Raw genomic sequence first — 144,179 nt, 5'->3', positions numbered from 1 at the left:
GACAAGACAAAATGGACCTTGCTATGTCAATGAACAGATAAAAATGCATTTTATGTAGAAGATATCTTATGTATGAAACAAAATCACATTAGAATTATTCTGCTCATAGGATGATTTTGGGATATAACTAATTAGAAATTATATTAAACACTTAAAGTAATTCAACACCTTAACACTAAAAAGAAGAGAAAGATGGGGTGAGAGATATGCAGATTTTAAGTTTCTAGGCAAAACTGGCCTTTAATTTGTTAATGTCTTTTAAGGGTCATCTCAAGATGTCTAACCTAATTATGTAATGCTATTACATTATACAGTGTTAGATCCAACAATAAAACCTAGGTCTAAATAAAATATTGGCCTTCATGCTCCTGCTTCTTAGATACTCTCCAACAGTACCAAAAATGAAACCATTATTACTAGACTGCAATGTGAAAATTTATATCACTGATACAATCCCTTGTTATTCATACACTGTGCATTTTCTGCAGATAAAAATCATTACAAAGATAAAAAACAGCTACCCTCATGATGATTCCAAGATGGTGGTCAGTTGAGTAGCACCCTCGCCACATATCTCTTACCCAAACTTTCGGAAAAACCTGCATTTGCCAGCAAATCACGATTTATAACGTTTCTACAGAAGGGGAGAACCTGCACTGAACCTGTCTTCATATTATTTTCCTTCAAGGACTGTAAATCTGAAAAATAAACTTAGTTTTCTCATCTAACTGCTGTCAGAACGAGCCTCCATGTGTACAATAGAGGCCTGAAGGCTTCAGAACCTCAGCAACAGACAGCGACCATGAGGGGAATAAGCAAGCAATTCCGAAGTGAAAATTTGCCTAAAGAAATAGAAGGCATGGACACCCAAACCTCTAAAACTAAGTTATCAGCTATAGCATCCCCAGAGAAAGATGTTACCTCAAAAAGATAAAAAAACATCCAAACTTCAACAAGAACAAGTGAACGAATGCTCTAAACAGAAGGCCGAAAACTCCATACACATGGGCAATCTAAAGAGTGCCCTTTTACCATTACAATCTGCTGCCCAAGGCTTCTCAGAGCAACTTAACACTTTTGGTGGTACAATTAAACAGATTGCTGAAAGACTGGACCTATTGGGGGGGGATCTAAATCCAATGAAATGGAAATTGAGCACCTGAAGTCAGAGCTAAAAACCGAGGAAAAGGCTCTAACTGACATACAGCTGAAAATCCTCGATCTGGAGGCTAGGAGCAGACAAAACAACCTTATTGTCAGAGGCTTGCCTGAAAAATATGAACAAAACCAATTACTCCCAACCCTAAAACAAATATTCTGCTCTCATTTACAATCAAAAGATCCTCAATCAGAATGCATAATCGAAAGGGCACACTGAGCCCTCCAAAAAACCCAAACCACTACAGCCCCAAGATCAGTTTATGTGAAGCTCTTTTATTACCAAGCTGTACATGCTATCCTCTTTGCATACAAAATGTAAAACACTACACGTGGAATACTTTTACCATTTCAATTTCCCAGGATCTTCCTCAAGAAATTAAAGAAAAGCTCCGTAAACTCTCTCCTTACTGGGCAGACCTTATTAAACGGAATATTAAATTCCAGATGAAATTTCTGAACACTTTATCCTTTTACTATAATGAAAAAAAGTTTACAATGACTTCACCCAAAGAAGCTAGTTCCACCTTCCTGAAATGTTTTGGAAAAACACCGGAACCATGAACTTAGTGAGTTCCCTAACATTTTGTAACTGAGTTAATCTTCGTGTCTTTCATGATCCCAAGTCTCCGATTTTGACCCGACTCCACATTATCCTCTGCATATTAACTTTAATGTAGAATAAAGTTGCTAAACATTACTGTTTTCTAATGGCCAGGAATGTCTATACCATCCTACTGTTCCCAGGGGGATGCCCGAGCGGTGACTCTCTACGATCTTAACAGGAGAACGCACAATTACAACAGGAAAAAGTACAAGAACTTCCTACTGCTTTAGATAAACAACGCTAATTAAGCCTCTTTCCTAAATGAATACATGTCCATTTTTACAAATAGCGTTCCCTCTGGCTGCAGAAAGAAGCAAGAAGAATCTAAATTTTCCATGCATTGCTGTGGATTATCTGAAGGTGAGGTGGCTTTAATAAGACTCGACCGATCTAGTAGTGAGTTCGTAAGGTTCATAAGGTTTGTTGTCCCTCATATTAAAGGCATACACCTTGACTCCTTTTTTAAAGTTCTGCCCTCCATGACTGTTTTCTTTGTAATTTACATTCAGGAAATCAATGGCTTAACTGTCATGATATTACAGCCGCAGGTTATGATATGTCTCACTACACGACTTCAGTCGGTGTTTACACACAAACTATTCACCAACTGTAATATCTCAGCTTCATAAAGTGGCAGAAAGCCGAGGTACTTGATATATATTCCTTGAATTAAAAAGGTTCTAGCCAGTAGCTGTCCTGGCTCAATTCACCTTCAACGAACCAATTTAATTGGCTAAGCATGAACCGCTCTCTTCTGCTTGGGTCACTCAAACGCAAATGCTGAAACTACGAATAAAATACTTGACTCAAGACGGAAAGTTGTATATCTCAAGATACAGAAGTTTAATTATTCCATACTATGTTTTTTTGCAGCTAGTTGGCTAGGATAGCTTTCTGTGTATAATGATATATGTTATCTTGAATTAGTAGTTAACAGTTTTGGTACTCATTGAATGCACAAACATAATGCTTGGTGGTGTAAGCCTTCTGCACATTATGACTCCTAGACCAGTGATTAGTAAACTGCTAAAAATTGTGGTACTGATTGTCACTGTACAGCAGACTGTCTCTGCCAGTGAACTGTGCAAAGGGGAGAATACTACACTAGTGTTTGTTACGCATACCTGTACCATTTACAGTCCCTAAAATTCTGGGCAGTAATAGCTTTTGGAGTTCTCTGGTTTGTTATACATTTTAGGAGACACTATTAACTGGCCTTCTCTTTGCATTGCTGCTGTACTTGTTGCATACAATTGCAGTGATTAGTATAGGTGTCTTTTAGATATTCGTAAACTAATTTATTTCTTGCCAAGACTGACATTTGAGTAGGATTTGCTTATACAGCCTGTATATGTGGGTACCTACTAGGAACTCAGAGTACCTCAATCTAGACGGAAACAAATTCTAAGTCTTTATGGTAACTGTTAAACATCTCAACAGGTGTTAACCACTGTTAAGTGATACTTAGTCTCAATCTGACATTACTGTTTTATTTATACGTTGTTGTTAGTTTAATATTGCTGATATTAATCATATCTCATCTGCATTTTCTTTCCCTACAACATAGTGTGTTCTGTTTTCTCAGACTTCACCTCAATTTATAATCTGCCCTATAACATTAATTCATTTGATGATTTAGTAACAAGTGTTGCACCATTATTGGCAGTTCCTTCAGTTAAGAGCTAGTTGGATATATTAAGAAGGGCTTCCAATGAAAGCATTTGGAATTATATCATTATTGTATATACTTTGCAAATTTTGTTATTATAGGTTTACTAACTACCTTTTTTGTTATAAAGTCATGTTTACCTGTGTATCCTGTTCTCCTCTCTCTCTCTCTCTCTCACATATAGGGGTTAAGTGGGTAGGCACTAGGGTAGATTTAAAAGAGTTTAGTGCTGCATTTTCATTAGCTGTTGCACATATATTTATTTTGTGACTTATTCTTGTGCCATGCAATTGTCCCCTACTCCTTGGTCATCTTTTAAATAACTTAACCAAAAGCTCCCCCCTCAGTATAGATAAGGTATGGAAAATATGTTCCTGGAATGTGAGAGGCCTCCAGGACAAAAATAAAAGGAATCTTCTAATACCCCTATTGGTAAAAGCAGAACTAGACATCTGTTATATTCAGGAATCACACATGTTAGCTGAAGAATGGAGCAAGGAGAAGAACAGGAAGTGGATTAGAGACATTATCTCAGCAGGAAATAGCTGTAACTCCAAAGGGGTAGCAATTGTCATTAAAAATTCATTCAAACCTTCTATATTAGACAAGGGCTTAGATCAGGAGGGTAGATGGTGCTATTTTACGTGCATAATCCCACTGCTCACTAAATCAGTTCTGTTCTTAAACATATATGCACCATGCTCAGATCACCAGGAATTCATTTTGAAAATTTATAACATCTTACTTAACTTTCCTAACCATTTTTTTATCCTGGGAAGGGACTAGAATGCAGTTATCGACCCTAACATTGACCGTTCTAGCAAAACCAAATCATATAACACTCAAACCTCCCTTGCCCTAATGGAGCTATTCTCTGACTTTGATCTAGCTGACCCTATATCCTTTGGAAAGGACACTCAGAGCAATAACAATTTCACATATTTCTCGAGATGCCATAATTCTTGGTCATGCATAGATTTTTTTAAAATGTCGGATATACTAACCAATTGGCAAAAAAATACTCAACCAAACCCAGATTTTGCATGGACCATGATTAATTTAAGGATAAACTTTGCACACAACATATCTTTGCTGAATAAAGGATTCAACTGGTCTCTCAATAACAACATGCTACATAGTTCATTGGTTACTGAGGAGATAGCCAATGTTCTGGTCGAGTTTAACTCTAACCCTCATGACAGGAATATCGCAATTGATGTTCAGTGGGTGGCATGTAAATCTGTTCTCAGAGGAATATTTATCCAAAAATACACATATCTTAAAAAAAGTGGAAAGAGAAAGAGAACTGTCTAATATCTGAAATTAAAACACTAGACAAAAAGCTTCAAGTAAACTATACTTTATCATTAGATAATGAAATGCTAGATAAACAAAAGGAACTTTTTGAACTACATCAATCCAACCTCTCTCTACAAGAACTAAGATTTATAGCAAAATACTCTGAATGGATACAAACCCCCTCCAAAGCATTAGCTAGGATAATTGAAAACAAACATAGTTCACCTGGAATAGCCCTCATCTATCATCAAAACACACTGTATAAATCAGACACTCAAATTATTCAGCTTTTCCATCAACTATACTCAGATATCTATGCTAGTAACGACCACCAAACTCCCAACAGCAGTGATAAAAAAAAACATCTCAATGATATCACATTCCCAAAGCTAAAAGATGTTCAGAAAGTAGTCCTCTCTGCCCCGCTGACTCAGCAGGAAGTTCTAAATGCCATCGCCGGCCTCAAAACTGGGAAAGCTCTGGGTTCAGACGGGTTCTCTTTAGACTTCTATAAATCCTTCAAAAATAACTTATCTCCCATTCTACTCAAGATATTCAACTGTATATCCATCAACGGTATCTCAGACCTATACATTAACCACTTAAAGACTATTATAATCCCTAAAAATTGCTTAGACAAAGCCAAGCCTAACAATTACTGGCCAATTTCCTTAATGAACATTGACATTAAAATGTTATCATCCATTTTAGCTGAAAGGCATAAAAGAATAATTCCCTCCCTAATCTCTAAAGAGCAAGAAGGTTTAATGTCTAACAGGCACACCTGGGACAATACCCTGATGTTGGAATCCATGATTAATCTTACCAAGAAGGACAAGAATCCTAGATATGCAATGATTCTAGATGCATGTAAGACATTTGATAGGGTTAACTGGAATTTTCTGTGTACAGTTTTATCCTATTTTGATATTCCTCCAGAGTTTATCAACACTGTCAAATTCTTATATAACAGTTCATATACGCACCTATATATCAATAAGCAATACTTAAAACCAATAAAACTCTCAAATGGTACCAGGCAAGGATGCTCTCTCTCCCCTCTTCTTTACAACTTATATTTAGAACCTTTTTTCCTGCTCATCTTGCAAAAAACACGCCAGTAAATTCCCAGAATACTACATGCCAGGACCAGCCTGTCTGCATTTGTTGACAACCTGAATCCATATTTTGAACACCATACCCCAAGATTCTCACTACACCTTTTTAAACATACTGGAAAATATTAAGATAGAACCAAACACCCTAATACTGGGTGATTTTGCCATTAACTGCTCCAATATCCTAGACCTGGTCATTACCAACATGGCAAATCAATACCTATGGTCACCAGTCAGGTCTGACCATAAGCTAATCACCAAGTGACAAACTTCATGACACCCATGCAGACAGGAACTGAAAGTTCAACTGCTGAATCCTACACATCCCAAATAGAACCAAAATGCTCTCATCCAAAAATAAACAAACTTTACAACAAAAGGAAGAAACTTTTAGAAAAGAGGAAAATCCCAGGATGCAAAAACTCCTTACTAGCCTCAGTAAGAAACTGAGATGCCTCATAAAATCCTCCAAAGCTAGTTATGAAAATAAAATTGCCAAAGATTCCAAAGACAACCACAAAGCATTCTATAACTATGTCAAGAATCTAGTTCTGAGCTAAAACAGAATGGCAATAAATATTCACCCCTAAATGGCCCATCTCAATACCAAAGCCAAGAATACAGCATCCATGGGACCAGATGACATCATGAACTGGCACCTCACCTAAGTGTCATGTTTAATCATAGCCTCACCTCAGGTTTATCCACCTTGGATCCCAGAAACTACCGTCCCATCAGTCTGACAAGCCTTATCTGCAAGGCCATATCATGGAACTTATAAACAAAGACATTGGCAACCTTCAAACACTGGACCCCACCCAGTTTGGGGTTATCTTGTCTCCTGAACCTGATTGACTTCTTTGAATCAGTCTCCAGAGCCATGGACAAGGGTAAGGTGGTCCACACAGCCTATCTAGACCTTGCCAAGGCCTTTGACACCATCCCCACTCTGGAATCATAGATAAACTTACTAAGTTGGGTATTAATCCCTATGTCACCCAATGGGTTGCTAAATAGCTTACTGATAGAACCCACACTGTAAACTACAAATCCAGCTCCAGACAAGTGAAGTGGAGTACCCCAGGGTTCAGTCCGGCATCTACTTCTCTGAAGTACAGGTCAACACTAAGGGAATAAAGTTTGCAGATGACTGCAAAGAGCCAATGGCTCAAGCTCAATGCCAAGAAATGTATTGTTATCCCCTTTAGGAAAAACATGTATCCATGAATTACCATATAGGTGGCAGTACACTAAACACAGAAAGTGTGATAAGAGACGGGGACACAGGTGGACAGTGGTCTCACCTTCGATAACCACATCGCCACAACAGTCAGGAAATCCTTCTATGTGGCACACCTCATCATGAAGGGCTTTTCATCCAGAAAAGGAGGTCATTGTCCCACTGTACTCATCCCTCATTAGACCCATTATAGAATACAATTCCCCATTTTGTATGTACCTCTCAAGACATCTGCAACAACTGGAAAGGCCTCAGAAATACCTCACTAAAAGAATCACAGGCCTAAAGCAGATGCCTCTCTGCTTAACATACAAGGCAATGTCAAACCCAGAGCTGTTGGACATGCTACACTAAAGAAATCCCAATCCCCAGGGATCTAAACATTGTCATCACAATAAACAAAACATGCTGGAGGGATAGGTTCCTGACCCAGAGACCCCCAGACTCTGGAACAGATTGCCCATACATGTCAAGCAGAGTGCCTCTTTGGACCTCTTCAAGAGGAACCTTGACATTTGGATGGGAGAGAAGGGATCACGTCAGTCACTCTGCTAGACAGGGGTCCAGGAAAGTAAATAATGTGGGAAGAAATAGCCAGGGAATTGTTGCCCTAGGGCTGATAGCCTAGTACCAACCTATGAACCTATGAACCTATGAACATCCTCTGTCAGACACCAAGAAATTAGTCAATACCTTGAATACATTTTCATTTATCTCTGATTATAAAATCAATCAAAACAAATCCTTCATTTTCCCAATCAATCCTTCGGCTCATAGGGAAAATCTGTTTCCGGACTCACCTTTCCATATACTATATTCTTTCAAACATCTATTGCGTCCATTAAGACTACTCGTCTTCTTCTTCATTGCAATTTAACTTAACTAAAATATGGGCGGCACTTTCACAAGACCTGTCTAGATGGCAACAGATGAAGCTTCCTATGTTATCTAAAATGTCCATCATTAAAATGAACATCCTCCCAAAGCTTCTCTACCACTATCATGCATCTCTCTCCCCTATTCCCAATACATTTTTCACTAAAATTCACAAAGCCTTTGTGAAGTTCATATAGTACCCAAAGTTGGTTAGAGTGTCATATCAAAGACTTACTTATCCAAAAGATGGGGGAGGTCTAAGCATGCCTGTTCTTCAACTTTATTACAGAATCCTACATGTGAATGGATTAATTACAATAGCCAACTACCACCCAAATGACGAAACATGGACTCCCCTTTGGGTCAAAATGTGGCCTAACCACATTCTGATTAATAACTTTAACCCCAAAGCTCTCCCATTCTTAGGCCCATTAACTCTTAAAAATATGAAGCTGCATCATATTCTTAAGATTAAGATTAAATCATTCCAAGAAATTTTCAAATCCCTAAAACTAGAAAGTGCTCTCTTCCTATTCCAACCTATCCACCTCAACCCGAATATCAAATTGAACTACAGCATGATCAATCTGGTTGACTACCCTCTAATAAAAGAATTCATGCTATGGGATATTCATAAGTACAGAAATTCTTCATTAACAGAACTACGTGCTATCCTAAACTTATCTAAAAAATACACCATAACTCTGAGACAAATAAGATAAATTATTACATCTTTATCCCAAGAACACACCATTGCTGAATCTAACTTCAGTCAGGTAGCCAAGTTGTTCCAAATCTTAGTCAGCAAGAAGAGTATGCTGTCCCTTTCCTATAAACTTATCAATACAATCCAATATCAGGATAATATGGTATTTGCAGACTACTGGAATCAACAAGGGTCAAACCTGCTAGTAGAACAAAAGGTATCAGTTATTAAATCCACTCTCATGATCTCCCCTTTTAAAAAGCTTACTTACACGCAATTTATGATCATCAATAACTTATATTTCATCCCAGTCCACTTAAATAAATTTAACCCGAGTGTATCTTCTGCATGCCCCTGCTGCTCATACCCCCAGGCGGACATCTTTCATATACTATGGTTTTGCAGATACTCCCACAGTATTTGGTACTCTCTTAAAGTGAGACTTGACAAAATGGGTTACCATAAATCAACCTTATCATGGGAGATGGCATTACTACATGTTACTAAACTTAAAATGTCAAAACTGAGATTGCATATCTTGGTTACACTCTGTCTTTTAGTCAAACTCTGCATTACCAGACACTGGCTTGATTGCACCAAGATGTCCTGGAGAGGGTTTAGAAGTTTGGCTATTAAATACATTACTTCACAGAAACTCCTAATAACAAACTCACACAAGCATACCTACTACCTGACATTTTGGAATTCCATATTTGAGCACTTAGTTGATAATTAAGTATGCACAAACTAAGGCAGTACATCACTTCTACATTCTCACCTTATATATGCATATTGAATTCTTTCCTTTCCCCATTTTTCCTTACCCCATATTGTACGATGGCTCAAGATAAGTATTATATCTCTTCCTTTACTTGCTCTACAAGTTTCACCTATGGCAATTACTTTGTGCTCAGTTACAATATTCACCTTCTTGTATTTAGATTTTGCAATAGGTTTACTTCTAGGGGTTATATTACTTTTATGCAGCACTATTATACATATTGTATATAGTTAGTTGGTATATGTTCTCTTCTGTATTACTGCTCATTGTTAAACTGCAATTATTTGTGATATATATGTATTGTAAAATCAATAAAATTTCTATTTGAAAAAAAAAGAGCCACGCTCATGTGCGGAGAACTGAGACAGACTGAGGTTGTGGGGCACTCCTAAGCCACAGAGGAAATTGCATTATAATTCACCATTTCCAATAATTCCTGGAAATAATTTGTTTTCAGCTTAAAAGTCATTTGGATACATAAATTTAATTAGCTGGTAGGCAAAATAGTTATTTTTCCTGTTTTTATTCAACAGCTGCATAATCTGTTTCAAATGCTGCATAAAATGATGGATTCTAGTCTGATCTGGGATGCCCTGACAACCCAGCCATATAACTGGCATGCTAGAAAAAGCAACATACATTGCCCAGTGTGACAAGCTTGATAAGCTAACAGTGATGTCAAATTAAGTGTTAAAAGGGCACTACAGAAAGGAAAACAACTCATATAAAAATGAGGAGACCATCTAGACCTGGACATCAAAAACAGTCTTCTAGGAATTAGCCAGATTAATGCAGTTAATCCACCTTCAATGTACATAGTATTATGTCTGAGACCACTAAACTGCCATTAGATTGTTGAAAGAAAGGGTGGGAGACATAAAGAATATGCAAGATTGGAATAACTTTAGAACTGTCAGACTGAGGGCAGGACTAGGGGTATCTTGCTTCTGGCTCCAAGCACATGGGCGCGACCCGCTATGGGATCAGTGTCAGGTGGGGAGTTTGATTGGGGTGGTACACCTCTCAAAGACTAAAGCAGGTGTCTTAAGGTGAGCTCAGGGAGGACAGAAACTTCCCGTGGAGCAGAAGGGCAAAAGCTCGCTTGTTCTTGATTTTCAGTATGAATACAGACTGTGAAAGTTGGGCCTCATGATTCTTTTGGCTTTTTGGGTTTTAAGCAGGAGGTGTCAGAAAAGTTACCACAGGGATAACTGGCTTGTGGCAGCCAAGCATTCATAGTGATGTCGCTTTTTGCTCCTTTGATGTTGGCTCTTCCTATCATCGTAAAGCAGAATTCACCAAGCGTTGGATTGTTCACCCACTAATAAGGAACACGAGCTGGGATTAGATGGTTGTGAGACAAGTACATTTTACTCTACTGATGATGTGTTGTTGTGATAGTAATCCTGCTCAGTACAAGAAGAAACACAGGTTGAGACATTTGGTGTATATGCTTGGCTGAGGTGTGAAGCTACCATCTGTGGAATTATGACTGAATGCCTCTAAGTTATAATCACACCTAAATGTAATGATACCACAGTGCCACGGATCTCTTGCTATTGACCACAGCAAAAGTCCAGTTACAGAAGATGAATCATCTAACAAAGTATGGGGTAGCTGCAGCATTACCAAACTCACATATACTCACTGCCTGTACAGTAGTCAGGGCATTGTATGTCTTTGTTCTTGGATGTGTCATGCCATCTGCCAGAGTGTAACATAGCATGCCCTTCATGTCAATTAAATTGTTAACTACTACCATGTGGGCAGAGTCACCATGCAGGAGCTGGTTGAGATTTGTCACCCTCATTTACAGACAGTAGAATTCATGGAATGGTTACCCTGTATATACTAATGTATGTGAAACTTTGAGAATACTAACTACAAGGACCTTTCAGCAATCAAAGGAGGACATCCTGACTTCTGCCTCAAGGATACTTTGCCATTTCCAGGCTACACTGTGTATCAGACATAAGCTAACCAAGTAACAAATCATTGAGGTCAGGGCAGTTATCATCATTTGCACAGGTGGGAAGGAACACAGTGTGCAGTGTCATCCAAAGAAAATTTTGTGTGTGATGATATGAGTGATATTAACCAGGTGCTGTGTGTTAGATTAAGGAAGACTGAATGTGTGGCACATTGGGTAGGGAAACGCTACCATTACAACTTCTATGCGTGTGTGTGTGTGTGTGTGTGTGTGTGTGTGTGTGTGTGTGTGTGTGTGTGTGTGTGTGTGTGCGTGTGTGTGTGTGTGTGTGTGTGTGTGTGTGTGTGTGTGTGTGTGTGTGTGTGTGTGTGAATTTATGTGTCTGCTGGTACACAACCTCTGCAAAATTTTGCAGCACTGTGGTGAGTTCATAAAGATAAGTTCAGGGGTCCACAACACTGGAAGTTGACATGGAATGGCCATAGGAAGTAATTTATGGCTCCTGTCCTATGTGGACAGGGAGACCTGTGCTCTGCAAGTTGCTTACAGAGCATATCATTTAAGTCATATATATATATATATATATATATATATAGAGAGAGAGAGAGAGAGAGAGAGAGAGAGATAGAAGGAGAGATCTACCAACTTAACACATCTAATGTTGCTGTTAATCAGGAATAACAATAAAACATGAACAAAAGGTTGTATCTCCAAGTTGATGTTAACCTCAAGCTCAGTCTGTTTTGGACCTTAATGATGGAACAGAATCTCCTTTTTGGTACTTAGGTGCACTGTCTATTAATGCAGATTTCATCACATCTCTTTAGACCAGTCATTGAATATAATGACCCCCTGCGGCAAAACATCTGTCAAGACACATGCAACAAACTGGAATACCCACAGGTGGACCAACTCAAAGCCCTGTCACTATACTCAGTATTCTATAGACTGCTAAGCAGTGACCAGGGTCTGGCACACAAGGCAGTCTCTTTCCAAATACTGTTGGATTTACTACACAAAACCAAGCCAAATGGCATCATAAATACTCAGTCTAGGGATCCAAATCTCTTCTGCAACATCAATGCAATGATTTTGAGGGGCAGGTTTATCTCACAGAGGATACCACTGCTCTGGAAAAGACTTCAAACCCACATAAAACAAAGTTCATCCTCATCCAATACTCAAGTGCAACTTGGATCGATGGATGTGAAACAGAACATTTATCCCAAGACTGCTTCCTGTACTACTGAGATCAGAGGCAGTTCCTAAATGCTTTATCCCATGCATGCATCCTCTCAAATTATCTATGGTATGATCCCAGTTATTCTCATTAGGGGTAATATATAATTATCAGCCATGGGATGGGTAAGGCCAATCTCTATTTAAATGGGATAGGTTAATTCAAGCACAAAAAGTGAAATTAGCTAGCCTTAAAATGTTTGCAATGGCAGCAAGCCTAGTACTTATCTATGAACCTTTAAACTTATAAATGCAGAAGAGCTAAGCAAATAATCTACCATTTCTTACTCCCATACAAAAACAAAATAAAAGAAAAGTCTGACGTTTCCCATTCTTCTCAAATAGTCTGAGATTATTTATCTTTGATAAGTGCTTTCATCTGAATACATGAATTATTTCACTCTCCTCTCCCTTTCTTTGTCACTTCTCTTTCTTATGAAATTATTTTTTGTTTGTTATTCAGATTTTCTCCATTTTTTTCTCCATTTTGTACAGCAGCTGTCATGGTCTATAATCCCCTAGCAGGCACAGCTTTCCCCTGCATCTTCTCAACCAGCATCCTGTTCTGCCTCCCAAGTGGATGCAGTCATAGATAGTCAGGTGGCTACCTGTCCTGCCCCTGGTGGTGTTTCACCATCTTGATGTGCTACTGTCCCCCATGATGCACTGCTAGTAGACAGGAATTCATCACACAAGGAGAGCAGTGAAGATGGTGGGGGATATGTTAGGTCAGCAACTTAAAGTGTGCATTGACAACCTAGAAAGGCTCTTGTTGTGGTTGGTACATTCACATTCCTGTCCAATCCTTCCATCACCACCTTAGACAGGACCTATTGGGGAGGGAGGTCAGGGTGCTGTCTAATCTCCTACTGAGTGTTGCACAGGCAGTGCAATATAGAAGTCCATACCAGCCCAAACCCCCATCCCTGGGTTCCCCTCCTATGTTTGTCAATATCCTCATCTGTTTGTTGCCCAGTCCTCTTTATCATCAGTGTCCTCCATTTGTCTGTGTGTGTCACTAAAACCGTGGTCTTCACTGCACTCAGTGTGTAAGCATCTCTTGTGTCAGTCTTTGTCTATGTTATGTTTGAGCATTTGCTCCTGACACTGATCCACAGCCTGGTGTCATACCTTCACCTTCCCTTATATCTTTTTCTAGAAAAATGTATATGCGTCCCACAAAAAAAAAAATGTAACTTCCTTCTTCTCTCCACTTCTGTATGTACCTTCATCGATTCTCTAGTGTATTATCCTCTGCTTGATGCCCCCTTTTCCTCATGTCCTGTACTACCTTTTCCACCCCATGTTATGTTCAGGAAACAGATGTAATCATTGTAGTGATGCTTTACAGCAACATGCTGCTTTTCCTGTCTTCTTGCATCTTGGCGCATGTGCATATGTTAGGTCAGGCGCTTCTTCCCTACTAATCAGCATTCTGCTTTTCCTTTGTTCTTGTGACTTAGTGCATAGGCATATGTTAAGGTGGGTGCTTGATCTCTGCTTGTCAGTGTTTCTCATCTCAGTCTTAGCCACAGCTACAAGTTTTTGTCTTTCACCACAGGTCCTGTTCCTAGCATGAGCAGGTTTACTAATTAACTACAACCTGACAATTTTCACCTTCTAAATTCGTAATGGATATACATTGGTAATGAGAACTGACCAACTTTGAGCTACAAGATGTACCCATGTGAAGTAATCCACAGTTGGACAAGATGTTTTATGTTTCATACTTGCTTGGGTACATTAATTTGTGATATGAGAACTGTGCTAAAGGCATAGTATATCAACTTAACAAGAGATGCTGATGGCTGCTACAAGGGGCAATCCGTTTTGGGAATGATTAAAATCTATTTGACATCTCAATCTGATATTTAAACTGGCTCACTAGTACAAAATGGAAGACGGCTCTTCATGATAAATGGAATTATTTTTGTTTGTTGCCCCTTTTAATGAGTATGTTTAATTATTATGAACAATGCATATAGTTGATCATATTATTCGAATGTTAAAAAGTGTTTATTTTATCATTTGTCTTTCATTGCAAGTCAAACTATGCCATGCACATTATCTGACTGAGGTCTTGTTGAAAATTACCACATTAGTTATATGTTAATGGGTTGATATTTGATGTTAAGTCCACTAATAACTGAATCATATTGCACTGTAAAGTTGCATTTGATTTTGCAATAAAGAAAAAAAAATAGGCTGAGGTCAGCTAGCAATATTTCAGTTAAAGACAGCAATAGGTTGTGAATCATGCATCTTGAAGTAAGGAGTCTGAGTCCCACAATTTGCATTTTGGGTGATTAAGTGCATAATCAATTCAAAATCTACCTGGTTGGAATTTGTGTAAAAAAAAAGTAAACTAAATCTGAAAATTCTGAAAAAAATGTATGTCAAGTTTTATTAACTGCTTGGTTTGTTAAACCAGAAATAAATTTATTCAGTTTTACTGAATGTTGACCCCAGTCTTGTTTGGCAAATGACATAATAAGATTTCACTGCATCATTAATATAGCACAAGAATATGCTGTATGGTGTCTGTGACACCATCACAATTGTGAAGATGACATATTCTGTGCGCAGAAAGAAGGCAGCATAGCAAACTCCTAGTCTAAGCATCTTATGGCTGTCACTACATGGTTCTTAGTGAAATATAGAATGCATTAAATTATGCTGTTAGAGCATACTGAACAACTCGATTCAGTACAGCATATAAAATAATATGAAAAACACAAACTGTTTGGAATCATTAAGTTAAACATTTTCCACACAAGGGCCATTTTAAGCAAACCATACATTATGTCGTGCTTCTGTTTTAAACAGAGAGACATTCTTGTGGCATCTTAAGTTATAACATGAGTCACAGATGATTAACGCTGTCATTTTCAACAAGCTGAGTCTTCACATATTGCTCTCTTTTTCTCATTCTTTTTAATGAACATTTTCTTTGATTGGTTCTCTTTGGGAAGAAGCCTTTTTTTTTACTTTCATCTCCGAATGCAGCAGCTTCTAATAATACTCTCAGACTAAGAGGTTTCTAATGATGTATGACATAGGGATCTTGATGACTTCTAATCTATACAACACAGTGGAGTTGATGACTTCTCATCTTCTAGGTAATATAAAAAGAATCTCCTGCCATACATGATTGATATGCCGTGCGTGCATCTGCCTCAAATATAAATCCTTCCTTATTTATGAAGGCACTTTTCTTTATTTGCTGTTTCTTTTTCCACCCTTTATTTTTTTAATTACCTGATCCAACAATAATTCATCACACTCTCTGAAATAACCTGACGGCACATTTCCGTTACTTTGCTCAAGCTCCATTTTTGTTTCTCAAGCTCCATTTTTTTCTCTTTGAGATCTTGCACTGGTTAGTTAAACATGACAATTATATACATGACTGGTTTTCTGCTTTTGGCTCAGAGGTCACAGTAGAGTCCAAGAATTGGAAGAAATCAGCTGTGTTATATTTTATTAATACCATTATCACCTTGAGCTGTCCACTGTCTACAGATAACAGTCAGCACTGTGAATCATTAACAATGACTTTCATTTTCTTTCTAATTCATTTCAGCCTCAGTGAACTGAATGACAAATGAGGGGAAGGCAACAGAGACAGTCTTCGCATGGGAAATTCTCTCCTGTCCTTGCAGTCTGCACTGTATATATTTAGTTATGAGAGGAGTGTTGTTGAGTCATTGTATGTAAATAATAAAAAATAAGTTTAAATTTAGTTGACACATTTGACAAAGCTAGATACTCAGAGCATATCAGTTAAGAAAGCATAATGCAGCCATATTTTAATAGAGTTACTTACTGTACATATTCATCATAAAGACATTTACACGTTCTTTATGCCTAAAATGACTTTGCTTATTCCTAAGGTCTGTTCAGAAATGGAATTCTATTCAGTTGTATAATATGAATTAGCCAAAGAGATTCCAAACAATGTGCAAAAGGTCAGAAGGTGAGGCAGCCATGAAAGTAAGATCCAATAACAAATCCTCTAATCATAAGTCTCTGGCTTTGTTACACACAGGAATGGAGCCTTGACTGTGATCCAGGTGTCTGGGGTTCATATAATGGCTCTGGCTCTGGAGGGACAAGGAGGTGGGGTATGTGGCCTAATCACCCGTCCTGATGGAGGAAGAGGTACAGTTGCATTAGGGATCATACTGGGTGATGTGATCTCCCTGACTGAAAGTGGGTAGACCACAACTCTTGTTGCATGGGAAGAAACAGAGCCAGCTGTTGGGAATGCTCATGCAGATGTGCAAGTATGTCCTATATGAATGATCCATTTCACACCTCTTACCAGTACCTATCTGGCTGCATTCAAGTTAGGGCTGAAGAGAGAAAAGAAAATATAAACTGCCCCTGATGGCAGTCTAGATAACAGATCTTCCTGGTAGCCCTTCACCAAGGTGATGGGACAATGAATGGGCTAGCCTCCTTGCAGTTTGCTAAGGCTTGTTCTCTGCATCAGCAGTATGCAGTGAAAACAACTTTTTCTTCCTGTAGCTATGCACCACATCTCTAATGCTAGAAATTTCCAGCGGCTGAATTTGGAACAAGTGTCACCCCCCACCAGCACCCATTATTCAGCTTCCAACTCCTCAGGTCATTGGGCATTCTGTTCTGCCCTTTAAGATAATCTTCATTTTGTATATTCTGTATGTTCTCCTTCACTAGGCCTTGTCTGCCTCCTGCATTTTAATATACTGAGGGTGACAACCTTTGCTGCTGTCTATGATGCCATTGTTTTTTTTTTTTTTCTGTGAGGTGGACCTTAACTTCAGTTGTGTATAGTTGTTAGTGTTGTTTCTCACATTGGCCTGTTACAAGGATGTTTTTCATCGTTGTTTAAAAATATGCTCAAGTCACTAGCATAAGGCAAGAAATGTCAGGTACAAATGTGAAATGATGTAGGAAAGATAATCAAATTTTAAGTAGAATATGAATTTTATGACACTCCTGTCCCTTTTACAGTTCTACAGTTTGTTTATTTAGGTTTCAAACTCATTGCAAATCGGTTACTTTTAAAACACTAGATTTTTAGTTCACCTATACAGCACTTTAGATTAATTATCTTTAACCATAAGCCATTGACAAAGGTTTCCTTGCATTCGTGATCATTAAAAAAGGCCTCATAATTACCTTGTTCTTATTAGCCACCCATGTTATGCTAATGGACATAATAATGTAATTATTGATCTTTTTGACAAATTAAGTATAAGATTTCAAGACTGAAATAACATACATACCCTCTTAAAGTAACAACATTAAGGTATTCCCAGAGGTTTTGTTAATATTCACGTTACTCAGTCTCTGTAGGCAATGCTGCTCTCATCTCTGCCTTGTGGAACATTATGCTCCTGGGGATTCATTAGCTGCATCATTATCATAAACTTGCACCATACCTTACTACTTGGGTAATGCTTCATATGAGCACATTATCATAGCTGTTGTCTGAGGTCATTTTTTCAACATGATGATAAATATTTAGTTCATATAGGTAATAAATTCTGCACAGCTTATGTTTCTGGAAATTGTAAGAACAATTTAAGCAGAGGATGATCTGGAAACCTTTGATTTTGTTTAAGATGACAAATAATGACTGTATGGGCCACCAGACCTAACCATGAGATATCATATAAGCTGAGCAACCTAATTATGTAACACTTCACAGCCTCACGGCAACACCAACACACAGGCATAGCTACACATAGTATATATGCATATACGTGCAGGTACAAACACACACACACACACACACACACACACACACACACACACACACACACACACACACACACACACACACACATGCACACATGCATGCATGCACACGCATGCACACTAACACAGAAATACACAGACTCAAAGAGGATATGTACACATACACACAAACTAGCTGGCACATGTGATGCAATCATGCACAAACATGATCTGGAATGTGCACAAACACAAAAAAATGTAAATACCACCCTGTCATTATAATGATAGGGTCTCGTCTGCCTCATGCATTCCTCAGTTACGCTGCTCTTTCTCATCCTTATTCTTGCTCAGAAAGGTATTTTGGATAATCTGCCATCCTTCTTCTTGGGTAGTTAGACAAGCTGGCAACACAGTATAGTATGAGTCAGGGTGCTGTTTATCTGATGCAATGATTCAAACGAGCTCCTTGGCAAGGGGCCATGAGATGTTTGGAAATGAATAATAGGCAGATAATACTATTGATGTATACTGTTACTGTACTTAAAATACATGAATAAGCTGAATAAAGGGTCAGTGAAGTCCATATACAGTATCTGGGCTGCCCTTTTTCTTAAAAAAATGAATGTAATTCATCACTTAAATAGACCTATTTAAGTGATTTACTTGCTAAAGAGAAATGCAAGTGCTCTCTCAACATAAGTCAGCTGAAATATACTCTGGCTTGTTTACTGGGTCATAAAGGCATATTGGCAACATGTAACTTAAAATCCATAGGTTCATAGGTAGGTATCAGGCTATCGGCCCTAGGGCCTATACAAGCCCAGCCAAAAAGGTACCCTGGCTTTTGCCACACAAGAAAATTATTTTCCTGTGCCACTGTCGAGCAGAGCCACAGAAGTGATCCCTGGGGTGAATTTCCTATTTCCCTGGAATTATAGATAAACTCACTAAACTAGGTATAGATCCCTATGTCACAAGATGGGTTTCCAACTGGCTCACTGACAGAACCCACACTGTGTAAGTAGCAGACTCCAAATCTGACTTCAGACCAGTGACAAGTGGAAAACCACAGGGTTCAGTCCTGGGTCCTCTCCTGTTTGGTATCTACTTCTCTGAAGTGCAGGCTAACACAGAAGGTCTTTGGCTAATGAAGCTCACATATGACTGCAAACTAGGAGCCATAATAGAAACTCCTAACGATGTGGACATCCTAAAAGGGCCTCACTGAGACAGATGCCTGGTGTCAAAACCATGGCCACAAGCTCAATGCCAAAAAGTGCATTGTCATCCCCTTTGGTAAAAACTCTGTACCCATGAACTACAACATAGGCGGTAGTATACTTAACACTGAAAGTGTGATAAGACACCTTGGGACACAGGTGGACAGTAGTCTCTCCTTTGAAAATCACATCACCACAGTAGTCAGGAAATCCTTCTACGTGGCACACCTCATCACAAAAGGTTTCTCATCCAGAAAAAAGAGGACATTGTTCACCTCTACTCATCACTGATTAGACACATTATAGAGTACAACGCCCTTTTTGGTACAAGACATCTACAACAACTGGAAAGGCCACAGAAATACCTCACAAAGAGGATTACCGGCCTCAAAAAGATGCCCTATGCAGACCGTCTCAAAAAATTCCAGCTTTACTCCGTCGCATATCGCCTACACAGAGGTGATCTCTGCCTAACATACAAAGCTTTGTCAAACCCAGAGCTGTTGGACATGCTCCACTTAAAGAATTCCCAGTCCCTCCAAGCTACACACTCTAGGGACCTAAACCTTGTCACCACAATAAACAGAACATGCCGGGGGGATAGATTCCTGTCCCAGAGACTTCTGGAATAAACTACCTATCTATATCAAACAAAGCTCCTCATTAGCACTCTTCAAGAAAAATCTTGATGATTGGATGGGAAATGGAAAATTCACCCCAGGGATCACTTCTGTGGCTCTGCTCGACAGGGCACAGGAAAATAATTTTCTTGGGTGGCGATAGCCAGGGTACATTTTTTGGCTAGGCTTATATAGGCCCTAGGGCCAATAGCCTAGTACCTACCTATGAACTTATGAACCTATAAGACCCTTTTGGAGTATACTGATATCATTTGAGATTCAATGATTGCACCTAGTTTGCAGTCGTCTGTAAACTTGGTCAGCAATAGCCCTTTAATTTTGGCCTGAAATTCTGAGAAGTATATAACAAACAGTAGGGGGTGCAGCACTGACCCCTGTGGCACCCCACTGGTAACTGGTCTGCTGTTTGATGTGGAGTTACCCACTTTGATAGTGTGTGTCTGGTTGTGAGCCATTGGCAACCCATCTTACAATGAAAGGGTTTACATTAATTTTGCTAAGTTTATCAGTAATGCCTGAATATGGGGTTGTGTTGAAAGTTTTTGCTAAATTGAGGTAGGCTGTGTGCACAGATTTGTCCTCATCAATGGCCTTGGTCATACTTTCAATGAACACCAAAATCCAAACCAAACAATGAAACACCATGAAATCAAAATATATACTTTGCATTACTGTGACGTCATGAATACAAATAAAATAACATAATTTACTCTAACTGAATTTTATTAAATGTACTTCATAATACAATGATGTTAAAACCGTGAACTGTAATATTATTGATCTTGAAATAAAAATGTTATTGATCTTGAAATAAAGATCTTGATTAAAGACAATAATATGACTTTGAGCAAACTTTTTAAAGAAGCTAATGACTTGGACAAAAAATTAAAAGAAGATATTAATTTCAGTAAATATGATTATGACTATCACCGAATATTTAAATCCATTGACGAGAAGGTCATAAAACATTATAGCCTATAGTGAAGGTTTTGCATATCCCCAGCCACCCACATCACAGATTTGGGGAAAACAATTGGCTAATGGAAAAGTTAACACTAATATTAATCAGAACAATGTGAGTAGACCAGAGAATGCTGGTACTACTTCAATTATAGATGATTTTTGTGAAGCAGAATCAGATTTTGAGACAGCAAGGCAACATTCCGGAATCAATTTCAACAACAGAGAATGAACAGTTATGGACAGAACCTGAGAAAATGATTGCAGTTTGAATGGACCAAAATTATATTTTAATAACAAAGGGGATTTCACTGTTTATAATTATTCTGATTTGTCTTTTGATTTGAATATAGGTGATTTAATGGCATATGGGCAAAATTTTGTTCCGAGTAGGAAAATGAATATAGTGCAAACTATTATTGACTTAAAAACTTACACCAGAAAGTTGAATTTTTCACAAATGTTTAGGAACAATGACAGTGTAATCAAACCTTGATATGTGTCGAGCACGTTCAACCCTCCATTACATGCAACAATTGAAAGGTTTGAAAAAGCATGTGAATTGGATTTTAGAACCTTAAACAATACGGCCCATAATGGATTTAATCAATATATAAAATATAATTTGTCAAAACATGACTATGAAACATTGATTTATATATCTAATATTGATACAGTGAGATTTATTAAACCTGACAAAGGCGGAGGTATTACTATTTTTAACAACAGTGATTATATACAAAAAATGTTGAATATTTTAGAAAGTGGTACATATTTACCAAGTTCAATGAATGAAAAGAATGTAGCATATAGGAAAATAAGGGGTATTATATATGACTTATTTATTGAAGGAATGCTAACAACTGATGAATTTAATTATTTAAATATTGATTATCCATAAAAATATCACTAGTCCACCTTTTAGGTTAATAGTTGATGCACAGGGGTCCATCACATACCCGATAGCTAACTTTTTAGACAATAAATTGAAGGAGTATATAAAGGCAGAAACACACCTTTTGAAAGATTTTTGGCATTTTTTAGAGAATTTAAACTCTTTAACATATGATGAAGAAGATTTGTTGGTAACTATAGATGTTAAAGATCTTTATTCATCTATTCCTCATAGTGAAGGTATTAGAATGTTCAACACTTATTATACAAGAATGGGACTTAGTAACCATTCTGTTGAATTGTATGAACAATTGTTGGAAATAATACTTAAGAACAATTTTATTTATTTTAATAAGAATATTTATATTCAAAATGTGGTGGACTTTATGCAAATACAGTTATGTATGTATGGGAATATGACCATGTTTTCACTTCAGATTATTTTAAATTTTGTAAACTTTACCTCCGCTTTTTGGATGATATTTTCATTGTTTGGACTGGAAATAGTGAAGTTTTAAATGAGTTTTTAGAATATTTAAACCACACAACGTCCTTTTTAAAATTTACACTAAATTATGACCTGCGTAACATAGCTTATTTAGATGTATGGTTAGAAAAAGATAGTGTATGTAATTCATACAAAACGAAAATTTATCGAAAAGAAACTTATAGCAATACACTGTTGCATTTCAATAGTTGCCATCCTTTCCCTCAGAAAAAGGCTGTAATTAAAGGCCAATTCGTGAGGGCTGCAAGGATGGTAAGTGTATGGGAAGACTTCAAGCTAGAATGTCAACTTTTGGGTAATATGTTTAAAAACAGAGGATATCCGGATTATTTGGTAGAAGAAGTTCAGAGAGAGGTCACTAATAAAAGGGCCAATTTAATTTATAAACCCTTACTGAAACATGTAGATTCAACACCGGAATCCACAGCTGGCAATATAAATAGTGATATCAATCATTCAGGAACTTCTGTAAATACATTTGAAATAGGAAGTAATGACAACAGTGTTCACACACAGAGCACTAACAATGCTACCAAAAATAACAAGGATTTTAGAAGTGCATTCATTACTAATTACAGTTTACATAGCACTATCATTAGGCAAATTTTGAATAAAAACTGGCAAATAATTAAAAATGATCTGACATTACATGGTATTATGGAAGATAAACCCATGATAGTGTACAAAAAGGGTAAAAACATAAAGAGGTTGTTCGAAGGCAGTAACAATAACTCCATAGGCAGAACTTTCAGATGTGGTAGATGTAAATATTGTAAATTCGTGTTTGAAACTAATCAATTAATTATTAACAACTATAAGGTCACACTAAATCACAAAGCATGCTGTAACACGGAAAGAGTAGTATATTGTGCGCTCTGTCAGGTATGTCCCATGTTTGAACACATTAGGGCTATAAGGGACCAAAATGACCTTAATGCTCTTGCTAAGCATGTTATGTTTTTTCCAGAACACAATTTTAAGTTTGTGGTTTTAGATGTAATCAAATTGGATGTTAGAGAAGGTGCATGGCAACCGCTTCTGGAAAAACACGAATTGGAATGGCAGTTGAGACTGAATTCCAACAATTGGCCAGGAATGAATAACCATATTTCCATCAGCAGTATTTTAAAATTAAAAACTTTGAATAGATAGATGTGACGTTTTAGTGAAAAAAAAAATTTTAACACCAATTATATATATATATATATTTTTTTTTTTGTTTTATATTTATATATTTGTATATTTAAATATTTAATATTTATATATTTTATATATTGGTGTATATAGTCAGATTAAATATATGTTATTGAAATTCATTTAATGTATTATATATAGTATATTCCAATATATTATGATTATAAATTTATGAATTTATAAATGAATATAATTTGAATTTTAGATGACATCTATTTTGTTGATGATTTAATCATATATATTTATATATTTATTAATATTTATTTATTTATTATTCATATTATACGGGAAATATTATATTATGTATTTTTACTTATTAATTTGTGTTCAACAGTTAATTACAATGATATCATGAGATAGGTCAGAATACAGTCTCATAGATTAATTACATATGTATGTTATTATATTTGATTTTTTCTTAGTTTAAAAGGGGCCAGTGTTTTAGATCAGGATATTTGTAGGGTTCATTTTATTTCATTTTATTTTATATAGGAATGACAGTCTCATTACACGCATCAGGGCTTATCTTTGACTATTTTAGTTACTTTAGAATACGATCCATCCATTTTTATTTCAAGATCAATAACATTTTTATTTCAAGATCAATAATATTACAGTTCACGGTTTTAACATCATTGTATTATGAAGTACATTTAATCAAATTCAGTTAGAGTAAATTATGTTATTTTATTTGTATTCACTTGAATATGGCATTTGTATTTGAAAAGTTGATTTCATGGTGTTTCATTGTTTTATGCTAATAAAGTATTCTGTTTGGTTATACTTTCAATGAAAGCCACCAGAATTAACAGGCAGGATCTGCCCTTCATGAAGCTGAATTGGGTAGGATCCAGGGTTTGGAAGTCACCCATGTCTTTATTTATGAGGTCTGTAATTATACTTTCCATGGCCTTATAGATGAGGTTGGTCAGGCTTATAGTTCTGTAATTCCCTGGGTCTGTTGCTAGGCCACCTTTGTGGAGGGGAATAACTGCAGCTCTTTTCCATTCCGCAGGAACAAAGCCTGTGGTTATTCTATGATTGAAAAGGGTACTTAGTGGTGATGCTAGCTCATATTTTAGCCTGTTTTGAAGACAGCCTAGGATGTCGTCTGGTCCCATAGAGGCTGTGTGTTTTTGCCTTGGACAGGACTTTGAGGACCTGCTCTTCAGGTATGTGGGGGGGTTTGTTGTAAGTCAGGGGGTGAAATTTTCACCAAACCTATCCACTAGCAGGTCTGCTATGACTGTGGAGTCAGTGTATATGATACCATTGGCCACTAGTTCTGCACATGCTTGGGTCCTACCCTATAAGTTGTGTACACAACTGTAAAAGACCTTATGGTTATCCTTGGCTGTACTTGCTATGTTTCTCTCAAAGGAGCCCTTGGAGAATTTGACAAGTTGTATTATTTGCCTTTTGAGGCTGAGGAGGGTGCTTTTCCACTGTTAGGGCCTTGCCTTTGTTTTCTTGGACAGCAACCTTTTGCATTTATTTTAAAGTTTGGTGATGCTGGATGCCCATCATGGCAGCTTATTTTTTTTTTTCTTGGATCCCTGGCTTTGATTCTTGCTGATACAGCTGAGTTTATACACTTACATAAGTGATTGTACAGGGCTTTAGTGTAAGCTTCGGCATAGTTACCACTTCCAGCTTGGGGTGGAACTTGGAATTGCATTTATACCTTCACCAAGGAGGCTAAACTTTGCCTTGATGAAGTTTTGCAGTTTGATTTCACCCTTTGTGAGTTCTGCTGTTAGTGTCAGCACATTGGTGATTGATTTGTGGTATGTTTTAACTAATGAGAGTCTGACAGTTGCAGCAGTGCACCTGTTTAATATGTTAGTGAGTACCAGACCTAGAATGTTGGTTCCTCTTGTTGAGATATGGCCAATTTGTTCCAGGGCATGGGAATTCACAAATTCAAGGATCTTTTGCACTAGCGAGTTTGGGCAAGTGTAGGTTTCCCAGTTGATGGTTGGATAATTGAAATCTCCCATAACCAGTGTGTTTGGTAACATTTAGTTTGTCTCCAGTTTGGTCAAGTAGGCTTCATGGGCATCGAGACCCATGGAGGGGATCTATAACTGGCTATGACTTGAATGGGGACCTTACCCACCGTAACCTTGACCTGGATTAACTCCATGGAGTTGTCCAGTCTAACTAGGTTGGAGGTGAATTTATCTCTAATATAGATTGAAATACTGCCTCCTTTTGCTTTCATGTGTTCATTTTGAGGTCTAAAGGTGTAAAAGGCATTGTAGTCTTGCAGGGTCAGGGTACTCTCCAAGGCCTTGAACCAAGTTTTTTATGATTGCATAGACATCTACATCTTTTAGTGATAGAAGTGCTTCCAGAGAGTATCCATATCTATACCTGTATTATATCTATACCTGTATTATATCTATACCTGTAGTATATCTATGTCTATATCTTTATCTTGATACACACACACACACACACACACACACACACACACACACACACACACACACACACACACACACACACACACACACACACACACACACACACATCTCAGTTCATCAGAATACTTACAGCAACAAGCTTTATAGTGAAGTTGGAAAAAAATGGGAATAAGAAAGTGTACAATAACCCTCAATGTGTAATCACTGATTTAGTAAATTTAGATGTTTGGGAATCCAGTGGTATAGAAGGCCTTAATAATCCCTGAAATATCTTTTTCTGAGAGTTTGAGAGGTGCACTGCTTTCAGAGATCATAAAATAGTGTGTTTAGGGAATCTGCTGTATTTTCCACCTTTGTGTGATCTTGGAGCTAGTTTAATTAGAAAAGTGAGCATGCAAGGGGGGGTGGGTTCTACAATAACAATTATTTATAGGTGTTTTACACAATTTTTGATGGAAGAGTTTTGATAGTTGCGTGATCTATTCAATCTCGAAGTGTGTTTGCTTGTGTGTGTGTGTGTGTGTGTGTGTGTGTGTGTGTGTGTGTGTGTGTGTGTGTGTGTGTGTGTGTGTGTGTGTGTGTGTGTGTAAATGGGATTATGTGAAATAAACAAATGACTGAAACTTTGACTTTCAAAATATTAACAGCATAACATCGAAAATGTGACCGTCACTGCACTACTATGCATGCACCAAAATCAAACTTAGCAAATAAAAATTTTCAAAAGAAAAAACAGCAGAAAACATTGCTTTCTGCAGAATTGCTAAATTTACTAATAATTACATAAAGTAACCCTACATAAAATCAGGGAAAGAGCATTTCCCTAAGCCTCAAGAATTGTGTGATCTTACACACCTGTTGACAACAACCACTTTCACAGAAAAAAATGGCACAACCACATGAATATATATATATATATATATATATATATATATATATACACACACACACACACACACACACACACACACACACACACACACACACACACACACACACACACACACACACACACACACACATACACACACACACACATATAGGTAATACATATATGAGCATACTTAGAAAATGATCTAAACTCAAAAATGTATATACTATAGCAGGTGAATTGATTGAATAAGCAATTTGTCCACATGTACAAAAAATGTCAATACTTGTCTGCATCATAGTTCATAACTATAACCCAAAAATAGGGTATACACCTTCAGCTGTGATTATATAGCCATGGAGTTACTATATATGAGCAAGTCCACCCTAATCTCGAGTTTCTACAACTTCTCTGATGGCAAAAAAACAAACCTTTGCTCACATCAACCATCAAACCCAAGAAAAAAAAATCATCCAGATAATGCACTGCTTTCTAAGAAGAGACTCTGTGTTGCCACAGCCAGCGTAAAGGTGTACTAAATTTCTAAAGCATAGCACACACCACTGCACACCCTATGAGCATGACCTTGCCTGAATGAAACCTCCCACCCAGTGACATGCTGAGCAACAGCCAATCTTCCCACTGAGCCAGAAGGATGACTCGATATTCAGCTTCACCAGCCAAGGATCTGCAAACTGTGTGATCACTTTCTTGGCATCACCCAGTGAAGCATTCTCTACTTGTACATCAGACTTAGCAATATAGTCATTAATTGACTCCCCATCCTGGAATGACAAACGATGAATCAGATTTATTTATTTAACATTTGTTATGGAGCTCCCTTGGGGTATTCTTTGACCCCAAACATAACAGAGAAAGTCTAAAACTGGCAAAAGGTGGGATGTCGAAAGGACCTAGTATGCGACAAGCTCACAGCTCCTTATCAATTAATCCTTACAAATTAACTTACTTCCCTGGCACCAAATCAAATTCTTCACCACCCTTCCATTTTCCTCATCACTGACTTAATTGGAAAACCTTGTGAAACCCCTCTAATCAGCTCTACTGATATGTTCTCACCTGGAAAGCCTACAAGCAATCTAAATAAGACTTACACATCAATGGAAGAGTGGGAGTGATTGATTAGCTCCCTGCCCATGAAAGGCCCAAGCACCCTGCTGCCCTGGTAAATTCTCTCAACCCCTCATCACTAGCTGACTTCGATACTCCAAGATAAAAACAACCACTCCCTATCACCAAAGCCCCCAGACATCTGACCTTGGCCAACATCTTTGCACCAACAGTAATGCGCTGAATGCGTACCTCTGGAAACTGAACAAACGGGTGGAAACTGATAGGCTGACCATAAACAAATCCCCATATTAAATGCCCAGCAGTTGTCCCTTCTAACCTAACTCTCCCCCAGTCTACCTTGATTTATTAACACATCTAACATCATGGCCAACCAAATGTCCGCATGCTGGACCTGCCATCTGAGTGATTGATCAATGGCTTTCTACTTACAGAAATGCTGATCATATCATAACCATGTGTTTCCTAGCGTAGCCTCTGGGCCTCCCGGATTGCAAGGAAATAGGGCAACAAGGGAAGGGCCTATGACCCATCCTTTCTCAAATGCAGTGCCATATAATAAACAAAACCCAATGTTCAGTTTCCCATGTTCATGCTCTAAACATCCAAGTTCACCTATGACCTAAAGCTACTAACATCACCAATAAATCCTTACTCCTTGAGGTCTCCATCTCAGCAAGACTCTGCACCCTGTCAGAATCTATCAGCTCAAAAAGGTCCATATGCTCTCCTTTCCAAATCTTCTCCTAACTGTGCTGGTGATGTGAGGTGTAATAAAGACATCAGAACTTGATGACAAAAAGATTTGGGTCACTAACCAATCCTCTGGCTGAGTTAAAATTTCTAATCCTTCTTGCTGACCTTGCTGTCCTTGTGAATTCCCCTGACTGGCAGACCTGGATGCCATTAGCACTTACACAGTACTGCATTTCTCCTTGAGTATTACATCCTGATGCCCCATGCCACCCTGAGAAGTATCTCCATCTCCATAAAGCCTCTCCAACTGTTACAGTCAAGCTCACTAAAACTCCACAAGAATTCATTCAACCCACCCTGCACTATTCCATCATCAGTCATATCTGCATGCACCAGCACCTCATTAGCTGTGACAGGCTAGGAGTCTGAGCTCCCTGCTTTATAGATTTCATTCCTTGATGTGAGCTCTATCCCTCTGGCATGCTTCTCCTTAATGGCCATCACCTGTGGCTCTGTCTGCATCCTCTTCTTTTCCTGCCTGCTCTTCAGTAATGGTCAGCTGCACTGTGGACTCTATCTCTTTATACAACTGTTCAGCCTGTGACACAGTATGAGACCACTTTTCCTTTAGTAAATGCACTGATTTCGTCTAGATATAAAGAAAAACAAAATACCATGGTAGTCACTAAATAATGTCATGCACTGAAAAAAAAAACGTTTAAATACCACTAAACTCCAGAACTGCTAAGGAAACCCCCAAAACCACCACAGGGTAAAAAGTAAGTGCAGCAGTTTTGAATGTTACTCTCAAACATGGTCCCCTATACCATTTAAAGCTTAGCCTATAACCTGAGCAGGCTATGAAAGAAGATGCATTTAAAAGTTAGCCTAAAACCTGAGCTTGAGAAAAAAAAATAATAATAATAACCTTAACTATAATACCAAACCCACCCCGTCTGCAACCTGAAAGGGGCCAGTATAAAATCCTGTGCCTCTTTAGCAACGATCAGGTGTACCCGCGTGCCACATGGTAGGCCGATCTCCATGTGATTCCATACATGGAAACCACACACATCCTCCAGGATTAGCCAGCAACCTGAGCTTGAATCAACCCCCCCCCCCCCACAGCAGCTTATCTAAAATCCCTGAACAGACCATGCAGCAGAACAAAAGCCCTCCCATGGCAAAACACCAGCTACACACAGAACATCAAACACGCATACAAAGTTGGCAAGCACTTAGCCAAGCCAGGCAATCAACTGCACAGAATGCTGCTCCCCCACTACCCACATCTCCAATCGCACATCTGTGTGAATGCAACAAAGCTAAAGCTAGCATACTAAACCCACATGCAATGTATAAGAATGATGGGCTTGAACTGAGTTGAAAAATACAGTGCGCAGTGAAAGAAATACTTGTCTTCTAAAAGACCTCACTACTCCTCAAGCTGTTGCAAACACGGGATTCTCATCCTGGGTCGTGATGTGCCTGATAAATATATGCTCTCTGAATTGTACCTGTGAGGCTCTCTGCTAGTCAGGCCACCATGCCTGTCAATGGGAAAGTCAATCCTTTCAAAGTTTGCTCCCTTGATGAATCCTTGGGTCGTAGATAGCAATAGCTAAAGAGAGGCTGCAAAACGAGGAATACCACCACCCACCAATGTCCCTTTCAAAGTTATGCTTAATTTCCAGTTCCACCATGAAGTCAAGCAAAACAGAGTCCCGTGAATGTGTGGAAAACAATGCAACCACCTCTGTATACCGATACAGATGCCTACATGTGCACTACAGCCCAGATCCTAAAGCCCAGATAAAATTAGCTAAAACATTAATACCTATATTGTATACTACCCGTCTTTGATTTAGTGTATGGGTGTAATGTTGGTTTTAACTAGGAATACAGGCACACACAAACTGCAAATAAGCATTTAGCTTATTGTTAGCACCCTTTCTATAAAACAAATACATTTTATGTTATTGCTGTATAAAATTTAACCTCCCTAACAATAACCTTCTCACTCCTACCTTAGCTTGCCCAGCAATGCCTACAACTGACTGGTCATCCCAGATGTGGAAATTTCCAAAAACGAATCCATGCCAAAATGACTGCCCACCCTCTCCTACTACTAAATAAATCACCACAACATCTCCTACTATCTCCTACCTAACTACCTCCCTCTGAAATCTCCACACCTCCCTCCCTTAAAAGTTAACCTCTTCCTGCGTAAATTTACTAATCTCAAATCCAAACCTGCCTAACCTATATCGTCTTGTCCCATTCCGCCCAACTCAATCCTTAAAACCTCCAGAGGTGCCTCTGGACAAATTGGCCTCCAAGCAAACTCCATTTCTACAAAATGTAGCCTTGCCTTCTTACTCAGTCTAGTCTTCACTTCTGGGAAGCTAAGATAACAAATGGTTAACTACTAAAGTGTACTGGTATTGTCACTATGTTCAGTTTTACAAGAAACGCAAAGAGTGATGTAAGTCCAAAAGCTTTAGATTGCTCATAGGCTCATGTGTACTTACTAGGTTATTAATCTGTGAGAATCAAAGGAGCCTAGCCTTATATTCCCATGGTAGTTTCTAGCCTTTATATTTAGCATATGAATAATCCCAAGATGGACTGAAAACAGATACATTATGACATTTACATGTTTCCCCTACCCATGAGGGACAGCGGTGCTAAACCAGGGGTGAATTTACAGCTACCCATCCATTTGCCCAAATTACATTTGAATTGAGTAAGAGAAGCACTTTGCTTAATGAGGAGTGGAAGATGTTTCATTAAAAGCAGTATTTTCTGTGATGCATACCTGTCCCTCCAACATGTCCTATTTGTTTTGCAAAGCAGATTGAGATCCTTTGAGCAGGTTATTATCATACGATTGGACCTATGGTGTAATACATCTGACAAAATAGGGTCTGTAGAATTTGTATAAATGAGGCAGAGACTGCCTCTCAATAGAGTGTATGATAATGAGAAAAAGGACAGGACTTGAGGCACTCTGCATAATTTTTAAGATTAAAGTCCTTGATTGGTTTGGTAAAAATGTGTTGTGGTTGTCCCAGTTGTGGCAAGAGTGTGGACACATACATACGTACATACATATTTACATACATACATACATACCAAAAGGAGCATTATAATCAGAGACAGTATAATGGAACAATTACACCTGAATGCAGTACCTTTAGATATAAACTGTATCATGAAACAGGGCTTCCTTACAGCAGTGGATAAATGATAAATAAAGGGCAGTTCATTGTCGATACAGCTTACCAGATCCTTAGCCATGGGATCAATTTCCTGGGGTGAGTTGTTAATATGATAGCTACAGGGAGAATGATGTTTGCTAGAAGATATGATTATACACATCTTGGCATTTAGTTTTTCCCATGTTTTTGACAGCAGCTAGTTGTTTAGGACAGGCAGTCATATAGGATCTTGGTGTACTTTGAGAAGTTTATGATGGCACCAAGTTTTCAGTTATCTGAAAATTTGGTCATTGATAAACCCTTAACATTAGCTTTGACCTCCAAGAAGTAAATGCCCAAAAGAAGTGGCCCAAGAACTGAATTATGGGGTACACTGATAGAGACAGGTCTTTTGTTGGACAGTTGCCCACCTTAACTACCTGTGTTCTATTTTAGAACCAATTTGCTATCCAAAGAGTTACACAGGGTTGGCATTTAGCTGGGACAGTTAATGTATGATACCTGAGTGTTGAGTGGCATTTAATGCATCTTCAATGTCTAGATATGTGGTGTGTATCATGCTCTCATCATTCATTGCTTTAGCAACTATTTCAAAGAAGTTGACCAGGTTAAGTAGGCAGGACGTGCCCTTGATAAATCTGAAGTGGGTTGGGTTGAGAGTCTGTAGGTTACGTATATCCTTATTTAATAACTCAGTAATGATTCATTCCATAGCTTTATAGATGAGACTGTTCAGGCTTACATGTCTATAGTTACTCAGGTCTATTGAAGCCCCATCTTGTGCAAAGGGAATAACAGTTGCTTCCCTCCATTCATCTGGCACAAAGCCTGTTTTGAGGCCGATACCACATTACTGCTGTACGGTATCAAACAAGTCACATTTCAGACTGACCATTCAGCAGTGAAGTTTGTTACCAGGTCTCATAGATATAGTGTTCTTGGTCTAAGAGAGTGCCTTGAGAACTTCTTCTTGGGAGATTTTGGGGGGAGTGTAATTGTGGGTAATGTGATCTGAGAATATTGGAGGGAAGAAAGAGGGTTGAAGTTTGAGCTAAATTTGTCTGCTATTAGATTGGATATGTCATGTGTCCATGTATGTGATATCATTTACAATTATTTCTGCAAAATGCAACACATTGTTTCTAAGATTTTTTATTTATTTATTAATATTTGTCTGCTGGGGTAATGCACTGATCAATATTAATCAATCTAAAGCTTAGTCTAGGTGAAACACAAAACCATTTCACAAGCAAAAAACAGAAACATAAGCAATAACAGAGCAGTTTAAACTAGTTGCATAGGAAAACTGTATAGGTACATCCCAGTGAGCAAACAGAGTGTAATGTACAATATATACACTAGCTTCTAAAAGTGGGTCAGCCTTCAGTAATTCTGAGAGTGGAGAAGAGGTGTGGAAAGGAGAGAGCAATAGTGTGTTATATGATATGTTCTGTGTTGACCTAGAAGCATTTGGCTTTGATGAAGAAATGCTTTTTTTGTGTTGCATTCTGAATTTGGAGTAAATATTGATTTCCTCTAATTTGATGGGGAGAGCCAAAGAGTAGGTGCCTGAGAGGACAATGCTTGTACAGTACTGTGGAGTTTGGTTCTAAGGGTAATGACATTTGGTGTGGCTTGTGAATAGTGTCTCAGGTTGAAAGAGGAGGGTATTTTTTCACAGCGTTTAGCTACCAGGTGACTAAATATCTGGAGTTGGAGTAGTCTATAGAGCTGGGATCCTAACAGTAGGCTAAATCTTCATTTTATGGGAAGTCATTTGGCTTTTCCTAGGGTGATACAATGATGCACACTGAATTGTGAGTTTGTAATGGATCAGCAGATGCTGTTAGTGATGGGAGTGTGGTGATATTTTTCTTGGCGGCAGATACAAAAATGGGTAGTCCAAATTGAAGATGAGAAAAGATAACTCCTTTGCTGATGGCTGCTCTTGCTGTTAAGGATAGAAAAGGAGAGATCTCTTTTGTCCAGAAGAAAATTATTTTTGCTCTCACTCTGTCTATATGGAGATGGAAGTTAAGAAACTGATCAAGCTGTAATCCTAGCAATTTGAAGGTGGAGGCTATTTCTTTGCAATGCTTATGTAAGTCAAGGATAGTTAAAAAGTCAAGTGCCTGGTGAATTTTCTGTGGTGTTTTGAAAAGGATATTTTTGTCTTGTAGGGGTGGCATAGCAGTTTATGGAATTCATGTAAGTCAGAATGGAGATGGAATTGAATGTTGGCATGGTACTGACCTGATTGGTAAAAACCATATTGTCAGCATAAAGGGTTATTGGGAGTTGGGGGGTGGGGGTCAAGGAAGTGAGTTAATGAATTTGGCAGAGTGAGTTGGAGAAAGAATCCTTATGGTACATCTTTGGTTATAGGTACAAATTCTGACTGGGGTGATCCTTTTTTTCATTCTGAAGTGTCTGACATTGAGGAAGATTGAGTGGTGTCTAGACTGACACTAATTTTGGTTTGTTTGTTTGGTGAAGATGGTGATCAGTGAGGTCAAATGGCTTTATCAGGTCAATAAGTATGGAACTTGTAAGGAGGTCACTATCAGAGTTTTGCAAGATATCAACAGTAAGGGATTAAAGTGTAGTCATAGTGCTTCATCCAGGCCAAATTCCATACTGTTGGAGAAGAGCAGGTGGCACTGCTAGACATACACACACACACACACACACACACACACACACACACACACACACACACACACACACACACACACACACACACACAAACTCACACACACAAACTCACACACACACAATATATATATATATATATATATATATATATATATATATATATATATATATATATATATATATATATATATCTATATATGTGTGTATATATATATATATATATATATATATATATATATATATAGAGAGAGAGAGAGAGAGAGACAGTTGGGTGCAATAAAATCCAGTACATACATTCTTGTATTGTTACTTATTCCCCAGACAAAATTATAGCTACAGAGTCATGGCTGAAAAAATACATAAATGTAATTAAATTACCCCACCTTGTTTCAAAGTAATTCATTTTGACAGGAAAATTAAGTTAATAGTAAGAAATAGCCATCCTCTACAAGAATTTATTAAATATAGCCTCATATGTACAGACATTACCACAGTTTAATAATGCAGAACTACTTATATCACATCCTAAAAATCAGTAATAGAAAAATGTTTTGTTTATCCCCATGCTGTATATATTCCACCAGGTAAAAACATTACCACTGTATAAAATATCCTATACTGGATATCCCTATATACAATGTGAGACAACAATACTAGGAGACCTAATTATAGACTGGCAGCTTATTAAGAGCAACTGATTCCATAAACCTGTATCCCTTTACACACTTAATCACATCAGTTACTAGAGTCCAGAAAAAGTACTGGTAGGCAATCAATCTTAGACTGGATTCTTACCAAGAGAACCAAAAGAGCCTTCCACAGAGCCTAAGTGAACATCAACCAACTTAGCTCTCAGAAGTTACAATATCCAAGATAAGCATGTAATGTACAGCCAAGTTCACAACTCAAAAAACTGAGAATAACTCACTTTGATCAAATCTTTAACAGAATATAACTGGTAAATATTAAAATCTATGCCCTTAGACTTGTGTCTCGCACTTCAATGAGATATTCCTAAAATTCTCAATAACCTTCCCACAGTTTATACTAAAAGGGTCTAACCCAATCCTGCTCCATGACTAACAGAAAAAAAGAAACTAATGCTACAGCATGACAAAGCCTGGAAAGAGAGGCTCAAAAATAGAACACAAAATATATTTTAACTTTTCAGGCAACTAAGAAATAGGACAAAATATCAGATAAAACATGACAAGCAAACATATTATTGTGATGACCCCTCTTTGGGACAGTAATCAGGGAGCTTGAATCCTCACCACTGACACTGTATAGGGATGGGTACTTGGAATACAAATGGATACACTCAGTATTTCCAGATGCAGACCTCTCTGTATCAAGCACAATTTCCCCTATGAGCACACAAGGTGCACACTCAGTCCAGGGTTTGAGTGTCTCTATCTGTCTCTCCCAAGGTCCTCAGTAAGGCTCCCCACTGGCACTGTGAAACCAGTGCTTTCTGTCCCTGCTCCAAGTAGCTGACACACACACACACACACACACACACACACACACACACACACACACACACACACACACACACTTTGAGATTTGATTTCACACACACACACACACACACACACACACACACACACACACACACACACACACACACACACACACACACACACACACACACACACACACACACACACACACACACACACACACACACACACACACACACATACACACCAAAACAGCTAGGCCTTCAGAAATGGCCCACACAGTGAATATAAGCACTCTCAAAGGTTAAATACGTTCTAAAAGGGATCAGCCACAATAAAAGTTTGAAATATATTTATATTTAATGATAAATAGTAAAAGACATGAAAATACTGAATATATATTTAAAGTAAACTGCAGAGCTGAAATCACAGGAAATAATGAAAATAACATTGAGGGACAGACACAGACAAAGAAAAACAATATCTAAACTAAGCTTCACTATATTTTGTTGACTGACTCTAGGAGAATTACTATTCCCTACTTACTTAATAGAGCAAAGCAGATGATGTGGTGAATGGTCCTTCTTGTTGTCAGGCCAAGACAGAATGTCTCATTTGTAATATGTTCTTCTCTCTGTAAACTTATGGAGTTTTTCTCCCCAGGACTCCACTGAAAATGGACACTTGTTGTCCAGTCAGACTATCCTGGCAAACAAATGTTTAAAATAAATAAATTTCCCTTATTTTTCTTAAAGTAAGCTACCTGGTTAACCTCTGCTCTTCCAGAGTCCTTTGTTAAATTATGTACATACAGGACCCACTGTTGATACATTTTTCAACATTAGCAACTTTACAAAAATATTTTGACATTAAAATACCATGCATTTCTAATACATTTGTAACATAAGCGTTTGTACACATCAGTTTGGTATTCAAATGCCATACAGTTCTAATACATTTGTAACATAACCATCTGTACAAATCAGTTTTATATTCAAATGCCATATAGTTCCAATACATTTGTAACACAAGCAACTTGTACACATCAGTTTGATATTCAAAGGATGCCATTCTTTACAAAACTCCAGCTAGCTATGCTGGCACTAGCCCATATCATCACAATTATAACATTGTCCAAAATAAACATCAAAACAACCCAAAACTCTTCTGGACATCCCTAAACAAACTTTCTTATCCAGGACAAATTACCAACCCCCCCACCCACATCCGACAATAATACTGATTCAACTACCTCACAGTTTAACAACTATTTTATACAGATTATATTGTCCCTCACAAACATTCATGCTTCCACTACTCTCTCAGTACCTGAAGCCCCTGCTAAATATCCTCAGCTATTTAACTTCAGTCCAGTACCTACTTCCACCATTAAAAAAAATCCTACTTAAGCTAAAAGCAACCACCCTAGCTGCTAACCAACTCCCCTCAGACTACTTAAAATGGCTGCAGATGCAATTGCTTTTCAAGTCTCTATACTGATAATTAGTTTTATATCTGTAAAATACATTCCCTTCAGTCTAGGAAAATCCATTGTTTTACTTTTATACAAAGCTGGTATGTTTACAGAGTTTAATAACATTAGGCCCATTGCAATCTTCTCCCCCTATCAAAAATACTTAAAAATGCATTCATGCTCAGCTTCTACATCACCTAAATTCAAATAACCTGATCTTGAAAACACAGCATAGTTTCAGACCCCACCACAGCACAACCATCACCCTTATTCACTTCCCTAACGCTATAAACCTGCATAGTAACAAAGGTATACTAGTGTCAACTGTGTTCCTAGACTTATCCAAAGTTTCAGCACTGTATCACACCAACATTTACTTACTGCACTCTCTTCTATAGGACTCTTTCTATCCTCCCTTACATGGCTCCTTAGTTATCTATCTTGAAGGTAACATGCAAATGCCAACAAGATCTCTGTTCCTGTCTTCCAGTTACTATAGGTGTCCCTCAGGGCTTTATACTAGGAGCCCTTCTTTTCAATGTTTTTATAAACAATCTTCACACTGCCATACACCAGGCAAATACAGTACAATACCCAGATGATTCAACTTTAATATGAAAAACTTGCAGCCAATCATTTCCATAAAACTCATCACTGCTCCACTCTTCAGCCACTCAGCTGGCTGGAACTTCCTAACCTCCTAAGTCTAAACCAACTTTCCCTTGCCCACAAAGTCTTACACAGCCCCATTAACTGCCCTGCACTTTCAGGCCTGGTACAACCTAATCTTAACTGCAGAGCACTTAGGTCATCCAACTAACTTCTGCTAAACAGTTACCCAATCTCACAACTATCATGGTGACTCCCTCTAGTCTAATAAAATAGCTAAAAATCGGAATGCTCTTCCCCAGCACATCCTAAACAATCCCAACATTTCTTCATTTAAAAAAAGAATCTAAAAGACTACCTCATTGGCAATTGGTTCTGCCCCTGTATTTCACTTGGATACATTTTTTTCTTTCTCCTATTTCTTTCACAACTCTCTTCTAGTGCACGTCTCTATAGCACCTTTAAGCAGCTAATGTTTATATCCAATGTTCTGGTTTCAGATTTGACTAAATTTTCTGTTAGTCATTTTGATTTTTCCCAGTATCAATACCTATGTAATATGTTATATGTTCATAACTTTTTTCTTAGTAATTTTTGGTAATTGCATTGTTGTTAATACTTGTGTAAGTACTACATGTTCTCCTAATTAACTGTTACTGTACTGGAGCTTTTCTCCTCGGGTCTTCGCTGAAAATGGGCTATTTGCCCAGTCAGACACTACCCTGTTAACAAATGTAAATAAATACATAAATAAATAAATAAATAGAAGCCTTCATAATATCTAGGCTACGAGAAATCACTCAAATCTTTTCTTCTCTTCAATCGAAACCTGGCTGAAAAATTCAAACCTACTCCTTATTCCCAATAAAACAAAATTGATGCTCTTCACCCCAAAACACTATCTCCACTAACAGCAATCTTTCTTGCTTACATCTGCAAATAATACTAACATTGAGGTAGTACCACAGACTAAATTAATGAGCATTGTAATAGATGACAATCATAAATTTCATCAACATAGACTCACCAGAAACTTGGGTCACTTTACAAGGCAAAAAAATATCTTACAGATCTAGCAAGAAAATCCCTAGTCTCATCTTATTTGTTTCCAACCCTCTTATATGCCTTACTTATCCTTACAACCCTAAGCTCTACACTAAAATCCAAACTAGCCTCCAGTTACAAGAAAGCAACTAAATGTGCTACCAACACTGCACACCAAGCTCACCACTGCCAAGCCTTAAAGCAGATACACTGGCTAGAGCTTAACAACTACATGATATACTCTCAGCTGGTTATGGTGTACAAACTGATATATTTTCTTAAACAATGCCCTACATTAAAAAACATATTATTGCCCTACACCCCCAAAATGGACTCCTGTTCTGGTAATAAATTTCTACTAAGCACTACTAAAGAAGAAATTCATCAGGGGACTTACTGTACTCCTATTACATCTCCAAACTCTGGAGCACCATCCCAACACAAGTAAATATGATTAACAAACTCCCAGTTATAAAATCCAGCTCAAACAATACGTTACCCAGTCCTGGTCATGCTCATTTCATCACCAGGTTGAGACCTCTAGTGAAAGTACAAACTTCTTATTGCTTATCACTAACTTTTTGCCCTCTTCTACTTGAATCATTACTCCCTTTAATTTATACACCCCTTTTCACCCCCCCTTAAACAACACTTCATATTTTGCACTTTTTCTAACTGCTCCCATCCACTGCTCTACTCCTCTCATGCATCCCCTGTATACCTAAGTTATAGACCTTCTAGATACACCTATTTGGAACAGGCAGCCTAAGCAGAACTCATCCTACACCCTGTTCTCTCATCATATGTCATTACCACTATCCTTCTATACACTACTAATATCTCCTCCCCCCCTACATAATTTTATAACTGACTTCATTATGTATCTTGAGCTTCTTGCAAACCTTTCTTTAAAGAAGTGTAAGAACACTAAACTTCTTTACAACAATATTTCCCTTCTGCAGTATCAGTTCATTTAATTCTGCAAGATTTTTTAGCTGAAACAACTATATAGACTTAAAATTGTTGATGCAAATGCTCTACTGTATATACCTGTCTTGTAATTATGTTTGTTGTTTCATGAAATATGTTGTTGTTGTTGTGTCTTTCGGCTTTTCCTGGTTAGGGGTCGCCACAGCGGAACTCTGGTCCGCTAATGATTGGCAGTTGATTTTTACGTACCGAGTTGCCAGCCCTGATGCACAACCTTCAACAAAGGTACGCCCATTCACGCATGTCTCCACGCAGAAGACGCTCTAGCTAAGAGTCAAACCGGACAGCGTCTTACTGTGAGGTGACAATGCTATCGCAGCACCATCACCGCGGATTGTTTCATGAAATATGTAATTGTTATTTTCTGAGAAATGCCTGAAATTCACTTGTTACTATAAACGCACTGTACTCTGGTGGAGCTTTTCTCCCAGTGCCTCCACTGAAAATGGGTTCTGCCCAGTTGAACCTACAAATAAATACATTTAAGGAAATCTTCTGGAGAACATTTTTTTCACATTAAACATTTTTAACATAAATAAATAAATAAGGCTTTCTGGTTATCTTTCACTTGGATGGTTATTTTTTCATCATATTTGGATTTGGTTGATTTGATCAGAGTCTGGGGTTCCTTGTTTTGTTTAGCATAAGCATTTTTGGCATCTTTAGAGTTAGATTAATATCTGTGTGGAATTATTGCCATTATTTTTTTATTATAGAGCTTGTTTATATCTAGGTTCCACCACAGGAGTTTATTTTTTTTAATTTGCAGTACTTGTTTCTGAGGGGGACAGATGCATCTATGCAGCTTTTTACATGTCCATAGAATTTGGCAGGGAAGGATTCCACATAAGCAATGGAGTCATCGAGAGACAAGAATATTTTCAGTTTAGCTAGATCATCATTCAGTTATAGTTAACTAGCCTTCACATAATCTCTGAATACTGGAATATTGAAAGTTGCTTCAGGCTTCAGTATTATGGTGAATGTGATTGACTTGTGGTCTGATTTGATCAGGGCAAAGTACTAATTGGTGTGGAAAAAAGCTGTCCCATATTCATCTGGACCAAGTCCAGGATTTTATCATCCCTGGATTTGATGTAGACTTACTGGTTCAGGGAGTTTGTACTGAGGAAGTCCAGAAATGTGCATATAGATATATATATATATATATATATATATATATATATATATATATATATATATATATATATATATATATTTCTCAGTTTATGAAGGAGTAGGTGAATCCTCCTAAGAGAATAGTGTTTGGCTTAATACATATGTATGTCATACTAGCCACATAGGAGGTATGGACTGAGGAAGCTCCAGAAGGGGTCCCATAGTTGGCTTTGATATGGTAAATGACCTTGTTAATATTAAGATAGATAAAGAATTCCAGTTCGTTATCTTGTGTAATAATTCTGTTGATTATTTTTTTAAGAATTTGGAGGAGATATCGCCACCATTAGTGTATTTGTCTAATGTGGTGAGGCTGCACAAGTGATAAGAATTGAAACCTGCAGTGATGGAGTGGTCATGAACCAGGTCTTACCAAAAAAAAGCATTTATCAATTTTTTGTGGGTAATGAGTCCTTGTAGGTAGTGACATTTTTTTTATTTTGTTAAGGCCCTTAGTGTTGAGCAACCATACCATAATATTGTCCAGATCCTGTTTGGTATTTCTAATGGGAATTTGAGCTTCTGGGAAAGCATACAGTGAAAACGAGGATGCAGATTCTCATACATCTACACTAATGTCCACAGGGTATATGTGTGTTTAGCATTTGTACATCTTTTTTGGTTCCATATCACTCTGTTATGTTGCAGTTATTCACACAACAGCTGCTTATCATATCATAATAGTACATTATGATTTCAAGCTGAAAGCAGGTCAAAAAAGTTAAATTAACAGTGAAAGATAAGGATATTGTTTGAACAGTGGTTTCTTCAGTTAGTAAACTGAAAAAAAAAATAGAAATGAGAATTGTTAATATATGTAAGGCAGGCAAAAGATATCTGAAGAATGGTATCTGCATTCTTAACTGTTGTGCCATACTAAACTGCCACAAATGCCAGTGGACAACAGTGAGGTCACAAAGTGTTGCTAGTGACAACTTGCTTCCTTAGTTATCCATACCACCGCCATCACTTTTGCTCTCCAGCTTTTTCTGGAACAGTAATATACTTCCGCTTAGTTCTACAGTAGTGGTTTCTTGTCCTTGATTCTCCATGTCTTACATGTCAGTGGTGCAAGGGAAAAATGGTTTTCATGTATACATATAGAATTGTGCACCTTTGTCGAGGAAACTAAGTCTAAAAAATGCAGGATGTTTTTAACTTTAAAATTTGTATATTCTCTTTAAATTTGTTTGTTATCAAAGCTGTCATTAAAAAAATATTTCTGCAAATGAGTGCTGCCAGTTAAAAAAATGACAATTGGCAGCCCTGCCATGGACTAACTTGGGATTGATGTGATTGACTTCATGGGTAGTGAAATTGTTTCAGTTGTGTGCTGACCAGGAAGAGACATGCATGATAAATGAGATTATTAACATTAATGATCTTAGTCTGCATAAATGATGCTTTCTGGCTGTTAGTATGTCTGCCTGATAACGAATGTCAACATACAGTTCGAGAATAAGAAGCTGCCTGAACTTAGTCTGTTCTTACAAGTGGGCTTTCTGACATAGCAGAATAATATCTTCTTTCATTTCTGAAAGTGCTAACCTGCATGATCTACAGTGGAAAGTGCATTCCTAGCTGCTGTCTTTCTACGATTATCTATCCATTTCATTTTGATTTCCCTGTCATGTTTGAAGTAAAATCACTTTGAAATTCAGTCTGTCAAGCAAGCTCGGTTGAACAGGAATGGACTATCATTGCCTTCCCCCACATTAGTTAGGACCTCATCCAGAATTCTAAACATTCAGGTGCAGTCATGCATTAAGTGGCTAAATCCCTAAAGTCCCAAAATCTCAATGAATACCCATTACGTCTCTATATTAGAGCATAGGCTCTCATACTCAGCTCCTGGTAGAGTTCTGAGTATATCTCTTTTTCTCTTGCACCATTGTTTCTTCATTGTCTTATCCTTATTCCTAGGTGTGTGCATACAAAACCATGTAAATAAACACACACACACACACACACACACACACACACACACACACATATATATATATATATATATATATATATATATATATATATATATATATATACCTTTCAAATTCCAGGTTTAAAATACATCTAGTAGAAGCTAATTCATTCAGCCCTGCCCAGACAATGGCATTCAATAATAAAATCCAATATAATTCTATTCTCTCTAAGATTAAATGCCATTTTCCTCCCCTTGGGTTTTTTGTAATTTTTTTCCATGACAATAAACTTAAAGGAGTGCCCCAGATATTCAGTAATATGTTTAAACAAAGCATTAGGAGTTTTTTTGTTTGTTGATCTCATGTAAATGTTCATAAATTCTGGTCTTAAGACTTAAAAGGTTGATTATGTTTGAATAAAGTTTTAAACCGACCTTTGTGGTTTTTTTTTACGTGACTGGAGCTTACAGTACCTACTTTTTGGTTTTAGTTTACAAGTCTGTGTTAATTTATTTTCGTAGATAGATAGATAGATAGATCTATCTTGGGTGGTACAGTGGTGCAGTGATTAGCATTGTAGATTCACAGCAAGAGGTTTTCCAGTTCAATATTTGGCTGGAGTGCCTTCTGTGCAGAGTCTGCATGTCCTCCCTCTGTTCGCATGGGTTTCCTCTGGGTGCTCCAGCTTCCTTCCACATTCCAAAGACATGTGTCTGGAGCATTTCTTCCCAGGCCTCCACTGAAAATAGGATCTGTCCCAGTCAGACTTTCCCAGTAAGCAAATGTTACATAAATAAATAAATAGATAGATGGCTAGATAGATAGATAGATAGGCCCACCTATAGGAATTCATATACCCATACCAGTATTCATGACTACATACTTGCATATGTACCTAAGGTCATAATCATATGCACACATACACAAGAACATACACACAAATACACAGAAACACAAACAAATAGATACATACATAAATTTGCACTTGCAGGCACGCATGCATATATACATACATACAGATATAAACTCATAAATAAATGCATACATATATAGACCACAGGAATATAAGGCATAGGTGCATGCATGCAAGCATATATACATTATAAGCTATGCATATACAGGTCATTTCCACATGTATGCAGATATACAATTACACATACATATACTTTAACACATGTACATATGAATGCTGATGGTATGAAACTGCAAGCCCATCTAGTGTGCTGCGCTTTTGATGTCTGTTGCCTGCCTATGCCTTGTCTCTTCTCCTCCACTTATCCAATTTTCTTTGAAATATTGGTTATGCCTTAGCTTCTGATTCCTGGTCTGTCAGCCAAATGTTTAACACTTTTTCAATAAAGAGCTACTTATTCTTGCAAAATTAAATGTTTGTTGAGCCACAGATCATGGCTCATCATACTGTCCTCGTCTTCTTTCCCATTTCAGATTACCTGTTCCCCAAAGTGATCATTCTGTATACACAAATCATGACCCCTCCTTATTAACCAGTCTATTACATAGAATGCCATGAAATTACCCCTTATGTGTAACCACCTTGAGCCATCTTATCATTGATGTCACCTTCCATTAATGATTGCCATGAAGGTGGTCTTCCTCTTTCTCATGAATCTCCAAAACCAGGAATTCATACTCTTGCTTGGGGTATAATATATGCCTAGTGTAATTGCAGCATTACATTTTTTTCTCATTAGACTATTTTACTTGCTATACGATCAACATCTAACTGGATTAACCTGCCCCTCCCCCAACTGCATTAGTGCTTCATGTTCACCCTACTCATCTCCTTCTAGTCTCTTTCTCAATATAAATTCTGCAGTTACACCCCCTCCAGGATTCTGTTATTTTCTTTGGTTAGCTTTTCTCAGATCCCTGCCCTGAATCTGAGTTGGTACATTTCTGATCAAGCTGCTAATCATTCCAGGTCCCACCTAATATTCATTTCCCCATTCTCTGTTACTCCTCCTATGTTTCCATAGTAATATGTGTCTAAAATGTCAGCAGAGCTAGTTTCAGAACTGACCTCTGTGACACACAACAAGACTAGATATCAACCTGTTCTCTCGTGCATTTGTCTGAATAACACTGTCTATACCCTACACGCAACTAGTTTTTCACATGTACACTGCTTCTTCCTCGTCCTAAGCCTCTTAGGTTCCCTAACTGGCAGCAGATTTACAATCCATAATCTTTAATTCAAATTCTTCTGCAGCACTGGCAACTGTGCACACTTAATCTTTACCTCTGTTACATTTTAGTTCATGTATTTCTAGCTAGGATTGTACTGGAGGTAGTGTTACATTCTAGAATACTCCTTCCCAGTGCATTGGTGCCAGTTACTTTATCTTATCCTTACCTTGCATTTTAAGGAATGCAGTTCCAGTACTGCCACATCCCTTCACTTTTGTTTGCTTCCTTAATTTATATATAGACCAGTGCATGACTGGTAGCTCTGCACAGTCCCTGTCTTACACTTTACTAAATGGAGATAGTAGGTCTGTTCCCAGCACAGCTCAGCTGTGCTACAATATGTAGCTTTATCTCAGCCTTATATTACAACCTTTCTGATCCTCCTTTATAAGATTACATTGCACAGCTGAGAGCTCTGCATATAATAACTTTTCCCCACACCATCTTTTCTACCTCCCATCTCTGTGCTACCTCGTTTTCTCATATGTTAGGTTTTGTAACTCCTTACAAACCCTTCTACAACCTAAATGTAAGCTATCACCCCACTGCTCATCCAATCTGTTTTCCATCCAACAGAAATCATACAAAAGAAATGAGCAAAGAAAACGTAACATCACAGTAGTATGAAGACATAAAAGGCAAAGAAAAATGACAAGAAAATATACAAAACAGAAATACAAAGACACAAAAGACAAAAGAAATCAAATAGTACTCACGCCATTTTTTTTTTTTTTTGCTTTTCACCTTACTAAATTCTATAGTTCATCAATGCCAATAAATCTAACTCACATTATTAGCATATCTAAGTCTACCAGTCAGGAAACACTAGAATGTATTAAAAGATGGGTACTACTCAGTAAATCAGCTCCATATCTCACAAATCAATACATTAATATTAGAACAATGCTTTCCTTTAAGATAATCTCTCCTATCAGTAAATGAGCTAAAGAGGATCATCTGCCTTTATCTATCTGTAGTCTGAATATCTAAAATGGGTGATATTACTGTCAAGTTTGGACCATTCCCAACACCTACTAATACCTGTTAGCAGTACACTATTTAGTTTCATAACCAGATAACCTATGCATAGAAAAAGATTTCAACCTTGAGCTTCAAGTTCATCAGGGTTCAACCTGCCAGCCATCACAATCCCTAAAAATGAAATCACGGTTACTGAGGTCTGCAGGTATGGATGTCTTGGGGGAAATTTCCTGTTTCTTCAAATTGGTGTGACTGTGGAGTTGGTATATATATGTTTGGAGTGTGTCTGTGTGTGTGTGTGTGTGTGTGTGTGTGTGTGTGTGTGTGTGTGTGTGTGTGTGTGTGTGTGTGTGTGTGTGTGTGTGTGTGTGTGTGTGTGTGTGTGTGTGTGTGTGTGTGTGTGTGAATGAAGTTTGGGTGTTCTGATCCTTGGCACATTTGGTTTTGTCCTTTCATAGAGGAAGAATCTAAACCTTCATATCTCAAACAATGTGTCAAGTAAACCTGTAAACCTGTAACTAGACATGCCATAGTCAACAAATTATATTTAAAATTATAACCAGAACAAAAAAAAAAAAAAGCTGAGAGTATAAAGCCAGCAGCATTAGCAATAGAGGGAATACACAAAAAACCACAGGCTGAAGGCTCTCAGTCCACTCCAACAAACAACCACAAATGGTTATACATTTTTTTTTATTGTAAGCACTTTCACTGGTAGAAAATTCTCTAGCTTCTTCAGACAAAAACCTTTTTACCATAAAACACACTTTTAAAAGTACATTTGAAAACCAGGCTACCAATGAAAAACATTGAGCCTTGTGATGTCATGCAAGCATTTACAAATTAAAGCAACACAGCGTTAGACCATTACAATGACAGTAATGGTCAAAATTCCAGCCTTACAACATACTGACTACCAATAAAAACAATCAGAATTGTCAGTAATATTATGTACTTTAACATAAAAATGTGCAATTTATGCTTAATTAAAAAATACACATTATTTAAAAATCTATATATGAATCTAAAAACACCAACACCAACCATCGAAACCCTACTGATTCTTGCCATCCATACGGCTGTTATTAAAAACCATGATGGAACCAGAACAAAACTTGAAATTCGTAGTTTGGAAAATGTGGCAATCTTGCCAACGACAATAAACATAAGATAAAATATACTAAATATAATTTGGGACTTCCATTTTACACCCAAAATGAACATAATAAATAAAAAACATTCAAGCATACATGTGTATGAAATAAACTATACAGACTAAGCTATACTTAACCTCATTCCATACATATACAGTGAAAGATTATACAATTATATTGGTATAGTGACAGGCAATGCACACATTAAAGTTCATCTAAAACAGCATATAAACCACTTTCATCTAGCTAAAGCTTTCTTTTTTAATAAGCATTTTATAGACAATGCTTCATTTAGCCCTGGCAGAGTGTGAGCTCCTGTCCGAATTTGCCATGCTAATTCAACTTCTTCCAATGCAGCTCCCAGGGACACCCTCTTAAATTTCTCTCTATTTTTTCTAAGACTACAAAGGAAAACGTATGCGTGGGACATTCCAAAGTGTGTTTTGTCAATGTATTAGTGACGACTGAATTACTGTTGCTGTATGAATGTTCATAAATTCTTTGTTTAATTTTTCTTTTGGTTTTCCCTATATAGAAAGCCTCACAATGGTCACAAACTGCTGCATAGACCAACCCCTGGGAATAACAATTGAATTTACCATTTAGAACATAATCTCTATCTCTAATTTTTATTACCTTAGTGATATTGATAAAGTAGTGTGGAACCATTAGCAAGTGGGGAATGATGACAGCTGGTCAAGGTCGACTACTGGGGGTCACACCAGTGCTATCAACATCAACAGAATGGGCGATGCACAGAGAGTCGGTGAAATACCGACAACTGAGGTATTTTTGAGACAAATGTCCTTTTTTAATTGTCATATTCCGAGTGATAGGGCTATTAACAACAACAGTACAATTACCTCATTAGTGGAGTTGCTAAATGAGTTTGACCAGAAGTTATATAAATGTAGGAAACTTCAACTTGAGGTTTCCTACTTCGAAGAATGTATTGACAAAAAATAATTCCAAAAGGATTACGTCAGTGGTGATATCCAGTGGGCTTAGTAAACAGTTCTCCGTTTCATTTAGAGCTGAAAGCCCTTTTTGATAAACAGGGCTTGGAATTTCTTGGCATCTTAGCTAAGAATTATTTGGAGCAAACTGGTTCATTAAAAAGAGATTTAACAACACTTGAACATAACATTATAAATGGAGAGGATTATGACAGGGTTAGCTATGAACATGCACACATTTTTAGCAGTATTGAGGCTAGCTTGTTTAAAAATATTGAGAATAAAAAGAAGAAAATATTTAGGATCTTGAATGACTATTCAAAAGGTTCCGCTTATCCAAGCCCCCCCCCCTCCCTCCGTCTGTTGTTCCTTTTAGCAATAGTGAGGTTGATTCTGGCCATATGGAGTTACAGGATAATAATTTGAATGATTCCACAAATGGAATGATGGATAATTCTACTCCATGGGTCCGTCGTAGTGAACGGATCAGGAATAATGAACAACGACAGGTGCCTCTACAACACGAACAAATAGCTGGACAAAATCCAGCTGTTCATAATAATAATAACAATCAGCAGTATTTTCAGTTGAAGAATGAAGTGCAACAACACTATTCTTTGAACCGGCATACCAACAACAGGAGGCAGGGCCAGAACAGGAGACGGCAGAACTGGAAGAGGAGATAGTAAGAGACTTGCCACAAATTTTAGTAAGTACTGAAAGGGATTTTAAGATTTTTAAGTTCAGTTTCCTTCGGGTGGATATGGACATGGTTGACTTTTTCTCAAAAGGTCTGACTTTTTTGCCTGATAAGAGGGACAATTTTGTTAAAACCATCATAGACCTTAAACTATTTGTCCGCAAGTTGAACCTCTCTTACTTGATGGGGTCTAACTCCTCATTGACTAATAATTTGAAAGTATCTAGCTTGTTCAACCCACAGTTGCAAGATACTTTAGCTTTATTTGAAAAAGCCTGTGGAATGGATTTTAGAAGGCTTTTGTTTAATAACACTTGTTTTGTAAATGAAGAACTTGAATTTATTGAGCTATTGAACATATGCAAAGTACGGGTTATGAAACCCGACAAAGGGGGAGGGTTAATATTCGTGGATCAGCATGATTATATTAGTAGAATGCAAACGGTTTTAGATAGTGCTGTATATGAACAAGTTAGCCTTAACCAAGTTAATGGTGCATATAGAACCATCAATAACATGTTAAATTACTTGTTTTTGGAAGGGAGTATCGACATTGATGTTTTACATTATTTAATCATTCCAGCACCCATCATTCCAAAGTTCTTTGGGACCCCTAAGATTCACAAGGACCTAAACAATCCACATTTTAAACCAATAGTGGATGGTAGAGGGTCTATAACATACGCGTGTGCTAAATTTGTGGATGCCAAATTAAAACCAATTGTCAGATCTGAGTCTCAAATCTGTCATGATTCTTGGCATTTTCCTGAGAATGTGAATAATATTGAGTATGATGACTTTCTAATTTTCATCACAGTGGACGTGAATGATCTGTATACTGTCAACCCCCAGCAACTAGGTGTAGAATTGGTTAGGGAGTTCCTTCACCTTAAGGGGCTTGACAATAAAGATATCCATGTTATTGAAACATTGTTAGAGATGGTCCTGAATAACAACTTTTTCTTTTTTGAAAATCAGTTCTTTTTACAGAAAAGCAGGGTAGCCATGGATGCCCCCTGTGGAAGTAGTTTTGCTAATAGTGTAATGGCTTACTGGGAATGAGAATTTTTATTTAAAAATTTGAAATTTAGGGAACATGTTACCTGGTAGACAAGATACCAGAATGACATGTTCCTAATATGGAAAGGTAAAGTTTCTGTAATTCAAATATTTATTGATGAAATCACAACATTTACCAACTTTTTGGAATTCACCTATCAAATAGGGTATGAAGAAATTGATTACTTAGATATCCACCTTTCAAAAGATCAATTAAACACTAGATTCAGGACAACCATTTTCTGTAAGCCTTCCTATTCAAATGCATTCTTGCATTTCTCCAGCTGCCACCCGCTACTTCAAAAGAAAGCAGTAGTCAAGGGGCAGGCAGTAAGGGCAGCAAGAATGGCGTCTAACTTTGCAGACTTCATTCTGGAATGTGAATTCCTAAAATCTATGTTTAGTAAGAGGGGCTACCCACAGGCTTTTACGGAATTTATCTTTGATGAAGTAATTAATAAAAGACATACAGGACACTTCTCCCCCTTCGTGTCAAAAGGGTATGATATCAATCCCCTCCGGCTATACCCAGAGGTTAAGAATAATCACTCTCAGATCCCTAATATTAGGCAGGACATTAGATTCTTGACAACTTTCTCTTTGGTTCCCAATATATTAAAGAAATCATCATTAAAAATTGGGGGTTCATTCAAGATAATCACGGTCTAAGAAGAGCCTTCAGTCAAGTGTCCCAGTTTACATATAGAAGAGGCTCGAATTTGAAAAGTTTGGTCGAGAACCCTTAAAAAATAGTCAAGGGCCATACAGGGATGTACAAATGTGGCAGATGCCATCAATGTCATTTTATCAGCCTCAATAAGGTAATAAAAATCAGAGATAGAGATTATGTTTTAAATGCTAAATTTAATTGTGAATCCCAGGAGGTTGTCTATGCAGCAGTTTGTGACCACTGTGAGGCTTTCTATATAGGGAAAACCGAAAGAAAAATTAAACAAAGAATTTATGAACATTCATACAGCATCAGTAATTCAGTCGTCACTAATGCATTGGCAAAACACACTTTGGAATGTCCCATGCCTAAGTTTTCCTTTGTAGTCTTAGAAAAAGTAGAGAGAAATTTAAGACTGGGTCCCTGGGAGCTGGCACTGGAAGAAGCCGAATTAGCATGGCAAATTCCGGCAGGAGCTCACACTCTGCCAGGGCTAAATGAAGCATTGCCTATAAAATGCTTATTAAAAAAGAAAGCTTTAGCTAGGTGAAAGTGGTTTATATGCTGTTTTAGATGAGCTTTAATGTGTGCATTGCCTGTCACTATACCGATATAATTGTATAAACTTTCACTGTATATGTATGGAATGAGGCATAGTATAGCTTAGTCTGTATAGTTTATTTCATACACATGTATGCTTGAATGGTTTTTATTTATTATTTCATTTTGGGCGTAAAATGGAAGTCCCAAATTATATTTGGTATTTTTTATGTTATGTTTGTTGTCATTGGCTAGGATGCCACATTTTCCAAACTACGAATTTCAAGTTTTGTTCTGGTTCCATAATGGTTTTTAATAACAGCTGTATGGATGGCAAGAATCAGTAGGTTTTCGATGGCTGGTGTTGGTGTTTTTAGATTAATATATAGATTTTTAAATAATGTGTATTTTTTAATTAAGCATAAATTGCACATTTTTATGTTAAAGTACATAATATTACTGACAATTCTGATTGTTTTTATTGGTAGTCAGCATGTTGTAAGGCTGGAATTTTGACCATTACTGTCATTGTAATGGTCTAACGCTGTGTTGCTTTAATTTTTAAATGCTTGCATGACATCACGAGGCTCAATGTTTTTCATTGGTAGCCTGGTTTTCAAATGTACTTTTATAAGTATGTTTTATGGTAAAAAGGTTTTTGCCTGAAGAAACTGGAGAATTTTCTACCAGCGAAAGCGCTTAGAATAAATTTTTTTTTATAACCATTTGCGGTTGTTTGTTGGAGTGGACTGAGAGCCTTCAGCCTGTGGTTTTCCAAGTTTGTCTAGTTTTTCATTGTTTTCAAAGAGGGAATACACGAAAAGACTGGGTCAAAACCAATAAAGATGATGATAGACTTCTTATTAGTGAAACACTTCTTAAGAATAACATTCTCATTAGTTCCTCTTTCCTGCACTAAAAATTCTAACCATCTAGGTCAGGGAATAGGAGGCAGCCTCATGCTAATGATTACAAATAATCCAAAATACTAGCAAATCCAATTTCCAACAATAAATCCAGTTGTATAAAACACAGCTGACTGGTTAGTAGTCCATGTTAAACTGAAAATACCTATACTCCCCCCACCATCACACAATGTCTTGGAGCAAACAGCTGTTCTTTCCAAAGTAATACCCCATGGACAGTAACGGCAGAGGAGTAATATAAATTCAAATTTAATTTGCACTTTCATCTCAAATGTTCTCAGTTTTCTAATGAAGTCTTAGAACTGGGTAATTCCTTTTGATACCTAAATTATACCAGCTGTCTTTCCTTTTCTTTTCCAGATTTAAATTAAAAAAAAGAAAGTTAATTCTGTGCTGCCTTTTGATGCACTTTTTTTCTACTAACATTAGAATAGTTGTACGAATGTCTAATTCACAGTGTTTGCAAGTGCTGTTTACGCTCCCTTTCAAAGAAATGCTTCACAAAAACAGTTTCAAGTCCCAACATTTTATCAGCAGCCTTTTCTACAAGCAGTGTGTTATAAACAATTAAACAGCTTTTACCCTAAAGTGTTATAAACAGTTACATTTCTCCCCAAAAGAACTTAAAATCGTTGTCAGCAGCCCTTTTAGGCAAGTATTATAAACAGTTAAGCAGCATCCATCCCCACTGAAGAACTTCAAGCCACTGTAAGCTGTCCTTTTAGTCAAATTTTGTATGTTATATTTTCAATCTGAATAACCTACTCTACAAAAAGCTGCTGTACTTATAAAGCAACTAAAAAGTGTTGTTTCGGAGAAGACACAATTAAAACAATTAAACAAAAATCTGTTTAGAAAAGCTTTTACTTTAAAACTCCTATTATTTCTGCAAACTTTAAATCCTGCTCAGTGTAGCACACTGCCATCATTTATCAGTGTCCCTGTGTGCTTCTTCATAACTAATATGTGACAGATCTTCTTCTGTTTTGTCAGGAACACTCACAGCTGATGATGTGGGCTTCGGTTTGTACTGGCTGATACTCTGCATCACACTTTTGAAGTTTATGACCTATCAGTTGAACACTAAATTATCAGAATTTGTGGGTTTATTTTTATTTATACAGTACATTATGCCAATCATTTAAGTCTTGCTTCATCAAATAGTCAATTTTCTAGGCTCCAAAATAAAAATGAAAAACTCAACATATTGCAGTTATGTACAAAATACAAGCAAACTTATGAAAGCAACAATAAATGATGAGATGATTGCCCTACTCCTAAATATAATGTAAAACATGGGAAACGTACAATTAAAATGATTGCTCTGCATGTAAACAAACACAGTGTTCTACACACCATTAATTATGTCATTTTTATAGTCAAACATTTTATTTATAAGGACAGAATAAAAGCAAGGTATAATTTCTGTCATATTGCTGTATCATGTCCTAAAAGGTATGAAGGTAGTTCCTGCTTTTAACATGATTGTTTTTAATAAATTATCAGTCCTTGTAGCTTCTCAAACTGCTCTAGCCTACCTTTAAGTAGAAGCATTGCACACCTTATAGTCTAAAGCTAAATACTTCTGAAGTAGTAAATACATAATGTAAGCAACTCAAAAGCAAGAATATTCAGTCAGAAATCCTTACTCCTGGGATCATTTGATGCTCTTTACATCAAAGTATCAGGATATCGTTACACTGCCTAACATTACATAGTTATACAACAAACATAACGACTGTAGATCAGACCTTTAAGTGGCACTATTCAAGAAAAATGTTACACAATATGAATACATGACTGCTGAAGAAATGAAGCTGTTAGTTAAGTAAATCTACTAAAATGTGGAACCAGCCCATATGCAGTTGACCTGCATAACTCTATAGTGCGTCTTGACTTCTAGAGACCCTACCAATTATATCAAGTAATTTCTGATGTAATAGAGTTATGTGGGTGTATTATTCTTATGTAATTAGCAATCTGTCAGTGCTGTTGTTTAAAACAACACAAAATCAATCCTTTTAACTGTGTGCTTCCAGTGTTTTCATTCCTCAATTCTTTTTTATATGATTCTGTGGCCCTATACTATTTCTTATCTCTCCTCTCTCTCTCTCCCTCTCTCTCTTTGGGATTATATATATTCTGTTGTATAAAGTTCTCTCCTTATCCCACCCCATAATATGCTATTCTTATTCCTCCAATCTTCAAATCTGAACCATGTTAATGTTTAAATATAAAGAAGTGTATGTTCTTCTCAGGTACCAGCCCATCACTATGAAGCTGTAGAATAACAATTATAATTAGCACCCCCTTCTGATTCTGCAACAGATCCACCATCATCTTCTTCTTCTTCTTTCGGGTGCTCCCGTTAGGAGTCACCACAGAGGATCATCTGTTTCCATTTCCTCCTGTCCTCTGCATCTTGCTCTGTCACACCAACCACCTGCATGTCCTCTCTCACCACATCCATAAACCTTATCTTAGGCCTCCCTCTTTTCCTGTTACCTGGTAGCTTCATCCTTAGCATCTTTTTCCTAATATACCCAGCATCCCTCCTCAGCACATGTCCAAACCAACATAATCTTGCCTCTCTGACTTTGCCTCTAAACCATCCAACCTGGGCTGACCCTCTAATATACTTATTCCTAATCCTGTCAACCCTCATCACACCCAGTGCAAATCTTAACATCTTTAACTCTGCCATGTCCAGCTCTGACTCCTGCCTTTTTGTTAATGCCACTGTCTCCAACCCATATAACATAGCTGGTATCACTACCCTCTTGTAGACCTTCCCTTTCACTCTTACTGATACTCGTCTATCACAAATCATTCCTGACACTCTTCTCCACCCATTCCACCCTGCTTGTACTCTCTTCTTCATCTCTCTTCCACACTCACCATTACTCTGAACTGTTGATCCCAAATATTTAAACTTATCCACCTTCACCACCTCTACTCCCTGCATCCTCACCATTCCTCTATCCTCCCTCTCATTCACACACACATATTCTGTCTTAGTCCTGCTGACCTTCATTCCTCTTCTATCTAGAGCATATCTCCACCTCTCCAGAGTCTCCTCCACTTGTTTCCTACTCTTACTACAGATCACAATGTCATCTGCAAATATCATAGTCCACGGGGACTGCTATCTGATCTCGTCTGTCAACCTGCTCATCACCATTGCAAATAAGAAAGGGCTCAGAGCTGATCCTTGATGTAATCCCACCTCCACCTTAAACACATCCATCACTCCCACCGCAGACCAAACCGCTGTCACACTACCCTTGAACATATCCTGTACCACTCTTACATACTTCTCTGTCACTCCCGACTTCCTCATGCAATACCACAACTTCTCTCTAGGCACCCTGTCATATGCTTTCCCTAAGTACAAAAAGGCACAATGCAACTCCTTCTGACCTTCTCTGTACTTCTCCATCAGCACTCTCAGAGCAAACATCACATCTGTAGTGCTCTTTCCTGGCATGAAACCATACTGCTGATCACTAATCATCACCTTCCTTCTTAACCTAGCTTCACTACTATTTCCCATAACTTCATAATGTGACTGATCAGTTTAATCCCTCTGTAGTTACTACAGCTCTGCACATCACCCTTATTCTTAAAAATTGGTACCAAAACACTTTTTCTCTATTCCTCAGGCATCCTCTCACTTTCCAAGATTTCATTAAACAATCTAATTAAAAACTCCACTGCCATTTCACCTAAGCACCTCCATGCTTCCACAGGTATGTCATCTGGACCAACAGCCTTTCCTTTCTTCATCCTCTTCATAGCTTTTCTTACTTCCTCCTTGCTAATCCATTGCACTTCATGATTCACTATCCACACATCATCCAACCTTCTCTTCCTCTCATTCTCTTCATTCATCAGCCCCTCAAAGTACTCTTTCCATCTGCTCGACACACTCTCCTCACTTGTGAGTACATTTCCCTCATTATCCTTTATCATCCTTACCTGCTTCACATCTTTACTAGCTCGGTCTCTCTGTCCTTTTCTCCATCCTTAGTGTCCAACCTTTCATACAACTCTTCATATGCCTTATCCTTTGCCACATCTCTCTTTGCCATGCACCTCATCTCCTTATACTCCTGTCTACTTTCTTCATCTCTGTGACAATCCCACTTCTTCTTCGCCATCCTCTTTCTCTGTATACTCTCCTGTACTTCCTCATTCCACCACCAGATCTCCTTGTCCTTCTTTCTCTGTCCAGATGTCACACCAAGCACCTTTCTAGCCATCTCCCTTACTAGCTCTGCGGCAGTTACTCAGTTATTCGGTAACTCTTCACTGTCACCCAGTGCCTGTCTTAACTCTTCCCTGAAATCCACCTCACAATTAACCTTTTTCAATTTCCACCATTTGATCCTTGGTGCTGCCCTCACACTCCTCCTCCTCTTCTTGATCACCAATGTCATCCTACAAACTACCATCCTATGCTGCCTAGCTACACTTTCCCCTGCCATGACTTTACAGTCTCCAATCTCCTTCAGACTGTCCCTTCTACATAAGACATAATCCATCTGTGTGCATCTCCCTCCATTCTTGTATGTCACCCTATTCTCCTCCCTCTGGTTAAAATATGTATTCACCACAGCCATGTCCATCCTTTTCACAAAAGCTATTATCATCTGACCTTCTGCATTCCTTTGCTTAACACCATACCTACCCATCACTTCTTCATCCCCTCTATTCCCTTCACCAACATGCCCATTGAAATCTGCTCCAATCACCACTCTCTCACCCTTGGGTACAGTCATCACCACTTCATCCAACTCACTCCAAAGTTTTTCTTTCTCATCCATCGCACACCCAACTTGTGGAGCATATGCACTAACAACATTCATCATTACACCATCAATTTCCAGCTTCATAAACATCACTCTATCCAACACTCTTTTCACCTCCAAAACACTCTTAGCATACTGTTCCTTCTGGATAACCTCTACGCCATTTCTCCTCCCATCCACACCATGATAAAACAATTTGAACCCACTTCCGATACACCTAGTCTTGCTCCCCTTCCATCTTGTCTGTTGCACACACAATATACCAACCTTCCTTCTGTCCATCATATCAGCTAGCACTCTCCCTATACCAGTCATATTGCCAACATTCAAAGTTCCAAACCTCACTACCACAGTCCTAGCCTTTACCTGCGTTCAGGCATGCCTTCCCCCTCTTCTCCTCCTTCATCCAACAGTAGCCCAATTTCTGCCAGCATCCTGTTGGCCAACAGTACTGGTGGTGGTCGTTGTTAACCTGGGCCTCGACCGATCTGGTATGTACATCTGTACTGTTGTCCGCATGTATGATTTGGCAAAATTTTATGTTGGATGCCCTTCCTGACACAACCCTCCCCATTTATCCGGGCTTGGGACCAGCACAAAGAAATGCACTGGCTTGTGCATCCCCAACAAAATGATTCTTCATTATGATCATAGCAATAGAACAATATTCTTCTCATTTTTATTCATAGATTCATAGTTTCAGATACAGTTAATAATCTAGCAGTCCAGGACCCCTTTTGGAGCCTAGACCACTTTAAGCACTGTCAGGTTAAATGGTTTGCTCAAAATCTCATAATATGCAAATAGAGACTGAAGGAATCAAATCCTGAACCATGGGAAGCAGCTAATTTACAGCCTTTTTCTTCTGGACTAACTGCAAAACTCTGCATCCATCTGGTCTGCTAAACATCACAAGCACTCTCCCTACAAAAATTTACCTGCCAGTTTACAAGCCAAGGTGAATTCCTGTTTCATGTAGGTTTGAGAACGTTGGCTAATGCCGGGCCATGCCAGTTTAATGCACCTTTCCTATTCTTAGTAATCAGCATTCCACTGGGAAAAATGTCATCTTATCATCAGAAGTTTATAACCACAGAGCTCAAACAACTCATGAAGTTATGTGACAACATCAGCACCCCACTTTATATATAAAATGACACACCTTTGACTAAGTGACTCAATGTAACCTGCACAATATGTGCAAGAAAGCAGCTTTCCAACCAGGAGAGACAGACACACATGGTCAGCAATCTATATGGGATCTGACCCGAGATCAACATACTGCTTGACCATGGTGAAAAATTTATATCCACTCCTAATGCCAATGTATTTATCTAGCAGGGCTATTGGGTCTTATCTGGATTTGCCCCTCCCCTAGAAATCCTTCTGTTGGGCCTATTGATGATCTTTTTTACCTTCAAGAGAATGCATTTTTTTAAATCCTAACAGAAAAATGAACTTTACATACTCACCTACTGCATCTATACTTTCTCATTATACATGTTTCTGTACTTGCCAGCCCTCTGCAACATGTATTCAGGTTATGCCTTATTCATGGTGTCATGTCAGGTGTCTGGAAGAAGGGATTTTCATATCCATTTCTAGGATACCTAAATCTACCAATCCATTTGTATTGACCCATTTCACTTGTCGTCAATATCTCTAAGGTTCTTGAAAAAATATAATTTTCAAACAGGTCACTCTGCCCTGATAGGTGTGGACATCCAGCAAATCAGCAGCAATGCTTTCAGGTAGAACACAGGGTAAAATGTCTCTGTATTGTTTCTTTGCATGATTTTTAGAAGAACTAAAGCAATGATTGCTCAGTGAAGAAGCTTTTGTGGACTTGACATTGATCATGAGCTTCTGCTATACACGTTACCCAAAATGAAGACAATATCTGGTAAATGCAAACAGATGCAATATTATCTAACACCTAAAAGTGATCAAGTGAACTTTGATAGCTACACAACTCCATATAGCCTGTTTGCACTAGATCCAAAATGTTTTCTCTGTTTATCAGTCACATTAAATTGAACTTTCTTGTACTTCCACTTACTTTGGTCAGTTATTTCATTGGGCATTGTACAGCATCTCTTGGAATAAGATATCATCAATCTACATGACTTCTTTACCAGCAAAAACCCACTTCAACTTAGCAAAGACCAAAACTATGCAGTTTGTGACTCTAATCTTGTGAAAGAGTATAGTGCAAAGCAGAGATCCCTGGTGTGGGGTGATGTTGCCATCTGATATGTACCATTTGAGGATATAGGTTGATAAAACTCTGTCCTTTTATTGACCACTTCAGATTAATCAACACAAGGTTGAAATGTCAGTGGAGGTTATTAGACCAATAGGGTTCAGTCCTAGGTCCTCTCCTGTTTGGTATCTACTTCTCCGAAGTACAGGCTAACACAGAAGGTATTTGGCTAACAAAGTTCGCAGATGACTGCAAACTAGGAGCCATAATCAAAACTCCTACCGATGTGGACATCCTACAAAAGGGCCTCACTGAGACAGATGCCTGGTGTCAAAGCCATAGCCTCATGCTCAATGCCAAAAAGTGCATTGTCATCCCTTTTGGTAAAAACTCTGTACCCATGAACTACCACATAGAAAATAGTCTACTTAACACCAAACGTTTGATAAGAGACCTTGGGACACAGGTGAACAGCAGTCTCTCCTTTGATAATCACATTGCCACAGTAGTCAGGAAATCCTTCTACGTGGCACACCTCATCACAAAAGGTTTCTCATCCAGAGAAAAAGAGGTAATTGTTCCCCTCTACTCATCAATCATTAGATCCTTTATAGAGTACAAGCCCATTTTGGTATGTACCCCACAAGACATCTACAACAACTGGAAAGGCCACAGAAATACCTCACAAAGAGGATTATCAGCCTCAAACAGATGCCCTACACAGACCGTCTCAATAAACTCCAGCTTTAGTCTGTCGCATATCGTCTACTCAGAGACGATCTCTGCCTAACATACAAAGCTATGTCAAACCCAGAGCTGTTGGATATGCTCCACATAAAGAAATCCCAATCCCTCCGAGCTACACGCTCTAGGGACCTAAACCTTGTCACCACAATAAACAGAACATGCTGGAGGGATAGATTTCTGTCCCAGAGATTTCCCATACTCTGGAATAAACTACGTATCTATATCAAACAAAGCTCCTCATTAGCACTCTTCAAGAAAAATCTTAATGAGTGGATGGGAGATAGGAAATTCACCCCGGGGATCACTTCTGTGGCTCTGCTTGATAGGGGCACAGGAAAATAATTTTCTTGGGTGGCAAAAGCCAGGGTACTGTTTGGCTAGGCTTATATAGGCCCTAGGGCCAATAGCCTAGTACCTACCTATGAACATATAATAATACCTATCTTCTCATTCCAAAGAGTCAATAGGTAAGGCTCTTCTTGGTCTCCAACTTGTCTCATAAATAAATCGGAATTTCTGTCATATGTGTTCTTCAGATTCAATAATTATTTTATTATGGAAAGCCATCCAGAAATTGTTTTTGAGAGTAAGTGACCATCTGTATACTATTAAAATTAAAAATGTATAATGCTTTACTCAGACAAGTGCAAAATGTCTGAGATGGATGAACTTGTGTTTATATATATATATATATATATATATATATATATATATATATATATATAGTCAATCCCCAGAAAAGAACATTTTCACTCAAGCCATAAAACAATAGAATCTTGATATATTTGATAAATTTAACCTGTTCTTCCTCATTTCCAGCTATAAGAAAAATATCAGTGAATCTAACCCAAGTCCGTAGCTGTTTAAAATCTGCATGATTATACAAAACATATACATTTTTATTCATCTAATACAATATTTACATATGATGACACCATTCTGACCTACATAGTCTGATAACTGGAGAAAAAATGTGTCATTAACTGTGAAAAAAATCATAAATCACACTATTTCCTGTAGTTTACAAATAAATTCAATATAGCTAGTTGACAGTGCAGTAATATTACTAAGAAAACAAAGTAAAGTCAGTCCCTTTGTCATGTGTAAATGATGTAAAGAGTGAAAATACACAAATACCTACAAAAATGACATTGAAAACATCAGTATTATTTAGTTTTGTTAAACATTACCAGGAATGCTTTGTGTCAGCTGGATTTCTATCACGAAGCAGATCATTAAGTTTGGAAAGCATAGTATTAATAAGTTATGAAAGAATTCTTATTGTTAGACTCTCACGATTATAATATTCTTGTTTGTTGCACTCTTTTCAGTATTGGCACGAGAAATAGTGGCCTATAAACCTGCCACTGCTATAGAAAGGAATTCCAGTGCTGCATAATTCAACATGACTAGTATGTAATGTCATTGCTGACAACAGATATGATTCCAAATTGTCAGAAAATAAATTCTTTAAATCTATATCATTGCTCACCATAAATAAATAAATACACCAAACCTCTACAACTATGCTGTAAATAGCAATGACATCAGTCCATAAAAATAGATCCACATATCCTCAAATGAAAATGTTAAGATACATCTTAATGCTTTTTTTCTCCAGGATACATTAAGAATTTTTCAGAGTTGTTCACCCCCCAAAATAATCTAAGCCATATAAGTCATTTAAATAATATGCCAGAAAACTGCTTCAGAAATACCAATATTATAAGTGCAGAAATGAGGACATATATACATTAAGTCTGGGACTGCTTTGTGTAGTCTTTAAAGGGGGGACAGTATGCAGTGTTGTGGAGTATGGAAGTAATGGTGTTAAGCATAGCTCATTTTTTGCTGAAACTATAAGTAATCTACCCCTCTTTATTGTACTGCAGTGGTGATCTCTGTTATTTGCCAGATAATGACAAGCAGTATTTAATTCTTGATTGTTTGTGATAATGTAGTATTAGCAGCTGAGTTGTATCCAATAATATCTCCAAATCACCTTCTCTAGGGACTTCTAGTGTATAATTAACTACCTAAAAGACATTTTTTTTGCCAGAACATTGTCAGTTCCTTTGTTTTTAATGGCAACATTGGTTCCAGCATATGCTTTGTGATCTTACTCATATAGAAGGCCTCATAGCACATGTACAAAGTCAAGTGTGCCTGCATAGATGAATCACATTTAAATAGCAATTAACTACTTCTCAAAAATGTTATTATGAAAAAGGGACATTTGTGTACAAATTTACATATTTTACAAAGTCCAGATTTAAATATACCAATATGCTTAAACATGGATTACTCATATGATCTTTTCTGTGGTGGTGCAGTAGTTAGCGTTGTCACCTCACAGCAAGAGGTTTTCCCATTCCATTCCATTCTCGGCTGGAGCTCCTTCTGTGTGGAGTCTGCATGTGCTTCCTGCGGTCCAGTGAATTTCAAAGACATGCAGGAAGGTGTGTGTGTGTGTGTGTGTGTGTGTGTGTGTGTGTGTGTGTGTGTGTGTGTGTGTGTGTGTGTGTGTGTTTGTGTGTGTGTGTCTGTGTGTGTGTCTGTGTGTGTGTGTGTGCGTGTAGTGTAGAGATTACGGTATATTAGGGATTGGGGAATTTGCCCTTTCCTCACTATAGAGCAATCTCTGAGTTGGTATATATAATTGGCAAGGGATGCGGGAGGTGCAGCCCCTCAATTGTGGGATGCAGCCCCCATGCAAAAGAGAAGATGCTTTGTTTTATTCTGAGTTTCTCAATTGGCTGCTGATCAGTAAGTTATGTTCAATCTGATGCCATTCAGTAAATAAAAGTTTTGACCGACTGTTGGACTTTCATGTATATGCGTGTGTGTGTGTGTGTGTGTGTGTGTGTGTGTGTGTGTGTGTGTATGTATATATATATATATATAATATATATGTGTGTGTGTGTGTGTGTGTTTGTGTTTATATATATATATATATATATATATATATATATATATATATACAGATAGAGATAATACAGAGTTCATTTTTTACCACATTAATTAATTTTGTATTGTATGTATTGTTTCATTTCATTATCGCATTCATTAATTTTTTCCGATACTTGTTTTATCGTGTTAAGGATGAAAGAGGAATTGATTTGGGGCCTATCCTAGAAGACAAGAAGTATAAGGTAAGGATCCAGTCCTGAATGGGGAACCAGTCCACATTAGGACCTAAGCAAGCACTGTCACACAGATGCAGTCATGCAAACACACACACACACACACACACACACACACACACACACACACACACACACACACACACACACATACACACACACACACACGCACACACACACACAAACATGCACACGTATATCATACAGACACATACAGACTGGTTGCTTTCTCATTTTATTGGATCACTGCTGCCTTATAAGGCTGAATATGTCAAAACAACATTTTAATCAATTGAACTTCAGGAATTATCTTGAATATATTTGATATTTCTATGATCATTATATAAATTACATTTAAACCCCTGTATCACTTCAGTCAAAATGCTAGTATCTGATATATTATTCATTCAAGGGATATGAATCTCTAACCGTTATTAGACTGGGGTTTAAGGTATGGATGTAGGTGATTTACCATTTTTCTTGGAGATATTAATATGGCTTCATTGTATATATGAATAGGATGCCAACAGTTTGTTGGCTGGCATTTATAGTAGTACAAGAACTTCTCATTCCATCCTGTCAGCATGCCTGTTACCTTGTGCTACAACTCAAAAGTAAAAGTGCTTAGCTGTGCTTATGGCATAACTTAGAAATGAGAAATGTTTTTCTGGGTAGTAACACTGTTGCCCATCTCTTGTATTTTTCCAAAATATCCCTGTTAGGTGAGGCAATAATCTGTACTAAATAGGCTCTCCCTTGTCTTACTACATGCATGCACTACCTAATGCCCAGAATTGTCATTCTGTTAGTAATGCTTGGACACTTACTTACTTAATTTCTACTAGTGTTCTCAGCAGGAAATACTGAACTTAATACATACCTGACACCCTGCACCAGTGGAAATACCTCTAAATGCATGTGGGTATGTCAGTGCAAGATAAAACAGAAACACTGGCACTCTGGTGTTTTTCTAAAACTTGTCTTATTTAACACACAGCCATGGTTTAAGCCTGACTCCTTTTCATCTTCTTAGAACAATACATACTTTCTGGCATTTAAGTCCATAAGGCCTAGTGAATAGCCTCAAGTGAGCTTTTTGAACTCACTCTTTCTAGGGATATGCAGGCTATTCATAGCACAATTTTTCTCTAATAGAGAATGTTAGCTGGAACAAGCATTTGTGTCAAATAGTTGATGATAGCCAGAGTTTTACAAACAAAATTGTTTAACAGGTAAAAAGCTATACTGAAACATGGCAATCATCATGCTAATTCTAATAATTAAGCAGGAGAGACGTATATGTCTTTGGAAATTGTACATCATCTAAATGGATCCATATCAGATCCACGAAAAAACACTTACCCGAAGATGAGTTCACCAAGACCACATCGCCGACACAACACATCACCGACACAGATAAGTGTAAGTACTGCAAAACGGAATGTATTCCTGTTTCCACAATTAAATTAAAATCAGCAAGAAACATGTATATAGCTGGGGGGCAAGCCCACCCTGCACTCCCATGTGGGGGGGCTGTGCCCCTCACATACCTCTACTTAAATATACCAACTCCAAGATCGCACCACATTGTAGAAACAGGAATACACCCCATTCGGAATACACCCCGTTCCACACTACTTACCATTGTTGTTGATGTATTGTGTCGGCCATGTGGTCTCTGTGAACTTGTCTTCAGTAAGTGAATATTCATGGAACTGATAGGTTCCCCATCTAAATACATGTCAATGAGTGATTGCTTCCATCTTCTCACCAAAATGCACCTAATTTCTAAGGAATATTCAGACTGAAATAGTAAAATTGATTTACATTTTATCTATAAATAATGCAAAGCTATATCTCTAGGAAAGAATATATGTGAAACACAATGCTAAATACATGAGCATTTGTTTACTGTAATAAAGCAGGACATTGCTAATTGTCTGTATAAACATATGAAATCTTTTAGGGGATAAAGCTGCTACCTGCATCCATGTCAATACAGTAAACTCTCAGTTAACTGGCACTCATGGGGATTGGTAGATGCCAGATAACTGTAGTTTCTGGTTGCTTGAGAGTTACTATTAAAAACAGGCCTGACTAATACTGTACCCTATACTATTTGTTTGGTTTGGCTTGTTTTTGGGTTGGGGGAAGCAAATTTATTCCTATCTTCTTTTTTAAAACTATTTGCTACAGTTTAAAAATCAGATTTTTTTGTAAAAAAAAACTAAAATGTGAGTGTTGTAGCGCTCAGTGCAGGCAGAGTATGAACTGTAGCAACTGTTTGCTACATTTGTAGCAAACAGTTTTGGATTGGGGCATGGCACAAAAACAGGACCTGAATGGCTGGTGTGTGGGATGGGGGGGAGGCATGTCATGCATCTGGCTACCTGGTTGGTTTGCTAGTGGTAGGAGCTTGTATTTTTTTTTTGGTGGAAAAAAGTCGGGGGAGGGTAGGTCATAGATCATAGGATCATAGGAAGTTACTAGGCTATTGGCTCTGAGGCCCTTATAAGCCTAGCAAAGAGATTAGACAAGTCAGCAGCTGATGCCTCTGTCCAGCAGGGACACAGGTGGAATCCCAGGGATGTGTGTTTTGTTTCCCATCCAGTTTTCCAGGTTGCACTTAAAAATGGGTAAAGAGATATTCTACTTGATGTGGAAAGGGAGACTATTACACAGATGGGGAGTCTCTGGGACACAAATTTGTCCCACCAACAAGTCCTATTGATACCACAGACCATGTAGAGGCTGTGCGTATGGGTTACTTGAATGGAGCTTGACTTCTGTATATGCAGCAGTCCCATCAAGGCAGGGTCCGTGATCACCTTGTATGCCAGACAGAAGTCACCTCTGAGGAGTTTGTATGAAACTGAGTAGAGGGATAGGGCTTTTAGCCTACCTGTGCATGGTAGATTTTTGAGACCCTGTATTCTCCTGGTGAGGAACCTCTGGGGTCTCTCCAGCTACTGCATGTGTTTTGTGAGGTACATGCTGAATTGGGCATGTACTCAATAATGATCCCTGTAATAGAAGACTACAGGGATGTTATGACCTCCTTGTCACTGAATGAGATACCCTTACTGATGAGGTGAGCCACGTAGAAATCTTTCCTTACAATGGAAGCAACATAGTGGTCAGGTTGCTATCAACCTGGGTGCCCAAATCCCTCATGACTCATTGCATGCTTAGGGCATTGTTATTGAAGTAATACTTTGTGAGGACATCACTCTCCCCAAAGGGGGTGATGAGCATTTTTTGGTATTCAGCTTGAGACCATGTTTCTGGTACCAGTCATTTGTTTGGATAAGACATTCTTGGAGGATGTCCACATCACTGCGAGAAGTGATGACAGTGCCCAACTTGCAGTCATCTGCAAACTTTGTCAGCCATAGCCCACTAGACCTCAGAAAAGTATATCCCAAATAACAGAGGCCCCAAGACTGAACCCTGGGGTACACTCTTCATTACAGGTCTACTGCTTAAGGTGGCTTCCCCTATTTTGACCAGGTGGGTTCTATCAGTGATCCAGTTATCTACCCATCTGGTAACATATGGATTGATGCCTAGTTGAGAGAGTGTCTCTATTATGCCCGAGTGGGGAATAGTGTTGAAGACTTTGGCGAGGTCAAGGTAGGCAGTGTGCACCATCTTCCCCTCATCCATGGCTTTGATGAGTGTCTCAACAATGTTGATTAATTTAACAGACATGACCTCTCCTTGACAAAGCCAAACTGTGAGGGATCGAGTGTTTGGAGGTTATCAATGTCCTTGTTAATGGGGTCCATAATAATCCATTCCTTGGCCTTGTAGATCAGTCTAGTTAGGCTGATGGGTCTATAAATTCCTGGATCGGTATATGTTCCACCTTTGTGCCACTCAGCTGGGATGAAACCAGTACTCAGGCTTTGGTTGAATAGGGTGCCTAATGGTGCTGCAGGTTCCTGCCTAGGTTCATGTGGGAGGCAGCCTGGGATATTATTGGGTCCCATGAAGGCTGTATTTTTTACCTTTGAGAGACCAGTGATGGCCTGTTCCCTAGGTATAAGGGGAAGGGAGCAGATACTGGTGATGTCCTGATTTACTGATAGGGGGACAGAGGGGTGAAGTTTTTAGTGAATCTGTCAGCCAGCAAGTTTGCTATATCTACTGTTTTGTATATGTGGTGTCCTTGACCACCAATTCTGAACAGATCTGGGCGCTTCCTTTGAGATCGCAGACATATGTGAAGAAGGCCTTATGATTGTCTCTAGTAGATGTGGCCAACTTGAACTTGAAGTTTGCTTTGGAGGATTTCACTAGTGCTCTTATTTGCTTGTTCAGCCTAAGTAGAGATTGCTTCTAATTGGGCATCTGCTCCTTCTTGGTTCTGGACAGCAATTTTTTCCTTTTGATATAGAGTTTATTTATTGCAGATTACACCAGACAGGTTTACTCTTCCTTGCAGAGGACGATTTAGTCCTGTTGGGTATTCCTGATTCCATACATCTATATAAATGCTAGTATAGTGCTTTGGTATAGTTTTGAATACTGGTGATAGTTCCTAGACAGGGGAGGGGGCTGGGAAGCTGTTTATACCATCCCTCAGGCGGCTGTAATCAGCTTTGGAGATCTACCTGTATTAAGCCAATCGCTTACAATGTATGGATCAGCTTATTATAGGGAAGTGATTTATTTATTTAAGTATGTATTTATTTTGCTCTTTTGGGGAACTGGCTCACTGGCCTAAGGCTCTAATGCTAATTAAACAATCCAACATGGCAGCCCTATAAAGCAATTGTGTAAACTCAGTATAGGCTTTTGCCCTGTAAACCAAAACTATTTGGAATACAGCACGATACATTTTGAATTTAAAAAAAAATCATGTTGCAGTTGCTGCTGCAATTATTATACTGTATTTGCAACAGGTTTTAAACCAATGTGCTACTTCTGTATATATATATATATATATATATATATATATATATATAGAGAGAGAGAGAGAGAGAGAGAGAAAGAGATCAGACATCTAAGATACAGACGTATAAAGATATAGCAATAACACTGTTTTTGCAAGTGGAGAGCCACTAATTTTAAAAGAGCGAGATAGACTGAAATATTGAATTCCACCATGGATTTGCTTAATGTCTGGCATCAGGCAACACATGCAACTAAGTCTAAATGGAAGTATTACAGCTTAAGGCAATATCTTGTGATTTTATTACCTTTGACTGCATTACTCTGTTGCAATTCATGCCACTGTGCTTTGTTATGTTTTTTCAGTTTAATGTACTTTTCAACAAGCTGAAAAGTTGGATGCACAGATTACAGTGATCAATGGGGTAATGAAGAAGAACGCATACATTTGTGTTTGGTGAAATCTGCTGTCACATGTTAACTATCAGAAGTATGAATTCCTAATTTGTGTGCCTAGATAATACTCAGTTAAAAATATTTTTCTTGGAATGCTTTGAAGTTTCGCATCCAGATGCATAAAAAAATGTCTTGGGATATTTTGTCTGACTCATCGGGCTGTAAATGATGGCTACACGTTTCCTTTTCCTGCTGCTGTATTAAAGTGCTTGAACCCTACTGTAAAGCATATCTTGAACTGTTCTTTCTGTGAATGTTGGCACAGACCAACATAGGGTACTGCTAATTCCCATTCTAAGTTCAACACTTCAAGCTATGAATACACATGCGCTAATCCTTGTTTAAGGTTACTCCATGTCTGTCTGCCTATGTTACCTTTGTCAATAAGAGATCTTGATTTCAGAATGATGACTCAGCTAATTACTCTGCTGAACTTCACACTGTTGAACTTAACTAGTTTTATTCAGTTTAATGTACTTTTCAACAAGCTGAGTTAGATGTACAGATTGCAGTGTTCAATAGGGTAATGAAGATGAACCCATACATTCATGTTTGCTTAAATCTGCAGTGAAATGTTAACTATCAGAAGTATGACTTCCTATGTGGTGTGCTTAGATAATACTCGGTTATAAATATTTTTCTTGGGCTGTTCTAAAGGTTCAAATCCATATGGATGAAAAAAAATGTTTCAAGATGTTTTGTCTTGACTTTGTGGCTGTAAATGATAGCTACATGTTTCTTACCACATCATTATCATGATGCTATATTAATGTGCCTGCAGCCTATTGTAAAGACTGTCTTGTACTAATCTTTGTTTCAAAGTCAGTACAGAGCAACACAGGGTACTGTTAATTCCCATTTTAAGTTCAACACTTCAGGATATGATTACACATGCACTAATTATTTGGCAACAACAGCACAACTCAGCTTGGCAGCACTGTGTTAAAATGAAAAAAAAAAATCAAATAACTATCGTTTAACACTGCACAACATTTGTATGACTGTCTGTATTAATTTTGTCAATGGACAATCTTGATTTCGGAATGATGTTAATTTAATTAGTTCAGTCATTTAATGTATGTTTGCTCTACATTATTTACACTTGCAACTGCTTTACAAGTCTGGTTATCCTATTCTCACATAATCCATCACTGTTGCTTTCAGTGCATTGTCATATGTATGACTTTCATGCTTGTTTTTGCAATGCACATTGTGCAAGTATGAAACAGTATAAGTGTGCAATCATCCCAACATGAAGCTGCAGGAAAGTTTGCTTGATAATCCACTTGTGTACAACTGCAGATGTTTATGGCATCCCATAATGTGAAACATGTCAATGTCTCTCACATTAACACAATGTACAATAAGGATATTATCTAAGTTTTAGTGGAGAGGTACTTAATTACATGTGACAATCATAGTCATCTTACATTGTCCTGTGCACATATGTACATTTGTTGCACAAACTGTGATGCACAGTATCATCTGTTCCAAACAATGGATTTTCAAAATGTTCAAATATTCTATTTCACATTATTGCTAGTCTTCTACTGTGGTGCTTGCAACTAATACAGTGCATCCTAGAGTGTATAAACAGAGAAATAGGATGTTTGATACCCTGCATGGGAAACTTATGTGTGAGAGTGTGTGCAACACTTGCTGCTGTATCCACAAAAAACATGGTATTTTTAAGCATACTATGTCCACAGCTGTCTAAATTAATACTTCTAATAGGAGTCTCATAGACTGGCAAAATATCAATTTCAAACTTTTAGAGGGAAAGTGATGCAAACAGTTCTTAAATGGGGACCCCTGGTGCAACACACTGATGAGGTTATTCTTTCTAAAGTTCCCTGTCCCACTTTAAATGTAAGACTTTTCTTGTGGTGCTTGCATTTTTGCACTATTCTCTAGAATGTGTTAATAGATATGCAAGGGGTTCATCCATAGCAGTGCTTAACTTCTACAAGTGTCACTGCAAATTAATTCAGGCTTGGTTTACACACATTTGCGGTTGCAACCTGTTCAGTCCTAGATGGTTGTAAAAGTCATTTTACTAGCCACATCTCCTTGGCACTGCACTGCTGATGTCATCCCTTCATAAATGCTGTGTGCCTCACTTGTACTCAGTATTCTCCTGTGGTGCTGGCTGCTGATACTGTGCTGTATAGTTGGTGTAAATGGATAGATAGGTGGTTCATGTCCATCACTGCTGAAATAGTCTGACTGTGATTACTGTTATATGCCATTGGCCACCTCACAGCCATCTTGGTGTACACTTCTAATAATGAGATGGATTTACAGTGACGCACTGTTACATAAGCAAATCCTAGAATCCCAAGAGGAAATCACTTTTTGGATGCACGGTGATTAAGTTATGTTATCATAACTACTGTATCTCACAGTTGGGAGTGTAGCATCTCCTATGTTGAGTGGATTTGATACTGTACCTTGTACATTGTATAACTACATATGTAGGAAATTTGAACCAGCTGTGAGTGTGTCTTTTATTCGCATACTGTGTACAGTACTCTTCAAATAAATAAATATATATATATATATATATATATATATATATATATATATATATATATATATATATAACATAGCTATACAGTGTTACTGTGCACTTCAACCACATTTTAGCCTAAACATCCATCTAACAAGCAGTGGTGATATCATCCACTGAAATGTACACTGTCAATTGTACCTCACTATGTCGTGTGGTGCTTGCAATTCAGCCAGTAATGTTTAGCTTGTAATCTGGGGTAGTTAGTTCAAATAGAAGCCATTACTGCTCAGACTACTTTATATTGGACTTAATATGACTGTACATGTCACTAACACTGTTGTCAAACACATCTGCTATGTACATGTATTTATGTTGATTCCTTTTACAAAAAGCTGTCATAATTTCTCACATAGCAATGCTTTTATTCAGAGTAATAATGACATGTGATTATATTTTCCATACATAACATATATAGGCAGCATTATCTTCTGGTACATAGAACTGAGATGATATTATGTATGCTGTTGACTTAGTACAGCAATTACAGGCACACATATCCCTTTCAGTAATAAAATGATGCAATGCCTTTATATATCAACATATCTCACAACTGTAGTGGCACTTCTAAAATGGTGCATTCATCTTGTACAATATAACACATTTTCTCTTGCCAAATGCTCATGTGTTCAACATCCACATCAGTGCCTTTTAGCATTGTTGGACCTTATACTGAAATGCATGAATGGCATTTCCCACAGTTATGATATGTCCATTTAAAGTGGGAGAGGCCTACACCATTCCTTTTAACTCAAAGACACTGTTTACAACACATACATATGTTGTAATAAGTTAGCATAAGCAAAGTGTTACAGTTGTGCTAAGACTTTCACTCTGGTTCTTGTGGTTCACATGCATGTCATTAGTCAGTAGAGTCATATAGCTTGTTGTTCAATTCCTGAAAGGGCAACATTATATGAATGTACAAACATTACATAAACACCACTGTATCTAGTTATTCTTATCCACTTTATGTTGGACAACGGTATATCATCACAGACTGTGATTGCTTGGCAGTGAAATTATTTGAGGCATGTCATGTTCTGACTACTCCTGTGGCAGGTATATTGACTAATGGCTTGTACGGCACACCTACACAGATTAACTGTTGTTCACACAATAGAAACAGCTTCCTTGTCAAAGAAGCATTGATATTGCACTGCTCACTGTTGCGTGGACAGAAACATGTGTAGCTCCCTTCTAGTATTCTGACTAAATCAACTTCTTCAGATTATATTCTTAATGCACATATTAATTTCAGTTATTTGTGACAGCCTCTATTTTAGTATACCAAAAATTCTGTCCATCTTTGGTTGATCAAACAGCTGATGTCTGATATGTTGAATAGTGTACTTTGCTATAAGAAAATGCAAGTCAGAAATAATCAGCAGTTTTGTTAAGATTGACAATACGTTATATAATTTATTGATTCAAGGTTATATTAACCATGAATTATACGAATTATTTAAAGTTTATCAACCAGAGATGGTCAGAATTTTTGGCATACCAAAAAATCATAAGAACAAAACTAAACTATCTTTTAGATCCATTGTCACTGCAGAGTTTTATAAAACTGAGACAATTTCAATATACTTGGACAAAATTCTGAATCCTATAGTTCAAAAGTATTTTACCTAAGGGATTCATGGCACTTGTTGAAATGATTATCTAAATGTAATACAGAATGCAAAACAGGATTTATTGTAACTTTAGGTGTAATTGTATTATACACATCTATCAGTCAGGAACATAGAATTGAATATGTTAGAAACTACATGTCTACACAAATATTTGACAACACTTACATTAATACTTTATGTATTTTAATGGAAGCAGTACTTGAAAACAATTATTTTGTCTTTGACAATAGAGGGAATTGAGTAAAGTCTACACTTTTTTTTGTGTACGCATTGCGGCTCATTATATACAAGAGTACGAACATTTTTAGATTCAGTAAACGTTACTTAGAGGCGCGCAAGTATGCGCAGACAGGGAAACTTCCATGCAATGCAAATTTCTGCTTAAGCAGATTAATCTTATGCAAATGAGGCAGGTGGAATAATCCAACAAGGTGAAAGGCATCCTTGTAGACTCCGTGTCCATGTTCATAGTGTACATGCAAATTTTCTGCATACAGAAGTCTACATGGACAGAAGGGGAAGTAAGAACCATGTAATTTCCAGGCTGTCAGCACAAATATTTATGCAAATGAGGTTTGATTCCTTTGTTGAATTGCTGAAAGGAGAAACTGTGTCTGCATATCCCATTTGTCTAGGCTCCTACACAGTTTTGATATTCCCACTGTGTTACTTTTAGGATTTTTTAGTGCTCAGCCAGTGTGTTTGCGCAGTGAGCCTCATAGCTTAGTGTGTTCATGCGAGCAGACTACCCAAATCACAGTGATGACATGGGCATCTGTCAGGAAAAAACAGAAATATTCAATTAATAATATACACTTTTGTATAAGCTATGCTGTGAGACACGGCCTTTAAATCATGTCAGTTACATCCTAGGCAGGTGAACTGCATCATAATTAGCCAATCCCACATGGTGAACCTACAGCAAAACTGTATAAAGTATGCATACACCCTACATTCTGATTTCCCTCAATACTCTGAACCATTGGAGTAGAGACTTGGAAATGTTAACTAAGATAATGCTAGGGGATGCTGCAACTTTTCCACATCTGTATTTGCTAGATGCTGAACTCAGTGTTCCTGGTGGTGCTGAGAATAGGCCTAGGTTGAGAAGGAGAAAAGTGTTCAGGTCCAGGGTAAACTTCCAGGAGCTAGATAAGCTGGAGATTGTAAAGCACTACAGGGTGGACAAGGACATATTACAAGAGCTCAATGAACTCTACTGCCTTCAACTCAAAGCCAGAGTTAACAGCGTGGAACTCATCTCAGTGGAAACTAAGGTATGTGTAGCCCTTAGGACACTAGCTACAGGTACCTTTCAAAGACCAACTGTGGACATGATAGGGTTATCATGGCCATCTGCATCCAGGGTACTCCACCAATTTCTGGATGCAATGCTTCCACATGCCAGTGGACACATATCTTTTTCCCTTGACCCAGAGGTGAGGGCCAGTAATATGCAACATTTCTACCATGTAGCACACTACCCTGACATAGTGGGTACCATAGATTGCATAGTTTGCATTTATGTACATATCAAGGCACCACCTGGTGAACAGTGTAGAATCTTCATTAACCACAAGGAATACCACTCCATCAACTGCCAAGTCATGTGCAATGCCCAGTGGATTATCTTGAATGTATATGCTGGCAACTCTGGCAGTTATCATGACTTCCATATCTGGCACACATCACAGATGTACAGGATATTTGCTAGGGGGGACTTTACACAGGGACATTTACTGGGGGAAGCTGGCTATGCCCTGGAGCTGTGGATGGTGACAGCCATCAGAAATGCACACACACCCACAAAAGAACAATATAATGAGGCACACGCACAAACTAGGAACATCATAGAGCATGTGTTTGGGCTTCTGAAGTCATGGTTCTGGTGCCTTGATATATCCAGTGGAGCCCTGCAGTATACTGTAGCCACATGTGCATAGATATTCACACTATGTGCTATGGTACACAATCTGATCCTGCAAAAACATCTGCAGCAGGATCAGCAAAGAGAAGGGATACACAGCCCCCACCAGTGCCTAGGTCATCACAGTCAGAGTCACAGCAGGACTCAGAGGAGGAACCACCGCCTGCAGATGTCCCTGTAGGCAGACGTAGGCATGCTCAGTATGCCCCGGCTTTGGCTAAGAGACAACGCATATCACATTCACTGACAACCTAGGGACTAACATCTTACTCCCACTCACATACAGATATGAAAATTGATACCAGTCAAATCACACATCCTATACCTATCCATGTATTGGCTATGTACTGCTCGCATCAGAGTCAGCCCTGAACTACAGTTGTGTCAACTGCTGCACTTGCAAGGTATGTCCATACCCTACACAGTAGTGTAGTGAATTGTTATGTTATGTCATTGTAGCTATGGATTAGGTACATTATGTAGGCAACTATACTTGGCTATTTGGACAGATGTTGCATCCACATGGGACTACAGACACCCATTCCACTAACATGTCACCATTTGTATTCGGTAGGCCTCATGCATGAAATATTCATGCAGTCTTATTGCAACAGATTACTGGCACATCATTCAAGGGACATGTTAGAAAGTGAGGTTAAATGATAGACTAGTGTGTGTCCAAGAAGAACATGGGCTTTTGTTCCCCCACCCCTCAAAATAGCAGTGTCCCCTTGTAACTGCCATAACAATAAATCATCTATGCTGTATGAGTATTTTACACAGTTAGTATGCCACACAGCATCAGGCACTAATGTACAATTTGAACTTACATATTATTTGTTAGTTAACTGAGATTATCAAAGTGCATATTTATGCAGGTGATGGTGTGATGAATGATCCTTGTCTATCAAGCAGCCTCTGTTCTCAAAGAACTAAGGCAGGTAGCTTGTGTGATGGTTCAGGGCTCTAATCCTGAGATATCCAGATATTTGTCATGTTAAGGAGTAATAAGTATTGTTTTGCAGACTGGGACTCTGTGTATGCTATACTACTATTAACCTACTTCACATATCAATTACACATTTGCGTCTGCACTACATATCCAAGACCTATTTAAAAAGTCTTAGGTAATGTTGAATTAGTCAGTATCAGAACTGTAAAGGTTGGGACTTGAAACCATATATCAGCATTCATATGTTGAAAATAGATCTAAGTACCACCTGCAACATGATGTACTATGACAATATAATAACAGCTGTGAATGAAACATTGTGCTGTGATATAGTTTATAGAGATTTGACAGGGCCATACACAAAACACTGATCCATAAACTAAAACAACTAGCTACTGATGCATTCTTGATAAGATGGATAGCTGCATGGCTTACATATAGGACATGGCAAGTATCATACAGCAACTGGACAAGTGAAATAATAGGTTAAATTCAGGGTGTCCCACAGGGCTCTGTCCTAGACCCAAACTTGTTCAGATTTTATAGGTTCATAGGTTCATAGGTTGGTACTAGGCTATCGGCCCTAGGGCCTATACAAGCCTAGCCATAACAATTCCCTGGCTATTTCTTCCAACACTATTTACTTCCCTGGACCCCTGTCTAGCAGGGCGACTGACGTGATCCCCGAGGTAAATTTCCTTTCTCCCATCCAGTCATCAAGGTTCCTTTTGAAGAGGGCCAAAGAGGAGCTCTGCTTGACATGTATGGGCAGTCTATTCCAGAGTCTGGGGAGTCTCTGGGTCAGGAACCTATCCCTCCAGCATGTTTTGTTTATTGTGATGACAAGGTTTAGATCCCCGGAGCGTGTGGCTCTGAGAGATTGGGATTTCTTTAAGTGTAGCATGTCCAACAACTCTGGGTTTGACATGGCCTTGTATGTTAAGCAGAGATCACCTCAGAGTAGATGATTAGCGACAGAGTATAGCTGGAGTTTTTTAAGGCTGTCAGCATATGGCATCTTCTCTGTAGACCTATCCATTTCATCTGAATTGTTCTACAGTCTGTATGCAGATGACTTGAAATTGGGTATACTCATTACATGTGTTACAGATGGGGCATGTCTGCTAAATGTTTGTGTTTGTGTTTTTCGGCTTTTCCCAATTAGGGCTTGCCATAGCGGAACTCCGGTCCGCTAATGATTGGTAGTGGATTTTTACGTACCGGGTTACCAGCCCTGATGCACAACCTTCAACGAAGGCACGCACCATTCATGTATGCCTCCACACAGAAGACGCTCTAGCTGAGAATCAAACGGGACAATGTCTTGCTAACTTGACTAAATTGACCATTTGGTCACAGGCGTATAATATACTGATAAATACATCACAAATTAAGCATATGGGATTTGGAATACATCAATAGAAAGGTGAATATTACATACAGCACACAGTGATTGAAACTGTAGATTAATTTATGGACCCAAGTATATAGGTAGATACAGCTTTGAGTGTTTCTAATCATATCATAATCTAGGCCTGGAGTACAGCTAGCTGTGGACTGGAGTCAATTTATGGGACATTAAGTCTCTGATGTAAGCAATGCACCTCCCATTTGCTCACAGCTTAGCAATGAACAAACAAGCCAAAAATGTCACTGCACATGCCCATACATTTAGTTCAGCTGAGCGCCAATCCATTGCACCTCATGCAAATTTTCTTTAAAAAAATAAAATGAAATAATATCTACATATATATATATATATATATATATATATATATATATATATATATATATATATCTATATATCTATATACATATATACATATATACATATATATATATATATATATATATATATATATATATATATATATATATATATATATATATATATATTTGTGTGTGTGCGTGCGAGCATGCACGTGTGTGTGTGTCTATGTCTGTATTGCTCTACATACCCAGATCAAGGAGAGTAAAGCTGCACTACCACACTTATAATGCTGGACGAAGGAACAAAAGAAAGGGATTAACATTAGGTAATGCACTTAAAAATATGTGGAAGTATGTAGAATAACATGTGCTGCAACTGGAGGACTACTGGGATATCTGAAGTTCAGAGTTCTGGCGGTCTTCTCTCATGTCATGTGTAAATGATACTACATTTGACAGCAAACCATAATTTCATGTTAAACACACATAAGTATGAGTACTTGCTACAAACATGTGGACAGTTGTAGGTCATACCATGTCTCCCTATTACAGCATGTGGAAACCTTGAAAATGTATGGCATTGTATATGAATACATACATATTTTGTCAAGCCATATGTTTCTATTTATTGCAGCAACAACATCCAAATTCACTACAGCCCACTGTGTCTGCTGGATTTCACCACACATACATCAACAAATGAACAAGATGTTTACTGTATTATGTTGCGGGCACACTCATTGATGGGGTTACTTTAGCTTTGCCACAGACTTGCTCATCAAAATGGAAATAGACACTTATGCCCAATACTACTGCTTTTGTCACATAGCAAGGCTACAAACCAGTTTTATGACTGTTAGGCTACAGCTGCAGATGACAGCAAGAAGCAATGTGACTCTGCAGGTCTCCCAAGCTGTTCAACACAGGGCTTGTTTATGTTCTCTAGGAATACTTCACCTGCAGTCATGTACAAAGCAGACTTGAACCATGGTGCGTGTATGTTAGTTACTGTTATCTGTACTGTATAACACTAGATAGGTAGGTGTTCTAATCATATTCCAGCCCACTTGGTATATGTGTGTGTATCTCCCAAAGAGCAAGTGTGCATACCACACTAACTTCAAAGCTGGCATTGTTTTGCACTTTTTGGAACTTGCAGTTGATGGAGGCCTCCAAACTCTCATCCTCCACAAGGCCTGCTGATGTCATCTGTCATAAGACTACCTAAAGCCATGTTGGCATTAGACTTAAGCCGTGGCACATGCAATAAGTACAGTGATCTCTGATGTGTAACATTAGTAGAGGTAGGGGTTCTAATCTCACTGCAGTAAACTTGTTGTATTTGTGTGTACTGTGTTCTGCAGACATAAATAGGTTGTGATATGATCTCACTGCATCCAAGTTTGTGACTGTCAATATTAGTCAGAGCATTTTACATTTGCCTATGGGATCATAGGCTCGATGGCATTTACTCGGCTACTGGCCCTACTGCCTTAAAATCCTAGCTAAGTTGTTACCCTTATGTACACAATCAGCATCTATTGCTCCTGTCCAAGAGGGACACAGATGGAACTACCATGGTGAAATTATGGTCACCTATCCAATCATACAGATTGCATCTAAGTAGGACCAATGAGGTGCTCTATTTGACATGTTGTGTGAGTCTGTTCCAAAGGTGTGTTAAACTCTGGTAGACAACTGTCTCTCTCCAGCAGGTTGGATTAATGTCACATGCTAGGTTAAGGTCTATAGAATGAATAACCCATGTACCATTTGACTTATGGATATGCATCATTTCTAGAACAGCAGGGTCAGAGATTGCCTCGTTTGCAAGCCAGAGATCACCTCTGAGTAGTCTGTATGACACACATTAAAGTGACAGTGATATCAGATGATCCCCATGGACAGATTCTGAAGACCTTAACTCCCCTTGTGGGGAACTTATGTGGAATCTCCATTTGCCACAGGTGCTTGGAAAGATACATACCAAAAGGGCCGTCACATTCAGCTATTGGTATGGAGATGGAAGAGGACATGGAGGTTATAAAATCTACTTTTGTCTGGAGACAATGCCCTCACTTATTATATGAGCATGATAGAATGTCCTTCTTACCACTGTGGAGACATGGTGATCTAAGGTAAGTTAACTGTCAACCTGTGTGCCCAGGTCTCCCACCTCTGAGTATGTATGTAAGGTGTTGCTATTGATGTGGTACTTAGCAGAAAAATCACTGTTACTGAAAGCAGTGATTTTAAGGCCATGCTATGGCAACAATCATTTATTCAAGTAAAATCCTCGTGTAGGATGTTGACATACTTTGGAGATGCTATGACCGCTCCCAGTTTGCAGACATCAGCAAACCTTTTCAGCCACAGACATATACTTTGTGCTTATACTTTGGAGAAATGGATTCCAAACAGTAAAGGAACCATGACTAAACCCTGTGGAAAATCACTGGTTAGATATCTGCTATTGGAGGTGGAATCCCCTATTTTGATTATATTACCTCTATCACTGAGGCAGTGAACAACCCCTCTAATGATATAAGGGTTGATGCCTAGTTGGATGTGTTTGTCAATGATGGCTGAGTGGGGGATAGTGTCAAATGCTTTGGCTAAGTCCAGGTAGGATGCATGCAAAGATTTCCTCTCATCCAGGTCCTTGGTGACTGTGTCAATGATGTCCACTGGTTTAACAGGCATGATCTCCCTTTGACAAATTCAAAATGCCAAGGGACAACTGTGTGGAAATTACCTATATCTTTGTTGATAAGGTCTATGATGATTTGCCCCATGGCCTTGCAGATATGGCTAGTCAGGAAAATAAGTATATAGTTTCTGGGGTCAGTGGACACACCACCTCTGTGCAAGGGGATAATGGTGGCTATTTTCCAGTCAGCTGGGACAAAGCCGGTGGTTACACTGTGACTGCAAAGAGTTCCCAATGGTGTTAGTACTCCATGTTCGAGCCCATGTAGGACTCAGCCTGGGATGTTATGAGGTCCGACAGATTCTGAGTTTTTGTCCATAGAGAAACCATTTTTGACCTGCTCTTTAGAGCTACAAGGTAGGGGACTGGTGGTAGGAATGTCATGGCGTATGTGTGGTGGGGACAAGGGAGTGATGGTTTCACTGAACTTGTCAACCAACAGGTTAGCTGTGTTAGGCTCTGTATATGAGGTATCATTAACCACGAGTTTGGCACAAATGTGGGCCTTTCCTTTCGGGTTACAGATGTAACTGTAGAATGCCTTATGGTTGTCCTTTGTGGAGGAAGCTAATTTGGACACATACTTTGTTTTGGAGGACTTCACAACAACACTTACTTGATAGTTGAAGCTGAGAAGGGATTGTTTCCATTTTATGGACTCCCTCCCTCCTACCCTTAGACAGCAATGTCTTCCCATTATAGTAAAGCCTGTTACTGGCACTTGTCCACCAGACAGGTTTGCTTCACCTTGACGAGCTTGTTGTGCTCATGTCAGATGCAGCTGAGTCAATGCAGTCATACAGGTGTTTCTATAAAGCATTGTTGTAGATCTCAGCATAGTTGCCAGTTACATCTGAGGGAGGAGGTGCAGTGAATCTATATCTATGGATTTACTTCAGAATCTCAAACTACTGAAAACTTGAACTTCATATGGTCGGGACCATATGAAGGAATTTTCAAAAACTCGAAATTTTGAAGTGAGATAAAAAAAAAAAAACCCAAACACATCATTTCTGCAGGGGGGCCAGCACCCCTGCACCCCCCCATACTCCCTTACTTAAATATGCCAACTCTGAGATTGTGCTACAGTGGGGAAAAGGGAAATCTCCCATTCTGTGCTGTATGCAGAAGCGCAGAATGGGAGATTTCCCGTTTCCTCGCTATAGTGTGATCATGAATGATGTGTTTGGGTATTTTTTTTTAGTCTCACTTCAGAATTTCGTGTTCCTGAAAATTCAATCATATGGTCTCAACCATATGAAGTTCGAGTTTTCAGTAATTCGAGATTCTGAAGTGAAACCATATCTATAAATATATATATATATATATATATATATATATATATATATATACCAACCCATATGGGGTTATAATCTGGATTGGTGAATGTCTTTAGTGTATTTGCTGCAAGGGGGGAGGGGGGTGTCAGGTGTGACACCTACTTTGAATGAGACCAATTTGTGGTCAGATCTCACCAAGGAAGACCTCACAGTGGGGTTGCTACAGTGGTCGCCCATATTGGTAAGTACTCAATCCAGTATGTTAGCTCCCCTTGTGGGGGTGTCAAACAGCTAGTCCAGGACACTGGAGATAATGAAGTTGAGTACCCTTTGGGAAGTGAGTTTGAGCACTAGTAATCTACCCAGTCAGTGGGTAGTAATAGTTTCTCCAAACCATGGTGTCCAAATGGATCTTGATAAACTCATGTAGATCCAAATAAGCAGAGTGGGTGTCCTGATTCAAGGAAGGGCTCCTGTAGCTAGCAATGACTTAAATAGTTGCCCCACAAATAGTCAATAGCACCTGAAGTGTATCATGGAATCATACTGTGTAACCAATGTGTATGTATTCTCAATGAATATTTATACACTGCCACCATTAGTTTTCCCACCTTCAGTATGAGGTCTGCACGTGTGGAAGGAGGTGTGGCTGTAGTGCCCTCCACAGCCTTGAAACAGGTGCCTGTGACTGCACAAAGATCTGCATGTTCCATGATGATGACAGCTTCCAGTGAGGTGAGTTTCCTGTTGACACTCCTAGTGTTTAACAGTATAAACTTTGAGGATGTTTGTACATGGGTTTTTTACATTTGTAATTTTGTCCGTGAAACACCACCTAAAAAGGGCACTATGGGGGTGGCAATAGCCTTGGCCAGTAGCTGAAATCCCAGGGGTGACAGATGAAGACCATCTGTGGCAAAGCATCAGGGTTTGTTGAGCACATCATCCCAGGCTGACAGATAGTGGATTCCCTTACACTGACACAAGACGCTAAGCCTATTATTGGTCAGTCATCTTCTGTTTCTATTAAAGCATCATCCTAGGTGAAGGTAAAATCCAGCTGGTGGCCAAGGGCATACCTGTGTGAGACACAGTGTGAGAGCTCAGTCAAGTCTGACATCGCACAGTCCAGAGAGGTGTGTCTCAAGTCTTACACAACAACACGAACTATGATGTAGTCATAACAGTACCTGTTGTTGACAGATTTGACTGTATGTATGATATGCCATATCATGGCACCTCACAGTCAGCTGACTGTGATCTATACCTTATCTAGCCTGGTGAGCAGGTCATCAGTGTGACTCACGATGTAATCACCTATAACTAATATGTTTGAATTTGTGTTTTATGATAAGGGTTTAACCAGTGAGACAGTGGTGCATCAGCTGTTAAGTGTACTACATTCTGCAGAGGTAGTATTATGTGTAGTGTACTTGTTTTTCTGTTTGTGAGGAGTATGGTGTGTAGGTATGTTTCTGGTACTGACCTCTACACATGTAGATATCTGTGATGTGAGTTTGGGTGGAGTAGGTGGTGAGGTGAGCATTTTGGCACCCCACTCATTGTCATACGTACTGAAAGGTGTGTGAGAGAGCATGGATTTAAGATTTTTAATGTAGATGCATCTCTCACACATTGTGCTTGTGTGGAGTAGGAGTAGAGGTTTGGGGATGCTGTCCACATCTGCAACAGTCAGGGATAATGCCATTAGCAACAGATTATTGCTTGTGTATATGTTACAACAGGCCATGGTTAGGCAGTGGCCTGACAGATGCTTATATGTAACATGGTATTACCTTTATGGTGTCGTTCTAAGGTAAAACAGCACCTGGCAGTGTGGGATAACATGGTAGATTGAGTACACTGCTTTGCCAGGCTTGTAGCACTTGAATGAACCATAATCCTGTTATTAGGCAGAGTCGTAATAACATACTTACAAATGTGACTGTGTACAACTCAGGTGAAATGAGAGTCATGCTGCTAGAACATTGGGGCTCACAGCCTCAAACACACTCTCTGTATGCACTCTTTGCAGTGAAGATTTGCATGTCCCATGCATGCACAAAAAACTTCCCCAACTTTGTTGTCATTACTTTAGCTTTGTAAGTCTACAATGTCTATCAAACAACCAGACAGCAAATGTATGTTGTGTAAAATGATGTGGGAACACAGTTTAATGTTCCAGGAACATAAATGTACAGTATGGCATACCTAGGACATGAGGGAGGGGTAGAGACATTGCCCAAAGGTGGCCACCCATCTGCAGTAGGCCTCACATCTTTGCCATGCAGATAATCAACATCATGCTGTTGGCCAGGCTGCATGAATTGTTGTGAAACTTTCATCTAACATGGATCACCACCATTGTGGAGCTTGATAGAGCAACCTTGAACATCTATGTCACCTGGAACTTAACCTCATATTGTGATGTAGCAGCTGTGCTCCTAATCACCATCAAGTCAGTACCCTAGTCAAATTGGTGAAGTGTGGTACAGTGATGTGATTTATGGGGCTGGTTTACGGCAAACTTTGCTATTTTGTTATAACAGCTCTCAAGGTTGTTTAGGTCAGTCTTGCACATGCTGGTGAAGATTTGTGGGCAATAAAGAAGGGTGGAATGTAAGTGGGATCTGGCAGTGAAAAGTCTGGCATAATGCTTAGGAAAGGTTTGGCTCTATAGAGTGAGCCAAGTTTGCTGTGAACTTTTTTGGTTGTTAGTGATATGTGTATCAAATTTTAGACAATCTTCTATTGTTACACCTAGAAGGTTAATTTGATTAGCTGGTTGTATTTTTGTACCATTGGAGGAGTAGATAGTAAGAGACATTTGGTTATTTTTTGTTCTTTTATTGCAGAAGATCATAAGTTAGTTTTATTAGGGTTGAGAATAAGTTGAAGGTTGGTAAGGTATTTTTCTACAACTTTGAGAGATTTTTGTGTTTTTTCTTGTAGGTCTTGGGGAGAGCAGGCAGACCAGATAACAGAGGTGTCATCAGTGTATTAAACAATGGTGGCTAGTTGAGTGGAGGTCCTGGGCTCATTGCTGACTATGATAAAGAGGCATGGTCCAAGGATGGAGCCTTTGGGGACTCTCACAGAGATGGGTAGGAGAGGGACAGTATGTCTTCCCATCTAATGGAGTAATGTCTGTTTGAAAGATAGTTATGAAACCAAGACAGGGCTGTTATACTGAGGTTATAAGTTGCAAGTTTGTTGAGAAGTATTTGATGGGATACTGTATTGAAAGCATTGGACATATCAAGGAAGACAGATGAGACAAATTGACCTTCATTTTTAAGGACATTTACAGTGTTGGTGAAGCTGATGAGTGTGGTATTAGTACTATGCTTAGGTCAGAAACCATGTTGGGTGTTGGATAAGAGGTTGTTGTTAAGGAGATAGTCAAGTAGTTGCTGATGGATTAATTTTTCTAAGATTTTGGAAAGGGGGAATAAAATAGCATTTGGACAGTAGTTTGTGAAGTCATTAGAGGGGCCTCTTTTGTGTATGGGGATGACATGTGACATTTTCCAAAGGAGAGGAACATATTGTTCTGAGATGGAGTGGTTGATTAAGATAGATACAGGGTATGAGATGGCTGTTGCAGCTAGCCTTATAAATTTAATAGGTAGCTGATCTGCTGCAAGAGTACAGGGTTTTAATTTGTGTAGGAGCTTTATTTTATTAACTTTATTATGTGGTTGGCGAGGATGGGCTTAAATGAGAATGATGTTAAGTTTGGTTCTGAAAAGGTAGGAAGTGAAAGAGGTAGGTTAGTGTTGTGGTTTATGAGGGAAGTTATAGAGTTAATAAAGTAAGTATTAAATTAAGATGTTATGCAATCAGATTTTTTTTTTGCTGGTTGAAGCAGGGGTAGAGGGCTTACTTGGGTTTAGGAGATAATTGATACTATGCTAAAATTAAAAGCAATTTTTTTTAGTTGCGGAACAAATACTCATGACATTGAGTGATATTCTTTATAGAACGTTTTAAGCAATAATAAAGGATCTGTTGCCATGGATATGAGGATTCCCACTGTTACCTTTACTTCCCTGTTGGATATGGGTATCCTGAGGCAATGTAGAAATCACCCCATGTTTACCGACAACCACTTCATTATCTAACAAACTGATGTGATATGTGAGAGATGCATCTTCACAATATCACTGGAGACAAAGCTCTCACATAAAAGTACACCTAATGTCAGTAAGGTAGCCAGTGGTACACACGCCACACACATCACACAAAATCCAAAGCAGGCATGAGCTGAGGCACTGACATGTAACCTACATAAATCACAAACACCTCATAGAAAAAGTTCAGGTAACAAATAGCCTCAGCAGCCCCATATGCACTCTGTGAAAACAGCAAACATATCAACACATAGAGCAACATGTCATGGAGAAAGAACCTATAAGCCCATAAGACAAGCCAACACACAATCCAACATTCTAGTCATCTCTGACTTCATGCAAATGAGGAGGTTTCATTGAATCCTACACTCATGCAAATGTTCTCCAGGACAGGCTGACACAGACATACAGTTGTTGTCAGCACCATGAGCTAACATTAAATATCAAGACATGCACAATACTATCCTTTGGGAAGGCATCCACCCCTGGTTACTATCGTATTGCCAGCACACCTCAAACAGCTGAGCAAGTAGCCAGTGACTTATGGCCACAGATAGTGATCTACCCTTTGCCTGTCATGTGTCTGTAATATCGTGGACAGCATTCTATGTTGCACAACCTATAAACAAAGGTATGGCATGTAAATCCAAGGAAGCCATTGTTCTACTGTAATTGGCATTCAACAGACCTATCATTGGTGCAATGCCACCTTTGGTATGTAATTAACCAGGCATATCTGACAACTGCAACATCCACAGAAGTTCCTCGGTAAAGCACTACATGATGTATGTAACATGTCCTATGCAGACCACATAAAGGCCCTATTCATGTAGTCTGCCTCATACATGCTTTGGAGGGGAGTTGGATGCCTACCATATAGGGAGGTGTCAGAACCTACTGTGGATCTTTTGTATATCCACGAAACAAGTAGCACCAGAATTACCTGTTCTACAGACCTACACCTTGACTGTGGTTTATATAGAGCATGCTGGAGAGACAGGTATGTAACCCAGAGACTACACCCTATATAGAACAGCCTCCATGTCCATGTGAAGCCCAGTTCCACCCTAACGCAAATCAAGTGTAAGTTACATAATTGGATGTGAAACAGGACAATCATACCTGCTTGTGGACCAGTGTCTACAATGGACACAGGGAAACTGTGGATGGTTCAACCCCCATGTCCCGGCATGTAAATGTTTCAGCTCCCAAAACCCTGCTTACACTTATCAATGGTATCAGACCTTGACAGTGTTTAGGGATGCATGGCTAGGCTTAAAGTAGTACTTGTGTTCATTAGCCTGTTAAACACGTTGGAACTGAACCCAAGAACCTACACTGTATAACCTTTTTAATGACATTTGTCTGCTGTACTGACATTCAATTCTGCACTCTGACGTTGATGGGTTGATTGTAGATGTGTACCCATAGGTGTGTCCTACACAGTCCAGAAAGTGAAACATAAACATTTCCATGTGACACCGGTCATTGTGTGACTACACAGCCATTGCAACAGCATCCATCATAATGTACACACACTATTATAGTATAGTCATTATAAATGATAGCATACAAATTCTAAAAATGAACAGTACAAGTAGCATGTCAAAAGCAATATTGGATGAAACCAAATCATATTAATGTAGATAGTCACCTTGTGCATCAGACACATAGCATTATTTCCCTACATCCATGAGAGAGATGAGAGGGATGTGGCACAGGTATCATCACTTGCACAGGGTGTTGTATGATGGTGCAGGTGGACTAAGATGACCTCATAGGTTGGCAAGCTTGTGTGTGAGTCAAGAAGGGATGCAGGCAGAATGGATCAAGGAAATGTGGCATGTATGTCTGTAGGTGACCTGAATGTGACAGTGGTGTGTGAGTGTCTGTGTCTACACAACCAAGCTCAGTGTTAGCCCTCCATGTCTGCATGTTGGACCACCATGAGCCATGCATGGTAGAGCTGACAGTTCATCATCTCTGCCTCCGAACATGTGAACTGGCTCTACCAGGAGTTGCACTGGCACCTCCATGCCCAAGGTCAGATGCTGTGCTACTACCTCAGCATGACTTCCATCTGCTGAGAATGTCTCTTCCATGGGACCACCCAGGACCATGAGACCATGGCCTTCCACATTTGGTGTGGATGGCACACTCCTCTCTGGAGTGCTGGATGTACTGCCACTTTGGGATCACGATTGTGCACAGCCACATTGACTCTCAGCAGATGGAATTGCTGACCCACGTCCATGAGGCCAACTCTCAATTCCAACCAGATCTTCCATCACAGACAACGTGCTTTCCAAGACAGATAGTGTGTGATCTGTCTCAGACCAACATCTTTCCACTGTGTCAGTGAACAGATCCAGGGTATCAGCAATATGGTGGAGACCAGAGCATTCATCTGGAGTTCCTTTCTGAATGTGTCTGCACCTTCATGATGGCCCAAAACATACACCGAGTGACATGAGATGAGACACCTGTAATAGGTGGTGAAGGGACAGTAGGCCTCCTAATAGCACCCCTATCAATTTGCCTGTGTAGAACCTCACCAACTGTTTGGCTATGGCTGGTGTTGGCAGTCACTTCAGCCACTGTAGCCACACTTCCCTGTTGAATGTCCCCAACCTCTGACTGTTCAAGATCTGTGGTCACAGGGGACTGGGTATACATAGGCATACTGGCTGTGTACAGTGATAATGCGGGAGTATGAGGGATGTCAACCAATGTGTCAGATTCAGCTCCTGCAACCCCCAGCTGTGCCTCACTTTGGCCATCATCATCATCAGAGTCTGAAGAGACACTAATATCAGGTTGTGAAGGGGACAAAGACCAACCTTCCTGGTCATCTGTAATAAAAAGAGGCAAGTGTTACATTAATACCTGCACTACTATGCTCTGCAGTACTATGTTGCAATATATGTTAAGTTGTGTAAATTACTGTCACTATTACACACTTGCATAACCCACAACCTCATATAGTAGGACATGAGGACATTAATTTCTAACCCAAATCTGTAATCATTTGGAAATAAAAGTTCTTTAAACAGGAATCTCATGAACAAAAATATAAATGATGTACACCGTAGATATTCTGCAAAACTCTACACGGTTGACAGTTAGGGCAATCTGTAATGCCCTGACAGTATTGTCAAATAAATCACTGTGGTCACACCTACAAGGCATATGTATGAGTCTAAACTGTGTACAGTCAGAAAATATCTGTACAGTTGACAATCATGCAATCCAGCCAGCAGGCCTGCAATGACACTTGATTGAAAACAGTGAACTAAATATTCATCTCTGACAAAACAGTTTGTGTTTACAAGCAGCGGGAGTACAAACTCTTCTTATTCCTGACAATCCTGGAAAAATGTGAGGGAGAGTTAATTTGCACAGTAGCACATGGGCAGTATAACAGGGTCTATATTAGATCAGCAAACGCTTAAAAAAGAGAACACTGATAGATCGAACTTATGTAAGTGGAAGCTTAAAATATTGAAGCAAGAGAAACCCGAATTTTTTCCTAGGGAAAGAATTTGGTTGTCCATTTCCGTTGCTTCGGTATTTTCAGTGCTGTGGTGGAAAGTTACAGGTCGGGTTCAGGTAAGTGTGCGATTGTGTGGATGTGAGTGTTAGGGCAGGTTAGGTGAGTTAGGGTTAGGGTGTGGGTTAGGTATGTGTGCGATTGTGTGAACGTGAGGGTTAGGGCGGGTTAGGTGAGTTAGGGTTAGGGAGCGGGTGAGGTGAGTATGCCATAGTGACAGACCTTAGGGTTAGGGTTTGGGTTAAGGTAAGTGGATAGTTATTGGTGTATGTATAGTTTAGTGTAGGGTTAGGTGTCAGATTTTAGGTGTATGTGTGTGTGTGTGTGTGTGGTTTGCTGTTTGTTTGGTGTGCTTGATTTGTGTGTATGTGTTTTGGATCAGCAATTTTTTTCCCTAGGAAAAAAAATCGCTGTTCTCACAGTTCGAGATTGTACGCTTTCGCTTACTTAAGTTTGATCAATCAGCATTCGCTTTTTTAAGTGTTCGCTTATCTAATATAGACCTGTATAACAGGGCTAATACATCAAAGTATCTCACATTTACATTTGCTGCTACGTTAACAGGTATATGGGTCACAGACTGTGCATGAGCTTAAAACTGCAGCTAACCTCCTCCCCCAAAATACCTGACACCCACATAAAACTGTGCACATCCTGACATGCTGAATGCTACAGTATTCTAATGCTGATCCAACCAAGCATACCTGGATGCTCATCTTGAGTGGAAATGGGTGCATCTACATCCATGACATATTGGGTGATGGATGCTGGGAGCTGTCCTGTATTGCAAGGTTCAGTAGGAATTCCTCAATGGCTGACAGAGGTTGTTCTGATGCAGGCCCACCACCAGTGACCTGATAACCCCCTGGCCATGTCCACTGCACATCTGCGTGACATGTTGATCATGTTGGTGGCACGGTGTTGCACCTCCTCATATGTGTGAGTCTGGTGACCCACAGCATTAATGCTGTGCACCACTTTGGCCTGCAAGCCTATATGCTCTTACTTATTTGCCCTTCCTCTGGACAGCAGGACTTGGTGGTGTTGTCTCAAGGCCTCAATAATGAGGTCGTTTTCTGCCTCAGTGAAAAGTGCACAGTGTCTGGCATGCATGATATCTCCTGAAATGCAAATGAATGTGAACTCATGTCAGGATCACATACATGGGAGTACAGTATGTAAGATACAGCAATAAAGGAAGCCTATTAGTATTCCCCACTTGATTACACATCTCATAATCAACAGTGTGTCAAACATACAAAGGTTGGGGAAGCAACCAGGATAGCAGCAATAGTGAGCCACTTCTGTTTGTGACATGACAGATTCTCATGTATGATCACACAACAAACACAGGAGTCCATTGTAGTGTGCCCTATAGCAGGGAAACCCTCACCCATAACATATGTATAAACAACAGTGTCAACCAAATAGCAGGGTATTACTACAACTGCTAACAAAAGAAGTATCCAGGAGACCTGTGTACCTAGTGAATACAGAGCATTATCCCTTGCTGTACCCTACATCCTCCATAGGAATAACACAGCTGGAGATCACTGGCATGTCATCAGTACATTTCTAAGAAAGACTTACTGATGTAATCCCCATTCCCCCTAAGTATATTCAAACATATGCATTATGTTGAAAACAAAATGGTTATATACCTGATGGAGTACAAAACTCCTCTGTTGGAAGACACAGCTGTATGAGTACTGTGTGAATGAGCTAACCATACAAACTAACTCTCATACACAAGGGTTCCCCTAGCTAGGTGTTGGCCTTTTTAAGATGGTTCTCATTAACAGGTGATTGCCTCTGAACCAATTTGTAGTTCAGGAATGCTACATGCAGCATACACAGCTGATTTGCAATATAATCAGCAATTCCCACGCAACTACTCAACAATATATAAGTCCTCAATGTAGATTATATTCCTTTTCTCACATTTTGGGTTGGAAATTACTAGGGTAGGAATTATGTCAGTACAGAGAAAATGTTTCTTGTGGAGGATACCAGTAGCACTGGTTAGGTCATTGGCCAAATGATCCCAGGCCTCAGGCTTACACTCTGAGCCCTCATAATTGCCCTGCAATTGCCAAGGTCCATATCTGTCTACCAGGAGTCCAATAAATACCCTGGACTCCTGCACACCCCACTTTTGTACCCTATAATGCATTCCTTCACCAGCTCCAGCAGCCATCCCCACAGTCAAGGTCAGACTCCTAGGAATGATGTGAAATTTTAGCCTATTGGTCTTTAAATAAGCTGCATTCCTACCCTTGTACATCATACTGTAACTTTTAAATCAAAAACATGCCGCATCAATTAGTATCATGCAAACTCGCACAATCCATGTTTAAGAAAAGCCTAGCAATGCCCAAACTGGAAAAGAGCATTGAACATGTTTAAACACTGTTTAGCATTGCACAGTTTTTCTAATTGTTTCTAAATGTAACAATTATTTAATTTAAAGTCAACCAATGTTTCAGTCACCTGACACAGTTTCACAGCGCTATATGTAAAAAGCATAACTAGCCAGGACTTGAACCTAGGATCTACTACACTGTAGATCATAACTCAACCCATCTAGCCAGTGGGATTGTGAAAGGACAGTGAAGGGAACTGGAATATCTTCAAATACACTGCAAAGGTGCCTGTAAGCATAGCGCAGCTTCACTGTGCGTGTTTGCATGTTGCTAAGCACAGCAGACATACAGCAATTGAATACATCCAGCTTCTATTTTTAACTGTCTAGCAGATGTCTACTGCTTAAGTATGCCTCGCTACACCTAGCTAAGCAATGCAACGCATCACGCAAACAAGTACAAAACGAAAAAAATGAATATTGAATGCATCTGGTTTCTATTTTTAGATGTCATCTACTTGTGTCCCCTTCACATGGTTGACTTTTCAGAAAGGCGACTTTCATATGACCGAGACCATATGATCAACTTTCGAAAAGCTGACCATGGGGAACTGCTATCTCTGTACAGTGTGTAATGGGAAAGTTTCCATCTTCTGCACTGTAGTGCGATCTCGGAGTTGGTATATTTAAGTTACGGGGGTGTGTGGGGGTGAAGCCTCCCACGGGGAGTACAGGGGGGATTCTTGCCCCCCTGATAACAGTTGAAAGGTAAGTGTTTGTTGTGTGTTTTGTGTTTATTTTACATGGTTGGCTTTTTGAAAGTCGATCATATGGTCTCGGCCATATGAAAGTCGACTTTCTGAAAAGTCAACCATGTAAAGTAGACCCCTACTACTTAAGTATGTCACACTACGCCTTGCTAAGCAATATGCTGCATCTTGCAAACAAGCACAAAAAGACAAAAAAAAATAAAAAAAATATATTAATATTGAATGCATTTGGTTTCTATCTTTAGATGTCTAGTGGATGTCTGATGAATATGTGTGCAAAGCTAAGCATAGCTACACAACGTGCAGCACCACACAAACAAGCACATAAATGTAAAAAATGTATTGTACACCTTTCAGCCAAGGTTAACAGGCTAAAAGGTGTGTGGCTGTACTGTTAGTTTTACATGGATTCAATATCCATGTTGCTGTGACATCCCTTAGGCATGCATCATAATTAATATGTATGGCCTGCTGCCGAGGGAGAACAGTTGCCATGCGTATGGATACATTTTGTGTAGGCTCTACATGGAGCCTACAAAGACATTATTCAATCCTGGGGAATGTTTATTATAAACAAATCAAAGGAGTAGCTACAGGGGCTAGGTTAACCCCAATTTTTGTTAACCTAGTAATGGCATGGTGGGAAGAACAACATTTAGAAACACACACGTTTTTTAACAGAGTTTCCATTCATAAACACTTCATTGATGATTCTTTTCATTAGGTAGGAACATATGATGAGTTTGATTAATTTTTTAATGATTTAAATAACATTACTTTTTTTTTAATTCACCATGAGTAGTAAGGGTCTAACAATTAACTTTTTATATTTAATGTTGACCATTAATCACAAAACAGATATATTTGAAAGTACAGTGTTTATTAAAGATGATTATGTCAGTAGTTACTTGCACAAATCCATTCAGCACCCTTTACACATGAAAAAGAATGTTGTAAGAAATTAATTTATTAAACTAAGCAGAATGACAACCAAAGATCATATATTCTTAGCTGAACGTGATACTCTTATGAATTTATGTTTAGAAAGAGGCTATGACTATGAATTTTTAAATAACATTAAAATTGAAATTATATCAAAAAGACAATATATATTGAAATCAATTCTTAATTATGAGCAAGTACTAGTCAATGACATAACACAACCTGACAATGATGCAGTACTGAATAGTTTTTCTAGATCATTTCACTACCCATATCTGTTGAGATGAAAGTCAGCAAGGAAAGCAGATTAGTAGTGCTGAAAACTGAATTCATCCTCAAGTCTTGGTGAGTACCTTCATGAAGTGGACCCTGTTTTCTACAAAATCTCACCAAGGCAACCACTGATATATAGACTGTATTTATATAGCATATATTATGGACAGAAGTAGGTCAAACATTTAAAAAAGATAGCTGGGTGCACAAGAACCAGGATAAAAAAGTGTCCAATCCTGGTAGGCACACTGGTGACAGGACTGGAAAAATGACAGTGTAGAATCCTCAAAATATGCAAACATTCCTACAATGGGACCAGGCCCAAGGGGAGGATGGCTCCTCTGTTGTAGAAGAAAGTAGCAGTCTGCAAAAATCACAAAAACTGATAAGCCAAAGAAGAGCCATAAAGACGATAGGGTGGGTTATTGTGGATAAGAAAAAAATTATGTATTCTTACTATTATGCAAAAATCCCAGAATTTCCAGACACAAGATATACAAAATGATTAAGAGAGAAATTAGAAGAAAGAAAAATACTTCCTCAAGAAAAACTGTCAGAAGCTTCAAATTAAAATTTGCATTCATTAATACAACAGATTTGTGAAAAATTGTATATAGATCAATAAACTTTGATCTGCTTGGAAAAAGAAGCATCTGAGGAAGTGCAAAAATATAAACAACAAACCTAGAGATATTTGAAAAATATAAAAAAGAAATATGGACATGGGAAAGAAAGAGAGAGAGATTTGATATGGTGCAATATTTATGCAAAGGAGAAAGCCAAATTAATCAATATAAAGAAGGCAGCCACAAAAATATTCGAACATAAATACAGGCAAAGGCATCCAGATATGGAAAAGTTCACAATAAAAAAATATCACAAAGATGGAACATAGAAAAGAAAATTAGTAAAGTAGAAGTTAAAAAAATAGAAGTTGAAATTATGGAGCGTCTGCAAAGTGAAGAATTTGGTGTAGAAGGTCTAACACAAGTTACATCACAGCATGATGGAGTGGAGTCCCCAAAGTAAGGAGAAACAGGAAGATCAGGAGACATCTGAAGAAGAACTGTGGACATGGGAAAGAAAGAGAGCTTTAATCTGGTGATATATTTATGCAAAGGAGAAAGCAAAACTAACCAATATAAAAAGAGCAGCACCAAAGATATTTGAAGAGAAGTACAGGCAAATCCTGACATTGAAAATTTTACAATACAAAAATAAGAAGACAAAGAGGAAAAGTGGAAAATGAGATTAGTAATGAGAAGTTAAAGAAATAGAAACTGAGGTTATGGAATACCTGTAAATCGAAGGATTCAGTGTAGAAAATCAAATGCAGAAAGCATCACAACAGGATACAGCAATGGATATCCAAATTAAGGGGAAACCAGTGGAAGAGGATGCAATTGGTCAGGTGCCATATCAAGATATTTTGGAGCCTCCCACAGGAAACCAGTATAAACATTCACTTGAAACTAGACAGCAAGGAAAGGAACAGGAAACTGTGGAAACTCAGATGCAGTTAATGTTGAGGAGTGATAGGACAGTGAGCTCCCATATGACAGATCAATGGCTGGCACAGGATGAAATTGAAGAGAAGGTGCCACAGGAGGATGCTATAGAACTTCTATAGAATGCCCACAGGAAATGGAAAACAAGGGTGTGCCCCTCAGTTTGGAAGAAAATGAGCTAAGAAAAGAGTTGCTTGATTTAATAGACATAGATAGATATATTAAGATCAATGAGAGAAATAGACTGCAGAAGGTCAACAAAACCCAAAAAGTCAGAAGTCTTATAAAACGAATGCAGTAATTAGGACTGTCCATAGAGATCCATGGGATATAGCAGAAGTAAACAGGATATATTACTGTGCGGCTAAATTAATAACTGATAAAGTTCTACCACAAGAACACAGGGTAGCCAGGGAAAGGAAGGGGAGAAATCTAATACCATCATATAATTATTGAATAGAGAAAACTATAAAGCAATTACGGCAAGTGCCATTGTTAGAAGACCAGAGATGAGGGACTAGATCAACAAAAATACTAAGAAAGATAGCTGTGATAAAAGCAATGTGCAGTATTAGAATAGACCAGGATCTATTTTGCACTATCCCAAATCAACTAAAAATTTCAGCACAGGCAGAAAAATGCACAGATAAATATAAAGGAAAAGTACAAAATCAGCAATTTATTGATGAAGCAAAAAATATTTATGTAGATTTGGGAAACAAGGTAAAAGGGATTGAAAGACCACCAAAAAAGAAGAAATGGATACATTTTAGAGAAGCATCTATGAAGATCCTGTGGAACATAACAAAAATGCTAAATGGATAGAAGAAGTAAAGCAAGGAATAAGAAGTTTAAAGGTGCTGGATATGAAACGGGATGAAGTAATAGCCAGAGAAATTGAAACAAAGTTAAGAAAAGCCTCTAATTGGAAAACCCCAGGCCCAGATGTAGTACATAACCTTTGGTTAAAAGTATTAACATCTTTGCATGAAGATTTAGCCCTGAATATAAACTATTTATATGGACACCCCAAACAGACACCAACCTGGCTAACAACTGGCAAAACAATGTTCCTACTTAAGAGTGAACCTGCAAGCTACCCTAAAAATTATAAACCAATAATTTGCCTTCTGACAACGTATAAACTATACATGGGAATTGATGCTGACAGAGTTTATAGTCATTTAGAAGAAAATTCAATTATGGCAGTAGAACGAAAGGGTAAAAAAAGAAAGTTATATGGAACAAAGGATCATTTGTTGTTAAATAAAGCCATAGTGGAGAACTGTAAAAAGGGGAAGAATCTAAGTATGACATGGATTGACTACATAAAAGCATTTGACAGTATCCCACATTCATGGATAAAAGAGTGCTTAAAAATGTAAAAGATACACCCTACACTGATCAATTACATTACAGTGGCCATGAAACAGTGGCAGACCACTTTGCAATTAAGCCATGATAAAAGACAGATTATTATCCCAGGGATTAAAATCCAAAAGGGGATATTTCAGGGTGACTCTCTGTCACCATTGCTATTCTGCCTTGCCATTAACCCATTAAGCTGTTTACTTAACAGCTTAGACCATGGCTATAATTTGGCTCCTACAAAACAAGAAAGTGTAAAGACTTCTCATCTTCTCTTTGTCAATGATTTAAAACTGTATAGCTCATCAGACAAGGAACTAAAAATGCTTCTGCAGGTTGTTAAAACTTTTTCAGATGATATAAGAATGTCATTTGGTCTTGATAACTGTGCAAAAACAACCTTTAAAGCAGGAAAACATCAGTTTGGGACAATAATGTGATATAAAACAACTTGAGCAAGAGGGATTGTATTTGGGAATCGATGAAGTGCCAACAATAAAACATGAGCAAATGCAAATAAAACTTAGTAAGGAATACTTTAGAAGACTTAAATTAATTCTGAAAACAGAGTTGACTTCTAGGCACAAAATCCAACCTATAAACCAATTTGCTCTTCCTGTCCTAATTTATAGTTTTGGAGTTATTGACTGGCCCCAAAACATGTTGGATAGATTGGACAAGAAAACAAGAAGGATACTTCATGCACACCAAATGATTTATAAAAATCAGTGTATACCAAGATTATATATTCCACATTCTGAAGGAGGGATGGGCCTCCTTGAAACTGATTACATGTATAGATCTGCAATCATGGGACTCCACACATATCTGCTAACCTCACAAGACCCAAATGTAGTGAAAGTTTTGAAACATGATGAGAATAATTCTAAGATGACTTTTTAGCTTAATTTAGCAGAAGCATATTGGTGTCGAGCAGGAATGGAAATCAAACCAGAAGTAGGAAAAAATCAGGCAGCAACTGAATGTGCCAAAAAACAAAAGAAATAATATAAGTCGAAGGACCAGATAAAAAGGCAAACAATGTAGAAAAAACATAAATATAGTTGCAAGTATACAAAACTTCTGGAAGAATCTCATGTTGATCAGGAATGAACACAGAAATGGTTAAGTAGAGGCAATTTCAAACCAAGAGCTGAAAGGTTAATACTGGTAGCCCAAGATAGTGGGCTACGTACATGTTGGTATTCCAAAGTCCATTGAACATATAGGAGAAAGAAACAAATGTAGGTTTTGTAAAACCAAATTGGAAACAGTCACACACCTTGTTGCTGGGTGTGACATACTAATGGCAGAAGGACTGTATACTGAAAGGCATAATCATGGAGCAAGGCTGTTGCACTCGGGATTGTGCAAACATTATGGTTTTGAAGTTGCTAAAAAACACTGGAAACATGAGCCTCAAAGCATCATAGAAAATGATGAAGTTTATATCACATGGGATCACCCATTACCAGCAGTTCAAAAGATAGATGCTAGAAAACTGGATATAGTGGTCCAAGAAAAGAAGACAAAAGTAGTATTGATCATTGAAATTGCCACACCCAGTGACTACAGTGTCTTGCGTACAGAGAGACCCAAAGTCATAGAATATCAGGATCTGCAGGCAGAAATGTGAGCAATGTAGAAGAAAGATACCCAGACAGTTCCAATAGTAGGAGTAATGGGTTTTATAGATAAATTACCAAGCCAAGTAACCCCATATGGATTACAGGAGTCGTCATTACTGGGCACGTTGCCGGTTGCTGTGAAGAGCACTTTTGGCTTACATCAAAGAGTGAAACAATACTAATTTCATGAACGTTAATCATACTTTGACTTAGGAATTGGGTCCATTCCTGTCATGGTATTAGAAACCCAAATGATTTGGCGAAAGTAAAAAAAGATTAATGTGATGCAAATTAAAGGCATTTTAGATAAGAACTGGAATATTGTTCTGGGTAATGTGGATTTGGCAAAGGTAATAGTTGATAAACCAGTATTTAGTTACAAAAGTAACAATAACATCAGGTCTGTTTTAGAGAAAAGTAGTAATTTACCCCACAAAAATTGTGTTTCACCCTTGGAACATTTAAGTGTAATAATTGTAAATTCTGTAGATACACTGCAGACACTTCATCCATTTATTAAAAAAAAATCATCAAGAAATGTTTGCAAAGGTCATTTCAATTGTAAGTCAAATGGTGTAGTTTATTTAGCTGCCTGTGAAATTTGTGATAGTTATTATGTAGGAAAGATAGTCAGAAAACCTTCTAAAAGAAGATATAAACATGCTACTGTCACTAAAATAGATGGTCTTAGCAATGTTTTCTCTAAATATGGAAAGGACTGCTTAGATTTTAGGAAATTCTTATTTTTTGTGTTAGATTATGTACCTATTGATGAAGTTTTAGGTAATTTTAACACAATGTTAGAATGTAAGGAAGCTGAATGGCAGTTTAGACTGGATTCTGATTAAAAAAACAGGAATCAATGAGTATATTAATATCAAATGCGTTTTAATGGTTCAAACTTATAAATTTTTTTCTGCATATTGCTGTTAATATATCTATTTAAGTTTTAATTTTAATTAGGGATATTTATCTTTTAATTCTGTAATATGCCTTTAAACAGGAAGCTAATTATTTGTAGCTGATCATGTGATCTATTTATAGTATAAAAGAGACACATATTTATTTATTTATTCTGATGAAGTTCTAACATAATAAAAAGACAAAAGTGCTAAATCATTTTCATACTGGTCTGCGGTTTACATTATCTTGTGACATATCTCTGTTGAACATCTTTTGTGGTTTTTAATCTTTTCTTCATTCTTTGACACCTTTCTTGTTTATTTCTCACTGTATAGCATGCTGCCAGACCATCAAAAACTTTGATTGGTCCTCTGTTAAAACACTTTTATGCGTGTTGCTGCTGCTGAATTGCTGCCATGTTACTGCGTTCCCTGTAATTCCATGTCAGCATGCCCAATATAATCATGTCTAAGATGTTTGCAAATCAGCAATGGAAAACTTGAAATCAAGACATGTTATCTGATCTTTGTTGAACACCTCTGAAACTCTTAGTGCAAGAAATCTGGACAAAGCCAAAAATAATGGAGGGGACAATAGCCCAAAAATAAGGACATATTTTAAATATTGCTCTTATAAACTTTGAAAGTTACTAAAATGACTTGTGTTAGCTTGCATTTTTTGGAAGACATGAAATCTGAAATTCAAATGTATCCCATTATTTAGTGACTTCAGTCATCAGTAATTTGCTAGTAAACTATGAGTTTTATAAGGAAAAAAACATTCTGTGAAAATCTGGAGAGTATTTTCGTATGCCTTTTAGTAATTTGTCACTTATGTATGTTAGTAGATTGCTATTTAGCATTTACATGACTATACAATACTTGCTTGTCTATTACATGCTTGTAGGTTATAAACCCCTGTCCTGTGGGTGCCACAGACTATATCTCTCAACCTCTCAGTGCAAGAAATCTAGACAAAGCCAGAAATAATGAGGGGGGGGGCAGAGCCCAAAATATAGTGACAGATTTTAAATATAACTCCTATAAACTTAGAAAGTTGCTAGAATAACAGGTTTTGCATTACTGTGCATTTTCTGAAGAATATGAAGTCTGAAACTCAAATGTCTGATTTATTTACTATTATGTATTGACTTCAGTCCTTAACAATTTGCCAGAAAACCACATATTTTATGGGGAACACACCAAAAATATAAGGCGAAAATCTGGACAGTTCAAGGTATGCCACTGACATTTCTTTGCAAAAAAATATGTCCATTTCTTATGTACCTGACTTTGCAACTGTAAAGTCAATTTTCTCTTGTGTATACACACTGAGGTGGAGAATATACCAGCTGTGTCATTTTGCATACATAATTCCCTGTATTTACATCTTATTTGCAATAATTGTATATCAGATGTACATACATCTCATATGCAAAAACTGCAGTCTATGCATCCATCCCTTAATGTATCTCCTGTCCTTGCTGCTATCTCATCTCAGCATTTTGTTATCATGTATATCACATTTTCACTCCCGTTTTTTGCACTGCAGCTTTATATCCCTCTCACATCCTTTGTTAGCACACTCATTTTTATTTATGTACAAAACTCCAGTATTGTCATTGAGATTACCATTACTTCAGTATTGCAGGATTCTTTGCCACTTCAGCAAGTTTGCCTGTGGTATATGAGTATACTTTATCCATTTCTCCCTCCACATTAATTAATTATGCAATATAAATGACTTATTATTTGCATGCAATTCACCCACTTCACATCCCCTCCTTCAGTATCATTTCACTATATTTGGCCTTACTTTTCCTGGGCTACAGTGCAAGCTCATATCTGAGCTTTGTCTAGAAGCAAGTTGTTTAGTTTCATTCTGTTCTCATGCTTTCAAGCACCTTTCCATGACCATAAACACTGAAAAGGTGCTTGTGAACATGTAGACGATTAGGTGAATGCATATTTGATTAGCACTGCTGCTCATTGCACTAACATGCTTACATTGTGTAGGCTTAACGCAGGGCCTAAAAAATTGTCAATGAATCCCAGAGAATGTGCTGTCTAGGTCCAACTACAGGATTTTCTGGATTCACCATAGAAACTTCAAAAATTTCTTAACATTATAGATAATGCATCAAAATTAAATAAAACATGCTAAGGCTTTTTTTTTGCAAAAACTGACCAAATAAACTCTTTAGCTGTCTGTAAGCATTCTTTAAGCACACATATTTCATTTCTGGAAGATCCACTGAAGCCTCTCTTTCATTTCACATAGCTAATAATTTAACTAGTTAAATTTCACTGACATTAGAGCTTAGCAAGTGTTTTTTCATATCCACCAAAATTACCAGCTTTACCATGAAATCTACACAGTAGCTTAATATTTGCAGCACAATCTTTTTGTTTTTCAAGCCTCTTTCCTCTTCAGGTTACAGCTGTTCAAACTACTAACAAACCTTTTCATCATGCCTCTGAGCTGTTCAGATGTTTGCCTCATATTTTTGGTCTGTCTCTCATAAAATATGTGGTTTTCTGGGAAATCAATGAAGACTGAAGTCACTAAATTATGACAGACTTTTGAGTTTCAGACTTCATGTCCTTCAGAGAATGTATAATAACACCCAACACTTTTTATTCTAGCAACTTTCTAAGTTTATAAGAGCAATGTTTAATGTCCATATTTTGGCATTGTTTCCCCCCGTTATTATTGGCTTTGTTCAGATTTTTTCTGTTGGCTATGCTTCTCATTATAGACATGGAGAATACATCCTTCTGCCTAACTTTCCAAGAGCTTTTAATATATTCATTTCCATTCCATGGACAGACATTTAACTTCTGTATGTCTAAAATGCTGTAACTACCCTTCTGCTGACAAAATGTCTTCAGTTGTCCTCTTTCATCTGATAAGCATACTTTTAGATGATTTTTAAATTATTTAGATTTCTAGGAAAACATCTGTATCTGATTAACGTACTTACCTTATACAGTGGTATACCAAAATAATACAAGCACATAGACTGCAATGGTTGTATCATAAACAAAATTCTAATGATGATTACAGACAGTACAAAACTATGGACAAAGTTAAGCTCATTTGAGATCTACATGTACAGTAAACAGAGGATGTGAATTCAGTATTCTTCTGTATCCTGTGTTCCAAGCTGTGTGCATTAGGTGTACCTTGCATGGCTACACTACAGTTCAGAATTTAACTTCCTAGTAATAACTTTATCATCACCACTAACAACTTTACTGGGAGTTCTTCAGTAGTCGAATCCTTAAGACACATACACACACGCAAAACATGACTACTTAGTTCCATCTTCTATTACATTATTGCACACAGCATGAGTTACCAGTGGAGACTGGAGCAGCCTGTTTATGGTGCCTTGTTATGAGTGGGTGGAGTTGTTTCAGCTAGTTCCTTTGCAGAAACAAGGGGCAGCCCAAAATTTTAATTTTATTACACATTTCACTAATGGAAAGTGGCAACTGAGTGTGTATGGGAAAGAGAGGAGACAGGGGTAAGCCACTAGATGTGAAGTCAACTCACTCATTGACTCCTACTGCTCACTAGGAGGAATGTACTTGGTAATAAGGATGCCCAGTCTAGAATTAATAATTTGTATGACACACACCTAGCCAGGGGATTCTTGACTCTTGCCCCTGCAGGATAAATGGACCGGCTAGGTGAAGGTAAAAGGGCCATTAAAAGGTCAAGGAAAGAGTAAAAAAATAAATACAAAAACAGGTCTAGGAAAGATTAAAATAAATAGATAAATAGATAAATAAATAAATAAATAAATAAAACAAATAAATAAATAAATAAAACATACCATTGGGTACAGTGCTTCAACAAGAAGTGAGCCCCTTGATTAGTGCACGAAAGGTCATACTACTAAAGTAACACTAACAAGTATAAGTGCATGAATAGTTGCTCTTTGCCTGCATCACATGCACTTTTTCACAGTAGTATGGAATGAACATCTCATAAAAAATGCAAGAATAAAAAGTTATAGGAAGAGCTGCTTAGTGTTGAGGTACTGGAATACAATTGCCAATTATTGCATTAGAGTAATTCACAAAGGACATGATTTGGCCTGTCACATAATATTTGGCATGTCACATAATCTTGAAAGTTTGAAATATACTATGTTATATTTGCAAAAGGTCGCACATATTTGGAATGTGCACATTTTTATAGGTTCAGATATCAATAACTTTGCATACCAACACTTTTCCTCTCTGGCTAGGCAACTTTCCTTATATGTTCTTATCAGGTACTGTGTACCTTCTATCTTTAGATGTTTCCCAGCTGTATCTTAATATCTGAATATCTGCCTGATTATATAGCACAAATAAATAATGTCCTAACTGTGATTCAGATGTCTCAGATTTGACTAGAGCTCCATGCACTGGAGAAGCTGATGGGGGGGGGGGGGGTGGAACAATAATATGTTTTATGCCTTCTAACCTCTTTTGGGAGGGAAAGAACATGAGACTATGATAGGGTGCACATAGTATTACAACTCATTGTGTGTGGAGACTACATTTTTATTGATGTGGCAGTCATAGATGTAATAGGGCATAGAAGGTTAAGGAGTGTATCACTGTGGAGACATGGCAAACAACCTCACTGTCGTCCATTGCACAACCCAGTAGATGATATAGCTTAACACACACTGGAAAAGCAGGACATTCCAATGTAACACTCGACCTAGCTTCACTCCTCTGGATGGCTTTTAGCCGAAAACGCATCATTTACAAATCAACAAGGGCTTTGTTTTATTGCTTTATGTCTCATTTTAAGTCTTAACAATTAAAGTTTTTATTTTATTCTGAAGAGCATACTTTTTAGTAGCCTGTGGTGGTGTGTTTCAGTTTTTACACAGATCTTTTGCTTAGTTTTTGAAACCACCTTTGGCAGTCACAGGAGAGTTTCTCTTCTGCTTCATTGTAAAATGGGTTCCTAACTGGCTCACAAACCACACACACACTATCAAAGTAGGTGACTGCACATCAACCAGCAGACTTGTTACCACTGGGATGACACAGGGGTCAGTGCTGGGCCCCCTACTGTTTTGTATGTACTTCTCAGAAGTTCAGGTCAAATCTAAGGGATTGTGGTTGACAACGTTTGCAGATGACTGCAAACAGGGTGCAATTTTTGAATCCACAAATGATGTTAGTATACTCCAGAAGGGTCTTATGCAGGCCAATGATTAGTGTCTTAGTCACGGTCTCAAACTGACTGCAAAGAAATGCATCATGATTCCCTTCAGCACAACAAAGTCCCTTCATCAAATCAACAACAATACCCTAAGTACCCCCAAAGTGGTAAGTTACTTGGCTTCACAAGCTGACCGTGACCTCAACTTTGGCCACCATCTGTCTACTGTAGTAAGGAAGGCTTTCTATATAGCACACTTGATTAGTAAAGGCATCACTGTGAGAGAAAAAGAGGTTATAACCCCTCTACACTTAGCACTAATCTGGCCCATAATTGAGTATAATACCCTGCTCGGCATGTACCATGCAAAGCTCCTGCAGCAATTGGAGAGACCTCAAAAGTTTTTAACAGAGAAGATCACAGGACACCAGCAAGTGCCATACACAGACCAACAAAAGTTCCTGTCACTTTACTCTGTATCATATAGACTTCTTTGGGGCGACTTATGCCTGGTTTACAGAGCAATTTCAGACCCAAACCTAATGAACTTGCTGCATATCTGTAAACCAAATGGGATTAGGGCCACCCATTCCAGGGACCTAAATATGGCCTGTGACTTAAATAGGACATGCTGGATGGACAGATTTATCTCCCAGTGATTGCCACATCTTTGGAATAGGCTACCTATTCATGTGAAACAGAGTACTTCTATGACACTGTTCAAAAGAAACCTGGGTGAGTTAATGGGGCACTGTAAATTCTTACCTAGAATAGCACCCACAACCCTCCTGGACATGGGCAGTCATTACTAAATGCAATCTTGGGTATTAACTAACATTTCTATGGCATTCTATGGCATGGTACATGCCGAGCAGGGTATTATTAGATGAAGCCGTTACTTACTTTAACACCAACTTCCTTACCATCCTGAACCACCATGCCCCAACCAGACAAATTAGAACAAAAACCAAACATGCACCATGGCTCTCTAAAGAAACCAAACAAAAAATCAAAGATAGAAACAAACAATGGATAATATGGAAAAAGACTCAAAGTCCCATCCACCAACAAACCTTCAAACAACTAAGAAACCAAACCAAAAAAGCTGTAATATTAGATAAAAAAAACTACTACCTACTATCCCAACAAGTGAATCACTCCAAACCACAAAAGTTCTGGTCCAGCATCAATCAACTACTCCACCCAGGAAAATCAACCACTCCTAGCCCTCAAAATACTGAACACAAAACTTCAATAAATATAGCTAATGATTTTAACACATTCTTCACTAACACTATACAAACACTAGCTAGCCAGCTCTCACCTCAGAACTTCACTTTACCTACTAAAAAAACAAACTGTTCTCCCTCCTTTCAACTTCACCCCGTCCCTACATCATATGTGCTTACCCTCCTTCAGAAATTGAAACCATGCTCTCCTCAGCAGACCAACTACCTGCAGAATTTCTGCAACTAGCTGCTAAAGCCATTGCCCTCCCAATATCAATCCTGATCAACAGAACCATTACTGAAAGCTATATCCCTTCTATATGGAAAATCTCCCATATTATCCCTCCACAAAGGTGGCCAATCTACCGAGCTTTCCAATTATCGACCTATTGCCCTCCTCTCACCTCTAGCTAAGATTATGGAAAATGCATCCACAAACAACTGCTTCAACACTTAACACAAAATAACCTTCTAGCTAACTGCCAGCATGGTTTTAGACCTTCACATAGTACCTCCACTGCCCTTCTCTCCTTCACAGATACTATCAACAAACACCGTAGTCTAAACAAACTCTCTTCTGCCCTATTCATTGACTTATCTAAAGCCTTTGACATGGTGAATCACCAAATTCTTATTACCATAATAAAATCCCTATCACTTGACACATCCTCCATACAGTGGTTCCAGTCCTACCTTGACAATAGACAGCAGGCAGTACTATGGCACAAGTCCCTCTCTACCCACTTACCAGTCAACCTCGGTGTCCCCAAGGATCCATCCTTGGACCTCTACTCTTTCCATTTTCATCAATGACCTCCACCTAGCCATCCCTCAAGCCTCATGTATACAATATGCAGATGATTCTACACTTATATGCTCAGCCTCATCCTCTTCAGACCTCCTATACCTTACCCAACAAGTCTTCAACACAGTAGAGAAATGGTTTACTCACAGATGCCTTCTCTTAAACCCCAAAAGACTAAACTCCTTCTATTCTCTCCCACCAGCAAATACCCCCCATTGGATTTCACAGTCACTTCTATCAACAAGACTATTATATCTCCTGAAGCTACCACTAAACTACTAGGAGTCACCATCGACAATAAACTAAACTTCGATATACATATAAACAATACTATAAAATCAGTTAATAAAAAATTGGGCTCCCTGTATCAGATTAAATCTTTTCTCCTACCCTCTGCTCGTACAATAATAGCACACACACATCTAATATCTCCTCTTCTATATGCCTCACCCATCTTTACTAAACTATCTAAACACAACCTCAGCAAACTGGAAAGGTCCTATAATAACATCGCCAGATTTGCCACAGGAAACCCATTTCGAACCCATCATTGCCTCAATTTAAAACAGCTAGGCTGGCTTGAACTACAGAACCTAATCAAATTCAATCAACTAACTATAGCTCACAAAACCCTTTACACACCATCCAAAACACCAGCTCTATCCACACTAATCACTCCCTACAAGAACCTAGATTCCCTTAGGTCTTCACATAAACTCTTAGCTAATTCTACCAAAACAAACAACAAGGCCAGTGACTCTCTTTTTTCTAATACAGTAGGGAAAGCCTGGAATCTTCTACCAAATGACATTTCTACACTTCCCTCACTATCCATTTTCAAAAACAATCTGAAAGTATATCTCAAATCTCACTGGCTATGTTACTGTTCCAAACCTGACTAGCTCTATAGTCACCCTAAACTCTGATCTTCCCCTTCTTTTCCTTCAGAAAAAAAAAAAAAAAAAATGTTTTTTGGTTCTGCCATATGAACTGCATCTACTGTTAAGAGTGAATTCTATACTGACAATTTACTTTGAATTGTTAGAATTTATCCTGTAAATCAGTCTGTTTTTGCTTGTATTTTTTGTATTGATTTTGTTTATATGCTTAACTCTCAGAAATTTGTTAATTTAGCTGTATTTACCTAGGAGCTTTTCTCCCCGGGCCTCTACTGAAAATGGACATGTATCCAGTTAGACTAGCCCGGTAAACAAATGTAAAATAAAATAAATAAATAAATAAATTACATTTGGATGAAATGGCTAGGCTTTAAATGGCCTCCAGGTCAATAGCCTAGTAATCTCCTATGATCCTATGAACTGCAGTCTATGAATTTATCCTATAACGTATCTGCTGTCCTTGCTAACTGTTGTCTCATCTCAGTATTTTATTAATATATGTATCACATTAACTCTCCTTTGTTACACTGTAGCTTTGTATCCCTCTCATTTCCTTTCTTAAGCATGTCAGTTTTTATGTATGCACATATGTCAGGTATTATTTATTTATTTAACATTTGCTTACCAGGAAAGTCTGACTTGGAACGTCTGACTTGGAACAGAGACCCAGGGAGAAATGCTCCAGACACGTCTTTGTAATGTGGGAGAAAACCCACATGAATGGAGGGAGGACAAATAGACTCTGCACAAAAGGAACCACAGCTGAGAATTGAACCAGAAAGCCACTTGCTGTGAGGCGACAACACTACCTCTGCACTACTGTGCTATCTGGTCATTGAGATTATTATCATTACATCCGTATGGCAGTAGTTATGTTACAAATGTTTCTTTGACAATTGTGCACATTTGTCTGCAGTATTTGAATACCTTTTCTCCAGTTCCTCTCACCTCTTAATTACTTCTGCAGTACAATCAGTGTTATTTGTGCACAGTTCATCTGTTTCACTTTTGCTCCTTTAGAATTCTTTCAGTGTACTTGCCCTTAGTATTTCTGGGCTACTGCACATGCTCACATATTAGGTTTGCCTACAGGCAGACCAATTTGTTTACATTCTGTGCTCATGCTTACAAACTCCTTACTATGGCCACAGACACGATTGCTGGCCACAGAAAGATGCTTGCAAATATGTAGGCATGATGAACGGCATGCATATTCAATTAGCACTACTGCTTGTTATGTTAACTCTGTTATAATGTGTAGCCTTAGCACAATGCCTAGATGATTGTCAGTGAATCCCAGGGCAAATTTCTTGAGCTTAAAAACCCACAACAGTTACCAAATTGTCCCATACATTATATTTATCTATTACAGTGTCATTTTTTATTCTTATTTTCATGGTTGTTCTTCTCCCCGTTTTTTAAAAACAATTTTGCTTACAGTTTATTGCTGCTGTCCTTTTTAAGTTGTGGTCATCGTTGCAAATGTTTTACTTACTGCATTTTCTGCTGCCACACAACCAGATACCTTCTCAGTTTGGTGCTGCTTTTCTCTTTTACTCTCTGTCCCTGCCATGTAAGCTTTAACTGCTGCAATATCTGCTGCCACATCACCTGGTTCCTTCTCCACATTACCATCCTCAGCTCATTCAAAAAAGTTATCTGCCATCTCATCCCATGAAACAGCAGAATTTCCACCTGAATTATACTGATCAATTATGTTTAACAGAACGCCATCTGTAGAATTAGTTATTTTATCTGCACAGCTCCAACAGACTAGCTTACTTCCTTCTCCCCTGAAGAAGTTAAACTCCGCTCATTTGTATCAACCACAACACAGGAACATTTGTTTACATTCTGATTATTCCATATCAAACAAGTTTTTCACCAAATTCTCATTTTCTATCTTCAAATTCTCCAAATCTTTTCTCTCTTCGTCCATGCTGCTGCCTTCCTGAGACCTCTTCCTTGCTCTGTAGGATTCATCCGGCACTATATAGCAGCTCCAAAGGGTAGTGAAAATTCCTTGATATCCTGGTTAAATTTCCCCCAAGTAGTATAAATGTCATCTCAGGTCTACCCTGAAAAAAGGACACTAGTTTACTGGGACTAATTCATTCAACAAAGGATAAATAAAAACAAGGGACCTCTTGACTCATCCAGGCAATGCAGTAGAAATAGGCTTTAAGCAGACCACACACTTGCTCAGTAAGTATCCATGTCTGGGACTGGGAAATGTCAAAGTGTTTCATAGCAGTTCCCTGTGGGGTTACAATCCGGTGTCATTAGCGAAGTCTCTAGTGGGTAGCCTGCCTCACCTGGAAAACATAACAGAAAATGGATACAAAGAAGGGGACATCTGTCACCACTAACAATTTCAGTATAGAAATATAGATGGGTAACAACACTGTAATACTCTGTACTTACAAACTAGGTAACCATGAGTAACCCTACATGCAGGAAATGGGAGTACAGTGTATTTGTATGTCATATATGTAGGAATCATGCATCACACAGTGACTGGAAGATGATGGCTTGATAACCCTACATGTTATGGCACCTCTCACCCAGTGCTCCTTATAGCCACCTGAGTGAAGAAGCATAGCTAGGGTGCAGTGAAGGGTGCAGCTGTCCTGGACACAAAGTGTTAGGTGGCAAGATTGGCAGAGCTCTTCTATGCATTACTGGTATTTAATTTGCAGTATGAACTGAAGTGCTTTAGCATTCCATATATGGTAAAACTGTAGCAGCTGCTTGCTGAGACAGAATACTTTTTTTTATTTTCTTTGGTCCTCAACTTAGAGTTGAGGGGGTGCCACATCAGAATATTTCACCAAGTGCCAGAATAACTAGTTTCACCCCTGCATGGTTGCAATGTATTGCAACAAGTACCTCAGGAAAGTGTGACATTCGATAGAAGTCACACATGGTACTGACTAAGACTTGAGTTGACTGAAATAGATATGCTCATACACATGTACCAAGAGTATATTAAGATACTGCTGTAGTATCTTCAAGAAATAAGGGTGTGAGATACCCAATTTGTCTCCATTCTCTCCACAAATGTCCCCATGGCAAGGATAGTGAGGGCTATAAACACCATGGCATCCATAGGGATAGGAAAGACACACATTTCACCATATGCACTTTGTGGGCTATACAACTTCACCAAAGCCCTAACAGTCTTGCTGTCCACTCTAAACCTATCCAGTAATTCCTGTTCAGCAAAGTTCAAATGGGTTATTCTCCACTTAAATGTCCTTCGCTTAGGTCAAGTGATGCTCAGTACATTATCATTTTTCAGTATGACAGAGAAAAGTAGTTCAAAGTATGAAACAATAAGGCTTGCAGCAAAGCTGAACATCTTCACCAAGTGCAAAGTGACTGAAAAACATGTGGATTTGATTTTTATAACAAAGGGATGCACGGCACAGTTGCATACAAAAACTAAACCATGTATCATAAAGGGCAAGAAGACAGCCTCACATAACTAAGCTACCTATTTTACAAACATTTCTCATTTACATCTCATTATTCCTCCATTTGCATATGACCAAAGTGAGTTTCTAAATGCTGCACATAAGCACAGCTTATGTTTCCGAACTGTGCATTACTTATGCTTGTGTGCAGCCAACACACATATATACTGTACACAAGCATAACAGCCAGGAATACCACACTATGAATATTACAGACAAAAATAGAATTGATAGTAAGCCTTGTAGATACCCACAGATGTCCAAGTTTGCAGTTAATGATGCTGATTATGTGAACATCACCTTCTGCGCTCTGTTCCCCAACAAGTTTTAGGCTGAGTGACTCAATTTAGGACCCACTCAATCTTTTGTCAGCTGGCCAGTAGCTCTGTACATGGTCCTTGCAAAAGTTCCATTTAAGTACTTCGTCCTTATGTCATGTGTTCAGTTCTGCTATTACCAATCATTTTATTGATTAAATTTGACCTACATGATGTAAACAATCATTTTATTGTTTAGATTATGCTGAAGTAATGTGAACAATTATTTTATCGATTCGACTGGACTGACATGATGTGACCAGTCATTTTAGCTGATTAGATAAGACTGCCATGATGTGACCTCTAGGTGTCTGAGATGAATACAGAGCTTTCAAAAACCAAGCATGCTTATACAAGAGATGCGTTTTCATTTGTTTTACCAAGAGCGAGATAACATTCACTGATCTATAGTATCCAAGTAATATATCTATCTGGTTGCTTCATTCCGTCTTAATTCTGCAGCCATCTTCTATTTTCAAGTTCTTTGTGAGCCACTAGAAAAAGTTGTACAGTAATATTTCTATGCCAGTAAAAAGAATCCAGGTATTTTCTTCAGGAATCTAGGAAGCGATCTGTCAGGTTTCTAGTTTTACTTCTTCCATTTGTTCAAATCACATGCAGTTTTAACTTCAGGGAGATTATCAGGCCAATCCACCTCTTACCCATTGCCCCTCCTTCACATACACGCATGCCCATTGCTATTTGCATGTTAGAGACCTGCAACTCTTGTGGGTAAAGCAGTATCCACTGCCAGATGCTGTTTACTGGGAAAGATAGGAATTGAAAGGTGTCAGCTGGTAGAACATAATACACTGCTAGAAAGTGTTCTTGTTTTAACAGTTGATAGATGTCATGATGGGTACAAATGATGTTGTCCTAATGTCAGATCTAGGCCTGAATCCTCCTGCTCAGATTTAGATTCTTGGCTGTTGTCACTATTGGCATCCAAGTGACATGTACAAGGAAGAGGGACAGATGCAAAGATGTAGAGGGCAAAGAACCAAAATAATCCGTTTACAACAATAACCCCTGAAGTGGCTATACATAATGTACTTGGAGTCAATCCATGTTTAAATAACTGAGCACCAAGTTTATAGGATCATTGTGTGGGAGGACAAGACTAAAAGGAAATGACAAAATATCTACTGTGCTGTTTAAAAGGAAAATGGGCTCCCACAAAAAATACTTTCTCTGCTAGAGTCAAAATTTGCACAGTGTATAATCTTCAAAAGGTGCTCTTAATTAAATGCTGAATGTCACAGAGTAGAGAGGTCACTGAGCATACCCGGGCACTAAAGCTCTTTGCAGTTTATAAAGAATTGTACACAGTGGGGCAAGATCTTTTATATTGTCTAACCACGTTATTTACACTCAGTACACCATGGACACATCAAACATGCAAATTAGCTCTCCAAGGACCATATGCAATTCACAAAAGAGTGCACCAGCTGTATATGCTCTGATCGTAGTTAGGTAACCTATGAGGCTTCAACTGTACACTAACAGGTAATGCACTATTTGCAGGCATAACAATCCCTGCTCCCTGCAAATATCTTGCTCAGCATGTTTTAATAAGGTATATGTCTGACACATTCCTTATTAACTCTCTGTTGCTTGCTGAGCTGCACTATGCTTCCATGGCAGAAGCACAACACAGTGACTGGGAATGTATGTAGCATTGGAGTGTACAGCATACTTTGTATTTCTGTATGCCTTTCATAAATCCAGACAATCTATTACAGATTCACATTCAGTACTGCAATCTATGTCTGCGAATTATGGTACTGAATGTCTCGTCGTGTTCAGAAGGACCTCTGTATTACTGGATCTTCAAAATCCTTGACTTTTCAGTATGGAAAGTTCAAATTTGGTTGCTGTGGTTATTGTCCTCAGTTAAATCAACATACAAAATATTATGAAACAACATATTGGACACAGTCATGACATTCCACTGTTCACTGATCCCCATTAATGACACTTTTCATATATGTCTCTGTGATAAGCCGTGTGATAGTAACCAAATCCAGAAGAATTTATTTCTTTCTTTCTTTGTTTCTTTCTTTATTTATTGACATTTGTTTACCGGGAAAGTCTGACTAGGTCAAAAAAGCCCATTTTCACAGCAGGCCTGTGGAGAAAAGCTCCATTTAATAAAGAAAATTAAAAAAATTCAAACACATATAATAAAGAGCTGAAAATTATACATTCAAAAATAATCAACAGAATTGTAAGGCACAGAAGTATACTAAAAATATGTTGCAAAGAGAACAAAAAGAAAAAGCAAAGTAAAACACTATATACAGTTCTAGAGAGTGTATTTCGGCAATTTTCAGTAGCAATAAGTAAAAGTCAAGAGTTTAGTTCAGCTGTAAATACAAAGGGGGAGAGTGATTAGGATAGATTAGCATAAATGGGGAGGAAGTGATAGGAAAAAGTGATGTAAAGTGGTTGAGAAGGTTGGATAGCCAAGTGACGATAAGGAAGTTGGTAGACAATCTTTTCAGAGACAGGTGGCGAAAAGAATGCACAGGCCGTTTACTCAGATGTACTAACTTGCTTAATTTAGAAAAAAAAATGTATTTTACTTGTTAGTAATATTAGGTATAAGTTAAAACACTGCCATTGTTTGAGCGATGCAGACTTGATTCCAGAAGTTAGGATTTAAAATACTTAAGAACTCTTTTCTCAAATTCTGTGTACTCACTGTTCAGAAGCGATCTGTTAGAGAAAGCATTGCAGTTCTTTTATACTTATTCAGATAATATTCAAAACACATGAAAACCTATTCATAATAAATGGATTGCTGCACACTTGCTAATAAAATAATGAGTTTATCAACATGGTATTGGGATATGTTTTACTTATATGTCTGCAGTGCTGACTGCCATTATTGTAATAATGAATGATTCTAGGTAATAAAAACAGTAATAAAACCATTTATGACAAATAATTGCAAAACGTTTATGTGCATATAACTCAGACAAAATACTGTCCAGATAAAAAAGTATGAATTGTGTTCTGACAGAGAGGACTGTATTTTTAGGACATGAGAACAAATGTTGAGAAGGCATTATAAAACAATATTATAAGCTGCTAGATCTGACTGATTAGGCATATCATTATGAACCCAGTGTTTATAGTTTATTGTCCTTACCCATGTTTTGTGGTTTAAAATGTGAAATCTGACATGCATGCTAGTAATAGCAAAGAAAGAATTGTTTAATGTATCATGATTATCAAAGCAAAATCACTGCCTGTCAAAAAGCAAAAAAATTGTTATGGGTTCTGAAGGGAATGCAGTCCTGTTCAATTTGGCAAAGACACACTTTACTCATGATACAGTGAGTGCTAAACAGCTCTGGTAAATGAAGGCCATTAGGCTGGAATGGCAAACAGGACATAACAGAGAATGAAGGAATGCAATGAGTTTGCTTGAATTCACTAACAATGCATGCCCATAAATTAAGCCTTATAGGTTATGTCGGTACTTACTAATATTGGTTAATACAGCTTCTTAACACCACTATAGATGATGTAATCACAAACAGTGTTAATCATCCTGTTAGGATTTTCAGACAAGTGCTTTGTTTCAGCCAATAATCACCTTGTTGCTATCTATAATTTCAAATGTCATTATTAATGTCCGTCACCTTATTATTAAATTCCATTCTTTGCATTTTATATATCTAAACACACACACACACACACACACACACACACACACACACACACACACACACGCACACACACACACACACACACACACACACACACACACACACACATACACGCATATGCATATAAATAGATCAATACAGATACATACACAATTCATAGCAAAACACACAGTGGACTGGATTTAAATGAAAAAAATCATGAACTGAATTATGTGAAGCCCCATAAAACTTCATTCATCTGTAAACTGCAACACATTAAAAACATAAATAAAAAAAACACAATATCCATCATACTTTTCAAACTCAGGCTCTTAGCACAAGAAATATGGACAAAGCCTACAAAATTGTAGCGGGGTAAAGGCCAAAAAATAGGCACAGATTTTAAATATTGTTCTTATAAACTTAAAATGTTGCTAGAATAACAGGATTTGTGTTGGCATGCATTTTCTGAAAGATGTGAAGTCTGAAACTCAAATCCATGGCATTATTTGGTGACTTCAGTCCTCAGTAGCTTGCCAAAAAAAATGCAAATTTTATGAGGAGCAGAATAAAAATATGAGGCAAAAATCTGGAAGTTCTGTGAAAATTTGGACAGTTGACAGATATGATACACAGATCTTAAAACACTACTCCAGAAAGGAAAAGCAATCGAAAACTCAACTAGTACAGATAAACTATGGTCTCCTACTCTGTAACTTCAATACTAATAAAACTCTTTCAGTGTTGGCTTCATACGAAACCCAGAAATGGTGTTAATAAAGCATCACACACTTTTAACATGTCTATGCGTGTACACCAATCCTACATTAACATCTAGTAAAACAATACTAAATATATGTACGCTCTTACTGAGATAGCTCATTTTTCTATTTTTCATAGAAAGCTCTGTTTAGCAACTCATGGTTCACTGTTTGTGATGCAATTTTTTTTGTTAGGTAAGTGCTACCCTAGCTATACTGTGGTGGTGGTGCTACAGTAGCATTGTCACCTCCCAGTAAGACATTGTCCTGTTCGATTCTCAGCTAGAGTGTCTTCTGTGTGGAGACATGTATGAATGGGCATACCTTCGTTGAAGGTTGTGTGTCAGGACCGGCAACTCGGCACATAAAAATCTACTGCCAATCATTAGCGGACCGGAGTTTCACTGTGGCGACCCCTAACCGGGAAAGGTAAACACCTTAACCATTATGCCATCCTCCTTGATAATCCCATACAACTGTGTGTGCGTGTGTGCGTCTATAAATATATATATATATATATATATATATATATATATATATAGAGAGAGAGAGAGAGAGAGAGAGAGCAAGAGAGAGATTACAACAAGCAATCAAAAAAAAAAAAAAAAAAAACTCAGTGCACAGTACCATAGCTGACCAAACTCCTAAACTGCTGCACAGTTCACTGACTTTCATACAAATACACGCACTTCAAAAAAAAAAAAAAAAACAGAAACCCTACCCCACACATTCTCACACCATACAAACACAAACACATAGACCCAAGACACATGCACCATAACACCAGTCAATAACAACAGCCATTGTCTCCATAACTTTATAAATACCATTCTTGAGATTCCCCAACAGCGGAGACAGAGCATATTCCCAAGCCCCCTGTTCTGGGATGTCACACAACTAAGAACACACTTTACCATAGCACACTGTCTGGTAGTTAAATATTCCCAAGCCTTGGTATTATAGCAATCTCTCACAACTGTTGATTGACAAAACGGATGTTAACTATAACAATAATGAATTTAAGTGATGCCTCCCATAACTAGATAGAGAGATAGATAGATAGATAGATAGATAGATAGATAGATAGATAGATAGATAGAGAGATAGATAGACAGATAGATATGGAAAAGGATATCCTTACCTCATCTAAAATATGGCTACTCTTTATTGCCCAAACCTGAAAGGAAAAACATCCAGGTCTGTAACACATTTCTAATTAAATCTGTAGATTCATCACACTATCTCCCAAACAGCACACCACTGCTGAGTTCTAATTAAATAAAAAAAAGCTTTACATACATGAAAGGTATACCTTCCTGTTAGCCTACACAATTCACAAATGCTTATAATACCAAGATACATTTACTGTCTTCTCTAAAAAAGACCCAGATCCTACAAGCTTAGATGGCAATCTGTCCATCTCCAGCACACTCATAAAGCTCCACTCCATAGATCATATCATTGCAGTAATGCCACCTTAGGCAAGGAAATCACTCCCTGCTAACAAAATACATCACCTCTTCTCGCAGTTTTAGATACAGTTCCAAGACATTTTTTGCACATCACCTTGTACCCCAATTTCAGACATAGCTCAATATTTTTGTTTTTCTGCTTATAAACACTTTTCACACAAACTAGTACTTAACTCCAAAACTTCACTTTTCCTACTCTGTCCTTTATCCCTACATTCACCTCATACCTTAATGTTAAGATATCCTTGCTTGATTAACTGCTTTCTCTATTTCTTCTCTCTCTCTCTCTCTGTCTTGTATCCTCCTCCACTGTCTCTCCATTCTACTGTGTATCCCCCCACTTACAGTGCCCCCTTCTTTTGTTGTACTTCCCCTGCTGTTCTCCCTGTCCTCCACTATTTCCATTGCTGATTTGCAAATATGTCTGATGTAGTAATATTGGGCATGCTCATATACAATTACAGGGAACAGCAGCAGAAGAGCAATTCAACTATATCAACACATTAGAAAGTATTGTAACAGAGGACCAATCACATTTCCTGCTGTTCTCACTGCATGCCATACAGTAAGAAACATTTATGGAATCACACATCTGCCGTTAAGCCGTATACTGTGAAGGAACAATTGTAGTATTAGACACATGTCTGGAAGACGTCATGCAATATAGAGTAGAACTATATTGTGAATAGATAATGCATATGAGCAAGGAATTGTCTGAGAAACATTTGAATAATGTCCTTTAAGAACACATACCAAAACAGACATCAGAGAAATATATAACAATCATGAGCACCACAGACATATGCTTATCAGTCACTTAAGGAAGAATAGTCACAAAGAGCATACAGCACTATCATACCATATAAGGTGGACCTGCAGTGAAAATTCCTGAAAAAGCTGCACCTTTGATGTGTATCAGCAACTGTTGTCCGGCACATTTGCCTCACAGAGAGATGTTACCAGATTCAAACCCCTGCCTATTATAAAAAACCTAGCCAAGTTAGAGTTTTTAATGTATGATACCTTAAAAATCCCTGTAATAGGGGCCCATGTGATATATGCAAATGACCCCTTAAGGATATCAAGTGTTTTAGCTATATGGCTTCTGAATGTCCATGACTTTTTACATTTTCTTCTTAAGTCTTTATGAGTACGTCTTGTGATTTGTCAGCAATCTATGAAGGGAATCAGGCACACCTTCGTCAAATATTAACATCTGCTGGAGGTGTTATGGGGACACTGCTATACCTGTATGTGAGATTATGAGCAATCCTGGTTAGGTGACAGGTGTGCATGGCATATATAAGGAACAATACACACTGTCATAAAGGTAACCCATGCCATCAATGTTGTCAGTCAGCTATGTACGTACTGTGTGCATCACAAGAACACGTATCACACATGCATCTTGTATAACACCTTAATGGGGGTTTCACACCATCAAACACTAATGTTTATGCAACAAAAAGAATACTCAGGTATTGCCAATAAGATGTGTGGAAGCTCACTGTGGCAAATGTGGTACACTTGAATAACTCTTCCCTGGAAGATGTGCTGTAAGGTACATGAAAAAGGATGGATTGTACTCAGTTACTGGTGTGATGAGGGCTGAGAACTATGGAACTATAATGCCCTTTAATGCAGATGTCCCACACATACTCAGGAGTTCTGTTACATCCAAGGCAGCAGTCACCACTCTAGGCACATGTTGACGGATGTTCCACATACTATCTACCTGAGTACACAGGCCACATACCAATTGGTCTGCTCAAAGGGGTGTGCAGTCTATATTATAATTAGGGTGTATATTTGCTTTTATAACATAACAAATCCCCCCATGATTTTTGTTCATCTGTGGTGTCCCCATGGCTGAGGCAGCAATCCTTTGTGTGTGTTGTTACTGTCCGTATTATATTAATATCACACTTGGATTCAGTGACTTTCCACAATCTGCAGTCCTCCACAAAGCTGTTTGGAGAAAAGATATGCAAGTCATTCCTGACTCTAGATATAGGTCACTTCACACATTTCATCATATTTATCTGTCACATATGTGATCCAGTGTTCTACACACTTGGTGATATAGGTGTTTATGACCGCTTATGACAGTGTCTCAGTAATACCTCACTGTGGATTTGTGTCAAATGCCTTGGCCAGGTCACGTTTGCAGGGTGATGGTGTTGTCATCAAACATGCCCTTGTTGACCTTCTTGTTGACATCTAACAGATGTACAGACATGATGTAGCTTGAACAAATCACAAACAAAAATGTCTTTCACACACAGTCAGGATATTACCTGTGTCTTTTTAGAAAAGGTATATGATGACTTGCTGGTTTGCCTCACAGATGAGGGAGTTAGGATGTGTCTATACATGCATGCATCAGGTAATGTTCCACCCCCCCCCCCCAGTCAGAACAATGCATGCTAATGTACACCATTCTACAGGAACATATTCCATCAGGAGGCTGCGTTGAAGTATGGATCCAACCATGTCTGGTAGATCCATGATTTGACTCATGCTATAGGCAACCTGTGATGTTGCAGGGCCCACTGATTTTGTGTTATTAGCCATACAGAGTGCACAGATGAGCTACTCTCCTGAGAAGATAAACTGAGTAATGTTTGCATGTATAGTTTGGCTGATGGCGAGTGGCAACATAGAGGTGATGTGTGAGACAAACTGTCACCTAGCAGATTGTCTGTTTCCTCCAGTTGAGTATGTCTGGTGGCATCCACATGTACATCTGTGCTTAGTTGTTTATTTCACTTAACATTTCAAATGCATTAGAATAAATGATTTATGAAAAGACCTACAAGTACAATCTTTGTCATTCATCACATTCCTCACACTTGCACTATGCACACAGTTGTACAACTGTACCAATGGCATGTACTTACATCAATTGCACAACATATGTCTATATGTGTTTCATGGGCAAGTTGTGTCTGAGCAGCCTGATGCCAAATCAGGACACATTACAGATCCGGTTGTGGCTCATGCAGAACATTTCCTGACACAAATGCTAATAGTCACACAATGGTTCTGCTGACCACCTCAATAATCCTTGGGGATAACAACACAACTGCACATACAATGAATTCCACAAGGTTGTAATTGTATCAAAACATGTGATACATTGGTTGTGTATATCATAGCATAACAACATGTTATGTGACCATGTATTTATTTATTATTATTTATTTTACATTTGTTTACTGGGAAAGTCCGACCGGACAAAGTGTCCTTTTTCAGTGGAGGCCTGGGGAGAAAATCTCCACATAACATCTGACTGACATTTACAACATTTTGTTAAACAGTGATACAAAAATGTTTTCTATGATACAGAGAAGGTAGACAACATATGACAATACAATGTAAGACATTTATCTAAAATATAAGATTTCAATTTAACATTTTTCTGTGTATTTTAAGTTACAAAAAGAAAACAGTAGCAGATTTATATGGCAGTAAGGAAGGTAATTCACCTTAGAAAGGAGAATGAATGGAAACTAGTTATGATAGCAGTACTTCTGTATTAGGTCTTTTGAAAAAAAAAGAAAAAAAAAACTTGAAAAAGATCCTGGCTCAGATATGATAGCAGCTATTTTGTTTAGTGTGTGCTCGAGCAAGAGCATAGCCAGGTATTTAGTAAGTGTGTTTTAAGAATCTCTTTGAACTTTGCTGTGTTTGAGATTATTTTTATATTTAGAGGAAAGGAATTACAAAGTTTGCCTATGCAGTTAGAATAGAGAGCTTCTCCAGCAGAGTTGTTAGCTTTTGTAATATTTAATAAGTATTTATTCTTAGAACGAAGGACATGATTGGCAGTGTATGGTTGCAGGAGGTTTAGGAGGGCAGGGGTTCTGTCTAGTTGATACAGAAGCAAGTGAGTCATGGAAAGTTGGTCATAAGTTAAAAGGTTGGTGAGTTCTAACCAGGACAGATTTTTAAGAGATGTTGGGTTCTAAAAGATGAATCTGAGGCAAACTTAGCAATTTTATTGTAACAGGCATCAAGTTTGCTTAAATCTGATTTCTTGAATGTAATCAATATGAATTTATATTGATGTGTGTCACAGATAATTTAATGATGGTATGTAGACAGATACACACCTGTGCCATACTGCAAGAGTCACTTTGATGGTGGAATGTGAACTGTGTAAACTGATCTTAAACTGATCTGCTCCAGTACAACAACATATGTACACAAACAATATACTGTACATACAAGAGTATCATACCATGTCAACGTTTCTCATGGGGTGTATTACTACGGCTGTTATATAAGGATCATGCAATGCAGTGGCAACAATGGCCATCAATATATTAGATCACATCACAGATTGTAAAACCCTATTGTAGCCATACTGTACATCCATGCCTCAATACAGCACAGGTCATTGACAGCAACATTGACATCTCAACTGTTCTTAGGGTCATAGGACATCATTACGCTAATGGCCAACATCACATGAAATCCTATTATACTATATTATTATACCATGTAAATAAAAATCCTTATGTCTATATGCTAGAAAATGTCACAAAAAACAAACAAACAAAAAATAAATAAATAAAGGAAAAATGTTGTCTGGCAATAAATCCAGGAATAATCAAATCCAATAAAATATATTGGAAGCTGGCATAATGGTTAAGGTGTTTAACTGGCAGACACAAGCTACAGGGTTTGAGTCTCACCTTTGGAGAAGCATGGCTTTGCTTAAAAAGGTCCTCATGTGGTCAGTAGCCTAGTAATTATGTATGAGCTTTGTTTTAGGTGGGAGGTTGGCATAATGGTTAAGGTGTTTACTGTACAGACACAACATGCATGGTTTGATTCTTACATGGGGTAATTGGCTAGGCTTACAATAGCCTATAAAGGCAGTTAGCCTAGTACTAATCTATGAACCTATGAAGAAATACAAATCTCTATAACCAAAGCAACTGTGAATAAGACTTAAAAGTTTTGCCCCTTAGCTTCATCAGGCATACAAACAGCAGTTAAAAACAACTTATATACTATAAAATCATATTCACATGATATCATTACAATCAGTTAAATAATTAAACCTTCTGTTGAATATCCTTTAATAATGATTTTAAAGAGACAGTATCATTCAAGCCTGGCAAGATATGAACTTTTAGCCTTAAAATCCACTTAAATTCCTCAATTTCTGTTAAATTTATTGGATCCTCTCCATGCAGAGGTTCAGAAATATTTGATAAAAATCATAAAAGTGAATGTATGAGATTCATCATTCTCCGTAATGTGTCTATAAAGTGCATTAGTATTAATTTTTCTATTTATGCAAGATAAATAATTACAGATTCTTTCCTTTAACTTCCTATTAGTCATACCAACATAATAAGCAGTACATTTTCTTCATCTCACCATATTGACAAGATTATAGGTATCACAATACCATATACATAGTCTAAACTCTCTACCAAATATAGGCTGTATAAGAAACTTATCAGTGTAGATATCCATGTAATGTACACATTTTTTACACTTAAAAGTACCTAATTTATTTGTGTAAACATAGTGTGATTTTTAAATTGCTCTTTATAACACAAGCAATAATTTAAATTATTATATTTTTTATAACCAAACAAGTTTATCTCCTATTACATTTCTCAACTCAGGAATATCAGTAATAATTGACCAATATTTATTTATTATTAATTTTACTGTATGAGTATTTTCATTAAATGTAAGCATACATATCTTGTTATTCCTTTTTACATCTATCTATTCTATCTTTATTATTAACCTGTTCAAAAATATTGGTCATGCTTCCATGTCATGTTTACAAACAGTGTCATACCATATATTAGTAATATCATTAACTTTATAATCTCTATCAATGAACTCTTGACTTGGAGTTTGTAATTGTGTCATCATATTATTTTCAATGTTGTTATATTTAGCAATATGTATCATTAGATTTCTAATAACATTATTAAAAATGAAAGGTGTGTGCATACTTGATCTATGAAGATAAGTATTTCTTTTAACTTCTTTCCTAAATAAGGTATCTGTCCCACCTAAATCATTCTTAATTGGAGTTATATCTAAAAAATAATTGAATTAAAAGAGACTCCCTTCTTAAAACTCAAAATCTGCATGGTATTTTTCAAGTAAACAAACTCTTCTGATGTTCCATCCCATAACAAAAAGAGATCCCCCGGATTCTCTATACCTTGCACGGTGTGTAAGACTGGTGCAGGAGCTCTAGCAGGCAATATGTCTGCCGTATGATCCAGGAACAGCCTGCAGGAGCGTGCAAGAGCACGCCTGCTCTAATCCTGCACGGACTAAGCCCCTGTATGCAAATCACCCCATTTGCAGGAGAAAACTATGCAAATTAGGTGATTTTGCAATCCAGGAAGCTTGCAACCGGCCGTGCAGGACTAGTGCAATCTGTAGAAATGTACTTGGTTAGTAACCGAGTACATTTCTGCAAAATCCAAAACGGAGCTGTGACAGCTCCAAATAGAGGCTGCATATCATGTAGTAAGCATGCCATGGCCATTGGCATTGCAAACAGTGAAAAACTTACAAAAATCAACTTTTATTTTTTTTTAGCCAATCTCAGCTGTTTAAGCGTAGGGCAGCGGCGTGCAAACAGAATCGGGGGCAAATAAAATAAACCTAAATTAAGCATTCTAATAGCTACTAACTAAAATCAATATTCTGCCATTCAAGTCAGTGGCAAGCAGAAGACAACATAGCCAGTGAGTAGTGGTTGCTAAGGGGGGAGTCTCAGTGTGAGACATGTAACCATGCATTAGCAGGCAATCCTATGCAAATGAGGAGAATGATAGTGAATCCCAGTTTTCCCCAGCATGAGGTCCCAACAGTGTAAGAGTAGGAATAGCCTCGTGCAAGCCTAGGAGTTAGGTGACATCATGGGGGGGGGGGGGTGTCAGTCTTACTGTAAGTGGATTGGAGTCCTGTGGCTCGGGTTTGCTCCTAGCTTAGCACAGCTAAGCTGGGGGGGGGGGTCTAAACCTACCTAGCACTCTTTACATTGCCTAAATGAGTGTGTGCACTGCACACTGGGTTTTAAAGGCAGAAAAAAAAGTTAAACCAGTAAATAACAGCAGAGTGCATATTTGAGCATGGTGTTTGTGAGGCATGCCCCCGGGCTTAAAGAGGAAGGCAATGGGAAGCAAAATCAGCAGTAGGAAGGTAATCAAGGAGAACTAGCATAGTTGACAGGTGAAATGTATCAGAATCAGCCAATTACACAAGCAGCAGACCAGCCCAGCCAGAACACTACTATAAACTATGCAAACACCATCCCCTGTGGTTTTTCCCACACTCTACACCACCAGTGTATACAAGCGGGGAAATTTTAACATCAGACCTACAAAATGAGAAGGGCTGCAGTAGGCAATATAGAACAACATGTGCAAGAAGCTGAGGGTGGTGAGGATGTGAATGCTACCGATCAACACATAGTGAGGAGACAGAGAATGGTGTACAGACCCAGGGTAATCTACCAGGGGCTATATGAGCTGGAGATAGTGGAGCCCTATAGGGTGGACACCTCCTACAGCAAATTGTTGAGCTGTGCCGGCCACACCTGACACACCAAACTGACCGAAGGGAACCCATCCCAGTGGATACCAAGGTACGTGTAAGCCTAGGAATACTAGTCACAGGTACCTCCCAAAGCTCAACTAGGGATATCATGGGGATCTCACAGGCATCAGCATCCAGAGTATTCCACCAGTTCCTGGATGTCATATCAGCACATGCCAGTGAGCACGTATGTATTTCCCCAACACCTGTGAGGTGTTGACCAGCAATATGCATCTCTTCCACCAAATAGCAGAATACCCTGAGGTAGTGGAAGCTATAGACTGCACACACATATGCATCAAAGCACCATCTGATGATCATAGTAGGGCCTATATCAACCTCAGGGGCATCCTCTCCATCAACTGCCAGATTGTCTGTGATGCCCAGGGCATTATAATGAATGCGTGTGCTGGCTGCCCTGGAAGCTATCATGATTCACACATATGGCATCTGACACAGCTGTACCAGAGATATGCCAATAGGGACATCCCCTACGGTCACCTAGTGGGGGATGCTGGTTACACACTGGAGCCATGGCTGATGACACCCATCAGAAATGAACACACACCTGAACAAAAATGCCATAATGAGGCACATGCACAGACCAGACATAATAGTGTGTGTGTTTGAGATGCTCAGGTCATGGTTCCAGTGTCTGGACACATCCAGTGGAACCTTGCAGTACTCACCAGCTACATCTACCCAAATTGTTATGGTATGTGCCATGCTACACAATATGATCCTGCGGAAACAGCTGCAGCAGGAACAGCATGGGGCAGGACCACACAGACCCCCACCAATACCAAGGCCTGCACAGGCACAGAGTGACTCAGAGGAGGAACAATCTAAGCCTGCCCCAGTTGGTAGATGGAGGCATGCCCAGTATGCCGAGGCTGTGGCAAAGAGACAACACATAGCACATACACTGAAACAGTAAGGACCCAGGGAATGACACCTCTCTCTGACTCACACATACAGTAAAAGGGATGCCAAACATGACACTGCCTGTCCTCAACCATGTATAGGGAGTGTACTATGTGCATCCGACATAGGCAGCCCTCCTGCACCATCCGCAATTCTGGCACACCCTCAAAGTAAGTCAATCAACCTACCAATTGCCAAATGGAGTAGAATGTGTCATTACCTGTATCTATGGTATGGATGTGAGCATGCAAGGGAATTGGGTGGGTGAATGCTATGGCAGCAGAAAGTAGACACCCATAGTGGCACCATGACATCTGTCACACATACTGAAGTCACCATAGTAGCCAGTACTACAGGGTGACAAAATCCACTGCAGGAAATGTGCTGGGCGACATGTGTGTCCATATGACTCAAACATACCAGTCAGGGCAGTTCACATACACAACAACAGTCTCAGCCAGCAGGATAGGTGTAGACAAACCCAAACAGAGCCTGTGCTGTGGCTCCTGAATGATGGCTATGGTTAACCCCCCCCCCAAGGCCTACACACAGACAGACTACAGCAAGACAGGCAGTGGGATGCTAGTTCTGAAGGGTAGGATGTCAGACACTAATATGTAGGGCAACCAAAGCTACGATCTATAGTACACTGGTATGCCTCTAGTCAGTATAATAGGTAAGAATACAGAATGAAATTAAGTACCTGACATACCAGTACAGTCAGGTGTGCCCCCCACTCCTGTGAACAAATGTAGAAATAGACAGGTGTGCCCCCCATCCTACATAGTAATGTGATAACGGTCAGGTGTGCCCCCAATCCTGTGTAGAAATGTAGAAATAGATAGGTGTGCCCCCCACCCTACATAGTAATGTAATAACAGTCAGGTGTGCCCCCCAATCCTGTGTAGAAATGTAGAAATAGACAGGTGTGCCCCCTTCCTACAGAGTAATGTAATAACAGTCAGGTATGCCCCCCAATCCTGTGTAGAAATGTAGAAATAGACAAGTGTGCCCCCATCCTACGAAGTAATGTAATAACAGTGAGGTGTGCCCCACCTATCCTGTGTAGAAATGTAGAAATAGTCAGGTATGCCCCCCATCCTACGTAGAAATGTAGTAACAGTCAGGTGTGCCCCCCAATCCTGTGTAGAAATGTACAAATCGTCAGGTGAGCCCCACCCATCCTATGCAGAAATGTAGTAACAGTCAATGCCAAATGCTCAATGGATACCCTGCAGAAATAGCATACTACCTGTTGGTGTACAACACAAAGGTCAGCACTGCAGTACAAACAACCTGGACTCGATCCACACATTAAATACAGATGGGCATACTGGGCATGCTCACATAATTAGAGAAATGAAGGCAATGTCAGTCAACAACAACATACTGAAAGGTCATGCTGGGCATGCTCACACACTTAAACACATGAAGGTCATGTCTGTAAACACCAGTGGACCAAACATATCTTACAGTCGCAGTTGTTAGTGCAGACACTCATCAGTATGCACCACTCATGCCTTGCACACACAGTGGATAGGAATACAGACATATATGTAAGGACAACACACTATAATAAGCTAAATGTAGACATACATAGATGTGTGGAAGAGGGTGACTGTGACAAGGAGCCATCCAGGCCTGTCCCACCCAGCACACAGCCAAAGGGCCCCAACCACATGAGGTTCATATTTCACACACTGCAGATACTAGCCACCAGTATCTGTCATCATTACAGACTATGTGGTGCATGTGCTAGCTGTGCAATATGACTGCACAAGGAAGTAGCCTAGCAGCTGTATACATGTACCTGTGAAATATGACCTTGTGTGTGCACACATGTGGCGTGTCAACCTCTGGATGAATGGGTTATGGCCCATGCACACACACTGCCCTCCCCATAGCCCTACTATGACAAGCCTGCTGACGTCATCCACTGTGAAATCCACCTTTGTTAGAGTTGTAGCCCAGTAACCTCCATGGCATGTCCCATAACTGCATACTGCTGCAGTGTGATAAACTAGTTAGGTAGGATTTCAAATTTCAGACATGGCAACCGTGTGTGTGTGTGTGTGTGTGTGTGTGTGTGTGTGTGTGTGTGTGTGTGTGTGTGTGTATATCTGTCTGTCTGTGTAGAGAGCAATGCTTTTTAGGGTACTCACACTCCCTACAATTGAAATGCTCTACTTTGGTAAGGCTGCTGATGTCATCCACCTAGAAATCCATCTCTGAGAAGGTTGTCTCCCAGTCATCTCCATAGCATGTGCCACTACTGCTGTAGTGTGATAAAATAGTTAGGTAGATGTTCTAATCCCCGCCTTGCCAAGTGAGTGTGTGTTGTGTGTGTGTCTGTCTGACTCTCTCTGTGTATAGAGCAATACTTTTTAGGGTAGTCACACTCCATACAATTTGTATGCTCTACTTTGGCAAGGCTACTGATGTCATCCACCTAGAAATACACCTCTGGGGAGGGTGTAGCCCAGTAATCTACGTAGCGTGTCCTATAACTGTGTACTGCTGTAGTATGATAAATTAGTTAGGTAGGAGATCTAGTCCCAGACATAGCAAGAGTGCGTGTGTATGCCTGACTCTGTCTATGTAGAGAGCAATGCTTATTAGGGTAGTCACACTACATACAATCTGACTGCTATACTTTGGTAAGGCTGTTGATGTCATCCACCTAGAAATACACCTTTGGGAAGGATGTAGCCCAGTAATCTCTGTGGCATGTGCCATAACTGTGTACTGCTGTAGTGTGATATAGAACTCTGGTAGGGTTTTATTCCCACCCGTGGCAGTTCTGGATGTTATGTGTGTTTTTCAGTGTCTGTGTAGTGATCAATGCATTTTCGGCTAATCACACTCAGTACATTTCAAATGCTCTACATTGGCGATCCTGCTGATGTCATCCAATGTGAAATGCACCTTTGGGGAAGGAGTACTCCAGTAATCTCTGTGACATGTACTATAACTATGTACTGCTGTAGTGTAATAAAATAGTCAGTTAGGAGTTCTAATCCCAGACATGATGTGTGTGTGTGTGTGTGTGTGTGTGTGTGTGTGTGTGTGTGTGTGTGTGTGTGTGTGTGTGTGTGTGTGTGTGTGTCTGTGTTTGTAACTTGTATCCTGTGTGGAGGTGGTTGTGAGTGTGTAACACCTGGGCCCAATGTGGAGCGAGTTTTGCAAATTTCTTATATGGTGGCTTTAGTATATATATCACAATGTCCATCGTACAGGGATAACAGATGTGAAATAGCCAAGAGGCTGGGGTGCAAATCCATACCCATACATGTAACATCAAGACCATGCAAACAAAGTTAGCAACCCTAGTATTAGCCAGAGAACACTCTCAACCCATGCCTCATACACACACATACTTGCCCACACAACAGCCGCTATGTTGGCAGTACACTGCATATTGCTCACTGATAGTAACTATGGAGTGATTGCAGTGGCCTACAGAGGGCATGGCACCCTGTCCATCTGTCCAATAGGCACATACGTGCAGACAATGCACCTTCCCCATGTTCCACACTGGACACCTGCAACACCTGTGGTGCCATCAAATGTGACCCACAAAGGACATACCATGTCTGGAAACATGCCCTGTATGGACAGATGCCACTGACACCAGGGAATGCCGTTAGCATGCTATCAATATAGATGCAGGGTAAACCTGCTGTATATAAGTAGTTCCCACAACATGAGGCCAGGACTGGCACATCTGATGATAATCTCTGTACACAACAAGGGCCAGACAACCCAGCTGTAGTTCCACATGTCACTGTACATGCATGTGGGAGGTGTGCACATCACAGACACCATCCATATCATGGACTAAGGAACGCATATATAGCAAGCAATGCACAGTATTGGCCACATGCAATAGTTACCCAGGTGACTGGATGGTGAATACAATACCTACTTGTGTGGGCAAATAGAGAATCTACACCCCTGAGCCATACTGCAGACCATTGTCATGTGGCCTGATGCCAAGGTGTACCCATCACCTAGCCATGTATAGCTGTCTGGCACAGTTGACCACTACACACCCGTGAATCAATGAATCCATGCATGTCAGTACTGGCACTGTATGTGTGTGTGTGTGTGTGTGTGTGTGTGTGTGTGTGTGTGTGTGTGTGTGTGTGTGTGTGTGTGTATGTGTGCTGTATGATGCGTATGTTCACATTCACACTCACTACAATCCCCATTGGCATACAGAAGCATGTTGTCTGATGTCAGATACCTCCCCATACCCTTTGCCCATATAACTTCCATATGACCCCTGTGGTGCATGCGATACCTGCACAGTAATGTGTTGTGACAATCTCACTATTGATGGGTTGCAATCCTGGCCTTGCCATGTGTGTCAATGTGTGTGCGTCCCTGTGAGAATGTGACTCTGTTGATGCTGGCACCTGTTCAAGAGGACAGGTACGTGTACTACACCAACCATATAGCTACCATATCTCTGTTGCAGATGCAGATGTCACTCACCATCACATATATATTCTGAGGGGTCCACAACATGTAACCTATGTGGCGCATCCAACAACTGAATTGAAATGTGACAACACTACATAGTCATCAGGGGTTTGATACCCTATGTTGGTAGGAGTGTGACACAAACATGCTTAAGTTTTACTCTCCCACCCCTCCCTGACTTGTCTTTGCCTATGTTTACCTCTCTCACTTCCTCTCTGGTGGATGTGGAGACCTACACCTTCTTTGGTTAGGTAGCAGCATGTGTATTTTAAGTGATGCTCGTGATCAGCTGATGGCCTCTGCATAAATTGCAGCCCTTCTCTAGCTGATTGCATGCAGAACAGCTGTGGTAACATTCCCATAGCCAATAGTATGGAACCACACACCACTATCTAGGAACATCATGTTGGTGTTGGGCCTTTTCATTCACTGTGAGCAGGAACTAGATCTGTTGTTTGGCAAACAGCATCTCAGCTCTATTGGGGATTTACCTCTAACAACATACACTGTAAAAACAGGGCAACACACAGGAGCAGGATGTGCCTGACCTGACTACAGACTGTAAGTATTGCTATACTGCATTTGGAGTAATATTGGTTTAACAGTGTGTGTGTGGATATGGCTGTCCTACATGTTTTAATACCTGCCATGTCAGTTCTATGTTTATGAGGAATCCCTATCTGTAGGGTCATCTGCAGAATGGGCAGCATGTGGTGCCTTTGGTTTCATGTGCTACCCACAGAGCATCTATCTGTAAACTGCAGAAGGTAGTGTGAGGATTGCAGTCTGTAGATGGTGAAAATCATAACAGTTACTGAACTCATATCCCTCATAGGACATATGTTGCAACAAACACTGTTACAACAGTAAATGTATGAGGTTATCACAGCAACATGTCAATATTGGCCCTGTGTATGTGCTTTCAGCCAGAACTCTGTCAAGCTTTGTACATATGTCATGCATTAAGCGGTGCATATGTGCTGTACACCATAATTAGTGTCATCATATCTGATAACAAACCAGCGAGATATCAGACTGCTACACATGTTATGTACAGTAGGGGTTATATTTGATGACATAACCTAGACATTCTGTGGTTGTTTGTACAGTACTGAGGTATGTGTACTTATGGTTAATATTGACAGTGTGTGTATTGTTAATATGTACTTTGGCCTGTGTACAGACTGCGGTATATGTCATTGTTATAGGTCCCATCCTATCTGATGTTACATGCTGCTCCACTGTATGTTACCTTATTGGCTTACATGTTTGTAGGGCCATACACACACATGTCCCATACCACAGACAGATATCAGACAACACTGTGTAGTGGCCCAGTATATGTAGGGTTAGTCTGTGAGTGGCACATATGAGGATGGTGTTGAACAGATAGTCAATATTATGCTAGCATACCATATGTGGCTGTGGTCACACTGGTTGTGGTTATGCACTTTCACACAAGTGTATCTTACCCTGTGCTGTAACATGCCTGTAGAGTCTGGTATATATGCAGGTACATGTGCATTCCCCCATAGGAGATGTAGGCCAGTGTTGAGCCAGTCTGCTTGTAGCCTGCACAGTGCATTGTTACATGCCTAGCAGCTTAGTGTACTTACCCAGTGAGATATCATGTCCAGATACTTGCCAGATGTACTGCTGCCAGGCATCCCTTAACAGTCATGTATGTCAGACAGAGCAGCAGGATGCTGTACAGATGTGTGTCAATATCTTGTGGGTAGTATGTGGCCATGGTACCCCTGTACCAGCATTTATTATGTGTCAGGACAGACAGGGATGTGTGAATGCATAACCTATGGGGGCAAATGTATACCAGTCATTATGTGTTATACCCATCTACATAGCTGTTAACATCCATATTGTCAGGCTTGGTCCACATGTTTTGCACTAAGGGGTTCTGTGTATAGCTCTGGACTGTACAGAGTGTGTCAGAATGTCCACATATACTGGCCAATATCTCTGCTGCAGTCCACAGGGGCATTACATGCTAGCAACGGCACTGTACTATGTTGTCTTTAGGATGTCTGTCAGTAGCCAATGGCGCAGATGTGAAAAGCAGATGTGACCTCCCATACGCACCATGTCTGTGAAGATAATCCCTAATACAGTAGCAATAGTCTACCAATATACCTGCTGTACATACCTGACATCCCCTTGCACTATGACGTTGGGACTATAGGGGCTGGGGTAGGACTACAATACATGTTCAGGACACATGGTGAAAATATATGTACATATTATTATCCAGATATTTATATATATAATTACACATATACATAACATATATAGATGGGTATGTATATGTACAGAGATATACATATATACACCCATATATATATATATATATATATATATATATATATATATATATATATATATATATATATATACACATATACAGAGCAATATATGTCTATACATATACAGATAGTGATACATATGCACATATACGTATGGATATTTGCAGATATATTGACAGTAGTAGGTATATCAGAATAGATATGTGTGCTCATGTAGTTATAGATATCGACATATATACCAACACAACTATGCATGCGTATATCTAAATATACATATACCTATATATACACATATGTATATATACATATATGTACACACACACACACACACACACACACACACATATATATATATATATATATATATATATATATATTTATATACATATGTACATACAAAGAGATGTGCACATGGCCATATATATGTAGCACTATACAGATGTGTATACAGACATATGTATGAGTATACATGTGTATGTACATGTAGATATATATAAACCTATGATATGTATACAACCATAATTCTGTCATGAGTAAACATCACGGTTGTGTATACCCTCCCACATGTATCTCACTGTATGTATCTGCTATGTGTACATTATGATAAAACAACATATGTGATGCAACAGTCATATTAATAACAAAGACAACACAAGTTAGGCACTACAGGCAAATGTTCAATACTACTCAATATGTGTATTGACAGCTATATTGGTAAAACAACAGCAGTCTTCACAGTGGTCATGGCGCAGTGGTTATGTGTTGTGACTTCAGTGCAAAGGGTCCTGGGTTCAAGGGCTGTTCATTTTGTTGCTGGGCAGGACAAGGTCTGTCAGATACAGAGTGGTTAAGGCAGTTTTGAGCAGCTTTAAGTGGGTTTGCATGGGTTTCCACGAAGCTAAGCATTGCTAAGCTATCGGTAAATGTACAAGCACTTACACAGTGTAGGCAGCGCTTACCAGTGTGCAAATCAGTTTAGCTGTTATATTGCAGCAATGTTGATACTTGCTAAGCATAGCTTAGCCCTGCTAACCAGGACAAACAACCCAGTCTGATAACCTATGATAAGTGTATGTAATGCCATGTACAATACATGCACCTATGTGCTGTCATTACAGTAGCAAGGGGTGTGAGTGTCATGTGTGGGACACAGACATATATGAGGCCTGTACACCACTGCTATCTGTGTGAATGTGTTACATACAGGTGTACTAACCCAGAGTATGTGCTGTCACACTGGCATGTAGTGTATCATGGCAGTACTACTGTTGACAGTGCTAACCCAAAAAAGAAAATAATCTCTCCACACCATGAAGCCAAATAAAATTTATTAAAAAATGACAAAGCTTTCGGATATAAAAAACATCCTTCCTCAGTGTCTTATACAAAAGAAAAGTTAAAACCAACATTTATATTAATAGCACATGACACAGCCATTAATTGATTAAGGTGAACACCCAGTTCTTAAAGATACAGAAACAATAAGAGGGATAAGAAATATATAAATATCTTCCTCTTATTTTTTTTTCTAATTTTCCTGTGTTTATTTTTTAGAATATGTTTTAGTGTAACTTGTTTATTTAAGCCCGGGTCTTTATCTGCTTCAAGCCTCACTATCCATTCATATTTTTTCATGTCCACATTATTAACATGGTCGCCATGTCTAATACCTGGGTATACAATAGATATGACCCTGAAGTCAAATTCATGAGCAGCACCCATTGCAAAAATGTGGCAAGCCAATGAGTTAGTAGGTATATTCCTATGAATCTCTGATCTATGTTTAATAATTCTATCCCTCAAACGCCTGACTGATTTGCCCACATAAAATCCTGAACATTTATTACATGTGGCAAGATATATAATACCAGTTGTATTACACGTCACAGTACAATGAAAAATGAATCTCCTGCCACTCATAGGATGTATAAATTATGGGCACTGATTAATACTCGTACAACATGAACAATTGTAACATGGAAAAATGCCTTTTTTCTTAAACTCAATTCCTTGTATATTATTCAAAGAAAAATCTTTGTAACAAAAAAGTTGTTTCAAATTATTACAATTACAATAGGTAAACATAGGTTGGTCTGGGAGCCATTTCTCATGACCGGGTATAGATTTCAGGACAAACCAATTTTTTCTTATAACATTCTCAATTGTTCTGCTCATTCTATAGTATGTCATGAGATATCTAAGGGGTTTTCCATTACCAGGACTCATAGTGTCAGTATCGGAATCCTCTTTAACAGAAAAGTAGGGTATGGCTACAGAGTCCCTTAGTGACAGGGCATCCCTCCTAGCTGTCTCTATTTCTGTCATACTGTATCCCTTCCCCAAAAAACTTACAGTCATTTCCTGTATCTGAGCATTACATGCCTCCAGCTCTGTACTAAGTCGACTGGTTCTTGAGTACTGACTTTTTAAGATACTCTTGAAGGTTCTCCTCATGTGCAAACTTTTTTAGGGGGTATTTGTTTACTTGGACATCCTTCTTATAGACACTAGTTTGTAAACCATGATCTGTAAGCATCAACTGTATATCCAAGAAACTTAGGGATTTGTCAGAGAACTTCATCTCAAATTTAAGAAATTCAACAGTCTCATTCAAGTATGTATAAAAGTTTTGTAGATCCAACATAGTACCCTGCTAAACCAGGAAAATGTCATCCACAAAATGCTTATAGAATGAAACATTCCTAAGGGTTACTTACACCATATATAAAGTTTTCTTGCCATCTGCTCAGAATCAAGTTAGCATAGGTATTTGCTACGGCAGTGCCCACAGCAGTACCTGAAACATGATGGTAAATTTGCTTATTGAAAACAAAAACATTTTTTTCTAGAACCAGATCTAATAGTTCAAAAATTGTTTCAGAACTTCTACCATTAACCAAACCATGCTCAACTAGTATTTGTCTGACACAATCAACTCCATAGATGTTGTGGATGACAGCAAATAAAGATTTTATATCTAATGTCACTAGGAAAAAGTCCTGATTAGTAACGTTATCATACCAATTGTAAAGCTGAGATAAGAAATCACCACTATCTTTAACATAACTAGGGACAAATTTTAGAGTCCTTTAGTATATTTTGGAGGTATACAGATATAGGCTCTGTAATCCAACCACCACTTGAGGCAATGGGCCTCATGGGTGGCTGCTCGACAGATGTATGGATCTTAGGAAGTCCATAAAGTATGGGGATGGTAGGACAGGGCACACTCAAATAATAAAAAGTTTCAAGGTAAATGTCATTCATTACTTGGAGGTCATATATAGACATATTTATTTTTCTAATCATACTGTCTATTTCCTTATTACCAATAACTTTAAACATAGACTCATCCCTAAGAAGATCCATCATGGATTGTATATACTGTCCATGTCCATTATCACTATTGCTCCTCCCTTATCAGGCTCTTTTATAATAATTTGTGTGCTTCACATTCTGATCGAGTCAAGTTATGATGTTTAGGACTATTATTCCTTGTATATAAATCACATATTTGTTTCTCACATAATTCATTGAATACAGAGATGATTGGGTCACTTATTGGAACAAAAGTGCTAGTTCTCCTTAGATGATTATTCATAGTATCATTACTATTTCCATATATATTCTTTAAATTCAAACTTCTAGAGAACAGACCCAAATCAGTAACAACATTAACTATATCATCAGTGGCTGTGGGAATAAACTTAATTCCATGTGATAACAAAGATAGTTCAGCTTCAGTTAATTGGTATTTAGAAAGGTTGACTACGGAGGGACGGGGTACTGTATTATCCATATTAGTCAATACATTAACAGAATTTATATTTTGACAATTTTGGTGCAGTGTATCCAAAGACTCAATACTTTCTGGAATAATAGAGGTTTTTATCTGAAATTCAGACGGTAGTGCCACATGGCTAGTGTTAGTTTCAGCACATTCATCAGTAATATTATGCATAATAACATAATTTCCTCTCATTTGACTACAAGTTAATCTATCAGTATCAACATAATTTTGCCCAATAGCAATACTACCAGCACCAGTTACATTGTCTCCAAGTGATTTCACCATATTAATCGCCCCATTAACATAGCCTTGATACAGAATGCCTGAACAATCAGCACTTAGTCTAATAATAGGAGTTATTGTTTGGACTTCAGTGGATGGTACCACATAGCTATTATTAGTTCCAGCACGTTCATCACTGGATTTGGATGCCATAATAGCATTGTTTCCTAGCATGCTGCAACAATCAACAACATTTCGTTTAGTAGTGTCACTCACAATATTAGATACTTCACTGGTTATGATTGATAGTGAACAATTGGCATCATTATTAAAACCAAGAGGTGTAGCTACATTTTTATGAACATAAGTATCATTAGAGTCATAAACATCATTCAGCATTCCAGTGCAACAGTTATTTAAATGTCCAGTACACTTTATATCAGCAGATGTTTCCAAGGAGCTCAAGACATTAAATTCATTGTATATCTGACTGCAGTCATTAGTACTGGGTGTCAAAGAAGTACGTTCATTCAACGTTTTAGCGTTCAAATTATGACATTTCAACAATAAAAAAGCTTCTTTCTGAAGGTGAACAGTACTGTTAAACACTACCTTATCAGCGCATTCTGTCACTCACGAGCTCTGCTCCTTGTAATTGGACCAGTTCTTGATCTCCCCCTCAACCTCAAGCGTTGTTGCAGCATATTGCATTCCCGAACGACTACTTTCTCTGGTAGCTGGATGTTAAATCCCTGTACAGCTTCTAAAAAACATTTTTCGGCAAGTTCTCACCTCCTTCCATCAAGAGCCATTGTTCTGCCATTACAAGTGAAGTATGAGCAACCTTAGGGCGTGTTGACGTCATTGATACACTCAAGGAGGCAGAGTTAGCATCTGACTGGTTGTTAGATGCAGGACATTTATTCTCAGAGCATTGCATACTGGTTTCAGGCAAACAATTGGTAGAAATCACATTACTATTACGTGAGGCAGTTTGGTTGTTGACAACGATTGTACCCTTATCATTATAAGATGCCCTTGGCCAATTAGAGATATGACTACTATTGAAATCATTTATGTCACGCTAATTTTTTCTTTTTAGTAGCTTCCAGCTGTTTATCAAATGTATCAAACCTCCCCAACATGGCATCATATAGGGAGATATTACTATTAAAGACAGACATTTCAGTAAGTTGTTTCTCCAATTCATTAATTTCAACACACAGTTCAGTCTCTTTAGGCATGAAAAATTCATTCATTAGATGCATGTAGTCAAGGCCAAGTTTAATATTCAATTCCTGCTATTTTTTTAAGAGTTCAGGGTATGTGTTGCCATATGAGAGCATGTTGAGAACATGTTGCCATATGAGGGCATGTTGATGGTGTGGAGAGATTATTTTCTTTTTTGCTGTTGCTTTGGTGTTTCTCTTTCCACCTTATCACTTGTTCCACATTTTTACTGTTTGACAGTGCTAACACAGGCAAGAGCAGAGTGCTTAAAGTAGTACTGATAATGCTTAATGTAGTACTGACAACAGACACACCTGCTAGCATGTCTGGACACTGTTGTATCCCTGATCTGTGAGCTGTGTCATAGTATATACCCCTTACTTGTCTGTCAGTGCACTCATGCTACCGCATAGCTACCTGCCAAGCTGATGACTGTCAGTCCCTGTACAGATGTGCAGATGGCAGGTATCCAGCTGGGATATGTACAGGCAACCTATGCTTAATTGATGCCCTAGTATGCATGTGGCATGTGCATGAGATACATATCCCTGTAGTACCAATGTTGGGATATACTATGATTTGTATTGCAGTAGTGGCCAATGTGTGATGGTGGGTATAGCAGAGTGTCATCATCGGTTTCAGGGAGTACAATATCCAGTGGGGGATGTGGGCACTGTGCACACTGTTATTACAACATGGTACACCAGGTATATGTCCCATGTACCACGTTATGGTTACCACTGTCACCATCAATCATACAGGTAACTGTTATCACAATCCAAGCCAGTTATGCATGTGATGTGTGTAGCCTACCTGTAACACATTGGAGACACGGTCAAGTTAGTTAGCAGTGATAGGCCCTGGCATCTCAGAAGTGTGTCTGGCTATGTGTCCTTAAATGTGTAAATGATAGTATGTCACACTACGCATCGTCCAAATACACCCATTACATCCCCCATTAGCATACTGTAAATGTCGGGGGATGTTCTGCATGTACCATGTAACCTGGGAAACTCCTCACCCTAAACGCTGTGCAGTGTGTGCAATGTAAGCCACACATGTCAGTATCATGACATAGCTAGGTAGGGGTCTAGTCCTAGTGTTGGCAAGTAACAGTGTGCATGTATATGGAATGGTCTACATCAGGTTGCAGGGTATACACGCCTCAGCGGGCCACCTGTCCATGTGGTACAAGCAATAACAGGTTTAATAACCTGTGAAATGTGTTTGACTGTACCCCAGATATGTCACAGCCATGGTGTCAGCACAGTGATATACCCCGTTGTGCAATATGACTGCAGACCATCCTCATGCTGACACATGTACACCTACAACATACATGGATAACATTATAGGGACTGCAATCAACAAGTGTTACTAACAGCAATAAGGCATCATTGCTGGATGGCTACACTACCTGCCACATATACCTCACACTCTACACCCTACAACATGTTACACTGCAGTAGTGTGGTATACTGTTGTACAGTCACAGTGTGCATCAGAACCATATTAGCCTGTCCTTGCATTGATAGTATGGATGACAGGGATGGGGCACAGCTATCATCATATGCACAGGGTGTGGTGTTGGTTTGCCAGAGGCTGAGGGTGGGCCATACATTTAACACCATGTGTGTGGGTGAGGGGTGTACTCTGGGGAGCTGGCTGGGGTGATGTGGTGTCTGTAGGTATGGGATTGCCCTAGGTGTGTTTGCATAGTGTGCGGTTATGCATGCACACAGTTCTGCCATGTGGCTGCCCTACACAGGTGTTTATGGACAGCTGCAGACCATACCTGGCAGGGTGTGCAGTTCACTGCCTCCAGCCATGGACACATGGACTGTGCCTGCCAGGGGTTCCGCGGGCACGTCCAGGTACAGGCCTCAATGTGCTACTCTCACCTGCTGATGACATTTGTCCACTAGTACCAGGTCCCTCCTGAGACTGGCCAGGACCACGTGCATGTGGCCTGCTGTGGTGTGGTGTGGACAGCACACCCCCACACTGCTGGGGCTGCTAGTGCCACTTTGGGAGCCCCTTGGTGTCTTGGCATGTCCACATTGGCTACCAGCTGTTGGCGTTGCTGGCCTACATCCACACAAATGTCACCACACTCCCATCACACGTTCAAGCATGGACAGACTATGGCTGATGAGGGCCATCATCTCACCAGAACATCTATCCGTTAACTCAGTTAATCCATGGATGGCACCAGCCAGAACATGGGCATTGTCATTTGAAGATGTGAGAGCAGCCTACTACAGTCTCAGGCCCTGTCTATGGTAACATTCTATTCATGCCTGAGCTGCCACGACAACCTGAAACATGCTTCTGCTGGTAGCAGCTATGTCACCTCTGCCGGGGGCATGATGTCCAGTGGCCCTACCACGAGCACCCTGGGACATCTGCCTATGTGGTGGCCTGCTGGACATCCGGCTATGCCTGCTGCGACTGGACACATTAGGCATGGTTAACAACTTTCCTGTGCACTGCCACTGAATGCTAGGTGTCCCTCCACTATGGCCACTGGTGATGGGGTGCATATAGGCACTAAAACTGTGTGCAAGGGTGGGGTGGCTAAAAGGGGGATATCAAATGTTGGTGCAGTGTCGGCCCCTGACAACCCCACCTGTGCCTCAACATTATTATCATCATCATCATCAGTGTCTGTATGGACACTTACATCAGACTGCATGCAGGAGGGACCCTGACCCACCTCGCCACCTGTGGGGGAAAACAATAAACACACTTTAAATCCTGCACAGCATTGCCTAACAGTACACACACACACACACACACACACACACACACACACACACACACACACACACACACACACACCTCCGTAATACCTACCTGTCCATGGCTTTACAGACAGTCTCACGTCCATGTGTTACCCCATCCTGCATCACACTTGTTAACATACACACATTGATACCACTCATTAACATCACAGTCCTCTAAATGCCTACACAAGCGGCCACAACACAAGGCCTGTTGCTACTTTACCTGCCTCACCTGTGTGTATTGGATTTCCATGGCCTCACTGCTGTCACTTGGTATGCACCCTATGTATGTCCAGAAATGATGTGCATGGCCCCTATATATGTGGGCTACTATGTTGTATCCATAATACTTCCCACTGGTGTGTCATGCGTATGTAATGCTCAGTACATGCCAGATATGCTGCTCCATCAGCCCATCATGTGACAACTGTAATATTTTGATACACTCCCTGGTGTTGCATAGTACTTCCCCAATGCATGCATACATGGGTTGTAGGTGACCTCTCTGCTGACTGCGATATTAAGTGTGTACCTGGAGTTGACCTTCCCTCTGGATGCCTGTTCCATGCTACAGGCCATATTATACTATTTTCTGTCCTGTGATTACACACATGACAGGTATTCCTGGTGTGTAATGTGGCAGTCCATGTCCATGTACTGCAGGGTCCCAAAGGGAGGTACAGCCATATGAACACACCACAATCACACATGTGCATACATGGCCATGCACACAAACACACACATGCACACACGCATCCTACATGCATATACCTCCCTCCACTTCACCAGAGTCACCCTGCAGGCAAACTAACAGGTGAGGTTGCACAATGATAGTGCACACAGTCCTTCTATTACCCATCTGCCAATATGCAGAGCATATTGTACAGAACAGCATGCAGTTCAGCTATAGTCAATCCATGCTAGCAGCAGTATACATGTGTGTGATGCATGTGCTGTGTTACTAGGTGATGCCCCTTCCCCTAGATACCACTGCACCCATGTATACAGTATTGTTGTGCACCTGTTCTGCATCCTGCCATGTACTGTGCACCATAACTCACAGGTGTACAACCCATTGGGGAATGGGTAGTACTGTGACAGTTATGTCAGCTTTACTTCTCACATCCCCTATGTTAGTCAGCAACACATACCTGGGATGATATGTGGACAGTTGTGATTGGTGAACGCATGATGCCTGATTTACAGCTGTCAACATCAACAGACCATGTATGACCACAGCAATACTCTTACACTGACAACTATCAGAGCATACTGTAGCTATGGGGGTGTACACTGCATATCTTAGCAGTACATGAGCCCGGTATGTGACATATGTCCTGTACTTTCATATGCAGTGTCTACAGATTGTGTTAGGTGTGCAGCTGCTGACCGCAATTCATACACACCATGTGGGCATATGTGTGCACACCCTTATCACGATGGTTTAACACACCTCTTATTGTGTGTACTACAGCAGTCACTGCTCCTGGCAGGGGTATGCCAGCATGGGCCATCTGCATTTGCCAGTGTATGCTCAGTCTGATCTACACATGTCCCCCTATTCTGCATGATTTCAAGGCCTAGCCATGTCCACATCCCATGGTGTTCACACACTGCTGTCACTATTGCTGTGTGGGTAGAGTTATGGCTGCCACAGGTCCTGAACCTGACTATGTGCAGATAGAGCCATTCCTACCATCCTTAGGATCCCTGCTGCAGTGCACTGGTGTGTCATGCTGAGACCCCCTCCTCCTTCAGCTTTTGTGCAGATGCATGACAAGTAAGCCCTACCCATGTGTGTCACTTTGCAGTGTCCCATTCACTGAGCACCACATGTTGCAGCCTAGACCCAGCTGATAATGTGGACTACTGTAATGCTTTATGCCATAGTGTATCTCTGCAGCAGTTGCCATTGTCCTACGGGTATATACACTGGTGTTGCACTGTATATGGGTGTTGTTCAGAAAATGTCACTACTGTAGCCATGTCTACCACCAGTATGTTACTCCCTGTGGACACATTCTGCAATGACAGGATGTTAGTTATCATGCAGGTGTCTGACATACTCTTCCAATACCCCATCATGGTCACCCCTGTGATACCGCGCATTTCACAGTAACAATACATGCATATTGTACAGCATGCATTCAGGGTGGGAGTGTTAGATGTGTGCATGGAATATACCATCACCATTACATGCCCGGTGTGTTGGCAAGCATCTACATAAAACATACTCACCAGCTACAGGCTGCTGCCTTGTTGTTATCCCAGAGGGACCTACATAAGAGGGTGAGAGATTCAATGTTAGTGGCCACACTTGTGGCACTGCTACAGGCTGGGTCCAGTACTACCATACATCAATGGTATATTCCCACAATACTACCACATCCGGACATCTGTTTATCACTACAATGCGGCAACACAATATATCTATGACATGTCAGATATGCATAATCTACTTGTACCAATGCGGATGTTTACACAACAGTGGTCTACTGATGTACCTTGTGTCCTTACCTGCATGCTCCTCAGCTCATGTGTAGATGATACCCACCTCCACGAAGGGCTCCAGTGGTTATTGGTGATCCGGATGGGCAGGTGCCACGAGGTTGTCCAGGAGCTCCTCCACACATGTCGGGGAGGATGGATGGCATGCCCCCCATGGCAAGGTGATCCCATGGATCGCAGTAGCACACAGATGGGCACTGCGAAGCAGGTCAGTACAATGTTACCGGACCTGCTCATAACTGTGGTTGTGCAGTCTGACATCATTGACCTAGGACTAGGTCATTCTACAGGGCGGTCCTCTCCTGCTGCTCATGTGCGTGCCTGCCAAACAGCAGTGGATAGTGCTGGATCATGTGTGCTATCAACACATCATTCTCAGCATTGGAATAGGTGGGCAACCATGCATGTGCCAACTTGGCTTTAAGACATAACGATGGAAACAGGTCTGAGCAACTCATGCGGCAAGGTTACCACAGTTTGTACTACAATTCTCTGCCACCCCCTATCATATCAGTTTCAACAGACTGTACACACAACTCATTAAGTATGGCTACAGCTTAACTACCATTTGGACAGATATCGTATTGTACCACACCTTCTGCCATGTGATTGTAGCCATGTCCCCTGTGTGGACACTATCATTGCTGGCCTGTTACAGACTATTCACCTGCATGCCATTGTCAGGGCCACTATGGTTACATATATGCCAGTGGTATGGCTGCTCTGAGATTGCTGCACATCCTGACAGTCTGTGTTATTGGGGATACCTATGCATGCTGTTGGAGATGTACCGGGATTATGTAGACTATTACTACCAACAAATGTTCTATAACAGTGACACAAAAACAAGTAGATGTTCTAGTGGCCAGCAGAGCCACCTCTCCACACCCATCTGCCCATGATATCTGGCCACATCACATGTGTGTCCCAACCTGGGGCCTCCTCATGTACTGTTACAGCAATACCATCAGGTGGAACCACCCAGGGGATGTTGCCCCCCCCCCACACAGGGCACACACAGACATGTTCCTGTCCCTTGAGCTCAGGTCTAGGGTCTGTTCCATACCAGGATCCACAGACACATGAGGGATGTGCTACATCAGTCTGAGGCACCCAGTACACATTCACAGGGCCAACATGCTTCTCCTGCTTAGCCTCCAGACCAGGCACCTTCAGGGTGTGGACTGCTGTTGTGAGTAGCAGTGGGTGGGAGGCTAGTTCCCATTGTGCCCATATTGGCGAGCATGTGGCATCCACATTACAAACCGCACACACCATCCACAGTGTTTACCCACCACATGTGTCACATACCACCCCTGTATACTGTCTTCTATATCTACCAATCCTGACCACCTCCACATGTGTACCTGCCATACTTCTCCATATTTCCATTGCATACTTCACAGATGGGGGCAATGTGGTGCCAGCAAGGGACTAACATGTGACATA

This window comes from Protopterus annectens, chromosome 16.part0 (genome assembly GCF_019279795.1).
Source record: "Protopterus annectens isolate FY-2018-M chromosome 16.part0, PAN1.0, whole genome shotgun sequence".
Classification (NCBI taxonomy): Eukaryota; Metazoa; Chordata; order Ceratodontiformes; family Protopteridae; genus Protopterus; species Protopterus annectens.
Note: the sequence above shows the minus strand (reverse complement) of the source record.